The 144,179-nt window shown below is 49.0% G+C and overlaps 2 protein-coding genes and 1 long non-coding RNA gene across 10 annotated transcripts; 2 read left to right on the top strand and 1 right to left on the bottom strand.

Moving 5' to 3' along the window:
• The first annotated feature begins 74,989 nt into the window (after nt 1-74,989).
• Nucleotides 74,990-86,966, top strand: ERFL (ETS repressor factor like). The gene is made up of 5 exons (XM_040412971.1): nt 74,990-75,122; nt 80,294-80,528; nt 84,713-84,890; nt 85,537-85,651; nt 86,180-86,966. Exons 1-5 carry the CDS (start codon nt 75,059-75,061, stop codon nt 86,725-86,727), a joined length of 1,140 nt encoding a protein of 379 aa, XP_040268905.1. The 5' UTR covers nt 74,990-75,058; the 3' UTR covers nt 86,728-86,966.
• Nucleotides 86,967-90,727: 3,761 nt separating this feature from the next.
• LOC120982709 lies at nt 90,728-92,651 on the top strand. Its single transcript, XR_005774965.1, has 2 exons — nt 90,728-91,271; nt 91,337-92,651. It is a non-coding gene; the product is annotated as an uncharacterized LOC120982709 (long non-coding RNA).
• On the bottom strand, nt 91,529-141,085 carry ARHGEF1 (Rho guanine nucleotide exchange factor 1). Of its 8 annotated transcripts, none has more exons than XM_040412963.1 (32): nt 140,981-141,085; nt 138,961-139,032; nt 138,578-138,691; nt 135,103-135,201; nt 132,263-132,305; nt 130,828-130,933; nt 130,005-130,145; nt 125,532-125,561; nt 125,063-125,165; nt 124,682-124,760; nt 119,420-119,455; nt 118,558-118,722; nt 118,319-118,424; nt 117,196-117,207; nt 114,834-115,010; nt 113,812-113,990; nt 112,947-113,090; nt 112,785-112,867; nt 110,582-110,707; nt 110,014-110,128; nt 109,616-109,716; nt 107,773-107,850; nt 106,651-106,726; nt 105,643-105,810; nt 104,863-104,950; nt 104,116-104,223; nt 103,519-103,580; nt 102,495-102,632; nt 99,780-99,977; nt 99,450-99,574; nt 99,176-99,255; nt 91,529-93,017 (listed from the first exon to the last, which is right to left on the bottom strand). In XM_040412963.1, exons 1-31 carry the CDS (start codon nt 140,996-140,998, stop codon nt 99,181-99,183), a joined length of 3,165 nt encoding a protein of 1,054 aa, XP_040268897.1. In that variant the 5' UTR covers nt 140,999-141,085; the 3' UTR covers nt 91,529-93,017; nt 99,176-99,180. The 8 variants fall into 8 exon arrangements, with proteins under 8 accessions (XP_040268897.1, XP_040268899.1, XP_040268900.1 ...); XM_040412965.1 differs by lacking the exon at nt 140,981-141,085 and adding an exon at nt 139,799-139,944; XM_040412966.1 differs by lacking the exon at nt 140,981-141,085 and adding an exon at nt 139,631-139,652.
• Between the last annotated feature and the right edge of the window lie 3,094 nt (nt 141,086-144,179).

Raw genomic sequence — 144,179 nt, 5'->3', positions numbered from 1 at the left:
GAGTGCAGACAGACACAAAAACAGAGGCCCCTCACCCTGCGCCATTACAGGGGCGCCCCCCTCACCCTGCGCCATTACAGGGGAGCCCCCCTCACCCTGCGCCATTACTGGGGCGCCCCCTCCCCCTCCTCACCCTGCGCAATTACAGGGGCGCCCCCCTCCCCCTCCTCACCCTGCGCCATTACAGGGGCGCCCCCCTCCCCCTCCTCACCCTGCGCCATTACAGGGGCGCCCCCCTCCCCCTCCTCACCCTGCGCCCCCTCCTCACCCTGCGCCCCCTCCTCACCCTGCGCCATTACAGGGGTGCACCCCTCTCTTCTATACCCCCAACTCATTGTACCCCCTCAGCCTTCATCATCATCTCAGGGGGTGCACTGTCCCCCATCATTACCAGTGCATCCTGGGGGCCCTGACCGCCTCCCTATTCTTATCCAACACAATCTTATGTAATTCTGAGGTACATCCCTGCACCCCAAAATATAAAAACAAACATCATATGGGCCCAATTCATGTTCCAGTCCATACTTATCACTACTATTAGAATAAGTGTTATTATTGGTGCTGTTATAGGAGGAATAATAATAATAATAATAATAATAATACTTTTATTTCTGTTACATGTATATCTCTTCTTCTTTGTTATTATTATTACTATCCCCCCCTCCTTTCCTTCCTGCTGGGACCTTCCTCTCTCCTTCCTACTGGGACCTTCCTCTCTCCTTCCTGCTGGGGCCCTACTCTCTTTTTCCTGCTGGGGCCTTCCTCTCCCCTTCCTGCTGAGTCCCTCCTCTCCCCTTCCTGCTGAGGCCCTCCTCTCCCCTTCCTGCTGGGGCCCTCCTCTCCCGTTCCTGCTGGGGCCCTCCTCTCCCCTTCCTGCTGAGGCCCTCCTCTCCCCTTCCTGCTGGGGACCTCCTCTCCCGTTCCTGCTGGGGCCCTTGTCTCTTCTTCCGGCTGGGACCCTCCTCTCTCCTTCCTACTGGGGACCTCCTCTCTCCTTCCTGCTGGGTCGCTCCTCTCTCTTTCCTGCTTGGGCCTCCTCCCACATTCCTGCTGGGGCCCTCCTCTCTCGTTACTGCTGGGGCCCTCCTCTCTCCTTTTCTGCTGGGGCCGTCCTCTCTCCTTCCTACTGGGGACCTCCTCTCTGCTTCCTGCTGGGGCCCTCCTCTCTTCCTCCTGCTGGGGCCGTCCTCTCTTCTTCCTGTTGGGGGCCTTCTCTCTCCTTCCTGATGGGGCCCTCCTCTCTACTTCCTGCTGGGGGACTTCTCTCTACTTCCTGTTGGGGCCCTCCTCTCTCCTTCCTGCTGGGGGCCCCTCTCTATCCTTCCGGCTGCGGTTCACCTCTCTCCTGCTGGGGCCCTTCTCTCTCCTTCCTGCTGGGGCCTTCCTCTCTTCTTCCTGTTGGGGCCCTTCTCTCTCCTTCCTGCTGGGGCCCTCCTCTCTGCTGGGGCCCAGCTCTCTCCTCTCTCCTTCCTGTTGGGCCCTCCTCTCTCCTTCCTCCTGGGGCCTTCCTCTCTTCTTCCTCCTAGGGTCCAACTATATCCTTCTTGCTGGGGTCCTCCTCTCTGCTGGGGACCAGCTCTCTCCTTCCTGTTGGGGCCCTCCTCTCTCCTTCCTGCTGGGCCCTCTCCTCTCCTTCCTGCTGGGGCCCTCCTGTCTTATTCCTTCTGGGGCCCTCCTCTCTGCTGAGAGCCTCCTCTCTCCTTCTTGCTGGCGCCCGCCTCTCTCCTTTCTGCTGGGGCCTTCCTCTCTCCTTCCTGCTGGGGCCCTCGTCTCTTTCTTCTGCCGGGGACCCTTCTCTCTCCTTCCTGCTGGGGCCCTCCTCTCTCCTTCCTGATGAGGCCATTCTCTTTCCTGCTGGGGCCCTCCTCTCGTATTTCTGCTGGGGCCCTTCTCTCTCCTTACTGCTGGGGCCTTCCTCTCTGCTAGGGCCCAGCTCTCTCCTCTCTGCTAGGGGCATCCTCTCTCCTTTCTGTTGGAGCCCTCCTCTCTACTTCCTCCTAGGGTCCTCCTCTCTCCTTCATGCTGGGGCCCCTTTCTTCTTCCTGCTGGGGCCTTCCTCTCTTCTTCCTGTTGGGGCCCTTCTCTCTCCTTCCTGCTGGGGCCCTCCTCTCTGCTGGGGCCCAGCTCTCTCCTCTCTCCTTCCTGTTGGGCCCTCCTCTCTCCTTCCTCCTGGGGCCTTCCTCTCTTCTTCCTCCTAGGGTCCAACTATATCCTTCTTGCTGGGGTCCTCCTCTCTGCTGGGGACCAGCTCTCTCCTTCCTGTTGGGGCCCTCCTCTCTCCTTCCTGCTGGGCCCTCTCCTCTCCTTCCTGCTGGGGCCCTCCTGTCTTATTCCTTCTGGGGCCCTCCTCTCTGCTGAGAGCCTCCTCTCTCCTTCTTGCTGGCGCCCGCCTCTCTCCTTTCTGCTGGGGCCTTCCTCTCTCCTTCCTGCTGGGGCCCTCGTCTCTTTCTTCTGCCGGGGACCCTTCTCTCTCCTTCCTGCTGGGGCCCTCCTCTCTCCTTCCTGATGAGGCCATTCTCTTTCCTGCTGGGGCCCTCCTCTCGTATTTCTGCTGGGGCCCTTCTCTCTCCTTACTGCTGGGGCCTTCCTCTCTGCTAGGGCCCAGCTCTCTCCTCTCTGCTAGGGGCATCCTCTCTCCTTTCTGTTGGAGCCCTCCTCTCTACTTCCTCCTAGGGTCCTCCTCTCTCCTTCATGCTGGGGCCCCTTTCTTCTTCCTGCTGGGGCCCTCCTCTCTTCTGGGGCCCAGCTCGCTCCTCTCTCCTTCCTGTTGAGGCCCTCCTCTTTCCTTACTGCTGGGGCCCTCCTCTCTCCTTCATGTTGGGGATTTCCTCTCTCCTTCCTGTTGGGGCTCTGCTCTCTCCTTCCTGCTGGGGCCCTACTCTCTTATTCCTGCTCGGGCCCTCCTGTCTCCTCTCTGCTGGGGCCATCGTCTCTCCTCTCTGCTGTGGCCCTTATCTCTCTTTCTGCTGGGGTCCTCTCTCCTTCCTGCTGGGGCCTTCCTCTTTCCTTCCTGCTGGGGCCCTCCTCTTTCCTTCCTGCTGGGGCCCTCCTCTCTCCTTCCTGCTAGGGCCCTCCTATCTTCTTTCTTCTGGAGACCTTCTCTCTTTACTGCTGGGATCCACTCTCCTTCTTTCTGGGGCCCTCCTTGCTCCTTCCTGCTGGGGCCCTTCTCTCTCCTTTCTGCTGGTGCCCTTCTCTCTTCTTCCTCCTTGGGCCCTCCTCTCTCCTTCCTGCTGGGGCCCTCCTCTCTCCTTCCTGCTGGGGCACTCATCTCTCCATCCTACTGGGGCACTCTTCTCTCCTTCCTACTGGGGCCCTCTTCTCTTCTTCCTGATGGGTCGCTCCTCTCTCAATCCTGCTGAGGCCCGTCTCTCTCCTTCCTGCTGGGGCCCTACTCTCTTATTCCTGCTCGGGCCCTCCTCTCTCCTCTCTGCTGGGGCCATCGTCTCTCCTCTCTGCTGTGGCCCTTATCTCTCTTTCTGCTGGGGTCCTCTCTCCTTCCTGCTGGGGCCTTCCTCTCTCCTTCCTGCTGGGGCCCTCCTCTTTCCTTCCTGCTGGGGCCCTCCTCTCTTCTTCCTACTGGGGCCCTCTTCTCTTCTTCCTGCTGGGTCGCTCCTCTCTCAATCCTGCTGGGGCCCTCCTCTCTCCTTCCTGTTAGGGCCTTCCTCTCTCCTTCTTGCTGGGGAATTCCTCTCTCCTTCCTACTGGGGACCTCCTCTCTACTTCCTGCTGGGGCCCTCCTCTCCCCTTCCTGCTGGGGCCCTCCTCTCCCCTTCCTGCTGGGGCCCTTCTCTCTTCTTCCTGCTAGGGCCCTCCTCTTTCCTTCCTACTGGGGCCCTTCCTTTTTTCTTCCTGCTGGGGCCCTCCTCTCTTGTTCCTGCTGGGGCCCTCCTCTCTCCTTGCTGGGGCCGTCCTCTCTCCTTCTCGCTGGGGCCTTTCTCTCTCCTTCCTACTGGGGACCTCCTCTCTGCTTCCTGCTGGGGCCCTCCTCTCTTCCTCCTGCTGGGGCCGTCCTCTCTTCTTCCTGTTGGGGGCCTTCTCTCTCCTTCCTGATGGGGCCCTCCTCTCTACTTCCTGCTGGGGGACTTCTCTCTACTTCCTGTTGGGGCCCTCCTCTCTCCTTCCTGCTGGGGGCCCCTCTCTATCCTTCCGGCTGCGGTTCACCTCTCTCCTGCTGGGGCCCTTCTCTCTCCTTCCTGCTGGGGCCTTCCTCTCTTCTTCCTGTTGGGGCCCTTCTCTCTCCTTCCTGCTGGGGCCCTCCTCTCTGCTGGGGCCCAGCTCTCTCCTCTCTCCTTCCTGTTGGGCCCTCCTCTCTCCTTCCTCCTGGGGCCTTCCTCTCTTCTTCCTCCTAGGGTCCAACTATATCCTTCTTGCTGGGGTCCTCCTCTCTGCTGGGGACCAGCTCTCTCCTTCCTGTTGGGGCCCTCCTCTCTCCTTCCTGCTGGGCCCTCTCCTCTCCTTCCTGCTGGGGCCCTCCTGTCTTATTCCTTCTGGGGCCCTCCTCTCTGCTGAGAGCCTCCTCTCTCCTTCTTGCTGGCGCCCGCCTCTCTCCTTTCTGCTGGGGCCTTCCTCTCTCCTTCCTGCTGGGGCCCTCGTCTCTTTCTTCTGCCGGGGACCCTTCTCTCTCCTTCCTGCTGGGGCCCTCCTCTCTCCTTCCTGATGAGGCCATTCTCTTTCCTGCTGGGGCCCTCCTCTCGTATTTCTGCTGGGGCCCTTCTCTCTCCTTACTGCTGGGGCCTTCCTCTCTGCTAGGGCCCAGCTCTCTCCTCTCTGCTAGGGGCATCCTCTCTCCTTTCTGTTGGAGCCCTCCTCTCTACTTCCTCCTAGGGTCCTCCTCTCTCCTTCATGCTGGGGCCCCTTTCTTCTTCCTGCTGGGGCCTTCCTCTCTTCTTCCTGTTGGGGCCCTTCTCTCTCCTTCCTGCTGGGGCCCTCCTCTCTGCTGGGGCCCAGCTCTCTCCTCTCTCCTTCCTGTTGGGCCCTCCTCTCTCCTTCCTCCTGGGGCCTTCCTCTCTTCTTCCTCCTAGGGTCCAACTATATCCTTCTTGCTGGGGTCCTCCTCTCTGCTGGGGACCAGCTCTCTCCTTCCTGTTGGGGCCCTCCTCTCTCCTTCCTGCTGGGCCCTCTCCTCTCCTTCCTGCTGGGGCCCTCCTGTCTTATTCCTTCTGGGGCCCTCCTCTCTGCTGAGAGCCTCCTCTCTCCTTCTTGCTGGCGCCCGCCTCTCTCCTTTCTGCTGGGGCCTTCCTCTCTCCTTCCTGCTGGGGCCCTCGTCTCTTTCTTCTGCCGGGGACCCTTCTCTCTCCTTCCTGCTGGGGCCCTCCTCTCTCCTTCCTGATGAGGCCATTCTCTTTCCTGCTGGGGCCCTCCTCTCGTATTTCTGCTGGGGCCCTTCTCTCTCCTTACTGCTGGGGCCTTCCTCTCTGCTAGGGCCCAGCTCTCTCCTCTCTGCTAGGGGCATCCTCTCTCCTTTCTGTTGGAGCCCTCCTCTCTACTTCCTCCTAGGGTCCTCCTCTCTCCTTCATGCTGGGGCCCCTTTCTTCTTCCTGCTGGGGCCCTCCTCTCTTCTGGGGCCCAGCTCGCTCCTCTCTCCTTCCTGTTGAGGCCCTCCTCTTTCCTTACTGCTGGGGCCCTCCTCTCTCCTTCATGTTGGGGATTTCCTCTCTCCTTCCTGTTGGGGCTCTGCTCTCTCCTTCCTGCTGGGGCCCTACTCTCTTATTCCTGCTCGGGCCCTCCTGTCTCCTCTCTGCTGGGGCCATCGTCTCTCCTCTCTGCTGTGGCCCTTATCTCTCTTTCTGCTGGGGTCCTCTCTCCTTCCTGCTGGGGCCTTCCTCTTTCCTTCCTGCTGGGGCCCTCCTCTTTCCTTCCTGCTGGGGCCCTCCTCTCTCCTTCCTGCTAGGGCCCTCCTATCTTCTTTCTTCTGGAGACCTTCTCTCTTTACTGCTGGGATCCACTCTCCTTCTTTCTGGGGCCCTCCTTGCTCCTTCCTGCTGGGGCCCTTCTCTCTCCTTTCTGCTGGTGCCCTTCTCTCTTCTTCCTCCTTGGGCCCTCCTCTCTCCTTCCTGCTGGGGCCCTCCTCTCTCCTTCCTGCTGGGGCACTCATCTCTCCATCCTACTGGGGCACTCTTCTCTCCTTCCTACTGGGGCCCTCTTCTCTTCTTCCTGATGGGTCGCTCCTCTCTCAATCCTGCTGAGGCCCGTCTCTCTCCTTCCTGCTGGGGCCCTACTCTCTTATTCCTGCTCGGGCCCTCCTCTCTCCTCTCTGCTGGGGCCATCGTCTCTCCTCTCTGCTGTGGCCCTTATCTCTCTTTCTGCTGGGGTCCTCTCTCCTTCCTGCTGGGGCCTTCCTCTCTCCTTCCTGCTGGGGCCCTCCTCTTTCCTTCCTGCTGGGGCCCTCCTCTCTTCTTCCTACTGGGGCCCTCTTCTCTTCTTCCTGCTGGGTCGCTCCTCTCTCAATCCTGCTGGGGCCCTCCTCTCTCCTTCCTGTTAGGGCCTTCCTCTCTCCTTCTTGCTGGGGAATTCCTCTCTCCTTCCTACTGGGGACCTCCTCTCTACTTCCTGCTGGGGCCCTCCTCTCCCCTTCCTGCTGGGGCCCTCCTCTCCCCTTCCTGCTGGGGCCCTTCTCTCTTCTTCCTGCTAGGGCCCTCCTCTTTCCTTCCTACTGGGGCCCTTCCTTTTTTCTTCCTGCTGGGGCCCTCCTCTCTTGTTCCTGCTGGGGCCCTCCTCTCTCCTTGCTGGGGCCGTCCTCTCTCCTTCTCGCTGGGGCCTTTCTCTCTCCTTCCTGCTGGGACCTTCCTCTCCACTTCCTGCTGGTGCCCTTCTCTCTACTTCCTCCTGGGGCCCTCCTCTCTCCTTCCTGCTGGGGCCCTCCTCTCTCCTTCATTTTGGGGATTTCCTCTCTCCTTCCTGTTGGGGCTCTCCTCTCGCCTTCCTGCTAGGGCCCTCCTCTCTCCTTCCTGGTGGGGCCCTCCTCTCTCCTTCCGGCTGGGGTCCTCCCCTATTTTTTCTGCTGGGGCCCTCCTCTCTCCTTCCTGTTGGGGCTCTCCTCTCTCCTTCCTACTGAGGCCCTCATCTCTCCTTCCTGCTGGGGCCCTCCTCTCTCCTTGATGTTGGGAATTTCCTCTCTCCTTCCAGTTGGGGCTCTCCTCTCTCCTTCCTGCTGAGGCCCTACTCTCTTATTCCTGCTGGGGCCCTCCTCTCTCCTCTCTGCTGGGGCCTTCGTCTCTCCTCTCTGTTGGGGCTCTTCTCTCTCTTTCTGCTGGGGTCCTCTCTCCTTCCTGCTGGGGCCTTCCTCTTTCCTTCCTGCTGGGGCCCTCATCTCTCCTTACTGCTGGGGCCCTCCTTTCTCCTTACTGCTGGGGCCCTCCTCTCTCCTTTCTGCTGGATTCCTTCTCTCATTACTGCTGGGGTCCTCTTTCCTTCTTGCTGATGCACTCCTCTCTCCTTCCTGCTGCGGCCCTCCTTGCTCCTACCTGCTGGGACCCTTCTCTTTCCTTTCTGCTGGCGCCCTTCTCTCTCCTTCCTGCTGGGGCCCTCCTCTCTCCTTTCTGCTGGGGCCCTCCTCTTTCCTTCCAGCTGGGGCACTCCTTCCTACTGGGGCACTCTTCTCTCCTTCCTACTGGGGCCCTCTTCTCTTCTTCCTACTGGGTCGGTCCTCTCTCAGTCCTGCTGTGGCCCTCCTCTCTCCTTCCTGCTAGGGCCATCCTCTCCCCTTCCTGCTGAGGCAATTCTCTCTTCTTCCTGCTGGGGCCCTCCTCTCTCCTTCCTACTGGGGCCCTCCTCTCGTTTTCCTGCTGGGTCGCTCCTTTCTCCTTCCTGCTGGGGACCTCCTCTCCCCTTCCTGCTGGGGCCCTCCTCTCCCCTTCCTGCTGGGGCCCTCCTCGCCTCTTCCTGCTAGGGCCCACCTCTCCCATTCCTGCTGGGGCCCTTCTCTCTTCATCCTGCTGGGGCCCTCCTCTCTCCTTCCTACTGGGGCCCTCCTCTCTTCTTCCTACTGGGACCCTTCTCTCTTCTTCCTGCTGGGTCGCTCCTCTCTCTTTCCTGCTGGGGCCCTCCTCTCTCATTCCTGCTGGTGCCCTCCTCTCTCGTTCCTGCTGGGGTCTTCCTCTCTCCTTCTTGCTGGGGCCGTCCTCTCTCCTTCCTGCTGGGGGCCTTCTCTCTCCTTCCTGCTCGGACCCTCCTCTCCACTTTATGCTGGGGCCCTTCTCTCCCCTTCCTGCTGGGGCTCTCCTCTCCCCTTCCTGCTGGGGCCCTTCTCTCTTCTTCCTCCTGGGGCCCTTCTCTCTCCTTCCTGCTGGGGCCCTCCTCTCTCCTTCATGTTGGGGATTTCCTATCTCCTTCCTGTTGCGGCTCTCCTCTCTCATTCTTGCTGGGGCATTCCTCTCTCCTTCCTACTGGGTCGCTCCTCTCTCCTTCCTGCTGGGGCCCTCCTCTCTCCTTCCTGCTGGGATCCACCTCTCTTCTTCCTGCTGGGGTTCTCCTCTCCCCTTGCTGCTGGGGCCCTCCTCTCCCCTTCCGGCTGGGGCCCTACTCTCCTCTTCCTGCTGGGGCCCTTCTCTCTTCTTCCTACTACGGCCCTCCTCTCTCCTTCCTACTGGGGTCCTCCTCTCCCCTTCCTCCTGGGGCCCTTCTCTCTTCTTCCTATTGGGGCCCTCCTCTCTACTTCCTACTGGGGCCCTCCTCTCTTCTTCCTGCTAAGTCACTCCTCTCTCCTTCCTGCTGGGGCCCTCCTCTCTCATTACTGCTGGGGCCCTCCTCTTTCCTTCCTTCTGGGGCCCTCCTCTCTCCTTTCTGCTGGGGCCCTCCTCTTTCCTTCATGCTGGGGAACTCCTTCCTACTGGGGCACTCTTCTCTCCTTCCTACTGAAGCCCTTTTCTCTTCTTCCTGCTGGGTCGGTCCTCTCTCATTCCTGCTGTGGCCCTCCTCTCTCCTTTCTGCTAGGGCCCTCCTCTCCCCTTCCTGCTGAGGCCATCCTCTCTTCTTCCTGCTGGGGCCCTCCTCTCTCCTTCCAACTGGGGCCCTCCTCTCGTTTTCCTGCTGGGTCGCTCCTCTCTCCTTCCTGCTGGGGACCTCCTCTCCCCTTCCTGCTGGGGCCCTCCTCTCCCCTTCCTGCTGGGTCCCTCCTCTCCCCTTCCTGCTGGGGCCAACCTCTCCCATTCCTGCTGGGGCCCTACTCTCTTCTTCCTGCTGGGGCCCTCCTCTCTCCTTTCTACTGGAGCCCTCCTCTCTTCTTCCTACTGGGGCCCTTCTCTCTTCTTCCTGCTGGGTCGCTCCTCTCTCTTTCCTGCTGGGGCCCTCCTCTCTCTTTCCTGCTGGTGCCCTCCTCTCTCTTTCCTGCTGGGGTCTTCCTCTATCCTTCTTGCTGGGGCCGTCCTCTCTCCTTCCTGCTGGGGCCCTTCTCTCTCCTTCCTGCTCGGACCCTCCTCTACACTTTATGCTGGGGCCCTTCTCTCTACTTCCTCCTGGGGCCCTTCTCTCTCCTTCCTGCTGGGGCCCTCCTCTCTCCTTCATGTTGGGGATTTCCTATCTCCTTCCTGTTGGGGCTCCCCTCTCTCATTCTTGCTAGGGCATTCCTCTCTCCTTCCTACTGGGTCGCTCCTCTCTCCTTCCTGCTGGGGCCCTCCTCTCTCCTTCCTGCTGGGGCCCACCTCTCTTCTTCCTGCTGGGGCTCTCCTCTCCCCTTGCTGGTGGGGCCCTCCTCTCCCCTTCCTGCTGGGGCCCTCCTCTCCCCTTCCTGCCGGGGCCCTTCTCTCTTCTTCCTACCAGGGCCCTCCTCTCTCCTTTCTACTGGGGCCCTCCTCTCCCCTTCCTCCTGGGGCCCTTCTCTCTTCTTCCTACTGGGGCCCTTCTCTCTTCTTCCTACTGGGGCCCTCCTCTCTTCTTCCTGCTAAGTCACTCCTCTCTCCTTCCTGCTGGGGCCCTCCTCTCTCATTACTGCTGGGGCCCTCCTCTCTCGTTCCTGCTGGGGTCTTCCTCTCTCCTTCTTGCTGGGGCCGTCCTCTCTCCTTCCTGCTGGGGGCCTTCTCTCTCCTTCCTGCTCGGACCCTCCTCTCCACTTTATGCTGGGGCCCTTCTCTCTACTTCCTCCTGGGGCCCTCCTCTCTCCTTCCTGCTGGGGCCCTCCTCTCTCCTTCATGTTGGGGATTTCCTATCTCCTTCCTGTTGCGGCTCTCCTCTCTCATTCTTGCTGGGGCATTCCTCTCTCCTTCCTACTGGGTCGCTCCTCTCTCCTTCCTGCTGGGGCCCTCCTCTCTCCTTCCTGCTGGGATCCACCTCTCTTCTTCCTGCTGGGGTTCTCCTCTCCCCTTGCTGCTGGGGCCCTCCTCTCCCCTTCCGGCTGGGGCCCTACTCTCCTCTTCCTGCTGGGGCCCTTCTCTCTTCTTCCTACTACGGCCCTCCTCTCTCCTTCCTACTGGGGTCCTCCTCTCCCCTTCCTCCTGGGGCCCTTCTCTCTTCTTCCTATTGGGGCCCTCCTCTCTACTTCCTACTGGGGCCCTCCTCTCTTCTTCCTGCTAAGTCACTCCTCTCTCCTTCCTGCTGGGGCCCTCCTCTCTCATTACTGCTGGGGCCCTCCTCTTTCCTTCCTTCTGGGGCCCTCCTCTCTCCTTTCTGCTGGGGCCCTCCTCTTTCCTTCATGCTGGGGAACTCCTTCCTACTGGGGCACTCTTCTCTCCTTCCTACTGAAGCCCTTTTCTCTTCTTCCTGCTGGGTCGGTCCTCTCTCATTCCTGCTGTGGCCCTCCTCTCTCCTTTCTGCTAGGGCCCTCCTCTCCCCTTCCTGCTGAGGCCATCCTCTCTTCTTCCTGCTGGGGCCCTCCTCTCTCCTTCCAACTGGGGCCCTCCTCTCGTTTTCCTGCTGGGTCGCTCCTCTCTCCTTCCTGCTGGGGACCTCCTCTCCCCTTCCTGCTGGGGCCCTCCTCTCCCCTTCCTGCTGGGTCCCTCCTCTCCCCTTCCTGCTGGGGCCAACCTCTCCCATTCCTGCTGGGGCCCTACTCTCTTCTTCCTGCTGGGGCCCTCCTCTCTCCTTTCTACTGGAGCCCTCCTCTCTTCTTCCTACTGGGGCCCTTCTCTCTTCTTCCTGCTGGGTCGCTCCTCTCTCTTTCCTGCTGGGGCCCTCCTCTCTCTTTCCTGCTGGTGCCCTCCTCTCTCTTTCCTGCTGGGGTCTTCCTCTATCCTTCTTGCTGGGGCCGTCCTCTCTCCTTCCTGCTGGGGCCCTTCTCTCTCCTTCCTGCTCGGACCCTCCTCTACACTTTATGCTGGGGCCCTTCTCTCTACTTCCTCCTGGGGCCCTTCTCTCTCCTTCCTGCTGGGGCCCTCCTCTCTCCTTCATGTTGGGGATTTCCTATCTCCTTCCTGTTGGGGCTCTCCTCTCTCATTCTTGCTAGGGCATTCCTCTCTCCTTCCTACTGGGTCGCTCCTCTCTCCTTCCTGCTGGGGCCCTCCTCTCTCCTTCCTGCTGGGGCCCACCTCTCTTCTTCCTGCTGGGGCTCTCCTCTCCCCTTGCTGGTGGGGCCCTCCTCTCCCCTTCCTGCTGGGGCCCTCCTCTCCCCTTCCTGCCGGGGCCCTTCTCTCTTCTTCCTACCAGGGCCCTCCTCTCTCCTTTCTACTGGGGCCCTCCTCTCCCCTTCCTCCTGGGGCCCTTCTCTCTTCTTCCTACTGGGGCCCTTCTCTCTTCTTCCTACTGGGGCCCTCCTCTCTTCTTCCTGCTAAGTCACTCCTCTCTCCTTCCTGCTGGGGCCCTCCTCTCTCATTACTGCTGGGGCCCTCCTCTCTCGTTCCTGCTGGGGCCCTCCTCTTTCCTTCCTGCTGGGGCCCTCCTCATTCCTTTCTGCTGGAGTCCTTTTCTCATTACTGCTGGGGTCCTCTTTACTTCTTGCTCGGGCACCCCTCTCTCCTTCCTGCTGTGGCCCTCCTTGCTCATTCCTGCTGGGGCCCTTCTCTTTCCTTTCTGATGGGACCCTCCTCTCTTCTTTCTGCTGGGGCACTCCTCTCACCTTCCTACTGGGGCACTCTTCTCTCCTTCCAACTGGGCCCTCTTCTCTTCTTTCTACTGCGTCGCTCCTCTCTCATTCCTGCTGGGGCCCTCCTCTCTGTTTCCTGCTGGTGCCCTCCTCTCTCGTTTCTGCTGGGGCCGTCCTCTCTCCTTCCTGCTGGGGCCCTTCTCTCTCCTTCCTGCTGGGACCCTCCTCTCCTCTTCTTGCTGGGCCCCTTCTCTCTACTTCCTCCTGGGGCCCTCCTTTCTCCTTCCTGCTGGGGCCCTCCTCTCTCCTCCATGTTGGGGATTTTCTTTCTCCTTCCTGTTGGGGCTCTCCTCTTTCCTTCCTGCTGGGGCCCCTCTCTATCCTTCTGACTGGGGTTCCCCTCTCTCCTCTCCTCTCTCTTACTGAGGCACTCTTCTCCTTCCTACTGGTGCCCTCTTCTCTTCTTTCTGCTGGGTCGCTCCTCTCTCATTCCTGCTGGGGAACTCCTCTCTCCTTCCTGCTAGGGCCCTCCTCTCTCCTTCTTCCTGGGGCATTCCTCTCTCCTTCCCACTGGGGCATTCGTCTCTCCTTCCTGTTGGGTCCCTCCTCTCTATTTCCTGCTGGGGCCCTCCTCTTTTCTTCCTGCTGGGTCGCTCCTCTCTCCTTCCTTTTGGGGCCCTCCTCTCTCCTTCCTGCTGGGGCCAACCTCTCTTCTTCCTGCCGGGGCTCTCCTCCCCCCTTGCTGCTGGGGCCCTCCTCTCCCCTTCCTGCTGGGGCCCTACTCTCCCCTTCCTGCTTGGGGCCCTTCTCTCTTCTTCCTACTGGGGCCCTCCTCTCTCCTTCCTACTGGGGCCCTCCTCTCCCCCTCCTCCTGGGGCCCTTCTCTCTTCTTCCTACTGGGGCCCTCCTCTCTTCTTTCTACTGGGGCCCGCCTCTCTTCTTCCTACTGGGGCCCTCCTCTCTTCTTCCTGCTCGGGCTCTCCTCTCTCATTACTGCTGGGGCCCTCCTCTCTCATTCCTGCTGGGGCCCTCCTCTTTCCTTCTTTCTGGGGCCGTCCTCTCTCCTTCCTGCTGGGGCCCTTCTATCTCCATCCTGCTGGGACCCTCCTCTCCACTTCCTGCTGGGGTTCTTCTCTCTACTTCCTCCTGGGGCCCTTCTCTCTTTACTGCTGGGATCCTCTCTACTTCTTCCTGGGGCACTCCTCTCTCCTTCCTGCTGGGGCCGTCTTTTCTCCTTCCTGCTGAGGCCCTCCTCTCTTCTTCATGTTGGGGACGTCCTCTCTCCTTTCTTTTGGGGCTTTCCTCTCTCCTTCCTGCTGGGGCCCCTCTCTATCTTTCCGGCTGGGGTTCACCTCTCTCCTCTCCTCTCTCCTGCTGGGGCCCTCCCCTCTCCTTCCTGCTGGGGCCATCCTCTCTTCCTCCTGTTTGGGCCCTCCTCTCTCCTTCCTGCTGGGTCCTAGCTCTTTCCTTTCTCCATCCTGTTGGGGCCCTCCTCTCTCATTCCTCCTGGGGCCCTCCTCTCTTCTTCCTCCTGGGGTCCTCGTCTCTCCTTCCTGCTGGGGTCCTCCTCTCTGCTCGGGACTAGCTTTCCTATCTCTTCCTGTTGGGGCCCTCCTCTCTCCTTCCTACTGGGGCCCTCTCCTCTCCTTTCTGCTGGGGCCCTCCTCTCCCCTTCCTGTTGGGGCTGTCTTCTATCCTTCCTGCTGGGGACCTCCTCTCTACTTCCTGCTGGGGCCCCTCTCTATCCATCCAGCTAGGGTTCACCTCTCCTCTCTCCTCTCTCCTTCTGGGGCCCTCCTCTCTCCTTCCTGATGGGGCCCTTCTCTCTTCTTCCTGTTGTAGCCCTCCTCTCTCCTTCCTGCTGGGGCCCTCCTCTCTGCTTAGTCCCAGCTATCTCCTCTCGCCTTCCTATTGGGGCCCTCCTCTCTCCTTCCTCCTGGGACCCTCCTCTCTTCTTCCTCCTGGGGTCCTCCTCTCTCCTTCTTGCTGGGGTCCTCCTCTCTGCTGCGGCCTAGCTATCTCCTCTCTCCTTCATGTTGGGGCCCTCCTCTCTCCTTACTGCTGGGGCCCTCTCCTCTCTTCTTCCTCCTGGGGTCCTCCTCTCTCCTTCTTGCTGGGGTCCTCCTCTCTGCTGCGGCCTAGCTATCTCGTCTCTCCTTCATGTTGGGGCCCTCCTCTCTCCTTACTGCTGGGGCCCTCTCCTCTCCTTTCTGCTGGCGCCTTCCTCTCTCCTTTCTTTTGGGGCCCTCCTCTATCCTTCCTGCTGGGGCCCTCCTGTCTAATTCCTTCTGGGGCCCTCCTCTCTCCTTTCTGCTGAGGCCTTCCTCTCTCCTTTCTGCTGGGGCCCCCTCTCTCTTCTCTGCTGGGGCCCTCCTCTCTTCTTCTTGCCCTCCTCTCTCCTTCTTGCTGGGGTCCTCCTCTCTCCTTCCTGTTGGGGCCCTCCTCTCTCCTTCTTGCCCTCCTCTCTCCTTCTTGCTGGGGCCCTCCTCTCTCACTTCTCTGCTGGGGCGCTCCTCTCTCCTTGCCCTCCTCTCTCCTTCTTGCTGGGGCCCTCCTCTCTCCTTCTTTCCCTCCACTCTCCTTCTTGCTGGGGTCCTCCTCTCTCACTTCTCTGCTGGGGCCCTCCTCTCTCCTTGCCTTACTCTCTCCTTCCTGCTGGGGCCCTCCTCTCTCCTTCCTGCTGGGGCCCAGTTCTCTCCTCTCTGCTAGGGGCCTCCACTCACCTTCCTGCAGGGGCCCTCCTCTCTCCTTCCTGCTGGGACCCCCCTCTCTCTTCTCTGCTGAAGCCCTCCTCTCTTCTTCTTGCCCTCCTCTCTCCTTCTTGCTGGGGTCCTCCTCTCTCCTTCCTGCTGGGGCCCTCCTCTCTCCTTTCTCCTAGGGCCCTCCTCTCTCCTTCTTCCTGGGTCCGACTCTCTCCTTCCTGATGGTGCCCTCCTGCTTCTGGGGCCTAGGTCTCTCCTCTCTCCTTCATATTGGGGATTTCCTCTCTCCTTTCTTTTGGGGCCCTCCTCTATCCTTCCTGCTGGGGCCCTCCTGTCTAATTCCTTCTGGGGCCCTCCTTTCTCCTTTCTGCTGAGGCCTTCCTCTCTCCTTCCTGCTGGGGCCCCCTCTCTCTTCTCTGCTGGGGCCCTCCTCTCTTCTTCTTGCCCTCCTCTCTCCTTCTTGCTGGGGTCCTCCTCTCTTCTTCCTGCTGGGGCCCTCCTCTCTCCTTCTTGCCCTCCTCTCTCCTTCTTGCTGGGGTCCTCCTCTCTCACTTCTCTGCTGGGGCCCTCCTCTCTCCTTGCCCTCATCTCTCCTTCTTGCTGGGGTCCTCCTCTCTCCTTCCTGCTGGGGCCCTCCTCTCTCCTTCTTGCCCTCCTCTCTCCTTCTTGCTGGTGTCCTCCTCTCTCACTTCTCTGCTGGGGCCCTCCTCTCTCCTTGCCCTACTCTCTCCTTCCTGCTGGGGCCCTCCTCTCTCCTTCCTGCTGGGGCCCTCCTCTCTGCTGGGGCCCAGCTCTCTCCTCTCTGCTAGGGGCCTCCACTCACCTTCCTGCAGGGGCCCTCCTCTCTCCTTCCTGCTGGGACCCCCCTCTCTCTTCTCTGCTGGGGCCCTCCTCTCTTCTTCTTACCCTCCTCTCTTCTTGCTGGGGTCCTCCTCTCTCCTTCCTGCTGTGGCCCTCCTCTTTCCTTTCTCCTAGGGACCTCCTCTCTCCTTCTTCCTGGGTCCGACTCTCTCCTTCCTGATGGTGCCCTCCTGCTTCTGGGGCCTAGGTCTCTCCTCTCTCCTTCATATTGGGGATTTCCTCTCTCCTTCCTGTTGGGGCTCTCCGCTCTCCTTCCTGCTAGGGCCCTACTCTCTTATTCCTGCTGGGGCCTCCTCTCTCCATCCAGCTGGGGCCCCCCTCTCTCTTCTCTGCTGGGGCCCTCCTCTCTCCTTCTTGCCCTCTTCTCTCCTTCTTGCTGGAGCCCTCCTCTCTCCTTCCTGCTGGGGCCCTCCTCTCTGCTGGGGCCCAGCTCTCTCCTCTCTGCTAGGGGCCTCCTCTCACCTTCCTGTTGGGGCCCTCCTCTCTCCTTCCTCCTAGGGCCCTCCTCTCTTCTTCCTGCTGGGGCCCTCCTCTCTTCTGGGGTCCAGCTCTCTCCTCTCTCGTTCATGTTGGGGATTTCCTCTCTCCTTCCTGTTGGGGCTCTCCTCTCTCCTTCTCGCTGGATTCCTCCTCTCTTATTCCTGCTGGGGCCCTCCTCTCTCCTCTATGCTGGGGCCCTTCTCTCTCTTTCTGCTGGGGTCCTCTCTCCTTCCTGCTGGGACCTTCCTCTCTCCTTTCTGGGGCCCTCCTCTCTCCATCTTGCTGGGGCCCTCCTCTCTCCTTTCTGCTGGGGCCCTTCTCTCTTTACTGCTGGGGTCCTCTCTCCTTGCTGGGGCACTCCTCTCTCCTTCCTGCTGGGGCCCTCCTTGCTCCTTCCTGCTGGGGCCCTTCTTTTTCCTTTCTGCTGGGGCCCTTCTCTTTCCTTCCTGCTGGGGCCCTTCTCTCTCCTTCCCACTGGGGCCCTCTTCTCTTCTTCCTCCTGGGTCGCTCCTCTCTCATTCCTGCTGGGGCCCTCCTCTCTTCTTCCTGCTGGGGCCCTCCTCCTCTCTCTTTCTTGCTGGGGCATTCCTCTCACCTTCCTACTGGGTCCCTCCTTTCTCCTTCCTGCTGGGGCCCTCCTCTCTTTTTCCTGCTTAGTCGCTCCTCATTCCTTCCTGCTGGGGCCCACCTCTCTTCTTCCTGCTGGTGCCCTCCTCTCTTCTTCCTGCTGGGTCACTCCTCTCTCCTTCCTGCTTGGGCCCTCCTCTCTCATTCCTGCTGGGGCCCTCCTCTCTCCTTCTTGCTGGGGCCCTCCTCCTCTCTCTTTCTTGCTGGGGCATTCCTCTCTCCTTCCTACTGGGTCCCTCCTTTCTCCTTCCTGCTGGGGCCCTCCTCTCTTTTTCCTGCTTGATCGCTCCTCATTCCTTCCTGCTGGGGCCCTCCTCTCCCCTTCCTGCTGAGGCCCTCCTCTCCCCTTCCTGCTGGGGCACTTCTCTCGTCTTCCTGCTGGTGCCCTCCTCTCTTCTTCCTGCTGGGTCACTCCTCTCTCCTTCCTGCTTGGGCCCTCCTCTCTCATTCCTGCTGGGGCCCTCCTCTCTCCTTCTTGCTGGGGCCCTCCTCTCTCCTTTCTGCTGGGGCCCTTCTCTCTTTACTGCTGGGGTCCTCTCTCCTTATTGCTGGGGCACTCCTCTCTCCTTCCTGCTGGGGTCCTCCTTGCTCCTTCCTGCTGGGGCCCTTCTCTTTCCTTTCTGCTGGGCCCCTTCTCTCTTCTTCCTGCTAGTGCCCTCCTCTCTCCTTCTTGCTGGGGCATTCCTCTCTCCTTCCTACTGGGTGGCTCCTCTCTCCTTTCTGCTGGGGCCCTCCTCTCTTTTTCCTGCTGCGGCCCTCCTCTCTCTTCCTGCTGGGTCGCTCCTCTCTCCTTCCTGATTGGGCCCACCTCTCTTCTTACTGCTGGAGCCCTCCTCTCCCCTTCCTGCTGAGGCCCTCCTCTCTTCTTCCTGCTGGGGCCCTCCTCTCTCCTTCCTACTGGGGCCCTCCTGTCTTTTTCCTGATGGTTTTCTCCTCTCTCCTTCCTGCTGGGGCCCTCCTCTCCCCTTCCTGCTGGGGCCCTCATCTCCCCTTCCTGCTGGGGCTCTCCCCTCCCCTTCCTGCTGGGGCCCTTCTCTCTTCTTCCTGCTGGGGCCCTCCTCTCTCCTTCCTGCCGGGGCCCTCCTCTCTTCTTCCTACTGGTGCCCTGCTCTCTTCTTCCTCCTGGGTCGCTCCTCTCTCCTTCCTGCTGGGGCCCTCCTCTCTCGTTGCTGCTGGGGCCCTCCTCTCTCCTTCCTATTAGGGCCCTCCTCTCTCCTTCTTGCTGGAGCCATCTTCTCCCCTTCCTGCTGGGGCACTTCTCTCGTCTTCCTGCTGGTGCCCTCCTCTCTTCTTCCTGCTGGGTCACTCCTCTCTCCTTACTGCTTGAGCCCTCCTCTCTCATTCCTGCTGGGGCCCTCCTCTCTCCTTCTTGCTGGGGCCCTCCTCTCTCCTTTCTGCTGGGGCCCTTCTCTCTTTACTGCTGGGGTCCTCTCTCCTTCTTGCTGGAGCCATCTTCTCCCCTTCCTGCTGGGGTACTTCTCTCGTCTTCCTGCTGGTGCCCTCCTCTCTTCTTCCTGCTGGGTCACTCCTCTCTCCTTCCTGCTTGAGCCCTCCTCTCTCATTCCTGCTGGGGCCCTCCTCTCTCCTTCTTGCTGGGGTCCTCCTCTCTCCTTTCTGCTGGGGCCCTTCTCTCTTTACTGCTGGGGTCCTCTCTCCTTCCTGCTGGGGTCCTCCTTGCTCCTTCCTGCTGGGGCCCTTCTCTTTCCTTTCTGCTGGGCCCCTTCTCTCTCCTTCCTGATGGGGCCCTTCTCTCTCCTTCCCACTGGGGCCCTCTTCTCTTCTTCCTGCTAGTGCCCTCCTCTCTCCTTCTTGCTGGGGCATTCCTCTCTCCTTATTACTGGGTCGCTCCTCTCTCCTTCCTGCTGGGGCCCTCCTCTCTTTTTCCTGCTGGGGCCCTCCTCTCTCTTCCTGCTAGGTTGCTCCTCTCTCCTTCCTGATTGGGCCCACCTCTCTTCTTCCTGCTGGGGCCCTCCTCTCTTCTTCCTGCTGGGGCCCTCCTCTCTTCTTCCTGCTGGGGCCCTCCTCTCTCTTCCTGCTAGGTTGCTCCTCTCTCCTTCCTGATTGGGCCCACCTCTCTTCTTCCTGCTGGGGCCCTCCTCTCTTCTTCCTGCTGAGGCCCTCCTCTCTTCTTCCTGCTGGGGCCCTCCTCTCTCCTTCCTACTGGGGCCCTCCTGTCTTTTTCCTGCTGGTTCGCTCCTCTCTCCTTCCTGCTGGGGCCCTCCTCTCCCCTTCCTGCTGGGGCCCTCCTCTCCCCTTCCTGCTGGGGCTCTCCTCTCCCCTTCCTGCTGGGGCCCTTCTCTCTTCTTCCTGCTGGGGCCCTCCTCTCTCCTTCCTGCTGGGGCCCTCCTCTCTTCTTCCTACTGGTGCCCTGCTCTCTTCTTCCTCCTGGGTCGCTCCTCTCTCCTTCCTGCTGGGGCCCTCCTCTCTTGTTGCTACTGGGGCCCTCCTCTCTCCTTCCTATTAGGGCCCTCCTCTCTCCTTCTTGCTGGAGCCGTCTTCTCCCCTTCCTGCTGGGGCCCTTCTCTCTCCTTCCTGCTGGGACCCTCCTCTCTCCTTCCTGCTGGGGCCCTTCTCTCTACTTCCTCCTGGGGCCCTCCTCTCTCCTTCCTGTTGGGGCCCTCCTCTCTCCTTCCTGATGGGGCCCTCCTCTCTCCTTCCTGCTGGGGCCCCTCTATATGCTTCCAGCTGGGGTCCACCTCTCTCCTCTCCTCTCTCCTGCAGGTGCCCTTCTCTCTCCTTCATGCTGGGGCCCTCCTCTCTGCTGGGGCCCTCCTCTCTTCCTGTTGGGGCCCTCCTCTCTTCTTGCTGCTGGGGCTCTCCTCTCTGCTGGGGCCCAGCTCTCTCCTCTCTCCTTCCTGTTGGGGCCCTCCTCTCTCCTTCCTCCTGGGGACCTCCTCTCTTCTTCTTTTTGGTGTCCTCCTCTATCCTTCTTGCTGGGGCTCTCCTCACTTCTTCCTGCTGGGGTCCTCCTCTCTGCTGGGGCCCTTCTCTCTCCTTCTTGCTGGGGCCCTCCTCACTTCTTCCTGCTGAGGTCCTTCTCTCATCTGGGGCCCAGCTCTCTCCTCTCTCCTTCCTGCTGGGGCCCTCCTCTCTCCTCTCTGCTTGGGCCCTTATCTCTCTTTCTGCTGGGGTCCTATCTCCTTCCTGCTTTGGCCCTCCTCTCTCCTTCCTGCTGGGGTCCTATCTCCTTCCTGCTATGGCCCTCCTCTCTCCTTCCTGCTATGACCCTCCTCTCTCCTTCCTGCTGGGGCCCTTCTCTTTCCTTCTTGTTGGGACCCTTCTCTTTCCTTCCTGTTGGGGCCCTCCTCTCTCCTTCCTGCTGGGGTCCTCTCTCCTTCCTGCTGGGGTCCTCTCTCCTCTCTGCTGGGGCCCTCCTCTCTCCGGCTCATTCAGTGGCTCTGTGCAGATTTCTCCACGTGCAGCTGATAATTCTCCGTCAGGACCTGAAATCTGGAAGGTGGAGGAGCAATTAGAGAGGAAATTAGTAGTGCGATAATCAGTCAATAGCGCAGCGGTCTCTGAGTGTGGACAGGGCTGAAGTCACCTGGGCGGCTGCACCGGAGGTAGATCGATTTATTTACTTTATTTGATTTATTAAGGCTTCGTTCACATCACCTTTCAGCATCTCCGTTCTCCTGCTCCGTTTAGGAGAACTGAGCCGAACGGAACCTAAGAACCCCATAGACTATAATGGGGTCTGTTAGGTTTCCACTCAGAGGAAGATTTTTGAAGCGGAGACAAAAGTCCTGCGAGCACAACTTTTGTCTCTGCTCCAAAATCATCTTCTGAGCGGAAGCATAACGGACTCCATTATAGTCTATGGGGTCCTTAGGTTCCGTTCGGCTCAGTTATGTGTTCTCCTAAATGGAGCAGAAGAACGGAGAGGCTGAAAGGTGATGTGAACGAAGCCTTAGTCTGCAATTTTATTTTATTTATTTTTAAAATAATATAAACAATACATTAAATAAATAAATGGTGCATCGGCCTCTGTGAGGAGTTCTCCGCGGTGCTGAAATCAACCAGGCAGCTGCATATGGAACACAAAGATCAGCGGGAGATCTATAGGATGTGCAATATTACATAGGGGACACAGGGATCAGGAGGAGATCTACAGGACATGTGTAATATTACATAGAGGACACATAAATCAGGAGGAGATCTACAGGACATGTGTAATATTACCTAGGGGACACAGGGATCAGGAGGAGATCTACAGGACATGTGTAATATTACATAGGGGACACAGGGATCAGGAGGAGATCTACAGGATATGTGTAATATTACATAGAGGACACATAAATCAGGAGGAGATCTACAGGACATGTGTAATATTACATGGGGGACACATAAATCCGGAGGAGATCTACAGGACATGTGTAATATTACACAGGGGACACAGGGATCAGGAGGAGATCTGCAGGACATGTGTAATATTACACAGGGGACACAGGGATCAGGAGGAGATCTACAGGACATGTGTAATATTACATGGGGGACACAGGGATCAGGAGGAGATCTACAGGACATGTGTAATATTACATGGGGGACACAGGGATCAGGAGGAGATCTACAGGACATGTGTAATATTACATAGAGGACACATAAATCAGGAGGAGATCTACAGGACATGTGTAATATTACCTAGGGGACACAGGGATCAGGAGGAGATCTACAGGACATGTGTAATATTACATGGGGGACACAGGGATCAGGAGGAGATCTACAGGACATGTGTAATATTACATGGGGGACACAGGGATCAGGAGGAGATCTACAGGACATGTGTAATATTACATAGAGGACACATAAATCAGGAGGAGATCTACAGGACATGTGTAATATTACATAGAGGACACAGGGATCAGGAGGAGATCTACAGGACATGTGTAATATTACATAGAGGACACATAAATCAGGAGGAGATCTACAGGACATGTGTAATATTACCTAGGGGACACAGGGATCAGGAGGAGATCTACAGGACATGTGTAATATTACATGGGGGACACAGGGATCAGGAGGAGATCTACAGGACATGTGTAATATTACATGGGGGACACAGGGATCAGGAGGAGATCTAATGGACATGTGTAATATTACATAGAGGACACATAAATCAGGAGGAGATCTACAGGACATGTGTAATATTACACAGGGGACACAGGGATCAGGGGGAGATCTACAGGACATGTGTAATATTACACAGGGGACACAGGGATCAGGAGGAGATCTACAGGACATGTGTAATATTACATAGGGGACACATAAATCAGGAGGAGATCTACAGGACATGTGTAATATTACACAGGGGACACAGGGATCAGGAGGAGATCTACAGGACATGTGTAATATTTCATGGGGGACACAGGGATCAGGAGGAGATCTACAGGACATGTGTAGTATTACATAGGGGACACATAAATCAGGAGGAGATCTACAGGACATGTGTAATATTACACAGGGGACACAGGGATCAGGGGGAGATCTACAGGACATGTGTAATATTACACAGGGGACACAGGGATCAGGAGGAGATCTACAGGACATGTGTAATATTACACAGGGGACACAGGGATCAGGAGGAGATCTACAGGACATGTGTAATATTACACAGGGGACACAGGGATCAGGAGGAGATCTACAGGACATGTGTAATATTACATAGGGGACACAGGGATCAGGAGGAGATCTACAGGACATGTGTAATATTACATGGGGGACACAGGGATCAGGAGGAGATCTACAGGACATGTGTAATATTACATAGAGGACACAGGGATCAGGAGGAGATCTACAGGACATGTGTAATATTACACAGGGGACACAGGGATCAGAAGGAGATCTACAGGACATGTGTAATATTACATGGGGGACACAGGGATCAGGAGGAGATCTACAGGACATGTGTAATATTACATAGAGGACACATAAATCAGGAGGAGATCTACAGGACATGTGTAATATTACATAGAGGACACAGGGATCAGGAGGAGATCTACAGGACATGTGTAATATTACACAGGGGACACAGGGATCAGGAGGAGATCTACAGGACATGTGTAATATTACATGGGGGACACAGGGATCAGGAGGAGATCTACAGGACATGTGTAATATTACATAGGGGACACATAAATCAGGAGGAGATCTACAGGTCATGTGTAATATTTCATGGGGGACACAGGAATCAGGAGGAGATCTACAGGACATGTGTAATATTACATGTGGGACACAGGGATCAGGAGGAGATCTACAGGACATGTGTAGTATTACATAGGGGACACATAAATCATGAGGAGATCTACAGGACATGTGTAATATTACACAGGGGACACAGGGATCAGGAGGAGATCTACAGGACATGTGTAGTATTACATAGGGGACACATAAATCAGGAGGAGATCTACAGGACATGTGTAATATTACACAGGGGACACAGGGATCAGAAGGAGATCCACAGGACATGTGTAATATTACACGGGGGACACATAAATCCGGAGGAGATCTACAGGACATGTGTAATATTACATAGGGGGACACATAAATCAGGAGGAGATCTACAGGACATGTGTAATATTACACAGGGGACACAGGGATCAGGAGGAGATCTACAGGACATGTGTAATATTACATGTGGGACACAGGGATCAGGAGGAGATCTACAGGACATGTGTAGTATTACATAGGGGACACATAAATCAGGAGGAGATCTACAGGACATGTGTAATATTACACAGGGGACACAGGGATCAGGAGGAGATCTACAGGTCATGTGTAATATTACATGTGGGACACATAAATCAGGAGGAGATCTACAGGACATGTGTAGTATTACATAGGGGACACATAAATCAGGAGGAGATCTACAGGACATGTGTAATATTACACAGTGGACACAGGGATCAGGAGGGGATCTACAGGACATGTGTAATATTACATGTGGGACACAGGGATCAGGAGGAGATCTACAGGACATGTGTAATATTACATGTGGGACACAGGGATCAGGAGGAGATCTACAGGACATGTGTAATATTACATAGGGGACACAGGGATCAGGAGGAGATCTACAGGACATGTGTAATATTACATAGGGGACACAGGGATCAGGAGGAGATCTACAGGACATGTGTAATATTACATAGGGGACACAGGGATCAGGAGGAGATCTACAGGACATGTGTAATATTACATAGGGGACACAGGGATCAGGAGGAGATCTACAGGACATGTGTAATATTACATAGGGGACACAGGGATCAGGAGGAGATCTACAGGACATGTGTAATATTACATAGGGGACACAGGGATCAGGAGGAGATCTACAGGACATGTGTAATATTACATAGAGGACACATAAATCAGGAGGAGATCTACAGGTCATGTGTAATATTACATAGAGGACACAGGGATCAGGGGGAGATCTACAGGACATGTGTAATATTACATAGGGGACACATAAATCAGGAGGAGATCTACAGGACATGTGTAAAATTACATAGAGGACACAGGGATCAGGAGGAGATCTACAGGACATGTGTAATATTACATAGAGGACACAGGGATCAGGGGGAGATCTACAGGACATGTGTAAAATTACATAGAGGACACAGGGATCAGGAGGAGATCTACAGGACATGTGTAATATTACACAGGGGACACAGGGATCAGGAGGAGATCTACAGGACATGTGTAATATTACATAGGGGACACAGGGATCAGGAGGAGATCTACAGGACATGTGTAATATTACATGGGGGACACAGGGATCAGGAGGAGATCTACAGGACATGTGTAATATTACATGGGGGACACAGGGATCAGGAGGAGATCTACAGGACATGTGTAATATTACATAGAGGACACATAAATCAGGAGGAGATCTACAGGACATGTGTAATATTACATAGAGGACACAGGGATCAGGAGGAGATCTACAGGACATGTGTAGTATTACATAGGGGACACATAAATCAGGAGGAGATCTACAGGACATGTGTAATATTACATAGAGGACACATAAATCAGGAGGAGATCTACAGGACATGTGTAATATTACATAGGGAACACAGGGATCAGGGGGAGATTTATATGACAAGTGTAATATTACATGGAGACAAAGCGATCAGGAGTGATCTATAGGACATATGTAATATTACATAGGGGACACAGGGATCAGGGAGATCTATAGGGCATGTGAAAATATTACATAGGGGACACGGATAAGGGGAAGATCTATAGGACATGTGTAATATTCACATGAAGGATGTAGGGATCAAGGGGAGATCCATAAGACATGTGTAATATTACATAGGAGACACATGGATCAGTGGTAAATATAAAGGACATGTGTAATATTACATAGGGAACACAGGGATCAGGGAGATCTTTAGGACATGTGTAATATTACATAGGGAACACAGGGATCAGTGGTAAATATAAAGGACATGTGTAATATTACATAGGGAACACAGGGATCAGGGGGAGATCTATAGGACATGTGTAATATTACATAGGGGACACGGATAAGGAGGAGATCTACAGGACATGTGTAATATTACATAGGGGACACAGGGATCAGGGGGATCTATAGGACATGTGTAATATTACATAGGGGACACAGATAAGGAGGAGATCTTTAGGACATGTGTAATATTACATAGGGGACACAGGGATCAGGGGGAGATCTATAGGACATGTGTAATATTACATGGGGGACACAGGGATCAGGAGGAGATCTACAGGACATGTGTAATATTACATAGGGGACACAGATAAGGAGGAGATCTATAGGACATGTGTAATATTACACAGGGGACACAGGGATCAGGAGGAGATCTACAGGACATGTGTAATATTACATGGGGGACACAGGGATCAGGGGGATCTATAGGACACATACTAAAGAAATAAAGACCCTTAAAACACAATACTTTATTTCTATTTGGATAAAGGAGTATCCCAAACCTAAATGTGAGGCTGACTCCAGTAAACATAAGATACAAAACCACTATCGCAGGGAACAATAGGGGAATGTGGACAGTGACCAAAATAGGGGGAGTAACCGGTAAAGCAGGGAGGGGGAGACTGTCCCTATAGAAAACCCTGGTCTACCCTCAGCCCGGGGACATCTCCTGATGGTGGGTTTCCCCGTCCTCGTACCTGTCCTGATGTGCTCCCTAAAGGCCCTGCGTGGTGCGATCTATTACCGGTTCATCCCGACGCGTTTCCCCCGAGATGGGTTCATCGGGGGTATGTAAGGGTAAAATACGGTCCAGAAGCAACAGATACCAAGAGATATACAAAGATACCAAAAATTCCACTAGGCGTAGTAAAACAAGGGAGAACGATACATCCTGCTATATGTAGTTCACCATAATCAACAGGCAGAGGATAGTACATGGAGGGTTCCCTCCTCAGTCCTGACGCCCAGGGGGTGATGCAGCAACAAGTGACAGAAAACAGGAGGGTATAATTAGGGTAGTGTAGTGTAGTGTGCCCACCTGTTTTCTGTCACTTGTTGCTGCAGCACCCCCTGGGCGTCAGGACTGAGGAGGGAACCCTCCATGTACTATCCTCTGCCTGTTGATTATGGTGAACTACATATAGCAGGATGTATCGTTCTCCCTTGTTTTACTACGCCTAGTGGAATTTTTGGTATCTTTGTATATCTCTTGGTATCTGTTGCTTCTGGACCGTATTTTACCCTTACATACCCCCGATGAACCCATCTCGGGGGAAACGCGTCGGGATGAACCGGTAATAGGTCCCACCACGCAGGGCCTTTAAAGGGAACCTGTCATGTGGATATTTGATTATAATATAACTAATTATATACAATCATTAACTACTAAAAAGTACCTTAGATGTATTCACTTACTGGTGTGACAGACGGTTACCTCATAATATACACACAAAGATGCCGCATGCTAATGAGCTGATTGGAGTTCAGCGTGATGTCATTGAGTCCGGCGTATATTTAATTCAGAGCTATAGCCACTCCCCCGCCCACCTGCTGCTGATTCATATGGAAAATAACTGTCAATCAGCAGCAGGTGGGCGGGGAGAGTCAGGAGCTCATGAATATCCAGGACTCATCATTATCAGCTGGAGCTTTTCAATACAAGATGTTGGCAGATTGACCGGGTCAATTAAAGAAAGTGACCCATCATTGTGCTAAGAGAATCAGTCACTTATTTATGTTGTCCTTAGTTAGGACACCATAAAACTGGTGACAGGTTCCCTTTCAGGAGCACATCAGGACAGGTACGAGGACAGGAAACCCCACCATCAGGAGATGTCCCCGGGCTGAGGGTAGACCAGGGTTTTCTATAGGGACAGTCTCCCCCTCCCTGCTTTACCGGTTACTCCCCCTATTTTGGTCACTGTCCACATTCCCCTATTGTTCCCTGCGATAGTGGTTTTGTTTGTTTTTGATTTTTTATCTTTATCTGTTTGTATTTTGTGTTTTCTGGAGTCAGCCTCACATTTAGGTTTGGGATACTCTTTTATCCAAATAGAAACACAAAGTATTGTGCTTTAAGGGTCTTTATTTCTTTAGTATGTGATTTATATTCATATTGGGACACCACGTTATTATTTTTTCTGTATCATGATATATTCCTTTTCTGTGTCAGTGCAGGAGATGTCAGTGCAGGAGGTGTCAGTGCAGGAGATGTCAGTGCAGGAGATGTCAGTGCAGGAGGTGTCAGTGCAGGAGATGTCAGTGCAGGAGATGGCAGTGCAGGAGGTGTCAGTGCAGGAGATGTCAGTGCAGGAGGTGTCAGTGCAGGAGATGTCAGTGCAGGAGGTGTCAGTGCAGGAGGTGTCAGTGCAGGAGGTGTCAGTGCAGGAGGTGTCAGTGCAGGAGGTGTCAGTGCAGGAGGTGTCAGTGCAGGAGGTGTCAGTGCATGAGGTGTCAGTGCAGGAGATGTCAGTGCAGGAGATGTCAGTGCAGGAGATGGCAGTGCAGGAGGTGTCAGTGCAGGAGATGTCAGTGCAGGAGGTGTCAGTGCAGGAGATGTCAGTGCAGGAGGTGTCAGTGCAGGAGGTGTCAGTGCAGGAGGTGTCAGTGCAGGAGATGTCAGTGCAGGAGATGTCAGTGCAGGAGGTGTCAGTGCAGGAGGTGTCAGTGCATGAGGTGTCAGTGCAGGAGATGTCAGTGCAGGAGATGTCAGTGCAGGAGATGTCAGTGCAGGAGGTGTCAGTGCAGGAGGTGTCAGTGCAGGAGGTGTCAGTGCAGGAGATGTCAGTGCAGGAGATGTCAGTGCAGGAGATGTCAGTGCAGGAGATGTCAGTGCAGGAGGTGTCAGTGCAGGAGGTGTCAGTGCAGGAGGTGTCAGTGCAGGAGATGTCAGTGCAGGAGGTGTCAGTGCAGGAGATGTCAGTGCAGGAGGTGTCAGTGCAGGAGATGTCAGTGCAGGAGATGTCAGTGCAGGAGGTGTCAGTGCAGGAGGTGTCAGTGCAGGAGGTGTCAGTGCAGGAGATGTCAGTGCAGGAGATGTCAGTGCAGGAGATGTCAGTGCAGGAGATGTCAGTGCAGGAGATGTCAGTGCAGGAGGTGTCAGTGCAGGAGGTGTCAGTGCAGGAGATGTCAGTGCAGGAGATGTCAGTGCAGGAGATGTCAGTGCAGGAGGTGTCAGTGCAGGAGGTGTCAGTGCAGGAGATGTCAGTGCAGGAGATGTCAGTGCAGGAGATGTCAGTGCAGGAGATGTCAGTGCAGGAGATGTCAGTGCAGGAGGTGTCAGTGCAGGAGATGTCAGTGCAGGAGATGTCAGTGCAGGAGGTGTCATTGCAGGAGATGTCAGTGCAGGAGGTGTCATTGCAGGAGATGTCAGTGCAGGAGGTGTCAGTGCAGGAGGTGTCAGTGCAGGAGGTGTCAGTGCAGGAGGTGTCAGTGCAGGAGGTGTCAGTGCAGGAGGTGTCAGTGCAGGAGGTGTCAGTGCAGGAGATGTCAGTGCAGGAGGTGTCAGTGCAGGAGGTGTCAGTGCAGGAGATGTCAGTGCAGGAGGTGTCAGTGCAGGAGGTGTCAGTGCAGGAGATGTCAGTGCAGGAGATGTCAGTGCAGGAGATGTCAGTGCAGGAGGTGTCAGTGCAGGAGGTGTCAGTGCAGGAGATGTCAGTGCAGGAGATGTCAGTGCAGGAGATGTCAGTGCAGGAGGTGTCAGTGCAGGAGGTGTCAGTGCAGGAGGTGTCAGTGCAGGAGGTGTCAGTGCAGGAGGTGTCAGTGCAGGAGATGTCAGTGCAGGAGGTGTCAGTGCAGGAGGTGTCAGTGCAGGAGGTGTCAGTGCAGGAGGTGTCAGTGCAGGAGGTGTCAGTGCAGGAGGTGTCAGTGCAGGAGATGTCAGCGCAGGAGGTGTCAGCGCAGGAGGTGTCATTGCAGGAGGTGTCAGTGCAGGAGGTGTCAGTGCAGGAGGTGTCAGTGCAGGAGGTGTCAGTGCAGGAGGTGTCAGTGCAGGAGATGTCAGTGCAGGAGATGTCAGTGCAGGAGATGTCAGTGCAGGAGGTGTCAGTGCAGGAGATGTCAGTGCAGGAGGTGTCAGTGCAGGAGATGTCAGTGCAGGAGATGTCAGTGCAGGAGGTGTCAGTGCAGGAGATGTCAGTGCAGGAGGTGTCAGTGCAGGAGGTGTCAGTGCAGGAGATGTCAGTGCAGGAGATGTCAGTGCAGGAGATGTCAGTGCAGGAGGTGTCAGTGCAGGAGGTGTCAGTGCAGGAGGTGTCAGTGCAGGAGGTGTCAGTCCAGGAGGTGTCAGTGCAGGGGGTGTCAGTGCAGGAGGTGTCAGTGCAGGAGGTGTCAGTGCAGGAGATGTCAGTGCAGGAGGTGTCAGTGCAGGAAATGTCAGTGCAGGAGGTGTCAGTCCAGGAGGTGTCAGTGCAGTAAGTGTCAGTCCAGGAGGTGTCAGTGCAGGAGGTGTCAGTGCAGGAGATGTCAGTGCAGGAGGTGTCAGTGCAGGAGATGTCAGTGCAGGAGGTGTCAGTGCAGGAGATGTCAGTGCAGGAGGTGTCAGTGCAGGAGGTGTCAGTGCAGGAGGTGTCAGTGCAGGAGGTGTCAGTGCAGGAGGTGTCAGTGCAGGAGATGTCAGTGCAGGAGATGTCAGTGCAGGAGATGTCAGTGCAGGAGGTGTCAGTGCAGGAGGTGTCAGTGCAGGAGATGTCAGTGCAGGAGGTGTCAGTGCAGGAGATGTCAGTGCAGGAGGTGTCAGTGCAGGAGATGTCAGTGCAGGAGGTGTCAGTGCAGGAGATGTCAGTGCAGGAGGTGTCAGTGCAGGAGGTGTCAGTGCAGGAGGTGTCAGTCCAGGAGATGTCAGTGCAGGAGGTGTCAGTGCAGAAGATGTCAGTGCAGGAGGTGTCAGTGCAGGATCAGTCACTCATCACTTGGTGAAGTTTGCAGTAACTTTCCTCGCCCTCAGAGCTGCACGCACACACGTAGCTCCAGAGAATTTACTTCTCGCACTTGAAAGCACTTTGTGATGATGAATCTGAGTCCCGGAGCCTCCCCTCCGGTGCCTCCTCAGCCTCCTCTTCCTCCTCCTCATCCCATGCAGGTAATAAATAAAGAAGGCGCCGGCGGCTGCGGGAGGAGAACCTCGGGTGCTTTTTGGCCGCTCCCGTCCCCACCTCCGGAGGGAGAAGCGGTCGATAAGTAATTGTGATTGCGGAGAGGGTCCTGCTCCGAGAGGCTCATTGATGTGGTGGCTTTTTTATTGGTGGCATCTGCCCCCCCCCCCCCCCCCCCCCCCCTCTCCCCTCCACTGAGCCCAGGGGGTGACATTCATCCATCTCACTTTAGGGGTCTCTCTGAAAACAGACACAAACCACAGCAAATCCAGGGAGGAGGGGGAGGAGGGCTGGGGGAGGGGAGGCACGAGGTGCTGGGGGGGCACTCGGGGTGGAGGGGAAAAAAAGCCATTTTCAGCAAAACAATTTTTTTCCTTTTTTTTCTCTCCACTCCCTAACAACCTGTGTAAATGAAATCACTCATTCTCATCAAGTGGCGGCCAAATATTATCTACAGAGCAGCGAGGATCGAAGCCCATTTAGAATCGCGATTCGACATCTGTTTTCAAATTTGATCATCTATGAACTTTATTTTCCGAGTTTGGGGAAAATTATATCGTATCGATCCCGGACTCGGCGCCTGTACAAATATATTCTGCGGCCGGGAGCCTGACACTGCAGAGCTTCCTCTCTCCTCCTCTTCTTCCTTCTGTCCATTCAGACTCCCTCCTCTCCTCCATCATTATCAGCTGCGATCTCTGCTTCCTCTCCTGCATCGCCCAACTTCTTCTTCTGCATTCCTCCCTGCCTCGGATTTCCTTCTTCCTCTCTTCTTGCCTTTCATCTCCTGCTCTTTTCTTCTTCCCTTGAATCCTGTTTCTTGCACTCACATTTTTGCACCTTTCTCCTCTTCCTCTTCTACTTCTTTTGGACTTCCACTTTCACACCTTTCTCCTCTTCTTATTTTCTTCCTCTTCTCTTGAATCTTTCCTCCTCTTCTTCCTCTTTTCTTGCGCCATACCTCTTACACTCCTTCTGCTCTTGCATACATCTTCCTCCTCTTCTTTTGTGTACCCTTCTACTTCTTCATTTTCTCCTTCACCCCTCTTCTTCTTCTTACACCCCTCTTCTTCTTCTTACACCCCTCTTCTTCCTCCTCCTTTTCTTCTTGCACCCTTCTTCCTCATCTTATTCCTTTCCTTCACCCACCTTCTTCATTCTCTCCTTCACTCTCTCTTCTTCTTCTTCTTGCACCCATCTTCTTCCTCTTCTTTTTGCACCCCTCTTCTTCCTCCTCTTCTTCATCTTGCACCCTTCTTCTTCCTCCTCTTTTTCTTGCACCCCTCTTCTTCCTCCTCTTCTTCTTCTTCTTCTTGCACCCCTCTTCTTCTTCTTCTTCTTCTTCTTCATCTTGCACCCCTCTTCTTCCTCCTCTTCTTCTACTTCTTGCACCCTTCTTCTTCCTCCTCTTCTTCATCTTGCACCCTTCTTCTTCCTCCTCTTCTTCATCTTGCACCCATCTTCTTCCTCCTCTTCTTCTTCTTCATCTTGCACCCTTCTTCTTCCTCCTCTTCTTCATCTTGCACCCTTCTTCTTCCTCCTCTTCTTCATCTTGCACCCATATTCTTCCTCCTCCTCTTCTTCATCTTGCACCCCTCTTCTTCCTCCTCTTCTTCATCTTGCACCCCTCTTCTTCCTCCTCTTCCTCCTCCTCACTTCCTCTCCCCACTCTCTAAGCCACTAGTCCCAATCCTTTCTGGGGATACCACCGGCCCCCATCTCCCCCTCTTGAGGTTTCTGGCTTGGAGGAAGACCTACCTGAAGGACCCTCAGACGATGACCTCTCACCTTTTTTGAACCATTGTAAACGGGTCTCATCATTTCCCTGAAGTCTTCAGGAAGCAGCTGAGCTCGAGTGTGAAGGATCTTGGATGCCAAGGCAAACGTGAGTACTGAGAGTGACGGGGGGCTTCACCTGTGTCTTCTTGTGGGGGTCATGTGTAATTTTGGGGGGTTCTGGAGTTATTGAGGGACTGCTCGCAGCCTGGCCGAGTGTAGTGACCGCGGTAATAGTGCAAGAACAGGTGGGAAGTGCAGTCACACTCAGGGGTGAAGCCAGCTCTGCTACATCGCAGCAGGTGCATGGGATCAGAAGACAACTCTAAGTGTCCTGGTGGTAACCCGACTGGTGTAGTGCTGGGTTGGACCTGCTTCTGTGCCTAATATAAGATGTAGCAGAGCTGAATGTGTTTAAGGCTTCCATCCTATGTAAAACTACTGATAACGCAACACAATATCACCACAAATTGTGTGTATGGACAAACTCAACTCTGCTACATCTGCATGCACATGACCCGCTCTACGTATCTGTAATAGTCGCTGCCTTTGTGACCGGTGAGAAGTTGCTCCTCGTGGCCGGCAGTCTACTCTCTGCTCCCTGGAGTTTTATTCCGTGCTTCCTCTTCGATTCCACTTTCCAGCCCCACGGCCTCCGTTCGCCCTAGAGCTGAATTTGTTATGTAGTTGTGTCTTGTGATAACTCTCAGCAGGTGAACCCGCAGTCCTATGCAAAAACCACAAACTCAGCTCCGCCACTCAGTCAAATGTCACTTTGAGACGACTGACAAACTCACTTTGCTGCAATGACAAACACAGCTCTGCTGCACCCGTACTTGACTTTTGCTGTCTCCCCGACAACTTTTTGTGTTTTTTCCTAGTCCCCCGGAGAGGATGAGCCCTTTCTTGCTCCCCCCCCACTAGTCGTGGAATCTGCCCCTATATTTCAGGTTTTTATCACTTGACGCGATTTATGTCTCAGCTCGTCTTACGCCGTTTTCCATTTTCTCCGTCCGTACCTCCATCTCTCTTTATCCTCTCCCCCTCTCCGCAGTAACTGGGGCCGGCTTCCGTTTAGATTAAGCCAGGGAACCTAATTCCAGGGCAAGGATCGAATTTTCTGGCAACAAAGGGAAATAGCGTATTGATCAGGAGCTCCGGAGATTAAGAGACAAGTGTGTGTATCCATCAGAGCTAAACTGCCTCCTCTGCCCTCCGTGGGGCTGCCTGGCGACGCTCCTTGCATGCCAAGCGCCTTCTGCACTTAACCCTCCGCGTACTCCAGCAGGACCCTCCAAGGCCTAAAGCGAAGACCTTTGCGGGGCTCCAGAGGCAGGCATGTAGCAGAGCTGAACTTGTCCTTCAACTCTACGGAGCTGCCCATAACATATCACCATGGTTGGTGCCAAATGTCAAACTCTTCTTCACTACAGGTGACAAACTCCTTTTGTGCGCCGGGTCGCGCTATCCTGTCGCCGCGTGGCGGGGTTTAGGGGTAGCTGTCGGTGGAGGCGTCTTATATTAGAAGCCATGATTTACTCTTCTCACTAAGGTCATGTTCACACCGCGCAGGTTTGTTGCAGAAATTTCTGTGATTGCAAATCACTTCCGTTTCGGGTGAACGGCGCTGAAATTTCGGCTACAAATCTGCCGGGTGTGAATTCGCCCTAAGCCCGTTTATTGGGAAGGGAGCGTGTCCTGCACGGATATTATCACACCAGGATGCCTGGATGCCCATGAATATTTAGGATGTAGTGGAGAGGAGTTTGTAATGTGTACTTGTCATGAGAAGCGCCTTTCCCGTGACTTTACATAGGACTGCTTGTAGAGCTGTCATGGTGCACAGAAGGCACTACTAAATGGCATATTCAGCTCTGCTATATCTGCACAGCAGCTGTGCTCTGTATAGCGCTATGGTAAATAAATAAAGCGTCATGTTGTGTGCAGCCTCATGGTACTGATGTAGCAGAGCTGAGCTTGTGAGATGCAGTCTCTAGATTATCCCAGCTCACAAAAACTAAATGTTAAGTGACAAATTCATCCCTGCTACCTGTGTACTTACATGTTTGGTGTGTCTGCCCTCATGCATTCCAGCTATAGGTACTAATGTAGCAGAGCCGATTTTGTGAATTTGTCGTTTAAAGCAAGTCACCATGGGAGATCTGTAGCCTGCTTTATCACAAACAAATCGGTGAATGACATAATCAGCTCTGCTACATCTGCAGTCTACTTGATGTGCATGTTGCTTTCGATGTGTGCAGATACCGCTGACCGCGACCGCATTCGTTGACGGCTCGTAGTCACTTAGAGCAGTGATGTCCAACCTGTGGCTCTGCAGCGGTTGTGAAACTACAACTCCCAGCATGTTCTCCTTGTGATTGGATGTACAGTATCGCCGCCCGTCACTGCTATATTGAAATGTAGATTTACGTATCAGATGTAGCAGAGCCGGTGAAGTTTGTCATTGGCCTCATTGCAGTAGTATATGCCACTTGTGCCTTTACATAGGACTGCTGATAACCCTGCTTCATTATCTTACTCAGTGACTTATTACAATGCTCAACGGACAGAATGACAATCACAGCTCTGCTACATCAGTGTAGGTATTCTAATATCTATCACTGATTATACAGTATGAGTATATATAACGAGGAGGGGGGGGGCTGGGGTGTCGTCGGTGTGAAAATACCCGGTAATTTGACTTCTCTGCCGCCATCTTTTATTTCCACCGGAATTCGCTGACACTTTGACCCTCCATTAAATGTAATTGAATAGAACAGCAGAGCAGTCCGGCGACGTCCGTAACTGGATTCCGTCTGTTCTCCTCTCATCTACAGAGAGCGCCATTCATGTAAGGCTGAAACGCGTTTGTGTGGACTGCAGGGTCCCAAGAGCTTACAATCTACGGCTGCCGCAAGCTGCGGTCCTGTAGACGTAGGAATGAGTGTAACATTGTGAAAGTGCAGAATCTTCTCTGTGCAGCCGCGACAGGAAGAAAACGTTCTTAGACAAAACGGTGTAATTCGCCCGCATGCTTTCTATGTAGCAGAGCCGAGTTTGTCATTTACTGTGGCAGCTTATAAGCCATCTTACATAGGACTGCATTGTCTTAATTCTGGGAGGTATCATGACAGGCTGTACGGGCCGATAACAAACCCAGTGCTGCTACATATGGATAATGAATAGAGCTGTGCATATTCAGAATGCTGCCATCCTAATTGCCTCCGCTCTCCCGCACGCCGGCCCTTTAAAGCATCGATTAATCAGAATTCATTCGGGGTTTTTTTTCAACATGAAGACGACGCATTTGTGTGTTATCCGGGGATCAGATCCATCAGCGTCGGGAATATTCACTGATAAATCTGCCCCGGGATCTGAGGAGCGTGGAAGTACTAGAAGTACTCCGCCGGGGTAATTTATTAGTGTGGGCGGGCATGTGTAGGGCTTTCATTAATACTCATACGGCAGCTTAGGGGTTAATTTAGTATCAATGTCATCAGCAGATGAAGATTACATAACAAGATAATTGATGATAGATAATAGATAGATAATAGATAATAGATAATAGATAATAGATAGATAATAGATAGATAATAGATAGATAGATAGATAATAGATAGATAGATAATAGATAGATAGATAATAGATAGATAGATAATAGATAGATAGATAATAGATAGATAAATAGATAGATAGATAGATAATAGATAGATAGATAATAGATAGATAATAGATAGATAATAGATAGATAGATAGATAGATAGATAATAGATAGATAGATAATAGATAGATAGAGAGATAGATAATAGATAATAGATAGATAGATAGATAGATAATAGATAGATAGAGAGATAGATAATAGAGAGATAATAGATAGATAGAGAGATAGATAATAGATAATAGATAGATAGATAGATAATAGATAATAGATAATAGATAGATAATAGATAGATAGATAGATAGATAGATAATAGATAGATAGAGAGATAGATAATAGATAATAGATAGATAGATAGATAATAGATAGATAGAGAGATAGATAATAGAGAGATAATAGATAGATAGAGAGATAGATAGATAATAGATAGATAATAGATAATAGATAGATAGATAGATAATAGATAATAGATAGATAGATAGATAGATAATAGATAGATAGAGAGATAGATAATAGATAGATAGATAGATAGATAATAGATAGATAGATAATAGATAATAGATAGATAGATAATAGATAGATAATAGATAGATAATAGATAGATAATAGATAGATAGATAGATAATAGATAATAGATAGATAATAGATAGATAGATAATAGATAATAGATAGATAAGAGATAGATAGATAGATAGATAATAGATAGATAATAGATAATAGATAATAGATAGATAATAGATAGATAGATAATAGATAGATAGATAGATAGATAGATAGATAATAGATAATAGATAGATAAGAGATAGATAGATAGATAGATAGATAGATAATAGATAGATAGATAGATAATAGATAGATAATAGATAATAGATAGATAATAGATAGATAGATAATAGATAGATAATAGATAATAGATAGATAATAGATAATAGATAGATCGATAGATATAATAGATAGATAATAGATAGATAATAGATAGATAGATAATAGATATATAGATAGATAGATAGATAATAGATAGATAGATAATAGATAATAGATAGATAATAGATAATAGATAGATCGATAGATATAATAGATAGATAATAGATAGATAATAGATAGATAGATAGATAATAGATATATAGATAGATAATAGATAATAGATAGATAATAGATAGATAGAGAGATAGATAATAGATAGATAGATAATAGATAATAGATAGATAATAGATAGATAATAGATAGATAATAGATAGATAGATAATAGATAATAGATAGATAATAGATAGATAATAGATAGATAATAGATAGATAGATAGATAATAGATAGATAGATAATAGATAGATAATAGATAATAGATAGATAATAGATAGATAATAGATAGATAGATAATAGATAGATAGATAATAGATAGATAGATAATAGATAATAGATAGATAATAGATAGATAATAGATAGATAGATAATAGATAATAGATAGATAATAGATAGATAATAGATAGATAATAGATAGATAGATAATAGATAGATAGATAATAGATAATAGATAATAGATAGATAGATAGATAGATAATAGATAGATAGATAGATAGATAATAGATAATAGATAGATATGAGATAGAACAGCAGTAAGGTTGATGTAAATTTTCGGATAAAGTCGCCAACACTTCACAGATAAAGTAGAAGAATCGGCTTCGCTGTGAATCTATAAACAATGAGGACTTTTTGGACCATATGTGACAGTTCTGCCCGTCCACAGATAGAACCGTGGCTCCGTGGCTCGTGGACTAAATAAAGCATCACTTTGTGACATTTCAGGTGCTGCCTAATTTTTTTTCATAGATACCTTGGTGTCAGCAGCACAGGCTGTGCCTTATGATAACCCTGACAAGCTCAGCTCTGCTACACGAGTACATGGCGCCCTTGTGTAAAGCCTGTACTCGGCCCGATGCCTTGAGAGATTTAAATACGGTATGTTAAAATATATAATTTTTTCTATTAAATTTTTTTGTGTATTTTAGAAAATTAGGAAGAATGACAAAATATTCTTATACTTTCCCCTCCCCTTCCTGGTTGTCGGCATTTTGTGCGTTGGTTTCCCGGCTCCTGGTCTGAGCCGAGTAAGAATCCGGCAAGAATTTCATTATCATTCCGCCTGCGTTACGACGATAAAGGTGTTTGAGACGAGACCCCTGCCCACACACCTGCCCCGACCCATCTCCTGACCCGGTCCATCTTCTGCCCCAACCCCTCTCCTGACCCAACCCATCTCCTGCTCCAACCCGTCTCCTGCCCCAATCTATCTTCTGCCCCGACCCATCTCCTGTCCTGATCCATCTTCTGCCCTGACCCCTCTCCTGCTCCAATCCCTCTCCTGACCCAACCCATCTCCTGTCCTGACCGATCTCCTTCCCCGATCCATCTCCTGCCCCGACCCATCTCCTGACCCGACCCCTCTTCTGCCCCGACTATCTCCTGCACCGATCCATCTCCTTCCCCGATTCATCTTCTGCCCCGACCCATCTCCTGCACCAACCCATCTTCTGCCCTGACCCCTCTTCTGCCCCGATCCATCACCTTCCCCGATCCATCTTCTGCCCTGACCCCTCTCCTGCTCCAATCCCTCTCCTGCCCCGACCCATCTCCTGACCCGACCCATCTCCTGACCCGACCCATCTACTGCCCCGACCCATCTCCTGCCCTGACCATCTCCTGCACCAACCCATCTCCTGTCCCGACCCCTCTTCTGCCCCGACCATCTCCTGCACTGATCCATCTCCTTCCCCGATTCATCTTCTGCCCCGACCCATCTCCTGCACCAACCCATCTCCTGCCCCGACCCCTCTTCTGCCCCGATCCATCACCTTCCCCGATCCATCTTCTGCCCTGACCCCTCTCCTGCTCCAATCCCTCTCCTGCCCCGACCCATCTCCTGACCCGACCCATCTCCTGACCCGACCCATCTACTGCCCCGACCCATCTCCTGCCCTGACCATCTCCTGCACCAACCCATCTCCTGTCCCGACCCCTCTTCTGCCCCGACCATCTCCTGCACTGATCCATCTCCTTCCCTGGTCCATCTTCTGCCCCAACCCATCTCCTGCACTGACCCATCTCCTGCCCCAGCCCCTCTTCTTTCCCGATCCATCTCCTGCACTGATCCATCTTCTTCCCCGATCCATCTTCTGCCCCGACCTATCTCCTGCACCGACCCATCTCCTGCCCCAACCCATCTCCTGCATGATTCCATCTCCTGCACCGACCCATCTCCTGCCCCGACCCATCTCCTGCACCGACCACTCTTCTTCCCCGACACATCTCCTACACCGAGCCATCTGCTGCACGACCCATCTCCTGCACCGACCCATCTCCTGCCCCGACGCATCTCCTGCATCGGCTCATCTCCTGCACCGAGCCATCTGCTGAACGACCCATCTCCTGCACCGACCCCTCTTCTTCCCCGATCCATCTCCTGCACGACCCATCTCCTGCCCCGACCCCTCTTTTTCCCCGACCCATCTCCTGCACCGATCCATCTCCTTCCCCGATCCATCTTTTGCCCCGACCCATCTCCTGCCCCGACCCCTCTTCTTCCCTGACCCATCTCCTCCACCAGCCAGAGGCAGTTATTAAGGTTCCTCCGATCTTCCTGTCTGGACGAGGAGAAGATGACAGGTTTTTGGTTTTCAGATCTCTCGAGAGGATGAAAGCTGGATTGGCTCCCGGGCCTTGTAATCTAAACAGGCGACAACAACACAGTCAGCTCTGCTGTGCCGTTACCGGCCACAATGGAAATTTTTTTACTTTTCAAAAATTCTAAATCAATTTCTATTTTCCAGTGGAACAAATCTTGGAGCCCGATGTAGACAATTTAATTGGACATCCTGGTAATCGTTCTTTAAAGTTGCTAAATTTTTTTACATTTTCATGGGAAAAAAATCCCGCCCGATTCCTTCATTCCAATTAAATTAGTCAAAAAAGTAAAAAATTTTAAATAAGTCAAGTGAGAGTCCGATGATCTTTCCACTTAGAGAAGATGAATTTATATTTGCTGCGATTTTCTGGCGTTTCGTCCGGTTCCTCAGTAGTCGCCCTCGTCTCCTAATAAATGGCGCTCAACCAAGGCGCTTCCCCAAATAGGCCGAGCCGGTTACGTGACCCCCAAATCATTTTTATTTTGTAGCGGAGATTTTTTTTTTGAAATGACAGAAACGCAATTCCAACTAAATCTAAAAATGTAATCACGGAGAGGGGTGAATTTTTTGAGGTCGTCAATAATCGCCCTTTATCCGATAAAACCAGACGATTGGTGAAAGTAAGGAGTTTTTCGTATACGATTATATGATCGACCGGCAGGATTGCTTCATTAATTGTCAGCGTAGATGTAAGTTTTTTTTTTATGTTTTTTTTTTTCAAATGTTTTTAATGACATTTTAAAAAAAAACATTTTGTAATTTTTTTTAAATAATAAAATTCTGTTCAAGCAGTGGGAGGATTTTATAAAATGAATGTTTTTGTAAATTTTTCAAATGACTAAAACAAGCCCGCAGATGATCTGCACGTCATTCCTTTCTCCTTGTGTCTGCCGCCCCAGAATCCCCACTCTCTCCGGAGGTTTCTATTTATTAATAATCATCTCATCCTATTGTATAAACATTTGGTTGAATTTCTGTTTATTTCTAATTCCTCTTATCCTTTTTATTTTTTATTAATAATTTGTCTTGAGTCAAGTAATGTAAGTAAATTCCTGTATATTTGCCAAATATTAAAAAAATACTAAAATTAGCGCAGTCCTAAATATACGGCAATCACTAATTTTCTATTTTTATTTTTTTATGTCTTTTCTTAATTTTTTTAGTCCAGTATTTTTTTCTGTAGTATTTTCACACCAGCCAATATAGATCCATTGTGTTTTTATTGTAGCCTCTCTGGGGCCTTGTTGGTGCCAATCAATATCTGAGTAGTTATCGTCTTGGTTTTAATTAGATATTAATAGATATAGACGGAGGCGCGACGATCAGGTGACCACCAGGTTTTTATAATCGGTACAATGTGACGGCTATCTGTCTATTCGGAGCTTCACCAGAAAGGACTTTTGCTGCACAGAGATGTGGCAGAGCTGAGATTTTCATTTGGCATGATGTAATTTTGGTGGTTTTTACATGGGACTGCAGCTACTCCTACTGCATTAACTCGGTTTTTGTGATGTGCAAAGGATTAAACCCTTTTGGGTTAAAGAACCCATTTTGCTCTGCTACATCTGTACATTGCATGGTCCCATAGATTGCTGTGCAGTTCACAATCTGCTTTGGAATAGGAAACAGAACCCATCGTTATTACAACTTTTTATTTATAAACAATTGTAAATAGAATTTTATAATCCTCAATGGGCCGGTGAGGGGCGATGTTTTTAGTCGTTGTGGGGCAAACTGTATTGGACCTGGTCAGTGGGTGACGGCCACCTCAATGTCTGCTGGGATGATGGAAGTAAATTCATTATAATGTGTGAGAGAAATATTATTCATATAGTTTTTATAATTCTTTTATGTGGTGTAATCATGGGAAAGAGATGGGCATCACCCTCACCCATCATCCCAAACCATCACCTTATTCATCATCCATCACCCCAAACCATCACCCCATTTATCACCCCACCACTACCACACATGCCCCTACCATCATGATCACTCATTACTAAGCACCCTCTATCCTCCTACCCCCTCATATTTTCCACGCCCCACCACCCTACGGTCATCACCACCTATTATCTTGTAACCACCACAAACCTCTTCACATCCACCTATTAAATCACTGACACGACCAATCCCTCCCAAAGCCAAAGGTCAACACCCCCACCCCACAACCACCAGCCATCACCATATAGTCATCAACCATCACCATGTAACCATCACCAGTCACCATGTAACATCACCAGTCACCGTGTAACATCACCCGTCACCATGTAACATCACCCGTCACCATGTAACATCACCCGTCACAATGTAACAACACCCATCACAATGTAACATCACCAGTCACCATGTAACCATCACCCGTCACCATGTAACATCACCCGTCACCATGTAGCATCACCTATCACCATGTAACATCACCCGTCACCATGTAACCATCACCCGTCACCGTGTAACATCACCCGTCACCGTGTAACATCACCCGTCACCGTGTAACATCACCCGTCACCAAGTAACCATCACCAATCACCATGTAACCATCACCAGTCACCAAGTAACCATCACCAATCACCATGTAACCATCACCAGTCACCATGTAACCATCACCCGTCACAATATAATCATCACCAGTCACCATGTAACATCCCCCGTCACCATGTAACATCACCCGTCACCATGTAACATCACCCGTCACAATGTAACATCACCCGTCACCAAGTAACCATCACCAATCACCATGTAACCATCACCAGTCACCATGTAACCATCACCAGTCACCATGTAACATCACCAGTCACCATGTAACATCACCCGTCACCATGTAACATCACCCGTCACAATGTAACATCACCCGTCACCAAGTAACCATCACCAATCACCATGTAACCATCACCAGTCACCATGTAACCATCACCAGTCACCATGTAACATCACCAGTCACCATGTAACATCTCCCGTCACCATGTAACATCACCCGTCACCAAGTAACAATCACCCGTCACCAAGTAACCATCACTAGTCACCGTGTAACATCACCAGTCACCGTGTAACATCACCCGTCACCATGTAACAACACCCGTCACCATGTAACATCACCCGTCACCAAGTAACCATCACCAGTCACTATTTAACATCACCCATCACCATGTAACAACACCCGTCACCGTGTAACATCACCCGTCACCGTGTAACATCACCAGTCACCTTGTAACCATCACCCGTCACCATGTAACATCACCCGTCACCATGTAACATCACCCGTCACCATGTAACCATCACCCGTCACCATGTAACATCACCCGTCACCATGTAACCATCACCCGTCACCATGTAACATCACCCGTCACCATGTAACATCACCCGTCACCATGTAACATCACCCGTCACCATGTAACATCACCCGTCACCATGTAACCATCACCCGTCACCATGTAACATCACCCGTCACCATGTAACCATCACCAGTCACCATGTAACATCACCAGTCACAATGTAACATCACCCGTCACCATGTAACATCACCCGTCACCATGTAACATCACCCGTCACCATGTAACATCACCAGTCACCATGTAACATCACCCGTCACCATGTAACATCCCCCGTCACCATGTAACATCACCCGTCACCATGTAACCATCACCCGTCACCATGTAACCATCACCCGTCACCATGTAACCATCACCCGTCACCATGTAACATCCCCCGTCACCATGTAACATCACCTGTCACCGTGTAACATCACCAGTCACCATGTAACATCACCCGTCACCATGTAACATCACCAGTCACCATGTAACATCCCCCGTCACCATGTAACCATCACCTGTCACCATGTAACATCACCCGTCACCATGTAACCATCACCAGTCACCATGTAACATCACCAGTCACCATGTAACATCACTAGTCACCATGTAACATCACCCGTCACCATGTAACCATCACCCGTCACCATGTAACATCACCCGTCACCATGTAACCATCACCCGTCACCATGTAACATCACCCGTCACCATGTAACATCACCCGTCACCATGTAACATCACCCGTCACCATGTAACATCACCCGTCACCATGTAACCATCACCCGTCACCATGTAACATCACCCGTCACCATGTAACCATCACCAGTCACCATGTAACATCACCAGTCACCATGTAACATCACCCGTCACCATGTAACATCACCCGTCACCATGTAACATCACCCGTCACCATGTAACATCACCAGTCACCATGTAACATCACCCGTCACCATGTAACATCACCCGTCACCATGTAACATCACTAGTCACCATGTAACCATCACCCGTCACCATGTAACCATCACCCGTCACCATGTAACATCCCCCGTCACCATGTAACATCACCCGTCACCATGTAACCATCACCCGTCACCATGTAACCATCACCCGTCACCATGTAACCATCACCCGTCACCATGTAACATCCCCCGTCACCATGTAACATCACCTGTCACCGTGTAACATCACCAGTCACCATGTAACATCACCCGTCACCATGTAACATCACCAGTCACCATGTAACATCCCCCGTCACCATGTAACCATCACCTGTCACCGTGTAACATCACCAGTCACCATGTAACATCACCCGTCACCATGTAACATCACCAGTCACCATGTAACATCACCCGTCACCATGTAACATCACCCGTCACCGTGTAACATCACCAGTCACCGTGTAACATCACCCGTCACCATGTAACATCACCCGTCACCATGTAACATCACCCGTCACCATGTAACATCACCGTCACCATGTAACATCCCTCGTCACCATGTAACATCACCCGTCACCATGTAACATCACCCGTCACCATGTAACATCACCCGTCACCATGTAACATCACCCGTCACCAAGTAACATCACCCGTCACCAAGTAACATCACCCGTCACCATGTAACATCACCCGTCACCATGTAACATCACCAGTCACCATGTAACATCACCCGTCACCATGTAACATCACCCGTCACCATGTAACATCACCCGTCACCATGTAACCATCACCAGTCACCATGTAACATCACCAGTCACCATGTAACATCACCCGTCACCATGTAACATCACCCGTCACCATGTAACATCACCCGTCACCATGTAACATCACCAGTCACCATGTAACATCACCCGTCACCATGTAACATCACCCGTCACCATGTAACATCACCAGTCACCATGTAACATCACCCGTCACCATGTAACATCACCCGTCACCGTGTAACATCACCAGTCACCGTGTAACATCACCCGTCACCATGTAACATCACCCGTCACCATGTAACATCACCCGTCACCATGTAACATCACCCGTCACCATGTAACATCACCCGTCACCATGTAACATCACCCGTCACCGTGTAACATCACCAGTCACCGTGTAACATCACCCGTCACCATGTAACATCACCCGTCACCATGTAACATCACCCGTCACCATGTAACATCACCAGTCACCATGTAACCATCACCAGTCACCATGTAACATCACCCGTCACCATGTAACATCACCCGTCACCATGTAACATCCCCCGTCACCATGTAACATCACCCGTCACCATGTAACATCACCCGTCACCATGTAACATCACCCGTCACCATGTAACATCACCCGTCACCATGTAACATCACCAGTCACCATGTAACATCACCCGTCACCATGTAACCATCACCAGTCACCATGTAACATCACCCGTCACCATGTAACATCACCAGTCACCATGTAACATCACCCGTCACCAAGTAACATCACCCGTCACCATGTAACATCACCAGTCACCATGTAACATCACCAGTCACCATGTAACATCACCCGTCACCATGTAACATCCCCGTCACCATGTAACCATCACCAGTCACCATATAACCATCACCAGTCACCATGTAACATCACCAGTCACCATGTAACATCACCCGTCACCATGTAACATCCCCGTCACCATGTAACCATCACCAGTCACCATGTAACCATCACCAGTCACCATGTAACATCACCCGTCACCATGTAACATCCCCGTCACCATGTAACATCACCCGTCACCATGTAACATCACCCGTCACCATGTAACATCACCCGTCACCATGTAACATCACCCGTCACCATGTAACATCACCCGTCACCATGTAACATCACCCGTCACCATGTAACATCACCCGTCACCATGTAACATCACCCGTCACCATGTAACATCACCCGTCACCGTGTAACATCACCCGTCACCAAGTAACATCACCCGTCACCATGTAACATCACCAGTCACCATGTAACATCACCCGTCACCGTGTAACATCACCCGTCACCATGTAACATCACCCGTCACCATGTAACCATCACCCGTCACCATGTAACATCACTAGTCACCATGTAACATCACCCGTCACCATGTAACATCCCCGTCACCATGTAACATCACCCGTCACCATGTAACATCACCCGTCACCATGTAACATCACCAGTCACCATGTAACATCACCCGTCACCATGTAACATCACCCGTCACCATGTAACATCACCAGTCACCATGTAACATCACCCGTCACCGTGTAACATCACCCGTCACCGTGTAACATCACCCGTCACCATGTAACATCACCCGTCACCGTGTAACATCACCCGTCACCGTGTAACATCACCCGTCACCTTGTAACATCACCCGTCACCATGTAACATCACCCGTCACCATGTAACATCACCAGTCACCATGTAACATCACCCGTCACCATGTAACATCACCCGTCACCATGTAACCATCACCCGTCACCATGTAACATCACCCGTCACCGTGTAACATCACCCGTCACCATGTAACATCACCCGTCACCATGTAACATCACCCGTCACCATGTACCATCACCACCTATAATTCCACCATTGCCTCCACCCACCCAGTAATCTGACAGCGGACATACTTATAGGTGATGACACTTGACCAGCGAAGCACCAAATTAGGGGCTTAAATTGAAGATGGCGGCTGCGTATTGACAAAGTCTCATAATTCGAATGTTATCACCCATCATCCGCTAACTACAAGGCCCATCATCCCTGAGGCCCCCCATGTCGCCTTGTTATCCCTTATTGTAAATCCTCCATGCCGATCCCCGGCCTCCGACTTAATGAGCCTCAATGGCCGACCTGGTCCGGAGAGCGACCCCCGATTATGGAGAGAGTCGGGGCCGGACCACCGCCGACAGACGGACGAGCGAGCGGCGGGGGGGGGGCGACCACCATGTGCATATCGGCAAGTGAATAAAATGCGAGAGAAAAACAGAGACATCAGCGAGCGGTGACGGAAAAACGTCTGCGGAGAGCGAGGCCATAAAAAGATGGGGATTAATATGGAGGACGTTGGGCTGGAGGGGGAGACGGGGAGACGGAGGAGGCAGGTGAGGGGCAGGTGATTGGGCGCAGACAGGGTTAGGTGCCTCCAGCTTAAACTGCAGCGAGCGGAGAGAAAATCAATACGCGGACGGGAGCAGCTGAGGAGGAATGTATCTTGTCAAAATAATGTATTACCCTCATCCCGGCTGATCGATGGCGGAATTAGCAGAGCTGCAGCTTTAATATTTACCTCCGCGCGGCCCGGCCAATCTAAATTTTAATTGATTTCGACACCGGTAGGGTGGGAGCGAGCGCGCCGGGAGGAGGGTCTAACGCACAGAGGCCAGCCGGGGCGACACCTGGGAGCATGCTGGGAGTTGTAGTCGCACAACAGCCGGAGTGACCGCAGGCTTAGGGCGGACTCAGTAGGTCGTCGGTCGCACCGTTAGCGCTTTTGTGGCTTTTCTTCTTTTTTTTTTTTTTTTTTTTTTAGAAATATTGTGTTTTTGTTGTGATTTTTCCGTTGGTTTCTTTATAGGACAACAAAAAAGTTACAAATATAACAAAATGGGGAAAAAAAAAAAAATCCTGGGAATTTTTTGAATAACATTTTTCGCTAATACCTCGTCAATAAGAGACATTCCGATCGTACGAGATCACCGCCGGTTGGGGGCGTTATCTGGGAGGGGGCGTCACAAGAGGGGGCGATGTCTCCGTACACACTTATCGCGTGTAATATCGGATGAAATCGCAATCACGTAATATTCCGCACCATATGGCGGCCGCTTGAAATGACCGCTACATACAGGTGAGGATTTCAGGATATCGCTGCGCGCCCCTAGCCGGGTCTTCTTCCGCCCCCAGTGATAGTCTGCGGAGCTGGTGAGATGCTCTGCAGTGCGTTACATCTGCTGAGACGAGCAGCATGAAATCGCACGGGGTGAGATGAGATGCGGCGTTGGGCGCTAGTACTGGAGGCTCGCCCCGGGGCACAGGACCTGGCATGGAGAGGTGTGGGAGGTCGCCCGCTGCGCGCAGACAGCATGTGAACGTGCGTACCTGTGACATGTACATGGCGTGTGTGCGCCCCTACCCCGCACTGCGCGCACCGCTAATTATCAGCTTCACCGCGACGTATGGAAATATCCATCAGGTGCCCGAGGGGCCGCCGTCACCCCCCACACCCTGCAGGGCTCCGCAGCGTGCGTTCTACAGTCCCTCCAAATTACTGCTTTGACTTTAAATGTGTCAGTTTCCACCGTAGTTCTCGCATTCTGTTCATGAACCAGGAAGAACAGGATGAACGATTTTAGATATATTGTACATTTAATAGCCTGATGATGAATAGATCTTGGATAGGTAAGGGGGGGGGTGACCCTAATACTGCGCCCTCACCCCCACATCGCATAGTATGGCGGTGTATATACTGTATACTGCGCCGCTCTGATTACAGGAAATCACCAGCGCAGTGAGGGCCCCATGAGGCAGCCCTGAGGGCCCCAGGGAGCTTCGTCCATCCCACCGCCCACCGCCGCTCCAGCACGTTTGGTGATCTGGCGGAGCGCTGACACACTGTGACGAGCCGCCCTGCGATGGTTTATTTGTGTTCAGTCCTAGACACGATTTCCTGACAGCAAGCAGAGATCTTGAAAAGCTTATTTATACAGAATAACATAGAAATGCCGTCAATGTGGGGTGTGCCGGGCTGATCACCTCGCGACCGGGAAATCCGCCATATTGGAAGTCACCCAGCTTTCCCAGATACGGATAAATCTGTACATTCTTCTCTTTAACTGGGGGCAGGGGCTCTGCGGAGATATTACAACTCCCATTATCCTCTGCGGTGGAATGCTGCTGGTGGCTGAATATATTAAGAGGCAATTAAAGCTGATTTGAATATTTAACGGCGTCACGTGATCGGCGAATATGCAAATGCTCATTAGCGTAATATCTCCTTCTTCTTGTCGCCACATTGATTGGTGCTGCCGCTTATCGCCTGTCGATAGTTGAGGCCTGGTGTGTAATACCTGGAGCGGGGCCCGAGGGGGTGGGGCAGGTGCCCCCCGGGCACGGCCCTGAGAATGGCGCAGTTTTATTATTAGGCCCTGTAGTGACCCACCCGGACCGGCATATTAAGGAAACAGCGCCACTGTTGTCGATAGGCTGTGCCGGGTATTGCAGCTCATATTTGGGACAGAAAAGCATTAAAATCTGTGGTGAAGAACACGGTGCGAACGCTCCCATCCCGCACCCTCACAGGGAGTTTCTCCGGATCAGTAAGCGCCCGCCGCCTCGGATATTCCGCTACATTCGGCAGCAGTGAGGTGCTCCAGTCATCCTCTGCCGGCACTGAAGGGGTTAAGGCCGGGGATATACATATGGTATAAAAGCTCTCAGAATTGGGGTGGGGGGGGGGGGGGGGGGAGCGGCTGCCATTTCGCCGTCTGGAATTATCCAGGTGGATGATTGGGATCGAGCCGCTGTTTATATCTCTAATGACAAATTCTTTTTAGAAGTGTCGCCACGACGTGCTCCAAAGCATTATCTAAACGCGGATCTATACGCTGCGAAATTACCTCCCAGGAAAACACTCTCCAGTCAGCACTCAGCCCGCCGCATTGTGCAAGGAGGTCAGGGGGGCACCCACCTAATGTCTACAGACAGCAGGGAGGACCACCTACCTCCAAAGTATACATACTACTTGTCACGGTGCAGCAGAGCTGAGTCTGTCACTTGGTTCACCTCTAGGTAATGTCCCTGGTTTTGCGCAGCTCAACAGGTAAATCGAGCGCTATCTTTTCTTAAAGAACTAGGAACCCAAATGTATATAATCGGTGAGTTAATGTTTGGGGGTCTTCTGACCAGGACCCTCATCTCCGTCATAAATGGTGGCTCTCACTCTGGAGGGCCCATCCTGTATATACTGACCACCCACTGATGGGGGTGGACAGTGTAATGCTTAATTGCCCCTGCGGGGGCACTGCAGGGAGATGAGACCGTCTCTGGCCTTTAGATTACAAATGACTGGGGTCCAGCAGGGGGCACTGTTTGATCTGCCTAGTGTTAAAGGGGTTTTACAAGATCTTTTCATATATGGCAGAGAGCAGGGGCCATGTAAATAAATGTAGAAACCCTTTCTTGCCCTGGGTACCAGAGAGGCGGGGATCAGAGAGGTGGGGATCAAAGAGGCGGGGATCATAGTGCAGGGATCAGAGAGGCGGAGATCAGAGTGGCAGGGATTGGAGAGGCTGGGGGATCATACCGGGGTAGATCGGAGAGGCGGGGATCATGGATGAGAGAGGTGGGGATCATTGCAGGGTGGAACGGAAAGGTGGGCATGAGAGGGGGGAGATCGGAGAGGTGGGGATCAGAGAGGAGGGTATTGGAGAGGTGGGGGGTATTGCAGAGGTTAGAATCATTGGAGAGGTGGGTGGGATCGGAGAGACGGGGATCACAGCGGGAGGATCAGAAAGGCAGGGATCATAGTGGAGGGATTTAAGAGGCGATGATTGGAGCGGAGGGGATCAGAGTTGCGGAGATTGGAGCAGAGGGGATCAGAGTGGCAGGGATCATAGCTCAGGGATCAGAGAGGTGGGGATCACAACAGGGAGGAATGGAAAGGCCTGCATCAGAGCGGTGGGGATCATAGAAGGGGGGATTGGAGAGGTGGGGTTCACAGCGGGGGGATCGGAAAGGCAGGCATCAGAGTGGCGGGGATCATAGTGGGGGTGACAAGAGAGGCGAGGATCAGAGAGACAGGCATCGGAGAAGGGGGGTGGGGATTGGAGAGGCAAGGATCATAGTGGAGGGATCGGAGATCAGAGAGACGGGAGGATTGGAGATCGCAGAGGCGGGGGGATCAGATAGGTGAAGATCATAGCTGGGGCATCAGAGAGGCAGGGATCAGAGAGGCGGGGATCATAGCGGATGGATCGGAGAGGCGGGGATCATAGTGTAGAGGGATCGAATAGGCGGGAATTGGAATGGAGGGGATCAGAGTGGCGGAGACTGAAGCAGAAGGGATCAGAGTGTCGGGGATCATAGCTGGGGGGATCACAGACGTGGGGATCATAGCAGGGGGGAACGGAAAGACGTGCACCAGAGTGGCGGGGATCATAGCAGGGGGGATTGGAGAGATGGGGGATATTGGAGAGGTGGTGATCACAGCGGGGGTATTGTAAAGATGGGCATCAGAGTGGTGGGGATCATAGTGGGGGAGATCGGAGAGGAGAGGATCAAAGTAGAGGGTTTGGAGAGGTGGAGATTCGAGAAGAGGGGATCAGAGTAGCGGGGATCTTAGCTGGGGGATGAGAGAGGTGGGGATCATTGCAGGGTGGAACGGAAAGGTGGGCATGAGAGGGGGGAGATCAGAGAGGTGGGGATCAGAGAGGAGGGAATTGGAGAGGTGGGGGTATTGGATAGGTTAGAATCATTGGAGAGGTGGGGAGGATCGGAAAGACAGGGGATCACAGTGGGGAGGATCAGAAAGGCGGGGATCATAGCAGGAGGATAACAGAGGAGGGGATCAGAGAAGTTGGGAGAGGAGAGGCAGGGATCATAGTGGAGGGATCGGCGAGGCAGAGATCGGAGATGTGGGGGGATCGAAGAGGTGAAGATCATAACTGGGGGATCGGAGAGGCTGGGATCATAGTGGAGGGATTGAAGAGGCGATGATTGGAGCGGAGGGGATCAGAGTGGCGGAGATTGGAGCAGAGGGGATCAGAGTCGCGCGGATCATAGCTGGGGGATCAGAGAGGTGGGGATCATAGCAGGGGGGAATGGAAAGGCCTGCATCAGAGCGGCAGGGATCATAGAAGGGGGGATTGGAGAGGTGGGGTTCACAGTGGGGGGATCGGAAAGGCGGGCATTAGAGTTGCGGGAATCATAGTGGAGGGATCAGAGAGACAGGCATCGGAGAAGGGGGGTGGGGATTGAAGAGGCAAGGATCATAGTGGAGGGATCGGAGAGGCAGAGATCATAGAGACGGGAGGATTGGAGATTGCAGAGGCGGGGGGATCAGATAGGTGAAGATCATAGCTGGGGCATCAGAGAGGCAGGGATCAGAGAGGCGGGGATCATAGCGGAGGGATCGGAGAGGCGGGGATCATAGTGGAGGGATCAAAGATGCGGGAATTGGAGTGGAGGGGATCAGAGTGGCGGAGACTGGAGCACAGGGGATCAGAGTGTCAGGGATCATAGCTGGGGGGATCAGAGACGTGGGGATCATAGGAGGAGGGAACGGAAAGGCGTGCAACAGAGTGGCGGGGATCATAGTGGGGGGGATTGGAGAGGTGGGGGATATTGGAGAGGTGTTGATCACAGCGGGGGTATTGGAAAGACGGGCATCAGAGTGGTGGGGATCATAGTGAGGGGGATCAGAGAGACAGGCATCGGAGAAGCGGGGGGGGGGATCTGAGAGGCGGGGATCACAGAGGCGGGAGGATCTGAGAGGCGGAGATCCGAGAGGCGGGGGGATCAGAAAGGTAAAGATCATAGCTAGGGGATCGGAGAAGCGAGGATCAGAGAGGCGGGGATCACCAGGGGGAGCCATACTATGTAAATAACTGAACACCAGGTGGAGCCATACTATGTAAGTAACTGAACACCAGGTGGAGCCATACTATGTAAGTAACTGAACACCAGGTGGAGCCATACTATGTAAGTAACTGACTACCAGGTGGAGCCATACTATGTAAGTAACTGAACACCAGGTGGAGCCATACTATGTAAGTAACTGAAAACCAGGTGGAGCCATACTATGTAAGTAACTGAACACCAGGTGGCGCTGTACTATAGTAAATGTCAGAACTCTCCACTGGATGCATAGAATGGGCACATTTCATATGATCCATTCAATGAATATGATCTGTAATGGTGGAGCAGCCTCTTTAAAAATGTGGTGCCTGTAACAATTTCTCACAGCTACTCCCCTTCAGAACTGTTGTAGGTACAAAATAATAATCATTTTGGCAGTTGTCATGAGACAGTGTTGTGGTGGCTTTTTCGTCACTTGCAGTATGGCAGGTTTCGGTAGGACTCCCTGTGCCTTCCTGGCGCGGCCTCGTACATTACGCCTTATCCTAGATATCTTGCTGCAGGAGAATCAAGGTGTTCAGTGATTGGAGTCAGGCTGGGGAAGGGGCCCGGCCCTGACAGGAGGAATAAATGATGCTGAGTCTGAGAAGTCGGGAGTTCAATTAGTGAACACATTGAGTGAGTCGTCGGTGTAAGTGACCTTACACGTTTAATTAACATCCTATCATTATGAAAGATGGGAATCAAAGTTCCGTCACTTTGATAAATTAACAAATTATGTGCGAGTCCTGATCTCAGAAGCCTCTGTCCAGCTCCTCTCCACTATCAGCTCCCCTCCCCCTCTAATATTTAAGACCAGGAATTAGTGACGAGGGACTTCTACTCTGTGGCTCAGTAATATGACTTCACCTGCTTCCTCTGGACTTCCTTTTTTCTTCTGAGTTACTTTTCTGTTCTCTTATTTTAGATCAGGTATTCAGTCTCATTGACACTTCTGGCTTTTTCCTCTGCTTTCCCCACATTTCTTTTTCTCCGTTTCATTGTTCCCTGTCCTTTTACTCGCCTTCCTTTCCACTTATTTCTTTCTGTTTTTTTCCACGCTTCTTCTATTTCCATTCTTGCTCTTTCATTTTCTGTCATCACCATTCCTTGAGTTTCTTTCTTACTTTACATTTCCTCTCCACTCTTTTCTTATACTTCGCTTTCCTTCTTGTCTCCTTTCCTCATCCACTTTTCTCACCGTCCATTATCTATTTCCTTCTGTTCTTTTCCCTTTGCCGGCTTTCTCTCCCCTTCCATTTACCCAGCTTTCCATTCACTTTCTCTTTTCCTCTCGGCTCTTCTCCTTTACTTTCCCTTCTTGAGACTTTCTTCCATTTCCTCTAGTTTTTTTTTAATCTCCTCTATTTTCTTATCGGTTTCCTTTCTCTCATTCCTCTTCCTCTTTTATTTTCCCACCATCCATTATATTTCCTTCTATTCTTTTCCATTTGCTATCATTCTCTCCCCTTTCATTTACTCACCTTTTTTCTTTTCCTCTCCACTCTTCTTCTTCACTCTGCTTTCCCTTCCATTTCCTCTCGTTTCTCTTTTACTCTTCACTCTTTTTCTATACTTTTCTTTTCCTTTCAACTCCACTCTTTTCTTATACTTCGCTTTCCTTCTTGTCTCCTTTCCTCATCCACTTTTCTCACCGTCCATTATCTGTTTCCTTCTGTTCTTTTCCCTTTGCCGGCTTTCTCTCCCCTTCCATTTACCCAGCTTTCCATTCACTTTCTCTTTTCCTCTCGGCTCTTCTCCTTTACTTTCCCTTCTTGAGATTTTCTTCCATTTCCTCTCGTTTTTTTTAATCTCCTCTCTTTTCTTATACTTCTGTTTCCTTTCTCTCATTCCTCTTCCTTTTTTTATTTTTCCACCATCCATTATATTTCCTTCCATTCTTTTCCATTTGCTGTCATTCTCTCCCCTTTCATTTACTCACCTTTTTTTATTTTCCTCTCCACTCTTCTTCTTCACTCTGCTTTCCCTTCCATTTCCTCTCCTTTCACTTTTATTCTTCACTCTTTTTCTTTACTTTTCATTTCCTTTCAACTCCTTTTTTTCCCTTTCCTCTCTCCTCCATTCCTTCCTTTTGTTATTCTGTTTCCTTCTATTACTTCTTTCTCTTTTACATTTTCTTTCCTATGCTTTGCGTTCCATCTACTCTCTTTTCCTTTCTTTTTCTCTCCTCTATTGATTTCCCTTTGCTATTGTTCTCTTCCCCTCCACTTCCTTTCCTCTTTTGTTTTATCTGTTCCTCTCCTCTCTTTTATTTTCTCTATTTAGTTTTTCTCTTTTTTGCCTTTCCTTCCCTCTCTTCTCCATTACTTCGATTCCTGACATTCCCTTTCATTCCTTCACCTTCCCTTGCTTTTCCTCTCCTCTTTTCTCCATTACTTTTCTGTTCTTCTCTCACTTTCATTTCCTTTTGTTTCCACACGTGTTTTATCTTTTCCTTTGCTCTCTTCTATTTTCCACTACTTTTTTTTATCTATGTTGCCTTCCCTTACTTTTCTTTTTTACTGTCTTTTTGCCTTTGATGGTGTCTGCTCCTCCTGTTTCAATCGCTCTTTATTCCTCTCACAGTGGCATCCGCCATGGGGAATCATCTACTTCCTGTTAGTGTGATGGACAGGCTGATCTGTATCTCCTCCATGCTTTACACTGCAGCTCTGCCTGATGACTCCCAAGGAGGCCAGTTAATGCAGAGCTGTTCCATTACAGCATTTACATAATAATCATAATTAAAAACTAATTAATCCAGCAGTGAGAAAAAGATTGGGAAACAAACCAATACTGAGAGAAGGAGCCCTAACAAGGGCGGCTCTGTGAATTAAAGGAGCACTTAGGGTGAAATGGATGCAGGGTGTTGTGTCTAGTGCAGGACCTGAGGGGGAGGAGCATGACCCACCTCTCTGTTGTTCTTGGATCCCTGTGTCATGCTCCGCCCCTTGGGTAATGCACAAGCATAGCACACACATCAGCTTTGCCTGGAGGGTTCCTTTAAGTAGATGTTCTGTTCATTAGGCCTAGCAGGGTTTTTATTGACTCATTTTTATGGCAAGATCATACAAAGCTGCGGTCTCCATACCATCATTCCACAGCCAATGAAACACTGCAACTCCCAGCATGCCCCGGCACGGTTTCTTACCAGCCCCCCACTCCATGATCGGAGATCTGTCCTCCCATATACTCTCTGCTTGATGCTCAGCAGCGGTTTCGTTATTCTCCGGTCTTCTGTCCATCTTTCTCCGAGTTCCTCTTGATCTTATATTTTGGTCTGCCGTTCCCACGTTCCGATGCTGAGAACATATGAGCACTTTCCACAGTTAAAGACTATGAACTCCTTTAGGGAATTTTTTAGGATTGCATTTTAGTCATTTTTGGCTAAATGTAATTTTTTTCAGTTGGTCTTTATTAAACATTTTCTGCAGTTTTTGTGATACAGGGGTTCAATTTCAGTCTATTGCAAACTGTGACTTGCTGAAGGCTCGTGTAGAGCTCTTATCTCTGCACCTCCCACCTCATAACCAATTATTTAAGCCACATTCTTATCAGTTTATTAGCAATTTAGCTATAATGAGTGTTTATGAGGTCAGGAGATCAGAGACAGGTGCTGTAAGATGAGTCATCGGCTGACGGGACTCAGAGTAACAGAAAGTGACAGAATGCAAATAGACTGAGATTTAACCCCTGTATCACAAAAACTGCTAAAAAATTTTTAATAAAGACCAATTGCAAAAATGATTTATCCATTGCCTTTTATATTACGTTCTGCCCATGTAAATGAAGCCACCATCCATGATCCCATCCACCCGGCCGCATCTTACTGGTGAGCGAATGGGACAGATAATGAGTCCTGCACAATGAAGCCGGGCTGCCACCAGAATACAGGGGGACCCCCCATAGGACAATAGCACCTTAATAGTCCCCACACATCCAGCAGAAGACAGCCCCATTTAGCGGTGACTTTATTAGCTATTATTACTCAGGTGAGTAGGGTGTTTGTAGACCCCCCTGCAAAGGTTCTGCTCCAGCGTCAGAGTTAGATGAGGTTACCTTCTGCCGGACCTCAGATTGTCGGGTGGAGCGGTCCTATGCCGAGCCATCCTTCTGATAGGTAGACATAGAACTGCATCCATCAACTATTCATCTGTCAGTCATCTACCCATCCCCATATCCATCCTTCCATTCATCCACCCGTTCTTTCAACCTTCCATTCATCTCTCCATCCATCCATTCTTCCATTTATTGCTTCATTCATTAATCTATTATTAGTCCTTTCATTTATCCATTGCTCCAAAACTCTATCCATCCCTTCTTCTAGTCTTTCTTTCTTTCTTTCTTTCTTTCTCACATTCATCATTTATTCCTTGTTCGTTCATTCCACTATCCAAATATGTTAATATAATGTTTATTGTCCATTCATCTGTCTATACATTCTATCCACCCATTCTTCTATACATCTATTCATTCCTTTACTTATTGTTCATTCATTTATTTATTCATTCATTCCCCATTTATCCCTTATCCATTCACTCGTTCCACTATCCAACTCTCCATCTCTTCTGTCCATGTAATTCATTCATCTATCTATACCTTGCATCTTCTCATTCCTCTGTTCATTCGTTCTTTCGTTCGTTTGTTCTACTCTCCAGCTATCTATTCATCTCTTCTGTCCATCTAATTCATTCCCCATCATTCGTCTATACACCGCCTCTTCTCATTCCTCTGTTCATTCCGTTACCTATTGTTCGTTCGTTCCACTATCCGCCTTTCCGTTGACCTCTCCATCTAATTCTCTATCTACGTGCTCATTCATTCTTGCAGCATGTATGCAGTCACAGGATGACTATCGGCCCTTTTGCCCGGCGCAGGACCGGCAGAAAGTTCTGCAGCTTCTCCGCGGCGGGATCCTCATGACAACACTGCGGGGATTTCTCGCACAGCAGATCTAATATTGTTGTTACTTTAAGTCTGAGACGAGTTAGTTACACAAACAGAAAACCGCAGCATTTTATCAGCTCCTGGGATATTGATAAAAGACCCCGGATTGTGTAGGAGTGATTTGTGGGGAGGGGGCGCCTGCCCCCCTCCTTCTGCTCAGAGACCCCTTTGATTTGCTGCCTGTCTGTGATTCTTTGCCTGCAGCTCTGTCCCCCTGGCCAGCCATTTTCTTTGAAGTGCTGGAGCCCCTCGCACTGTCCTCACTATAATCTGCTGCATATTACAGGAGCCTAATTAGAAATCGATGCCACAAGCCTTGCGGGTGTTTGCAAAGTGTTTGTGGATGTTAATAAAATTCCCAGCTCGATAGAACTCATCCTAAAGCTTTGGGAGAAGAGAAACTACTGACTATTGGAAAAGATGGAGGGAGACGGGGATGAGGGGGAACAAACAGAACTTTCCATCTAGAATTCCACACATTGTTATCCCTGCGAAAGTGTCACAAACCGACGAACTGAGAACTGGAGAGATGTAGCAGAGCTGAATACATACGCGCACTGTGTAAAGTTGGATCTAAGAGAGAATTAAGGCAACAAACTTAGCACTGCTGCATCCTACAAAACTCCTCTGTATCCATATGGAGCAGTGATGGCGAACCGTTTACAGACCGAGCGCCCAAACTGCAACCCAAAACCCACTTATTTATCGCAAAGTGCCAACACAGCAATTTACCCTGAATACTACAGTCCAGTGTGGTATATCTTCCATGTACTTTATCATTTATAAATGCTATAATGTGCCGTACATAGTGCGCCCTGCGCTGCCTGTGCCGTACATAGTGCGCCCTGCACTGCCTGTGCTGTACATAGTGCGCCCTGCGCTGCCTGTGCTGTTTATAGTGCGCCCTGCGCTGCCTGTGCTGTACATAGTGCGTCCTGCGCTGCCTGTGCTGTTTATAGTGCACCCTGCACTGCCTGTGACGTACATAGTGCGCCCTGCACTGCCTGTGCTGTACATAGTGCGTCCTGCGCTGCCTGTGCTGTTTATAGTGCACCCTGCACTGCCTGTGACGTACATAGTGTGCCCTGCACTGCCTGTGCTGTACATAGTGCGCCCTGCGCTGCCTGTGCTGTACATAGTGCGCCCTGCGCTGCCTGTGCTGTTTATAGTGCGCCCTGCACTGCCTGTGCTGTACATAGTGCGCCATGCGCTGCCTGTGCTGTACATAGTGCGCCCTGCGCTGCCTGTGCTGTACATAGTGCGCCCTGCGCTGTACATAGTGCGCCCTGCGCTGCCTGTGCCGTTCATAGTGCGCCCTGCTCTGCCTGTGCTGTACATAGTGTGTCCTGCGCTGCCTGTGCCGTTCATAGTGCGCCCTGCTCTGCCTGTGCTGTACATAGTGCGCCCTGCTCTGCCTGTGCTGTACATAGTGCGCCCTGCGCTGCCTGTGCTGTACATAGTGCGCCCTGCGCTGCCTGTGCCGTACATAGTGCGCCCTGCGATGCCCGTGTCGTACATAGTGCGCCCTGCGCTGCCCGTGCTGTACATAGTGCGCCCTGCGCTGCCCGTGCTGTACATAGTGCGCCCTGCGTTGCCTGTGCCGTACATAGTGCGCCCTGCGCTGCCCGTGTCGTACATAGTGCGTTCTGCGCTGCCCGCGCCGTACATAGTGTGCCCTGCACTGCCCGTGCTGTACATAGTGCGCCCTGCGCTGGCTGTGCCGTACATAGTGCACCCTGCGCTGGTGAATGGCAGGAAAAGTCTAAGGCATATTGGTACACTATAGACTTTTTTCCAGGGTGCGGGTGCCCACAGAGAGGGCTCGGAGTGCCACCTCCGGCACCTGTGCCATAGGTTCGCCACCACTGATATATAGCATACACTGCAGCACTTCGGCAGCAGGAAGATCTCAGAATTTGGTACCCCTTACCCTTTACAGTGTACTCCTGTCCAAAGGCACCTCCAAATAATAATTGCCCTCCAGGTGACCATCCTTAGGGTCGGGGGATTTGCCGCTGGGCTCTTGTCTTTATAACACTACCACTTATGTGAGGTTTACATAGGACTGCAGGTTGACGTGTAATCTGATGTTTTGCGTTGTGAGGTTAAAAATGGCTGGACAAGGGGTATATCATATGGCTCCTGGTGGAGAAAGGGTTAACACAGACATGACTTATGGGAAACCAATCCCCTCATTAAATAGAGATGTGACTTTGGGATGGCGGCTTTATAAAGCGGCTCCAGCGTCATTATTCACCTGTCAGCAGGAGGTGGGGGCACTTATTAATGACCATCCAATGAGCCCCTACTTGGGTCCAGGTTAGGGGGTTGTTTGGGTGCTGGGGGGGTACGAGGAAACCTAATCATGGGCCACTCACTTTACAATTCATAATCTCCAGTCTTTGGACAGCTGTTAAATGAAAAAAATAAAATCAATATTAATTCCAGTTTTGAAGATGGTTTAAATGAAAAAGAAAGAAGAGGAATTGAAAATACAAGAAGTCGTCTCAAGTTCTTCTTCCTGCCCCGCTCCAGTAATTACCCTCACATCTCCCCTTATTGTACAAACCATCACAAGTCAAGGACTGAAATCTGTGGAGACCTGAGACTGGTGCAGCTCTTTATACAGGTCCACACCAGAAGCCTGGTTGGTGGCTCCTAGGCATGCAGAGCACATCTGTGCAATTGTATAGAAAGTTCTTGCATCCCATCTGCTCTCATGGTCTTCTTTGTGGTAATTAGAATTTCTCTATTGTGGAGTAAAGTCTACCCGTGCAGTAAGTCAAATTGCTCTTTTAGTAACTCATGTGGTGACACAAGGTCTACTCATGGGGAAGATGAAGTCTAGTCTTGGAGTAACTCTTCCCTTGCAACAAGTCAAGGTTTACTTTTGTGGTAATTCGAGGTTCTCTATTGATTTACCGTAACTAAAAAGTCAGGATCTACTCTTGAAGGAGTACAAGGTCTAGTCTTTTGGCATCGTTTCACTGTATTTGTGTGGAAACTAAACTCTACTCTTTCAGTAAGGTTGTATCTTGCAGCAAGTCAATGTCCACTCTTGGGGTAATGTAAGGTCTACTGTTTTGGCAACCAAAGGTTTTCCCATTGCGGCAGCTCAAGGTCTCTTCTTGGGGACCTCAAGATCTACTCAGGATAACTCATGGGCTATCTTGCACAATCTACTCATGAGGAAACTTATCTGCTTTTAGTGAAATGCAGGGTCTTCCCTTGCAGCAAGACAAGGTCTAATATTGTTGTAATTCAAAGTCTTCTGTTACCATAACTCCAGGTCTACCCTTACCATAACTCCAGGTCTATCCTTACCATAAACCAAGGTTTGCTCTTACAATAACTCCAGTTCCACTCTTACATTTTAAATCCAGGTCTACTTTTACCATAACTCCAGGTCTACTCTTACCATATAACCTTAGGTCTACTCTTACCATAACTCCAGGTCTACTCCTACCATATAATACCAGCTCTACTCTTAGCATAACTCCAGATCTACTCTTACCATATAACCCCTGGTCTACTCTTAGCATAACACCAGATCTACTCTTATCATAACTTCAGGTCTACTCTTTCCATATAACTCCAGGTCTACTCTTCCCGTATAACCCCAGGTCTACTTTTACCATAACTCCAGGTCTACTCTTACCATATAACCCCAGGTCTACTCTTACCATACCTCCAGGTCTATTCTTACCGTATAACCCCTGGTCTACTCTTACCATATAACCCCTGGTCTACTCTTACCGTAACTCCAGGTTTACTCTTCCCTTATAACCCCAGGTCTACTCTTACATAATAACCACAGGTCTACTCTTACCATAACTCCAGGTCTGCTCTTCCCTTATAAGTCCAGGTCTACTCTTACCAAAACTCCAGGTCTACTCTTACCATAACCACTGGTCTACTCTTAACATATAACTTCAGGTCTACTCTTATACTCTTACCATATAACTCCAGATCTACTCTTTCCTTATAATGCCAGGTCTACTCTTACCATATTACCACAAGTCAACTCTTACCATAACTCCAGGTCTACTCTTATCATAACTGCAGGTCTACTCTTACCATATAACACCAGATCTACTCTTACCGTATAACCCCAGGTCTACTCTTACCATAACTCCAGGTCTACTCTTACCATAACCACTGGTCTACTCTTACCATATAACTCCAGATCTATTCTTTCCTTAAAATGCAAGGTCTACTCTTACCATATTACCACAAGTCAACTCTTACCATAACTCCAGGTCTACTCTTATCATAACTGCAGGTCTACTCTTACCATATAACGCCAGATCTACTCTTACCATATAACCCCAGGTCTACTATAACCATAACTCCAGGTCTACTCTTACCATAACCACTGGTCTACTCTTACCATATAACTCCAGATCTATTCTTTCCTTAAAATGCAAGGTCTACTCTTACCATATTACCACAAGACTACTCTTATCATAACTCCAGGTCTACTCTTATCATAACTCCAGGTCTACTCTTTCCATAACTCCAGGTCTACTCTTACCATATAACTTCAGGTCTACTCTTACCGTATACCCCAGGTCTACTCTTACCATAACTCCAGGTCTACACTTACCATATAACTCCAGGTCTACTCTTACATAACTCCAGGTCTTCTCTTCCCTTATAACTCCAGGTCTACTCTTACCATAACCACTGGTCTACTCTTACCATATAACTCCAGGTCTACTCTTTCCTTATAACACCAGATCTACTCTTACCATATAACCACAGGTCTACTCTTACCATAACTCCAGGTTTACTCTGCGGCACCTCAAAGGTCCACTCTTCAGGTGAAGTTACAAAGGAACACAATTTAGTTCATTTCTTTAAAAAAAAAAAAAAAAAATTCTGCATGTTCCAAACATTTTTTTCATCGCCTCAGAAAGTCAACAGATCTTCAAACTACCGAACGAAGGGATGTATTGATCCTTATTAGATCGGTGTGAGGTGGAACCGTTTTATGTCGGTCTTCAAAGACTTTGGGCAAAATATTGAGTTTTCAGACACTTTTCTCTCCGCTGCATTTTAATCAACACCAAAATAAATCGCTTCGTGGGAAGGATTTTCAGTTAACCCCTCCAGTGCCAGATCCATCCCACCTTCCGCCCCTCCATAAGTTCATATCCTAGATGATGATGAGAGGGATCGGCACCTTACACGTTCATCTGAAGCCACAAATGAAATCTGCTTCATGGTGGCGATTATGTGAGATGCTGATATAGAAAACAAATGACAAGACGCAAGAGAGGGCAAATACAGATCTAGAGACCCCTGTCTATCTATCATTATCTTTCTTTTCCTAATGTCTTCCTTCATCTTCCTTTCTTCTCCACATTCCATAGCGTAGTACACCGTTTCGGTGCAATGAGCAGTTGCCCTCCTAATTAGCGGGGTCCCCTCTCATCTCTCTCCCCCATTTAGCAGGTAGTGTGTGTGACATTTGATCTGGGATTTCACATGAAAGCCTCTCTGTAGTTGTTAGTTAAGATCTGTCATTGATCCCCATTGATTGAGTCGGGTTTACGGTAACATGCTGGGTCTCATTGGGTGGGGGTCTGCCGGAGAGTCGGGGGATCTGTGGATTTGTAGCTTTGCCGGGGGTTATAAAACAATGAGGTTATGACTAGAAAAAAAAAACACTTCCCTCCTTTCAACTCTCCCAAACGTTGCCGTCGGATATAGAAATCGATAATTAATGACAATGAATAATTTAAAGGATCGATTTTACTTGCCACATATCCTTTCCCACTGAAGCTATGTCTCTATATGGAGGCTAAAGGGGCGCTCTGGAGAGACCTCCCTGGGTTTTGTGTGTTTGTTCTTGGTGTGTATTCTGTTTAAATAAATGCAAAGAAGAGAAGAGGAGGATGAAGAGGGGGTCGGGCCGGGGGGGGGGGGGGGGAGGAGGGGGTCGGGTCGGGGGGAGGAGGGGTGCGTTGCTGCAGCACAGGGTGTGGAGGGTATTCCCTCAGCTGCTTGTTATAACATTTCTCCAGGAGATTTAACCAAGTTGAAAGCTCTTGTAACTAAAATCAAAACTAACAAGGAAATGATTGGTGTCTCTCATCTGGGCCGAGCGTCCTGGGGCCCGAGAGGGGATCGCAAGAATCGGCTTTGATTTCTAAAAAATGCATTACCTCCGAAATCAAACGAGACATTACTAAGAAAAGAGTCTGCGGGAGGGGGAGAGCTTGTGGAGGCAGCAGAGCTGGGTCCGTGTCCTCTGCATCCAAATCCCCAATTCTCGGCTCCCCTGGCATCGCCCTCATGTTGATACTGGAACCGCAGACGGCGCTGGTACCGCTGGCGGCCGCGCTGCGTCTGGGCACACAATTCATGGCGTGTGTTTGTTTTGTAGATTTCTGTTCTGTAACCTGTGGCTTCTCGGATGTAGTCAGCTCGTCAGCTCTCCTGCTGGGAGTTGTAGTCTCAGATGCAGTCGTTTGAACCTTCTGGGCCACTGGGCAAAACCTGCAATGTACTCCCCCCCCCCACACCTCCAGGTATCATGTGATAGGCACAATCAGACTAGCGGGCCCCTGCAGCCCGGGCCCTGGATCCCCAAAATAGATTATTACACTGCAGGTATATCGGCCTTGTGCATAATCTGTCTGGTACCAACTCCTATCATCCTGTAGTATTAGAACTCCTATCATCCTGTAGTATTAGAACTCCTATCATCCTGTAGTATTAGAACTCCTATCATCCTGTAGTATTAGAACTCCTATCATCCCCTAGTAATAGAACTCCTATCATCCTGTAGTATTAGAACTCCTATCATCCTGTAGTATTAGAACTCCTATCATCCCCTAGTAATAGAACTCCTATCATCCTGTAGTATTAGAACTCCTATCATCCTGTAGTATTAGAACTCCTATCATCCTGTAGTATTAGAACTCCTATCATCCTGTAGTATTAGAACTCCTATCATCCTGTAGTATTAGAACTCCTATCATCCTGTAGTATTAGAACTCCTATCATCCTGTAGTATTAGAACTCTTATCATCCCCTAGTAATAGAACTCCTATCATCCCCTAGTAATAGAACTCCTATCATCCTGTAGTATTAGAACTCCTATCATCCTGTAGTATTAGAACTCCTATCATCCTGTAGTATTAGAACTCCTATCATCCTGTAGTATTAGAACTCCTATCATCCTGTAGTATTAGAACTCCTATCATCCCCTAGTAATAGAACTCCTATCATCCTGTAGTATTAGAACTCCTATCATCCTGTAGTATTAGAACTCCTATCATCCTGTAGTATTAGAACTCCTATCATCCTGTAGTATTAGAACTCCTATCATCCTGTAGTATTAGAACTCCTATCATCCCCTAGTAATAGAACTCCTATCATCCTGTAGTATTAGAACTCCTATCATCCCCTAGTAATAGAACTCCTATCATCCTGTAGTAGTAGAACTCCTATCATCCTGTAGTATTAGAACTCCTATCATCCTGTAGTATTAGAACTCCTATCATCCCCTAGTAATAGAACTCCTATCATCCTGTAGTATTAGAACTCCTATCATCCTGTAGTATTAGAACTCCTATCATCCTGTAGTATTAGAACTCCTATCATCCTGTAGTATTAGAACTCCTATCATCCCCTAGTAATAGAACTCCTATCATCCTGTAGTAGTAGAACTCCTATCATCCTGTAGTATTAGAACTCCTATCATCCTGTAGTATTAGAACTCCTATCATCCTGTAGTAATAGAACTCCTATCATCCTGTAGTAGTAGAACTCCTATCATCCTGTAGTATTAGAACTCCTATCATCCTGTAGTATTAGAACTCCTATCATCCTGTAGTATTAGAACTCCTATCATCCTGTAGTATTAGAACTCCTATCATCCCCTAGTAATAGAACTCCTATCATCCTGTAGTATTAGAACTCCTATCATCCTGTAGTATTAGAACTCCTATCATCCTGTAGTATTAGAACTCCTATCATCCCCTAGTAATAGAACTCCTATCAGGAGGCAGGTGATGTCAGGTCCTCTCCTCGCTCGCGGGGCAGGCTCTGCTGTCTCTCCAGGAGATGTCTCGCTTATGTAGCGCTCTGTCTCAGCCGTCTCTCTCCGGTGGGAAGCCTCGGTCTCCGCAGTTTTCCTTCTTCTGGTTTCTACTCGGAAAATTGAAGCCGAAGAAAGAAACAAACAGGAAACTAATGAAGACAAAGCGACTGCTCCAGAAGAGTAATATACTGAGGAAGGGAGATACACCACTGAAAGAGAGAGAGAGAGAGAGAGAGAGATAGATAGATAGATAGATAGATAGATAATAGATGGATAGATAGATAATAGATAGATAGATAGATAGATAATAGATAGATAATAGATAGATAGATAGATAGATAGATAGATAGATAATAGATGGATAGATAGATAATAGATAGATAGATAGATAATAGATGGATAGATAGATAATAGATAGATAGATAGATAATAGATAGATAATAGATAATAGATAGATAATAGATAGATAGATAGAGAGATAGAGAGATGGATGGATAGATAGATAGATAAATAGATAATAGATAGATAGATAATAGATGGATAGATAGATAATAGATGGATAGATGGATAGATAGATAGATAATAGATAGATAATAGATAGATAATAGATAGATAATAGATAATAGATAATAGATAGATAATAGATAGATGATAGATAGATAGATAGATAGATAGATAGATAATAGATAGATAGATAATAGATAGATAATAGATGGATAGATAGATAATAGATAGATAGATAGATAGATAGATAGATAGATGATAGATAGATAGATAATAGATAGATAATAGATAATAGATAATAGATAGATAATAGATAGATAGATAATAGATAGATAAATAGATAGTTAGATAATAGATAGATAGATAATAGATAGATAGATAATAGATAGATAATAGATAGATAGATAGATAATAGATAGATAGATAATAGATAATAGATAGATAGATAGATAATAGATAGATAGATAAATAGATAGTTAGATAATAGATAGATAGATAATAGATAGATAGATAATAGATAGATAATAGATAGATAGATAATAGATAGATAGATAATAGATAATAGATAGATAGATAGATAATAGATAGATAGATAATAGATAGATGATAGATAGATAATAGATAGATAGATAATAGATAGATAGATAATAGATAGATAGATAGATAATAGATAGATAGATAGATATGAGATAGATAGATAGATAGATGATAGATAATAGATAGATAGATAATAGATAGATAGATAGATAGAGAGATAATAGATAATAGATAGATAATAGATAGATAGATAATAGAAAATAGATAAATAGATAGATAGAAAGATAGAGAGATAGATAGATAGATAATAGATAGATAATAGATAGATAGATAGATAATAGATAGATAGATAGATAGATAGATAGATAATAGATGGATAGATAGATAATAGATAGATAGATAGATAGATAATAGATAGATAATAGATAGATAGATAGATAATAGATAGATAGATAATAGATAGATAATAGATAATAGATAATAGATAGATAGATAGATAATAGATAATAGATAGATAATAGATAGATAGATAGATAGATAATAGATAGATAGATAGATAATAGATAGATAGATAATAGATAGATAGATAATAGATAGATAATAGATAGATAGATAGATAATAGATAGATAGATAATAGATAATAGATAGATAGATAGATAATAGATAGATAGATGATAGATAATAGATAGATAGATAATAGATAGATAGATAATAGATAGATAGATAGATAATAGATAGATAGATAGATAGATATGAGATAGATAGATATGAGATAGATAGATAGATGATAGATAATAGATAGATAGATAATAGATAGATAGATAGATAGAGAGATAATAGATAATAGATAGATAATAGATAGATAGATAATAGAAAATAGATAAATAGATAGATAGAAAGATAGAGAGATAGATAGATAGATAATAGATAGATAATAGATAGATAGATAGATAATAGATAGATAGATAATAGATAGATAGATAGATAATAGATAGATAATAGATGGATAGATAGATAATAGATAGATAGATAGATAGATAGATAATAGATAGATAATAGATAGATAGATAGATAGATAATAGATAGATAGATAGATAATAGATAGATAATAGATAATAGATAGATAGATAATAGATAGATAGATAGATAATAGATAGATAATAGATGGATAGATAGATAATAGATAGATAGATAGATAGATAATAGATAGATAATAGATAGATAGATAGATAGATAATAGATAGATAGATAGATAATAGATAGATAATAGATAATAGATAGATAGATAGATAGATAATAGATAATAGATAGATAATAGATAGATAGATAGATAATAGATAGATAGATAATAGATAGATAATAGATAGATAGATAATAGATAGATAATAGATAGATAATAGATAGATAGATAGATAATAGATAGATAGATAATAGATAATAGATAGATAGATAGATAATAGATAGATAGATAATAGATAGATGATAGATAGATAATAGATAGATAGATAATAGATAGATAGATAGATAATAGATAGATAGATAGATATGAGATAGATAGATAGATATGAGATAGATAGATAGAGAGATAATAGATAATAGATAATAGATAGATAGATAATAGAAAATAGATAAATAGATAGATAGAAAGATAGAGAGATAGATAGATAGATAATAGATAGATAATAGATAGATAATAGATAATAGATAGATAGATAATAGATAGATAATAGATAGATAGATAGATGGATAGATAATAGATAGATAGATAGATTAATAGATAATAGATAGATAATAGATAGATAATAGATAGATAGATAATAGATAATAGATAGATAATAGATAGATAATAGATAGATAGATAGATAATAGATAGATAGATAATAGATAGATAGATAGATAGATAGATGGATAGATAATAGATAGATAATAGATAGATAGATAGATGGATAGATAATAGATAGATAGATAGATAGATGGATAGATAATAGATAGATAATAGATAGATAGATAATAGATAGATAATAGATAGATAGATAGATAGATAGATAATAGATAGATAATAGATAATAGAGAGATAATAGATAGATAATAGATAGATAATAGATAATAGATAGATAGATAATAGATAGATAATAGATAGATAATAGATAATAGATAGATAGATAATAGATAGATAATAGATAGATAATAGATAATAGATAGATAGAAGATAGATAATAGATAGATAATAGATAATAGATAGATAGATAGATAGAGAGATAATAGATAATAGATAGATAATAGATAGATAGATAATAGAAAATAGATAAATAGATAGATAGAAAGATAGAGAGATAGATAGATAGATAATAGATAGATAATAGATAATAGATAGATAATAGATAGATAGATAATAGATAGATAGATAATAGATAGATAGATAGATGGATAGATAATAGATAGATAGATAGAGAGATAATAGATAATAGATAGATAGATAATAGATAGATAATAGATAATAGATAATAGATAATAGATAGATAATAGAGAGATAATAGATAATAGATAGATAGATAATAGATAGATAATAGATAATAGATAATAGATAGATAATAGATAATAGATAGATAGATAATAGATAGATAATAGATAGATAATAGATAATAGATAGATAGATAATAGATAGATAATAGATAGATAATAGATAGATAATAGATAATAGATAGATAGAAGATAGATAATAGATAGATAATAGATAATAGATAGATAATAGATAATAGATAGATAGAAGATAGATAATAGATAGATAATAGATAATAGATAGATAGATAGAGAGATAATAGATAATAGATAGATAATAGATAGATAGATAATAGAAAATAGATAAATAGATAGATAGAAAGATAGAGAGATAATAGATAGATAATAGATAGATAGATAATAGATAATAGATAGATAATAGATAGATAGATAATAGATAGATAGATAGATAATAGATAGATAATAGATAGATAATAGATAGATAGATAGATGGATAGATAATAGATAGATAGATAGATAATAGATAATAGATAGATAATAGATAGATAATAGATAGATAGATAATAGATAATAGATAGATAATAGATAGATAATAGATAATAGATAGATAATAGATAGATAATAGATAGATAGATAATAGATAATAGATAGATAATAGATAGATAATAGATAGATAGATAGATAATAGATAGATAGATAGATAATAGATAGATAGATAGATGGATAGATAATAGATAGATAATAGATAGATAGATAGATAATAGATAATAGATAGATAGATAGATGGATAGATAATAGATAGATAGATAATAGATAATAGATAGATAATAGATAGATAATAGATAGATAATAGATAGATAATAGATAGATAGATAATAGATAGATAATAGATAGATAGATAGATAGATAGATGGATAGATAATAGATAGATAGATAGAGAGATAATAGATAATAGATAGATAGATAATAGATAGATAGATAATAGATAATAGATAGATAATAGATAGATAATAGATAGATAATAGATAATAGAGAGATAATAGATAGATAATAGATAGATAATAGATAATAGATAGATAGATAGATAATAGATAGATAATAGATAGATAATAGATAATAGATAGATAGATAGATAATAGATAGATAATAGATAGATAATAGATAATAGATAGATAGAAGATAGATAATAGATAATAGATAATAGATAGATAGCTAGATAGAAGATAGATAATAGATAGATAATAGATAATAGATAATAGATAGATAGATAGATAATAGATAGATAAATAACAGATAGATATGAGGTAGATAATAGATAGATAGATAGATAGATAGATAGATAATAGATAGATAAATAACAGATAGATATGAGGTAGATAATAGATAATAGATAGATAGATAATAGATAGATAATAGATAGAGAGATAGATAATAGATAGAGAGATAGATAATATATAGATAGATAATAGATAGATAGATAGATAATAGATAGATAATAGATAGATAGATAATAGATAGATAGATAATAGATAGATAATAGATAGATAGATAGATAATAGATAGATAATAGATAGATAGATAGATAATAGATGGATACATAGATAATAGATGGATACATAGATAATAGATAGATTCATATATAATAGATACATAGATAATAGATGGATACATAGATAATAGATGGATATTAGATAGATACATAGATAATAGATGGATACATAGATAATAGATGGATACATAGATAATAGATGGATACATAGATAATAGATGGATATGCTGATGTTTGCTTTCTCTTCACTGTTTACCTTCTCGCCGTCGACAGTGCAGTTAGATAGATTATAGATAGATAATAGATGATAGATAGATAGATAATAGATAGATAATAGATAGATAATAGAGAGATAATAGATAGATAGATAGATAATAGATGGATACATAGATAATAGATAGATTCATATATAATAGATACATAGATAATAGATGGATACATAGATAATAGATGGATATTAGATAGATACATAGATAATAGATGGATACATAGATAATAGATGGATACATAGATAATAGATGGATACATAGATAATAGATGGATATGCTGATGTTTGCTTTCTCTTCACTGTTTACCTTCTCGCCGTCGACAGTGCAGTTATCGTACAGTATAATTATGACTACGCCGTTCTATTCACTTCAATGTGACGGCTCCCTCCTATTCACTTCATCCTGAGGATAGGTCATCCGTATAAAAAAGCGGTCAACCCCTTTAACACTTCCATTCACTGGAACGACCCCTGACCCCCCCCCCCCCCCCCCCATAGCATTACCCCTCATCCACCAGACTTTACAGCTGGCACAATGCAGTCTGTAACTTTACGTGGTCTCCACTTCGTGGCAGAGTTGTGGTTCCGTCCACTTTACAATAATACCGCTAACAGGTGATGGTGAAATATCTAGGAGAGAAGACATTTCAGGAAGTGAATTGTGGCAGCAATGGCATCCTATTACAGGGCCACATAGGAATTCAGTGAGCTCTTTACAATGATTTTTACAATTGTCTGTAAAAGCAATTACATGGCCAGGGCTGGATGTTATACACCTGTGGTAATGGTAGACTGCATGGCTAGAGGCTGGATGTTATACACCTGTGGTAATGGTAGACTGCATGGCTAGAGGCTGGATGTTATACACCTGTGGTAATGGTAGACTGCATGGCTAGAGGCTGGATGTTATACACTGTGGTAATGGCAGACTGCACGGCTAGAGGCTGGATGTTATACACTGTGGTAATGGTAGACTGCATGGCTAGAGGCTGGATGTTATACACTGTGGTAATGGTAGACTGCATAGCTAGAGGCTGGATGTTATACACCTGTGGTAATGGTAGACTACATGGCTAGAGGCTGGATGTTATACACCTGTGGTAATGGTAGACTGCATAGCTAGAGGCTAGATGTTATACACCTGTGGTAATGGTAGACTGCATGGCTAGAGGCTGGATGTTATACACTGTGGTAATGGTAGACTGCATGGCTAGAGGCTGGATGTTATACACTGTGGTAATGGCAGACTGCATAGCTAGAGGCTGGATGTTATACACCTGTGGTAATGGTAGACTACATGGCTAGAGGCTGGATGTTATACACCTCTGGTAATGGTAGACTGCATAGCTAGACGCTAGATGTTATACACCTGTGGTAATGGTAGACTGCATGGCTAGAGGCTGGATGTTATACACCTGTGGTAATGGTAGACTGCATGGATAGAGGCTGGATGTTATACACCTGTGGTAATGGTAGACTGCATGGATAGAGGCTGGATGTTATACACCTGTGGTAATGGTAGACTGCATAGCTAGAGGCTGGATGTTATATATTGTGGTAATGGTAGACTGCATGGCTAGAGGCTGGATGTTATACACTGTGGTAATGGCAGACTGCATAGCTAGAGGCTGGATGTTATACACCTGTGGTAATGGTAGACTACATGGCTAGAGGCTGGATGTTATACACCTCTGGTAATGGTAGACTGCATAGCTAGACGTTAGATGTTATACACCTCTGGTAATGGTAGACTGCATGGCTAGAGGCTGGATGTTATACACCTGTGGTAATGGTAGACTGCATTGATAGAGGCTGGATGTTATACACCTGTGGTAATGGTAGACTGCATGGATAGAGGCTGGATGTTATACACCTGTGGTAATGGTAGACTGCATAGCTAGAGGCTGGATGTTATATATTGTGGTAATGATAGACTGCATGGCTAGAGGCTGGATGTTATACACCTGTGGTAATGGTAGACTGCATAGCTAGAGGCTGGATGTTATATATTGTGGTAATGGTAGACTGCATGGCTAGAGGCTGGATGTTATACACCTGTGGTAATGGTAGACTGCATGGATAGAGGCTGGATGTTATACACCTGTGGTAATGGTAGACTGCATGGCTAGAGGCTGGATGTTATACACCTGTGGTGAAGGTAGACTGCATGGCTAGAGGCTGGATGTTATACACCTGTGGTAATGGTAGACTGCAGGGCTAGGGGCTGGATGTTATATACTGTGGTAATGGTAGACTGCAGGGCTAGAGGCTGGATGTTATACACCTGTGGTGATGGTAGACTTCACGGTCAGAGGCTGGATGTTATACAACTGTGGTAATGGTAGACTGCATGGCTAGAGACTGGATGTTATACACTGTGGTAATGGTAGACTTCACGGTCAGAGGCTGGATGTTATACACTGTGGTAATGGTAGACTTCACGGTCAGAGGCTGGATGTTATACACTGTGGTAATGGTAGACTGCACGGCTAGAGACTGGATGTTATACACTGTGGTAATGGTAGACTTCACGGTCAGAGGCTGGATGTTATACACTGTGGTAATGGTAGACTGCATGGCTAGAGGCTGGATGTTATACACTGTGGTAATGGTAGACTGCATGGCTAGAGACTGGATGTTATACACTGTGGTAATGGTAGACTGCATGGCTAGAGACTGGAGATGGATAGATATGAGATAGATAGATAGATAGATAGATATAGGTTTGATTTGATATAGATAGATAGATAATATTGATGCTGTTTTCTGTAGTTCCCTCTCGGATGGAGAAGGGTCTTACACGTTTCGCCCCCCCTCCTCCCTCCGCACCCGCAGCTTCCATGTCACACAAGAGGCGTGAAAACAACACAAACTCTGCCCGGGGCCCCACTTTTCTGCTGCACCCCATCTGCTGTTCAGTTGATCATTATCTGGCTTTGGCTTGTCTTGCAGATGCCGGGGGGCAGCAGGGGCGGGGGGAGCAGTGCAGAAGACTTGGTGAAAAGATCAAGCGCAGGAGGGGGGGGATTGTGCTCCTGGCTTTGAAGGAGCAGGATACTTCGCTTCCCCATTATATTATCAAGTTGTTTGCACATGGAGCCGGAGTTGTCAGCAGTACTGCGCAGTGTGGAGGACCCTCACATATAGAGCAGGAGTTGTCAGCAGTACTGCGCAGTGCGGAGGACCCTCACATATAGAGCAGGAGTTGTCAGTCTCACATATAGGGCAGGAGTTGTCAGTCTCACATATAGAGCAGGGGTTGTCAGTCTCACATATAGAGCAGGGGTTGTCAGTCTCACATATAGAGCAGGGGTTGTCAGTCTCACATATAGAGCAGGGGTTGTCAGTCTCACATATAGAGCAGGGGTTGTCAGTCTCACATATAGAGCAGGGGTTGTCAGTCTCACATATAGAGCAGGGGTTGTCAGCAGCACTGCGCTGTGAGGATTTATGAGGACCCTGTGGTTTCTTTTTGTCTTGACTCTTATGGGGCCCGGGGGTAGTTGTTTTCTGGATCCTATAACCTTGTCTCCAACCTGTGGCTCAACAGCTGTTACAAAACTACAACTCCCATTATGCCTTGATAGCAGCAGGGAGTTAGAACATGTTGGGAGTTTTTCTCATCAGCTGGAGAACCTGAGGTTAAACACTCAATGTATAAGCACTTTCTATATTCTGCAAGGAGGTGGGAGCTTTGCTGATCTCTTCCTCTTCTTTCTACTTTCTTTTCCCTTTCCCTGAACCCTTTTCATTCCTTGTCTTGGTCTTTTTGTTCCTTTTCTTGGACTTTTTGTTCCTTTTCTTGGTCTTTTCATTCATTTTCTTGGACTTTTCTTTCCTTGTCTTGGTCTTTTTATTCCTTTTCTTGACCCTCTAATTCTTCTTGTCTTCTTCATAAATCTTCTTCACTGTCCACATTCTTTAACTCATTTTTCCTGGTTTCAATAACTCTGCACGTCTTGGTATCTCCTCCACTTCCGTATTACCTCACCGGGTGGCCTGCTGTCTTTGTCACCTCATCTTTACCTATTAACTGAACTTCCTCCCCCATTCCTTCCTATGTCATCTCCTCTTCTTCACCTGCTTATTATCTTTCACTTTCTTGGATGTTCTCCCCTTGTTCCTCCTCATCATTATCACTACATCTTCTCCACCTGTTCTTATCCCATCATCCCTGGTCCATCTGCTTATGATGTTCTCATTCCTTGCTCCTCACCTGTTTGCTGGATCTTCTCCTTTATCTCCTGCTGGTCTCTGGATCTCCTGCCCGACAACTTTCATCTTCTCTTCCTCGTGCAATATATGTTTTCTCTCTTATGTCTCTTCTTCCTCTTCTTCTTCTTTTTTGATCTTCTGACTGTTTCCTGCATCATCCTCCAACCTGGTCCAGCTCTTCATCCATCTTCTCTTGTGTTTTCCTCACTTTCTCCTCCATTCTCCTTTTCCCCTTGCCCCGTCTACAGACTCAAGCATGGATTGCAGCTGCGTGTCTGATATTCTACTGACTCCTTCTATGCCGGCTCTCTGGACTCCAGGTAACAAGACGTTTGTGTCTGCACTGCTCAGTATCTATCCATCCATCCATTGTATGTTCTGCATTTCTGACCTAAAACTCCAGCAGATTTTCCCACAAGTCCTAAAAGAAGATAAAGAACCAAATCAAAGAAATGAGAGAAAAATATTAGACCTGGAGGAAAACGCTCCGTTATCACATGTCTGCGGTAAAAGTGTTTCTTTTTTGTTACCCGCCTTTTAATAGCCATCATTTTTTTAATTTTTGTTCACGTAGCCGCATAAAGGCTTATTTTTTACAGGACAGGTTGTATTTTTAAGTGGCACTTTTTATTTTGCCATAGCTCATATCGAAAATGGGGAGAAAAAAATTCTCCAGGTCGGTATGATTACGGCGATTCCAAACTTGTATAGTTTTTATTATGTCTTACCGCTTTAAAAAAAAAAAAAAAAAAACCTTTGAAAAAACATTTTTTTTTTTCTGCATCACATATTTTGGCAGCCATAACTTTTTATATCACTGTCATACAGAACTGTATGAGGGCAGTTTTTTTTGCAAGTTTGTGGTACATACAGCGTTTTAATCACTTTGTATTACATTTTTTTGGGGGGACAAGGTGACCAAAAAATGGCAAATAATGGATTTTTTTCCCCCAGTACGGTGTTTATTGAGCAGGAAAAATATTTTTATGTTTAAAATATTTTATTTATTTTAATAGTTTGGATATTTTCAGATGCGGCAATACTTGTTATTTTTATTTTTTTGTTTATTTTTTTAATAGGTAAAATTGGGAAAGGAGGTGATTTGAATTTTTTTTACATTTTTTATTTCTTACACAATAATCTTTAATCCCCTTAGGGGACTTGAAAATGCGATTTTCTGATCACTTGTCTCATAGACCACATTAGAATACTATTGTGGTCTATAGGATTCTGACAGCCGGGGCTCTGATTGGAGGACACAGGGAGTCCCATCCCTCTGTCTAACCCCCACAGATGCCATGATCCCAATTGACTGTGGCATCTGAGGGGTTAAATGACCGGGATCGGTGTCATTGCCGATCTCAGTTGTTGTGGCAGCCGTCCCACCGCACATGGAGCAGGCTACGCTGTGGTGCAGGTTAACGTTTAAGAACAGGGATCTATCAAAGTCTGATCTTCACAACAGTATTTGTGAAAGTGTCTCACGGAACAAAGAAAAGAGATTTCTGAGAACCTCAGAAGAAGAGCTGTTGATGCTCATCAGGCTGGAAAAGGTCATATAACCACCTCTAAAGAGTCTGGACTCCACCACTCCACAGCCAGACTTGTTTACAAATGGAGAAAATTCGAGACCATTATTACCCTCCCCAGGAGTTATTGACCATCAAACATCACACCAAGACATGTAATAGTCTGTGAGGTCACAGAGGAACCCAAGGTAACCTCTAAGCAACTACAGACCTTTCTTTCATTAGTTGGTGTTAATGTTCATGAGTTCACCATCAGGAGGACATTGAACAACAATGGTGTGCATGGTGGGATTGCAAGGAGAAAGCTGCTGCTCTCTAAAAAAAACATTGCTGCTCATCTGCAGTTTATAAAGATCACCTGGAGAAGCCAGAAGACTATTAGGACAATGTTCTGTGGATGGATGAGAGCAAAATAGAACTTTCTGGTGTAAATGAAAAGTGTTCTGTTTGGAGAAAGGGGAACCCTGCATTCAATATGAAGACCTCCTCCCATCTGTGACACACGGTGCTGGTAGGATCATGGTTTAGGCCTGTTCTGCTACATCTGGGCCCGGACAGCTTGTCATCATTGATGAGACAATTCTGAATTATACCAGCAAATTCTATGTCAGGACATCTGTCCGTGAGCGGAATCTCAGGAGAACGCGGGTCATGCAGGAAGACACCAACCAAGGGAAAGTTCTGGAATGTCCGAGTCACAGTCCTGATCTTAATCCAATGGAAATGATATGAAAGGACCTGAAGTGAGCAGGTCATGGAGGAAACACCAACATAGCAGAGCTGAAGCGGTTATGTAAGAAAGAATGGACTAAAATCCCTCCAAGGCGAAGTGTAGGACTAATTAGTGTAGGAATAATGCCCCCACAGTAGTACTCGCTGGGTTAATAATGCCCCCAATAGCAGTAGATGTACTCTGGCACTCACAGGTCTCCAGGGTGCTCAGCGGTACAATAGCAGATAAATAGAGAAATGTACTGCGGCCCGCACCGCTCCATGACATATATATTCCCGCTATTTCATCCGTAAAAGAACAGCAGCGCTGAGAGATGGAAGAAACAGCGCTCCGGACAACAGACTGTTCAACCCCAGTATACTACTGGTAAGGGAGTTAATGCCCCCCCGTAGTATATAATGTTCCCTCCCCTCTCACCCGCCATAGTGCCCCCCTGTAGTAGTTTATATATATATATATATTGTCCCCCCCCCCCCCACTCAACCCCCTTAGTGCCTCCTGTAGTATAATGTAACCCTGTGGTGGAAATACATATAATGTCCCTCACCCATTGTGCCCTCAATCTATCTATCTATTATCTATCCATCTATCTATCAATCATTATCACGTGATGCTGATTATAATGACGATTATTCTATTTTTGGTTGTCTGGGTTTTTCTGTGGATTTTCTCGGTTGTCGGGGTTTTTCTGTGGATTTTCTCGGTTGTCGGTCTATAATACACAGGGAGCTTTAATCTCTCACTTTTCTCAGAGTTTCGTTTTGTTTGTTGACAATAATACCACCTGCAACAAAATATTCCGGGATGATGGGAGTGACGGTGCCGGGTGCGGGTTGTAGTTAATTGAGGGAGAATTGGATGCGGCGAAAAAAAGAAGCGAGAAATAGAGAAGAACAGAACCGAGAACAACCCGGGACTGGTGGAGACACCGGGAGGGGGGAGTGGACCGGGAGACACCGGGAGGGGAGAGGGGACCGGGAGACACTGGGAGGGGGGAGGGGACCGGGAGACACCGGGAGGGGGGAGGGGACCGGGAGACACCGGGAAGGGGGAGGGGACCGGGAGACACCGGGAGGGGGGAGGAGACACCGGGAGGGGAGAGGGGACCGGGAGACACCGGGAGGGGAGAGGGGACCGGGAGACACCGGGAGGGGGGAGGAGACCGGGAGACAACGGGAGGGGGGAGGGGACCGGGAGACAACGGGAGGGGGGAGGGGACCGGGAGGGGGGAGGAGACCGGGAGACACCGGGAGGGGAGAGGGGACCGGGAGACACCGGGAGGGGGGAGGGGACCGGGAGACACCGGGAGGGGGGAGGGGACCGGGAGACACCGGGAGGGGAGAGGGGACCGGGAGACACCGGGAGGGGGGAGGAGACCGGGAGACACCGGGAAGGGGGAGGGGACCGGGAGACACCGGGAGGGGGGAGGAGACACCGGGAGGGGAGAGGGGACCGGGAGACACCGGGAGGGGGGAGGAGACCGGGAGACACCGGGAAGGGGGAGGGGACAGGGAGACACCGGGAGGGGGGAGGGGACCGGGAGACACCGGGAGGGGGGAGGGGACCGGGAGACACCGGGAGGGGAGAGGGGACCGGAAGACACCGGGAGGGGGGAGGAGACCGGGAGACACCGGGAGGGGGGAGGGGACCGGGAGACACTGGGAGGGGGGAGGGGACCGGGAGACATCGGGAGGGGAGAGGGGACCGGGAGACACCGGGAGGGGGGAGGAGACCGGGAGACAGCGGGAGGGGGGAGGAGACCGGGAGACACCGGGAGACACCGGGAGGGGGGAGGGGACCGGGAGACACCGGGAGGGGACCGGGAGACACCGGGAGGGGGGGAGGGGACCGGGAGACACTGGGAGGGGGGAGGGGACCGGGAGACATCGGGAGGGGAGAGGGGACCGGGAGACACCAGGAGGGGGGAGGGGACCGGGAGATACCAGGAGGGGAGAGGAGATCGGGAGACACCGGGAGGGGGGAGGGGACCGGGAGGGGAGAGGGGACCGGGAGACACCGGGAGGGGAGAGGGGACAGGAGACACCGGGAGGGGAGAAGGGACCGGGAGACACAGGGAGGGGGGAGGAGACAGGGAGACAGTGGGAGGGGAGAGGGGACAGGAGACACCGGGAGGGGAGAGGGGACCGGGAGACACAGGGAGGGGGGAGGAGACCGGGAGACAGTGGGAGGGTGAAAATGCAGCCCAGGGGCCGAAGCGTAAAGCAAACAATAACACACAGAAAAAAAAAACCTGCTGAATTTATCTAATAATAGTTACTGTGTGCAAAAGTAAATATTAGTAATAATAATAATAGAATAATAAAAATAATAAAAGTAATAATAGTAATAATGATAGTAGTAATAATATTAAATAATGGTTATATCAGGTATAATAATTATTATTTCCTAATAATTATGATTATTAATAAGAATAAGAGTTTGGAGGTAAATTATTACGACGGGTCTTTTTCAGGTGCAGGAAACTTTCAAAATAAAAATAAAATTATTATATCATAAATGTTTGTAAGAATAAAATCATTAATTTTCCCTCAGAAATTTTACAGGAAATAACAATTCTGATCGTTTCCTGAAGATGAGAATCAGTCACAATATTTCCTCAGTGACCTTCAGCTAATTATTATTATTATATTTTATTGTTATTATTGTTATATTTTTATTATTATTACATTTTATTATTTTCTCTATTATTGTAATACATTTTTGTGATTTTTGCTGATTTTCTGTGATTTTATTCCTTTCTTTCTCTCGTGTTTTTTCTGTCCGTTTTTCGCTGCAGCCCTTTATATGGCGCTGACTGTTATTTCTGTTCAGGCTCCGTTCACACCTTGGCGCCAGTTCTCTCTATCCGCAGACTCCTCTCATCCGGACGGCGGAGCGTCCTCTCGCACCGTTGATTCAATAGATGCAGCGGTCGAGGGTCAGGACTGTGCGCGTCTGCGGTTTGTCTCTCGTTCGAGCCTGTAAGACAGATGCAGAGCCGAAGGACTGTGTGAACGGAGCCTTAGACTGATCTTCAGCCTCAGCGGGCTCATGAGTTGCGTCACTGACTGCGAGCCGCTGTTCCCTGTTATCTGCCAGTCTGTAGCGCTCCTCAGTGGGATGACTGGAAGAGCGCCCCCTGCCGCCACGATCACTATGCATACACTGCTGTTATCTCCTTATACCGCTGCCGGTTGGTTTCTGAGCCGCCATTGTGCTCTCCTTCCAGGGTTCGCCTTTCCGGACTGGGCCTACAAGCCGGAGTCCAGCCCGGGCTCCAGACAGATCCAGCTCTGGCACTTTATTCTGGAGCTTCTTCAGAAAGAGGAATATCACGACGTCATCGCCTGGCAAGGAGACTACGGGGAGTTTGTCATCAAGGACCCGGACGAGGTGGCGCGGTTATGGGGGATACGCAAGTGCAAACCTCACATGAACTACGACAAGCTGAGCCGAGCCCTCAGGTAAGAGCCCCCCAAACTGAGCGCACAGATACAGTGTTACAGGGGTTAATCCCTAGTAACCAAAGCCTTTCCTGACCTGGAGGACCCAACACATCCAAATGAGAGCGGTGTAATGCCCAATTTCTCCTGTGGTGGCGCCACTGGGAAAGTGACCACTTGCTGCCAGATCCCCCAATGGATTGCAGCTGATCTCAGAGGGTCCAGGATTGTTAGTAAATGGCAGAGAACCCCTTTAATATTATGGGGCAGTCCATCTCTGGTGTGTGGGCACAAGCTGGAGGTCATCCAAGAAACTTCTGCTCCATCAAGCTGTAAATATGGCGCCTCTATAGAGGAAGCAGCAGAGCTGAGTTTGTCATTTGGCACATTTTACTACAGGTATATTTCCCACAGCCACATGGGGAGGAGATCCAAACAAGTCTCCACACACTGTCGTCTCCTCTGCCTCCATATCACTTCTTACACTGGGAGAGGAACCAAAAATCCTTCCCATGAACACTCTTCTAACAATAGCTCGATACATGCACATTACTCATTGAGCTCTGCTACATCAACACTGTAGCTGTAGAACGTCAGCCGTGTGCAGAGGAGCCGCATTGCTCGCTGTGATATGGTTCAGGCCCAGACGGTCCCTGTGGGGCCTGCGGGTGAAGCGAGGAGGAGGATCCTCATCCCTTTGCCGAAAAATCACTTTTGACATTTAATTTCAAAACTCTTCCCCGGCCTAACACGTGGGTGATATGTTTGCCCTGCGAATGCAGCGGAGTCTCTGGAGAGGAGGGGGGGGGCGCGCGGCTTCTATATAATCCATATATCACACAATAGACAACGGAATACGCTCTATTGTAATGAAATCTGCCTGATATGTACATGTATATATGTGAGACGCCTATTACAGGAGTGAAGTCCCCCACAGGGGGTCCAGCGGAGTCTCTGGAGAGGAGGGGGGGCGCGCCCCTTTTATATAATCCATACATCACACAATAGATAGAATACACTCTAATATATAGAAATCTGCTGGATATATACAGTCAGGTCCAGAAATATTGGGACACGGACACAATTCTAACATGTTTGGCTCTATACACCACCACAATGGATGTGAGATGAAACAGACAAGATGTGCTTTACCTGCAGACTGTCAGCTGTAATCTGAGGGGATTTACATCCAAATCAGGTGACCGGTGCAGGAATTACAGCAGTTTGCATATGTGCCTCCCACTTGTTAGGGACCAAAAGTAATGGGACAATTGGCTTCTCCGCTGTTCCATGGCCAGGTGTGTGTTATTCCCTCATTATCCCAATTACAAAAAGGTCCAGAGGTCATTTCCAGTCGCTATCTGCATTTGGAATCTGTTGCTGTCAACTCTCAAGATGAGATCCAAAGAGCTGTCACTATCAGTGAAGCCATCATTAGGCTGAAAAAACACAACAAACCCATCAGAGAGATAGCAAAAACATTAGGCGCGGCCAAAACAACTGTTTGGAACATTCTTATAAAGAAGGAACGCACCGATGAGCTCAGCAACACCAAAAGACCCGGAAGACCACGGAAAACAGCTGTGGTGGATGAGCGAAGAATTCTTTCCCTGGTGAAGAAAACACCCTTCACAACAGTTGGCCAGATCAAGAACACTCTCCAGGAGGTAGGTGTATGTGTGTCAAAGTCAACAATCAGGAGAAGACTTCACCAGAGTGAATACAGAGGGTTCACCACAAGATGTAAACCATTGGTGAGCCTCAAAAACAGGAAGGCCAGATTAGAGTTTGCCAAACGACATCTAAAAAAGCCTTCACAGTTCTGGAACAACATCCTATGGACAGATGAGACCAAGATCAACTTGTACCAGAGTGATGGGAAGAGAAGAGTATGGAGAAGGAAAGGAGCTGCTCATGATCCTAAGCATACCACCTCATCAGTGAAGCATGGTGGTGGTAGTGTCATGGCGTGGGCATGTATGGCTGCCAATGGAACTGCTTCTCTTGTATTTATTGATGATGTGACTGCTGACAAAAGCAGCAGGATGAATTCTGAAGTGTTTCGGGCAATATTATCTGCTCCTATTCAGCCAAATGCTTCAGAACTCATTGGACGGCGCTTCACAGTGCAGATGGACAATGACCCAAAGCATACTGCAAAAGCAACCAAAGAGTTTTTTAAGGGAAAGAAGTGGAATGTTCTGCAATGGCCGAGTCAATCACCGGAGCTGAATCCGATTGAGCATTTCACTTGCTGAAGACAAAATTGAAGGGAAAATGCCCCAAGAACAAGCAGGAGCTGAAGACAGTTGCAGTAGAGGCCTGGCAGAGCATCACCAGCGATGAAACCCAGCGTCTGGTGATGTCTATGCGTTCCAGACTTCAGGCTGTAATTGACTGCAAAGGATTTGCAACCAAGTATTAAAAAGTGAAAGTTTGATTTATGATTATTGTTCTGTCCCATTACTTCTGGTCCCTTAACAAGTGGGAGGCACAGATGGAAACTGCTGTAATTCCTGCACCGTTCACCTGATCTGGATGTAAATACCTCAAATTACAGCTGACAGTCTGCAGGTAAAGCACATCTTGTTTGTTTCATCTCACATCCATTGTGGTGGTGTATAGAGCCAAAAATGTTAGAATTGTGTCCATGTCCCAATATTTATGGACCCGACTGTATATATGTGAGATGCCTATTACAGGAGTGAAGTCCCCCACAGGGGGGTTGAGCAGAGTTGTCAGCAGCTCCATGTAATACAACAATATTCAAATGAGTTCATCTGTTTTATAGAATATGCTAATTATTATCTGAGTTAATGTTGCGGGCGGTTACACAGAGGGTCTCTTGCTCTGGAGGACCTGCCCTGTCCTGTATTACACAGACATTATTTACTAATGTCAATGGGCACCCTGTAATACTTTATCTCCCCTGTGGTGGCGCTGCAGGGAAACTGCCCCACAGATCACAGCAATTCACTGAGGGTCCCAGCAGGAGGACACTTTATGATCAGTTCTGACAAGTGGAGGACCCCGTTAATTCTTTTTTTAATTATAGGACTAATTAGAACCTGGACGCCGACGTGAATCTTTTGTTCCCTAATTTCTTTTTTTTTTAAGGGGTCCCAGCTCTGGTTGGGTTCATACTCTTTGCTGTTGCATAGTGTAGAACTCATTTATTACCAAACAAGGGGGTAAGGGCATGGAGTGTACCTTCCGCGTAGACCAGGAGAACCACAGTCAGGGGTAAGGTCTGCCATCACAGGGGTCCTTCTGTGTAGACCAGGAGAACCACAGTCAGGGGTAAGGTCTGCCATCACAGGGGTCCTTCTGTGTAGACCAGGAGAACCGCAGTCAGGGTTAAGGTCTACCATCACAGGGGTCCTTCTGTGTACACCAGGAGAACCGCAGTCAGGGTTAAGGTCTACCATCACTGGGGTCCTTCTGTGTAGACCATGAGAACCACAGTCAGGGGTAAGGTCTACCATCACAGGGGTCCTTCTGTGTACACCAGGAGAACCGCAGTCAGGGTTAAGGTCTACCATCACAGGGGTCCTTCTATGTAGACCAGGAGAAACACAGTCAGTGCTAAGGTCATCATAGTGTACCTTCCGCGTAGACCAGGAGAACTTCAATCACGGGTAAGGTCTACCATCATGGGGGTCCTTCTGTGTAGACCAGGAGAACTGCAGTCAGGGTTAAGGTCTAACATCACAGAGGTCCTTCTATGTAGACCAGGAGAAACGCAGTCAGTGGTAAGGTCTACCATCATAGTGTACCTTTCGCGTAGACCAGGAGAACTTCAGTCAGGGGTAAGGTCTAACATCATGAGGGTCCTTCTGTGTAGACCAGGAGAACCGCAGTCAGTGGTAAGGTCTACCATCATAGTGTACCTTCCGCGTAGACCAGGAGAACTTCAGTCAGGGGTAAGGTCTAACATCATGAGGGTCCTTCTGTGTAGACCAGGAGAACCGCAGTCAGGGTTAAGGTCTAACATCACAGAGGTCCTTCTGTGTAGACCAATAGAAACACAGTAAGTGGTAAGGCCTACCATTCTGGTTGGGTCTCCTGACATGATTCATGGGTTTGCCTTGAAGAAAGGGTCCACAGAAGCAAAGAATAACATCCATGGGTATAGAGTGAGGGTCCGGGGTCTTTTCCATCATTGGTAGAGGCGAGGATGATGATGCCATCTGTTTCTCTTCCAGATATTATTATAATAAGAGGATTCTACACAAGACGAAGGGCAAACGCTTCACCTACAAGTTCAACTTCAGTAAAGTCGTGCTGGTCAACTACCCTCTGCTGGAAATGGCCAACTCCTCGCTGCTCCTTGGACAGAACCCCTTCCCTGGGGCACATTCACATGACCCCTTCACTCCAGAGGTAGGACCAGACCTATAGGTGTGATATCATATTACAACTCATCTGAAAGGTGGGGGGTCCAGGCAAGTCACTATTAGGTAGTACTTTCTGGAGGATGGGGGTTAAAGGGAGCTTACTGGAGGTACACCTTGTTGACACAGCCAATCAAGGGTACATATCAGTGGTGAGGCCTTTGGGGACCTCATCTTCCAAAAATGACACCCTTGTATAGGAGACAAGTGTCAGGTAGGTTCATAGATGTCCTTGGATGATACTGAATTAGCTGGAGCCCTTCCCCCACCACTATTCAGATGTAGCAAAGTGAAGATTGATACTTAATAAATATAAAAGTAACAACAAACTGTAAACTGATACAATGAAACCAGTGAAAGTCTCCTTATAGTTTGCTGCAGTCCGTACAGTCAGATCTGGTGCTCAATTCTGTGCAGGCTGCAGATATTTTATCTTTAATATTGCATTGTACTCATTTGGAATGAAAAAACATTTTTTCAATTGGTCTTTATTAAAAACTTTTGAGCCCTTTTCTCTCTACATCCTTGAGATTCTCTAGTAGCAGGAGCTGTGTTTTCACTCTGTTCAGTCCTTACCTCTGACCTCCTAAACACTCATTATTATTTGATACTGATGATTGTCTCTTCCTTTCCAGGCTCTGCAGTCTCTCTTCTCTCCCACTGGTCGGCCTCCATTACTAGATCGTCCTCTTTCCACTCCAGAGACGGAGAAGCTTCGTCTCGAAGCCGCTTTTCCTTTCCTGACCTCAGGTAAGTGACGGTGGCGCTCACGCAGATGCCATTGCCAAATTATTATATGAGTGATGAAGAGAGCGTCGGTCGCCCTCTAGCGAGACTAAGAGCTGTAAAAACATGCTTAAAATATTAAAAGAAAAAACCCACAAAAAACGGTTTCCCATAAAAACCTGGATCATGGTGTAAAAAAAAGTACAGAATTAGTATTTCTGCATCCGTAATGACCCGAACGTGCCATGAAATGACTGGTTTTTATCCTGCAAGGTGAATGGCAGGTCTGATCTGCCGGGGCCAATTGCTGGGGCCCCTGCCGGTCATGTGAATAGAAAGCACACTGCTCCATTCAGGGAGATCAGTGAGCAGTTGGACTCTGCTTCACTCCAGAAGCCTTCGTTCTTGAATCCCCCCCCCCCCTCCCGATCAGACACAGGGGGTATGTGTTTGTCATGGCACACCCCTTTAAGGATCTTTAGGGGTCACTGGGATCTGTACGGAGAATTATTGGTTACCGTCTATATGACTTCTTTCTCTACTTTCTTACAGGTTCTGCGTACAACAAGCCTCCAGCCATGTTGCCCCCCTACAACCGAAACACCCCATTTCCTGACTACACCTGGGGCTTTAACCCATACCTTTCTGGCACTTTCCCTTTAACTGGCTCCAAGTTGCCCCCCTCCCTGTATCCGCCCCAGTTTTACCCCAGCTCCCTCTCCCAGCTCCCTCCTCCCGTCTCCCTGCTTCCGGGGGACTCCATGGACAGGTCTAGCAACCTCATACCCAGTATACCACATAGGCTGTGTGCCAGCCTGAATTCTCACCCGCTGCTGCCCCTGAGAGGAAGCGGAGAACTGGGCGGCACCGGGGCGGTGAGGAGAGACAGAGCCGAGCAGCCCGAAGGGAAACCAGAACCAGAATCTGACTCGGACCTGGAAATTACAGACGTGAGCGACTGCAGTTCAGAGGCGGAGGGGTGCGGGTACAGCCCGCCGTGCCCGGGAACCTCGGTTAGAAGGGGCAAAACAGAGGATGAGCGACCCAAAGGAGCAACCACCAAGATTTCCCAAGAAAAGCCGGCGGCTCCGCTCAGCTAGACCCGCCGGTTATTATACAGAAACTATATCTAAATGTACACTATATATATATATATATAAATATATATAACTATACGGATATATGGGGGTAAACCGCGTGCCGTGCCAAGCCCTTCATCCCGAAACAGCAGAAAATGTAAGCGTTATACAGTGGTAGCAAGACCTTAGTTAATTCATTTGGCTGTCAGGGCATGCTGGGAGTTGTAGTTTTGTAACACCGGTTGGAGGCCACTGTCCTCTGACCTCACAGATCCTTTCCATCCCACCATCGACCTAGAAAACGGCGGGTGTGCACATGCATCCATATCCTGGCCCAAGGTCACCGATGCAGATCGTCACACTACCACGGAAGGTCATCACAAGGTCAAGTGTGGCTGGGACGTCTCCGGGATGAAGGGGTCCTTCTTTCGTGCCAGGGTGCTGCAGAACAGCTTCCCCCTGTTGAAAAAAAAAAGGGGGTTTAGGAGAAGGGTCCAAGTGTCTATTTTTCTATGAAGTTCTTTGGGTTCTGCAGATCTGGGGCGCAGGTGAACCCCGGGCTCTGATAACACGTTTCCTCTTCTCAGCAATGACCTGAAAATAAATCTCACCCCGAAGCGGGTTACACAAGTTCAAGGCACCAGATTGTACACAGGAGAGCAGCGCCACCCAGTGGCCATGCTTGTAACTGACGGCTGAAATTAAATCTCTGTTAAAGGGGATCTCCGGAATATCATCAAATTATGAGAACAGCTTGCAATATAATATTTGGCAGAATGATGCCGACGGGCGAGGGATGGAAACACAGGAGCCTCGGGGCGCCTGGGGTCATCCCCGGACGACCGCGTATAAGCAATAGTGAGGAGATCATGGACGGGAAGGGAGCAGTTTTCCTGAAGTCGGTGTGGCGGCATTAAGGGTATCAATTAGTTCCTGGGGACGCAGCAGAGTTATTACGGGATGGGCGCCTTTAAATCCATTTGTCCCAATTCTCTCAGATTAGCTTTCGTCTTTTTAGACTGGAATATGAAACCCCATAAATGCGCCCCTCTAGTTCCCACAGGACTCTGTTGTGATATTCGTGGATTCTATTCAGAGACGGCAAGCAGAGATCTGGAAAATGGAAATAAATAAAAAAAAACAAAATGGAAGTGCAGAATATTTGTATCAGTCCAGTTCGGGGGGGAGGGGTCGGTGAAATGTCCGGGCAGGCAGCAGTGCGTTAGAGTTTTAATAAAAAAAAATAACTCCCCTTTTAAAACGCCCTCTGAGCGGTGGTAGAGGTCCCTGCCAGACAGGAACCATCCTTGGTCACGTCTCAGCGATGGCTTCCGGAGACCCCCTTTAATATGCCTTTAGCAACGATACAAATACTTAGACTTTTTTCTTGCATGTATATTGAATGACATGATATCTTCAGTCTCCAGTCACTTCCAGAGCTGCAATCCCAATTCTTCTGGTTACCGGAGAGCAGTGCATTGTGGTAGCTCTTAGTGGGTGGAGCTAAGCTGCTGTTTCCAAGGGCAACAGTTGGACGTTTTGTTGACACTGAGAAGAAGCTCTGCCTCTCACCAGCCAATCAGATTCCACAGTTTAGGTTACAATATAAGACATCGGATTGGTTGCTATGGGCAACGTGTCCAGCTTTTTGGCGAGGGCACGTGGCGACATATGTTGCTACGCCACTTATTGGCGGTCACCAACGAGCTGCAGACAAGTCTAAGAAATGGTTTTGTTGTGTAACACGTGTCGTGAATATGTAAGGTATCGGGATCCATAGCAACAGGTTCATGTATGACTGGTTGCTATGCAACAGACAGCTACTCGACCCATAGCAACCAATGAATTCCCCACATTTTGCATCCAGTTTAGAATATGGGCGGCAGTAAAGCGATTGGTTGCTAGGGGCAACCACACCATTATTAAGTCACACTGCAACGGTTGCTATGAGCCGCTGGTTTTTCAATACGTTTCTGCCATTTACTAAAGGGGGAATCCAGAAAATGAAATTCCCTGTTAGATCATCTAGATATCCCTCCAAAAAAATCTGCAGGGGCGCCGGAGAACGGGGCCCACACTCCGAACACTACTGATTTCAGTGGAGTCCTGGGGAGAACGGCGAGGGGAATGCAGTTGCCCAAAGCAACCAATCAGATCCCAGCTCTCATTTTGAAGAGGTCATTTTGAAGATGACAGCTGGAATCTGATTGGTTGCTATGGGGAACCTCTATACAACTAGTGCTGGAGAGGTTGGGGTCCCTACAGGGCACTTTTGGCCCCAATCTCATGGACCAGAACGTAGGTTATTTTCTGTCGGGTGCACCACCACCACCACCAGTATCCCCAGTCTCACATGTGTACCATGTCCAGTTTATGATGTGTGTATTCCCACCCCCATCCAGTGTTCTGTCCTGATGTATGTGGTAACATTATGGAGGGGGAGACGAGGGACGTAAAAAAAAATTATAATAATTCTCAAAAATCGCTGACTTTTTTTTTTTTTTTTGTATCTGTGAGTAAAATGAATGAGCCGGAGAAATCCCAAAGAGAAGCAATAAAGAAAATCAGAAACAAACCCGTTGTCCGTCAGCTGCTGAATGGAACAATCGCCGCACGCCAAACTGACACAAAAAAAATACACTTTATTTTTTTGGTGACATTTTTGTAAATTACAACTTTTTGCAAAAACATTTTCTTTGGCATAGAGATGGAGCAAGCATTTTATGGGTAGGGAAAAAAGACTGTCCCTCTCGAAATTCACAAACCTACCAAAATATAAACCCAAAATCCCCAAAGCTTCACAAATATATAAATATATCGAGGAATGAGGCTTAAATACCCAAACGGAAGATCGGCCACAGCGGGCTGAACCCCAGAACATATATATATATATATATATATATATAACACTCGCCCGTAACACCTGTGTGCAGTTCCTCTAGAGCAGAGGTCGACATTCCGCAGCTCGCCAGCTATGGTGGGGGACTCCGGGTATAACCCGGCACAGCTGGAGGGCGGCCAGAAGGTTCAAGGCCTAAATATATGGTTCCTAATGTCGCTGAGGCTTAATGCCCCATCTCCCCTGCATCGATTTCCAGTATGTTCTTGTGCTCGTAGCACGTGACCTCCCCCCATACAGAAACATTGCGGTGGTGTGACAGACCCTTATGTGAACATCTCAAAGGTCACCATGAAGTAGAAAGGTCTGGTGTGAACACGTGCAGGCCTCCTTCCATCTTCTGAATCCACCTGAGATGCTAGGGATGTGCCTGACAATACAATTACACGAACTGTGGTTGCTAGGCTATTTATCCATAGCAACCAGCCTGGTCTAAATGACTCCGATGTTCAGCTCAAAGCTGGACTGTGCCAGTGGTGACAGCAGAGCAGGAGCCATCTGGCAGCAGTCACACCACGATGGTCTCCATATCGATGGGCCTTAGTAATCAGTATAGGAGGAGCCATCGGGCAGCAGTCGCTCATCAATATGGAGACCATCGTGGTGTGACTGCTGCCAGATGGCTCCTCCTATACTGATTACGAAGGCCCACCGATATGGAGACCATCGTGGTGTGACTGCTGCCAGATGGCTCCTCCTATACCGATTACTAAGGCCCATCGATATGGAGACCATCGTGGTGCGACTGCTGCCAGACTCCGGTGCGACTGCTGCCAGACTCCTCCGCCTTTACTGATTACTAAGACACCACGATGGTCTCCATATCGATGGGCGACTGCTGCCAGATGGCTCCTCCTATACCGATTACTAAGGCCCATCGATATGGAGACCGTCATGGTGTGACTGCTGTCAGATGGCTCCTCCTATACTGATTACTAAGGCCCACCGATATGAAGACCATCGTGGTGTGACTGCTGCCAGATGGCTCCTCCTATACCGATTACTAAGGCCCATCAATATGGAGACCGTCATGGTGTGACTGCTGCCAGATAGCTCCTCCTATACTGATTACTAAGGCCCATCGATATGGAGACCATCGTGGTGTCTTAGTAATCAGTATAGGAGGAGCCATCTGGCAGAAGTCACACCACGATGGTCTCCATATCGATGGGCCTTAGTAATCAGTATAGGAGGAGCCGCCTGGCAGCAGTCACACCACGATGGTCTCCATATCGATGGGTCTTAGTAATCAGTATAGGCGGATGAGCCTGGCAGCAGTCACACCACGATGGTCTCCATATCGATGGGCCTTAGTAATCAGTATAGGAGGAGCCATCTGACAGCAGTCACACCATGACGGTCTCCATATCGATGGGCCTTAGTAATCAGTATAGGAGGAGCCGCCTGGCAGCAGTCACACCACGACAGTCTCCATATCGATGGGCCTTAGTAATCAGTATAGGAGGAGCCGCCTGGCAGCAGTCACACCACGACAGTCTCCATATCGATGGGCCTTAGTAATCGGTATAGGAGGAGCCATCTGGCAGCAGTCACACCACGATGGTCTCCATATCGATGGGCCTTAGTAATCAGTATAGGCGGATGAGCCTGGCAGCAGTCACACCACGATGGTCTCCATATCGATGGGCCTTAGTAATCAGTATAGGTGGAGCCTGGCAGCAGTCACACCACGACAGTCTCCATATCGATGGGCCTTAGTAATCAGTATAGGAGGAGCCATCTGGCAGCAGTCACACCACGATGGTCTCCATATCGATGGGCCTTAGTAATCAGTATAGGAGGAGCCATCTGACAGCAGTCACACCATGACGGTCTCCATATCGATGGGCCTTAGTAATCAGTATAGGAGGAGCCGCCTGGCAGCAGTCACACCACGATGGTCTCCATATCGATGGGCCTTAGTAATCAGTATAGGAGGAGCCGCCTGGCAGCAGTCACACCACGATGGTCTCCATATCGATGGGCCTTAGTAATCAGTATAGGAGGAGCCGCCTGGCAGCAGTCACACCACGACAGTCTCCATATCGATGGGCCTTAGTAATCAGTATAGGCGGAGGAGCCTGGCAGCAGTCACACCACGACAGTCTCCATATCGATGGGCCTTAGTAATCAGATTTCTATGAATTAGATTTAGCTGGAGAACTTCCTTAAGTCACCTCCTCCATGGTGAGCAGTGATATGTCTATAGCAGAAGTTGCAAGTCATCAGTAACTGGGTGCCTGGATTACAATGGGAACTTTTCTATATTTTAATACTACAACCATCAAAAGAACACGTATGTAGACCGTCTGTTTAGAACACGTACATTTCACACCTTTAACGCCATCAGCATCATGACAAAAAAAAGGGATCTGCATTGTATTCCAGAAAGGGCGCCTCCCTTGTCCTATAGGCTATGTCTGGTACTCCCATTCACTTAAAGGCCGCAATACCCAATACAGCCCATGGACACGAGAGGCGCTGTTCCCGCAATAAAATACAGATCCTTTTTCAGTCTAAATAACGCCTTTAAATACTTCATCCTTTCCCCAGTTCATAGACCCTTATTCCTCTGACCCGTACAGCGGAGAAAAATCTGTACAGGAAGCACAAAGGGCCGAAACACAGCAGTACGCCGACTACGACTACAGAGACTTCTGAACAACCGCAAGCCATGGGAATGCTGCGTAGACCGGGTCTAATGGAGGCGATTATCCAGTGAGACCTCCTGATCCTGCCCATCAATGACCCATCTCCACCCTGTGGCTCTTCAGCTATTGCAGAACTACAACTCCCAGCTGGAGACCCACATGTCGGAGCCCACCGCTGTATCTAACTGTATCTAACCTGCCCGTATCTCAATAGTACCACAGTGTCATATATCGTCGCCCTTGAACCCTAAACCCCTCCACACTTTGTTCTCCATTCCTATCCAGGCATCCACGTTACAGGGGAACCCCAACCTCCATATGGAGCTGAAGGGTTCACTTTTTTTGTGCTTTTTATTATTATTTTATATAAACTTTATTAATGTGGAAAAAAAAAAGAGCAAAAAAAATCCAGTCTCTCTAGTAAGCAGACGGGATGACGTTACTGTACAGCTATGATAAGAATTTCTATCTGAAATATATATTAAAAAAAGCAGACTGAATACGCACTTCACCCCCCCCCCCCCCATCCCTGAAAAAACTGAAAAGTATAAAAGCTATAAGGCACTTGTGTCGTCCAAGAGGGATAAAACCAGGTCCCCTCAATTACAGCAGGGCTCCCACCCACCCACATCCTATGACTGGCAGTCCATTTAGTTCCATAACTCCCACCCTGGCAATCGTCCTGTTCCTGGCACCTCAGAGGTTGTGTCACCGTCATTCTTGGCAGGGCATGCAGCTCAGTTAACCATGGAAAACAGGACCTGAGGAAAAAAATAACAAAATACGTGAGAACCGACCCCCGGGGAGCGGCGCAGAGAGCCAACCCCCGGGGAGCGGCGCAGAGAGCCAACCCCCGGGGAGCGGCGCAGAGAGCCAACCCCCGGGGAGCGGCGCAGAGAGCCAACCCCCGGGGAGCGGCGCAGAGAGCCAACCCCCGGGGAGCGGCGCAGAGAGCCAACCCCCGGGGAGCGCCGCAGAGAGCCAACCCCCGGGGAGCGCCGCAGAGAGCCAACCCCCGGGGAGCGGCGCAGAGAGCCAACCCCCGGGGAGCGCCGCAGAGAGCCAACCCCCGGGGAGCGGCGCAGAGAGCCAACCCCCGGGGAGCGGCGCAGAGAGCCAACCCCATATATTGCACAAATGCATCTTAAAGGGATTGTCTCAACACAAAACCACTTTCAGCTCAGAACCCTTTTTCCCTGCAGCGGTTGCTGGAGTCAGAGCTCATATAACGCAGGCCCCTTCTATGACATGTGTCCTAACAACATCTAGAAAGGGGCGGGAAAACCTTGAGGACACCAACATCGAATTAGGAATAAAATTACTTCTTATATTTCAGATTAAAACTCGAATACAGTGTTATGTATGCAGCTCCCATGCAGGGCTAAGTGTCTCCATGGTTACAGACTACATACAAAGAGTGTCAAATACCATAAAAGAACACGTGCGGGCGCATAATCAAGAATAAAACAACAGAACCACACAATGCGGCACAAGAGGGGCATCTAGTGGTGAGAAAATGGAAGGACGGCCACCAGTGAAGAGGATCACCCGAGGTGCAAAAACAAAGGACGAGTTTTGTCAAGACTCAAGAGCTTCATCCAGGAGTCAAGAGGGGTGGAGGCCAGGAGGGGGTGCAGCTCAGGAGCGGGTGGAGGCCAGGAGGTGGTGCAGCTCAGGAGCGGGTGGAGGCCAGGAGGTGGTGCAGCTCAGGAGTGGGTGGAGGCCAGGAGGTGGTGCAGCTCAGGAGCGGGTGGACGCCAAGAGGGGTTGGAGGCCAAGAAGGGTGGAGACCAGGAGGGCATGGAGCCCAGGAGGGGGTACAGGTCAGGAGGGGGTGGAGGCCAGGGGAGGTGCAGGTCAGGAGATGGTGGAGGTAAGGAGTGGGTGGAGTCCAGGAGGAGATGGAGGCTAAGGGAGGGGCAAGTCAGGAGGAGGTGGAGGGCAGGGGAGGTGCAGGTCAGGAGGAGGTGGAGGGCAGGGGAGGTGCAGGTCAGGAGGAGGTGGAGGGCAGGTATTTTTACCCAGCATGCACCCATACAATGCTGATGATACTTTTTGATATGTTTGGAGACCTCTTGCTTGCACCTCGGGTGATCTTCTTTACTGTTGCCCGGCTTTCCATTTTCTCACCACTAGTTGTCCCTCTAGGGCCACGTTGTGCGGTTCCGTCATTTTCTTCTAGAATATGCGCCCGCACCGGTTTCTGTGTACCTAAGACTGAGAGGTTTGGCCTTTGCTGGTTAGTGTTCACCACACGTGTCTGCAACACAAACCTGTCTAAAAAGTGGCCCCTGTGTAGTATGACCCTGCACTCACACTCCATCCTGGGCCCCTGTGTAGTATGACCCTGCACTCACACTCCATCCTGGGCCCCTGTGTAGTATGACCTTGTACTCACACTCCCTTCATAGCCCTGGTGTAGTCTGCACTCCCTTCTGGGCCCCTGTGCAGTATGACCCTGCACTCACACTCCCTTCTGGGCCCCTGTGTAGTATGACCCTGCACTCACACTCCCTCCTGGGCCCCTGTGTAGTATGACCCTGCACTCACACTCCCTCCTGGGCCCCTGTGTAGTATGACCCTGCACTCACACTCCATCCTGGGCCCCTGTGTAGTATGACCCTGCACTCACACTCCATCCTGGGCCCCTGTGTAGTATGACCCTGCACTCACACTCCCTTCTGGGCCCCTGTGTAGTATGACCCTGCACTCACACTCCATCCTGGGCCCCTGTGTAGTATGACCTTGTACTCACACTCCCTTCATAGCCCTGGTGTAGTCTGCACTCCCTTCTGGGCCCCTGTGCAGTATGACCCTGCACTCACACTCCCTTCTGGGCCCCTGTGTAGTATGACCCTGCACTCACACTCCCTCCTGGCCCCGGTGTAGTCTGCACTACCTTATAGGCCGCTGTGTAGTATGACCCTGCACTCACACTCCCTTCTGGGCCCCTGTGTAGTATGACCCTGCACTCACACTCCCTTCTGGGCCCCTGTGTAGTATGACCCTGCACTCACACTCCCTTCTGGGCCCCTGTGTAGTATGACCCTGCACTCACACTCCCTCCTGGGCCCCTGTGTAGTATGACCCTGCACTCACACTCCCTTCTGGGCCCCTGTGTAGTATGACCTTGTACTCACACTCCCTTCTGGGCCCCTGTGTAGTATGACCCTGCACTCACACTCCATCCTGGGCCCCTGTGTAGTATGACCCTGCACTCACACTCCCTTCTGGGCCCCTGTGTAGTATGACCCTGCACTCACACTCCATCCTGGGCCCCTGTGTAGTATGACCCTGCACTCACACTCCATCCTGGGCCCCTGTGTAGTATGACCTTGTACTCACACTCCATCCTGGGCCCCTGTGTAGTATGACCTTGTACTCACACTCCCTTCTGGGCCCCTGTGTAGTATGACCCTGCACTCACACTCCATCCTTGGCCCCTGTGTAGTATGACCCTGCACTCACACTCCATCCTGGGCCCCTGTGTAGTATGACCTTGTACTCACACTCCATCCTGGGCCCCTGTGTAGTATGACCTTGTACTCACACTCCCTTCTGGGCCCCTGTGTAGTATGACCCTGCACTCACACTCCATCCTGGGCCCCTGTGTAGTATGACCCTGCACTCACACTCCCTTCTGTGCCCCTGTGTAGTATGACCTTGTACTCACACTCCCTTCTGGGCCCCTGTGTAGTATGACCCTGCACTCACACTCCATCCTGGGCCCCTGTGTAGTATGACCTTGTACTCACACTCCATCCTGGGCCCCTGTGTAGTATGACCCTGCACTCACACTCCATCCTGGGCCCCTGTGTAGTATGACCCTGCACTCACACTCCCTTCTGGGCCCCTGTGTAGTATGACCTTGTACTCACACTCCATCCTGGGCCCCTGTGTAGTATGACCCTGCACTCACACTCCCTTCTGGGCCCCTGTGTAGTATGACCCTGCACTCACACTCCATCCTTGGCCCCTGTGTAGTATGACCTTGTACTCACACTCCATCCTGGGCCCCTGTGTAGTATGACCTTGTACTCACACTCCCTTCTGGGCCCCTGTGTAGTATGACCCTGCACTCACACTCCCTTCTGGGCCCCTGTGTAGTATGACCTTGTACTCACACTCCATCCTGGGCCCCTGTGTAGTATGACCCTGCACTCACACTCCCTCCTGGGCCCCTGTGTAGTATGACCCTGCACTCACACTCCCTTCTGGGCCCTGTGTAGTATGACCCTGCACTCACACTCCATCCTGGGCCCCTGTGTAGTATGACCCTGCACTCACACTCCCTTCTGGGCCCTGTGTAGTATGACCCTGCACTCACACTCCATCCTGGGCCCCTGTGTAGTATGACCTTGTACTCACACTCCCTTCATAGCCCTGGTGTAGTCTGCACTCCCTTCTGGGCCCCTGTGTAGTATGACCCTGTACTCACACTCCCTTCTGGGTCCGGGGAGCGGCGCAGAGAGCCAACCCCATATATTGCACAAATGCATCTTAAAGGGATTGTCTCAACACAAAACCCCTTTCAGCTCAGAACCCTTTTTCCCTGCAGCGGTTGCTGGAGTCAGAGCTCATATAACGCAGGCCCCTTCTATGACATGTGTCCTAACAACATCTAGAAAGGGGCGGGAAAACCTTGAGGACACCAACATCGAATTAGGAATAAAATTACTTCTTATATTTCAGATTAAAACTCGAATACAGTGTTATGTATGCAGCTCCCATGCAGGGCTAAGTGTCTCCATGGTTACAGACTACATACAAAGAGTGTCAAATACCATAAAAGAACACGTGCAGGCGCATAATCAAGAATAAAACAACAGAACCACACAATGCGGCACAAGAGGGGCATCTAGTGGTGAGAAAATGGAAGGACGGCCACCAGTGAAGAGGATCACCCGAGGTGCAAAAACAAAGGACGAGTTTTGTCAAGACTCAAGAGCTTCATCCAGGAGTCAAGAGGGGTGGAGGCCAGGAGGGGGTGCAGCTCAGGAGCGGGTGGAGGCCAGGAGGTGGTGCAGCTCAGGAGCGGGTGGAGGCCAGGAGGTGGTGCAGCTCAGGAGCTGGTGGAGGCCAGGAGGTGGTGCAGCTCAGGAGCGGGTGGAGGCCAGGAGGTGGTGCAGCTCAGGAGCGGGTGGAGGCCAGGAGGTGGTGCAGCTCAGGAGCGGGTGGAGGCCAGGAGGTGGTGCAGCTCAGGAGCGGGTGGAGGCCAGGAGGTGGTGCAGCTCAGGAGCGGGTGGACGCCAAGAGGGGTTAGAGGCCAAGAAGGGTGGAGACCAGGAGGGCATGGAGCCCAGGAGGGGGTACAGGTCAGGAGGGGGTGGAGGGCAGGGGAGGTGCAGGTCAGGAGGAGGTGGAGGGCAGGTATTTTTACCCAGCATGCACCCATACAATGCTGATGATACTTTTTGATATGTTTGGAGACCTCTTGCTTGCACCTCGGGTGATCTTCTTTACTGTTGCCCGGCTTTCCATGTTCTCACCACTAGTTGTCCCTCTTGGGCCACGTTGTGCGGTTCCGTCATTTTCTTCTAGAATATGCGCCCGCACCGGTTTCTGTGTACGGGAGCATTCACACGACCGTGTTGGTTTTGCGGTCCGTAAATCACGGATCCGTGTGTTCCTTATGTCTTCAGTTATCTTTCCTTTTCCTTTCCGCAAGTCCGTATAATACGGACGTGGTGCTTCCGTGTGTCATCCGTTTTTCACGGTCTGCAAAAAACTGAAATGGGACTGAAATGGGGTTTCCTAGAATGTTTTCAGTCCAGGGGTCCGTTAAAAACGGATGACACACGGATGCATTTCCGTGTGCTATCCGTTTTTCACGGACCCAATGACTTTCTATGGGGCCACGGACTGTGATTTGCGGCCAAGTATAGGACATGTTCTAAAAAAAAAAAGGAACGACACACGGAACGGACACGGAACGGACAGCACACGGATGAGAATAAAAGGCATACCGCAATTTTCACGGACCCATAGAAATGAATGGGTCTGTGCATTGTCCGTCAAAATTGCGGAACGGACACGGAAGAAAAACACGGTCGTGTGAATGCTCCCTACATGGGACTGAGAGGTTTGGCCATTGCTGGTTAGTGTTCACCACACGTGTCTGCAACACAAACCTGTCTAAAAAGTGGCCCCTGTGTAGTATGACCCTGCACTCACACTCCATCCTGGGCCCCTGTGTAGTATTACCCTGCACTCACACTCCCTGTGCCCCTGTGTAGTATGACCCTGCACTCACACTCCATCCTGGGCCCCTGTGTAGTATTACCCTGCACTCACACTCCCTGTGCCCCTGTGTAGTATGACCCTGCACTCACACTCCATCCTGGGCCCCTGTGTAGTATGACCATGCACTCACACTCCCTTCTGGGCCCCTGTGTAGTCTGCACTCCCTTATAGGCCCCTGTGTAGTATGACCCTGCACTCACACTCCATCCTGGGCCCCTGAGTAGTATGACTCTGCACTCACACTCCATCCTGGGCCCCTGTGTAGTCTGCACTCCCTTCCGGGCCCCTGTGCAGTCTGACCCTGCATCCCCTGCCCCAACACCTGATACTATAGGAGGAGATTTCATTTAGGAATTGCGTTTGCAGCAATTTAAATGTTCTTCGAGGGGTCTTCCATGAATCATTCATTTGCAGGGTCTTCAATAATCAGCTAGTGGGACCCCCAGCGATCCGATTAAATCTGGTAGGAAAACTGGTGGCCAGCGCTCAATGTCCCTGCAGCGCCCCCACAGACGATGTGAGGCATTACACAGCGTCCATTCATATCAATGACTTGTCTGTGAAATGAATGGCGGGAGAGGCGCCCCTCGTGTCTGCTCTCTGCTCTTACTTATAAATGGGGGTCCTGAGCGGAGGACCCCCCCAAACAACCAGAACTCCTTAATGGGGCGTTTACCTGTCTCATGTGAAGCTTCCTTGGGATACAGTAAATTTGGCAACGGTCCTCTGCAGGTGGATATAATCCTCCTCTATAACCTAAGGAGCAAAGGGAAAAGAGGTGAGGAGCTCAGGCACCAGGCCTAGTTAAAGGGCCAGCGCAGCGCGGTCACACCACCGGGGACAGAACCTGTATGCCAGGTAAAACCTATAGTCATTACATACGATAAAACAGAGTGTTGAAGGGATCTGTCAGGAGGCGGAATATCGGATCTGTAGAAGCGGCCACTTACCTTCAGCTGCTGCACTCTCTGCTCCAGTAGAAGGATGCGCCTCCGAACCTCCTCTGACTGCTCCTGGGACAAGACGATGGGGGCACACAGAGACTCTCCAATGTCTCGTGGCCCGAAATCACACCCTGTAAGAAGCCGGCAGTAGACAGAATCAGACTGGGGCCACACACATGACTAATACAGTTCAACACAAAGGGTTAAACCGGTTACAAAGCACTTTGACCCCAGAAGCCAGATGTGAACTGAGGGCGAAGGGACTGCAATGTAGACGGGCGACACCTCGGCCGCGTCGCCCTCCCTGGACTCGACATACAGACTCCCCATTTTTACCCTGCTCTTTGGCCTCCCTGTCAGACTCTGCTGCTGCAGCATCTTCTTCCTGACCATTTGTGTTCTTCTCTTCTGGGGCAGGTTGGGGTCCTCCAGACTCATCCTGGGAGTTTTCAGACCAGCTGTCAAGGTTTGCAAGAGACTCCACGTCCAGACTTAGCCGGATATTACGTACAAGTAACCTCTTCAAGACCGAGACTGACGAAAGAGAAGAGGAAGTATATCACAATCCAAACCACTCTGCGTTATACTCCAGAGCTGCACTCACTATTCTGCTGGTGCAGTCACTGTGTACATACATTACTTATCCTGTACTGATCCTGAGTTACATCCTGTATTATACTCCAGAGCTGCACTCACTATTCTGCTGGTGCAGTCACTGTGTACATACATTACTTATCCTGTACTGATCCTGAGTTACATCCTGTATTATACTCCAGAGCTGCACTCACTATTCTGCTGGTGCAGTCACTGTGTACATACATTACTTATCCTGTACTGATCCTGAGTTACATCCTGTATTATACTCCAGAGCTGCACTCACTATTCAGCTGGTGCAGTCACTGTGTACATACATTACTTATCCTGTACTGATCCTGAGTTATATCCTGTATTATACTCCAGAGCTGCACTCACTATTCTGCTGGTGCAGTCACTGTGTACATACATTACTTATCCTGTACTGATCCTGAGTTACATCCTGTATTATACTCCAGAGCTGCACTCACTATTCTGCTGGTGCAGTCACTGTGTACATACATTACTTATCCTGTACTGATCCTGAGTTACATCCTGTATTATACTCCAGAGCTGCACTCACTATTCTGCTGGTGCAGTCACTGTGTACATACATTACTTATCCTGTACTGATCCTGAGTTACATCCTGTATTATACTCCAGAGCTGAACTCACTATTCTGCTGGTGCAGTCACTGTGTACATACATTACTTATCCTGTACTGATCCTGAGTTACATCCTGTATTATACTCCAGAGCTGCACTTACTATTCTGCTGGTGCAGTCACTGTGTACATACATTACTTATCCTGTACTGATCCTGAGTTACATCCTGTATTATACTCCAGAGCTGCACTCACTATTCTGCTGGTGCAGTCACTGTGTACATACATTACTTATCCTGTACTGATCCTGAGTTACATCCTGTATTACACTCCAGAGCTGCACTCACTATTCTGCTGGTGCAGTCACTGTGTACATACATTACTTATCCTGTACTGATCCTGAGTTACATCCTGTATTATACTCCAGAGCTGCACTCACTATTCTGCTGGTGCAGTCACTGTGTACATACATTACTTATCCTGTACTGATCCTGAGTTACATCCTGTATTATACTCCAGAGCTGCACTCACTATTCTGCTGGTGTAGTCACTGTGTACATACATTACTTATCCTGTACTGATCCTGAGTTACATCCTGTATTATACTCCAGAGCTGCACTCACTGTTCTGCTGGTGCAGTCACTGTGTACATACATTACTTATCCTGTACTGATCCTGAGTTACATCCTGTATTACACTCCAGAGCTGCACTCACTATTCTGCTGGTGCAGTCACTGTGTACATACATTACTTATCCTGTACTGATCCTGAGTTACATCCTGTATTATACCCCAGAGCTGCACTCACAATTCTGCTGGTGCAGTCACTGTGTACATACATTACTTATTCTGTACTGATCCTGAGTTACATCCTGTATTATACTCCAGAGCTGCACTCACTATTCTGCTGGTGCAGTCACTGTGTACATACATTACTTATCCTGTACTGATCCTGAGTTACATCCTGTATTATACTCCAGAGCTGCACTCACTATTCTGCTGGTGCAGTCACTGTGTACACACATTACTTATCCTGTACTGATCCTGAGTGACATCCTGTATTATACTCCAGAGCTGCACTCACTATTCTGCTGATGCAGTCACTGTGTACATACATTACTTATCCTGTACTGATCCTGAGTTACATCCTGTATTATACTCCAGAGCTGCACTCACTATTCTGCTGGTGCAGTCGCTGTGTACATACATCACTTATCCTGTACTGATCCTGAGTTACATCCTGTATTATACTCCAGAGCTGCACTCACTATTCTGCTGGTGCAGTCGCTGTGTACATACATTACTTATCCTGTACTGATCCTGAGTTACATCCTGTATTATACTCCAGAGCTGCACTCACTATTCTGCTGGTGCAGTCACTGTGTACATACATTACTTATCCTGTACTGATCCTGAGTTACATCCTGTATTATACTCCAGAGCTGCACTCACTATTCTGCTGGCGCAGTCACTGTGTACATACATTACTTATCCTGTACTGATCCTGAGTTACATCCTGTATTATACTCCAGAGCTGCACTCACTATTCTGCTGGTGCAGTCACTGTGTACATACATTACTTATCCTGTACTGATCCTGAGTTACATCCTGTATTATACTCCAGAGCTGCACTCACTATTCTGCTGGTGCAGTCACTGTGTACATACATTACTTATCCTGTACTGATCCTGAGTTACATCCTGTATTATACTCCAGAGCTGCACTCACTATTCTGCTGGTGCAGTCACTGTGTACATACATTACTTATCCTGTACTTATCCTGAGTTACATCCTGTATTATACCCCAGAGCTGCACTCACTATTCTGCTGGTGCAGTCACTGTGTACATGCATCACCGTTACTTGCTCTCCTCACCTTCTTCTAGCGCTTCACTGGCGACATTTCCGCCTCCGCTCGTGTACGGGTTCAGCTTGTAGGCGAGATGTTCTGCTGATTGGTCCCCAGGATTATCCTCGCTCCCGAGCCCCACGTCGTCGAGAGATTCCTCCTTTTCTGTTGACAGAAGCGGAGACTGAGGAGCGGAGGCTGGAGAAGTTGTCACGAAACATTTACAGCATGAAGAAAGGCAGCTGCAGGGGGGCCCCTGGGTTAAGGGGCCCAGGTCAAGAGCAGGGACACTGGGGAGATGAGTTTGAGTGCCTGCCCACCATTATTCTATTTTTTAACTTTACACAATTGACAAGGGGGAGTCATATTGAAGAGCACCTATTTCCAGAAGACCAGTGGAGAGCCGCCTTTTTGTTATATATTTTTATGTGATCTGCGGAGATTTCCTAATCCCGCCTAATATCTAGGCCGCGCTCACAGCGCCTCTCCCTGGAGGACATCTTCAGCCATGTTTCTATAACTTGTCACAATTCTGGCGCATTAACGCAATTTAAAGTTTTTTTTCGGAATTTTTCTACTGATGATGTATCCTTAGGATAGGTCATCAGTATCTGATCAGTGGGGGGTCCGACACCCGGGAGCCCGAGAATGCACTGGCGCTCCTGTGAGTGTCGCAGTCTTCTCCGTGCCTCCCATGCACAGCGCCGTACATTGTGTAGTGGCCGTGCTTGGTATCGCGCTCGGCCCTATTCACTTCTATGGGGCTCAGCACGATAGAGGAGCGCAGGTGCCTTCTCAAGCAGCCGATCGACGGTGTTCCTGGGTGTCAGACCCCCAGCGTGATGACCTATCCTCAGGATACGCCATCAGTATCAAAATCCCCGAAAAACCCCTTTAAGCCAGCCCCTTCTCATAAACCCCGCCTCTTTTCCTCCAAGACACGCCCCTTGTCTATTGGGTCTGATAATAAGTGGGGCCATATAGTGCATCTCCCTCTTGTCCCAGAGGTCGGGCTGTAGGTGCTCGTCTTGTCTGGGTCAGGAGCACTTACCGTCCTTCGTTGCAGACTCTTTCATGGAGCCTCCGTTTTCTGAACCTCCCAGCAAATGATCACTATAGCAAAAAAAATATATAAAAAAAGTGGGAATAGTAAAAAGGAGTCCAAAACTGAAAGAAGTGACCCCAATTAATGGTCGCGTACCCCAGACACCAGGACACTAACGGGTAAGAGAAGATGTGGGAGGCCATGTCTATTAAGAGGGTGGGACCTAGGGGTGTGGGTGCTCACCACCCAATGACCCCCTGCACATCCTAATCGTGCAGCAGCGATCACTCCATGTATGGAGAGGTGGCAAGGCCGGTGTATGCTGGAACCATATCAGCACCATATGGCGGTATTATGTGGCAGCACTACTTCCCAGTGCGGTACATTGTTATCTAGAAGACTCCACATGGTTCTGGCCGCCGTCCTGCACGACCTGTGCAATTAGGCCCCATATGGTCTAGTTATTTACGCACTATATGACGCCATTTGTGGGACGCCAACAGACGGTACTGCATAGGGCTCTATCCAATATACAGCACGCTACATAAAAGACAGCGCTCTGCAGCTCCGCGGACAGTACTAGTACCGGCGCCATCTACTCACTAGGTCGGGCTCTGGGAAAGCATGGCCGGGTTGTTGTATGACGGTCTTGGTTTGGAGGAAGCTGACGATTCCAGGCGACCGGTATTTTGACTGATTATGGAAAACCATCTGTAAGACGACAAAAGAAAGGAGCGAGATCAGAAAGAGAGGAAACGGTCATTTACACTGGAAACTGGAATGATTAACTAGTTCAAGACTGCACCATTCCCCCTTCATGAGCAGACACCTTTACATTTCTTTAGTACACGCGGTTTGAGGCGAGCCTCACTACATAGCTGATCTGGGTCGACTAAGATCCACCAGCTCCTGCAGATACCCATGGGTTACCTGGAGATCACATGATCGGGGGCAGGAAGTGTCATGGCCGCTTCCTGAACTACATACAAGGTGCTCGTTGGGCACCATGTATACAACATTAAAGGGATTCTCTAGGTTTTAGTTTTTGATGACCTATCCTCAGGAGAGATTGGCGGGGGTCTGACTCCTGACAACCCCACGATCAGTTGTTTGAAGAGGCGGTGGCTCTCCCATGAACACTGCAGCCTCCTGGCGGCACAGCCTCATTTATCGTACAGCGACTGTGCTTGGTATTGAGGCCCAGGTCCATTCAGGTAAATGGGGCTCCTGTCACATGTCAAAAGGAAGATGCCCAAGCACTCAGGGAGCGTCGCAAACTCGTTCTACAGCTGATCAGTGATCAGAGTGCTGCCCGTTCATGTATGTGCCAGCTGTTCCCTTTGCACTTACGCTTTCTTCTCAGACGTGGTCGGCGCCACCAGCTCGTAGATCTGCGCTCTGTCCTCCCACTTGAATAGGACAAAGAAGGCTTTGTTATCTGCAAGAGAAGATCTGTTACATCAGGACAAATCCAGGACAGCGATTTCAGTGGCCACCGTGTAATGCTTAGCTTCCCCTGTGGGGGTGCTAAACACTTCCTGCCCTGCTGCTCATCACTTTTGTCACCCTATGATCAGCTTATTTTCATGATATCATCTAACCCCTTGAAGACCAGGCCTAGTTTGGCACTAAGGATCTCAGCATTGTGGTGGTCTTAACTTATATTTTATAATTATTATTATTTTTTTTTTGCAGGACCATCAACAGAAATGCAAAAAAAAAAAAAAAAAATTGACTTTCAGCACAGGTTGTTAGGACATGTTCAGATGGCGGATTTTCCACTGTGTGTTTTCCTCCGCCGACTCTTCCTGCTTCATATGTGGAGGACACAAATCAGCCCCATTGAATAGGGTTAATCCGCGATCGGATCTGCAAATTCAAACTATAAATCTGCAGCAGAATTCCGAGGTTGACCTTCCCACTCCAGCACCTGGCCGAGATTGGGAGGCACTGCTGCAGACGGGGTCAGATGACTGGATTATAGCAATATTGGTAAAGACACTAGAATATATGAGAGACGGCAGCAGTAGAGCAATGAGAGTTGATGATTTCCCAGCCTTTACTTTACAGTTTCTAGAAAGTGCCTCATGGGGCAGATACTCCCCTGGGAGGTAACGTCGGGGTACTGACCAGTAGCCACCTCACGGGCCATCGCTGTGTTCAGCTTGATGATTGGACTCAGCATGAGTTTTCCATCCGGGGTTGGAGTGATCGTCCGACTTTGGCACTTCAACACTAAGCGCTCATCTTGTTTTTGAAGCAGCATCAAGATGTCATCCAAGAGAAGGACATGAACGTCTGAGGAGAAGAGAAAGAAAAGGGAGAAATAAGAGCCCAATAGATGTCACTAAAGAGAAGGACAACAACGTCCGAGGAGAAGAGAAAGAAAAGGGAGAAATAAGAGCCCGATAGATGTCACCAAAGAGAAGGACATGAACATCTGAGGAGAAGAGAAAGAAAAAGGGAGAAATAAGAGCCCAATAGATGTCACTAAAGAGAAGGACATGAACATTTGAGGAGAAGAGAAAGAAAAGGGAGAAATAAGAGCCCAATAGATGTCACTAAAGAGAAGGACATGAACATTTGAGGAGAAGAGAAAGAAAAAAGGGGAGAAATAAGAGCCCAATAGATGTCACTAAAGAGAAGGACAAGAACGTCCGAGGAGAAGAGAAAGAAAAGGGAGAAATAAGAGCCCAATAGATGTCACTAAAGAGAAGGACAAGAACGTCCGAGGAGAAGAGAAAGAAAAGGGAGAAATAAGAGCCCGATAGATGTCACCAAAGAGAAGGACATGAACATCTGAGGAGAAGAGAAAGAAAAAGGGAGAAATAAGAGCCCGATAGATGTCACTAAAGAGAAGGACAAGAACGTCTGAGGAGAAGAGAAAGAAAAAAAGGGAGAAATAAGAGCCCAATAGATGTCACTAAAGAGAAGGACATGAACATTTGAGGAGAAGAGAAAGAAAAAAAGGGAGAAATAAGAGCCCAATAGATGTCACTAAAGAGAAGGACAAGAACGTCCGAGGAGAAGAGAAAGAAAAGGGAGAAATAAGAGCCCGATAGATGTCTTCCAAGAGAACGACAAGAACGTCTGAGGAGAAGAGGAAATCAGAGCCCAAAGGAAATGCACGACGCTCACCGACAGATTTGTCTTTACTGACTCTCCACGTCAGCGCTCCTTCATAGATCAGGTTCTTCTTTGTGATGTCGATGTTCTGGAAAACATAAAATCGAAATTCCTCACAGATAAACGGGAAGATGACAGATACAAGAAAGAAAAAACTTAGAGAGAGGGACCTTCCATCCACCCCTCAGATGCAGCAAAACCTCCCCAGAAGACCGCCATCTTAAGCAGGGCAGATTTCCTGTGACAGATTTTCATCCCCACCTTACATTATGCACTACGACCACCTTGTTTAAGATGACCACCCACCAATGCAATTTTGGGCGGTTAGCAATATTCCATTGTATTGAACTCCACCAAGACCCATATGGAGGACGAGGGCTATTTTTCTGCACGAAGACTGGGGGGGGGGGGGGGGGTTTAAAAAACATGGCGTTCATGGTATAAGTGAGGACGGGGTCAATAGAAGGTCTATGAGCTGGTCTCATCGGAGTCTCAGCGCCTGGAACTCCGCCGATCAAAATCTCTGTCACCGTGACATATCAAATGTATTTTAAAGGTCCAGGGACACCGAGTTACGGGCCTCAGAATATGGCAACACAGAAAAATAATTTTTATTTTCAGCTGTAAAGAGGAATTTTTACAGGAAAAGGAGTTTTGTTTAGTTTTTTACATTTAAAAAAAAAAAAACTTTAATGAATGAGGAGTTGGCCATACAATCAGATGGTATTACTACAGTTTATTATGCCTCTGGCAGGGCCTAACAGGAGCTCAAATATGGCAGCTCTCTTGGGCTTTGTTAGGCTGCTGGTTGCTGAAACTTGCTGCTACTTTGAGATCAGATGGGGCGCAGATGAGGTGACAGGGGGAGCCCCCCGTCTAACTGCTAAGACTGCTATTCACTGCAGCCTCTGAGGGGTTAAATGGTCAGGAACAGAGCCAGCTCGAATCCCGGCCCGGCAGGCTGTATATTACTGCTGAACCTGCAGCATCCCTGAATGTATGGCCCAGCCGCCAGCACCATACAATACAGCGCAGGGCGGGAAGGGGAGAGGAGAAGACCTGCACATGTTCAGTCCAGATGGAGATGGGTCCTCAGACTCCCCTGGGAACCCCAGGAATTCAATGAGACGTTACCTTGAACTCGCTGAACAGCGGGTCGTTGCTCTGCTTCAGGTTTGACATATCGAGGCGTCTTTGGTAATCAATCAGTTTCTGCAAAGATGGAAAACAGTGAATTAAAACTCCTCCGCAGGCATGTGACCAAATATGGCCGATATACCGTCATCTACGACTGTGGCCGATCTATACCGTCATCTACGACTGTGGCCGATCTATACCGTCATCTACCACTGTGGCCGATATATACCGTCATCTACCACTGTGGCCGATATATACCGTCATCTACCACTGTGGCCGATCTATACCGTCATCTACGACTGTGGCCGATCTATACCGTCATCTACGACTGTGGCCGATCTATACCGTCATCTACGACTGTGGCCGATCTATACCGTCATCTACGACTGTGGCCGATATATACCGTCATCTACGACTGTGGCCGATATATACCGTCATCTACGACTGTGGCCGATATATACCGTCATCTACGACTGTGGCCGGTATACCGTCATCTACGACTGTGGCCGATATACCGTCATCTACGACTGTGGCCGATCTATACCGTCATCTACGACTGTGGCCGATCTATACCGTCATCTACGACTGTGGCCGATCTATACCGTCATCTACGACTGTGGCCGATCTATACCGTCATCTACGACTGTGGCCGATCTATACCGTCATCTACGACTGTGGCCGATCTATACCGTCATCTACGACTGTGGCCGATCTATACCGTCATCTACGACTGTGGCCGATCTATACCGTCATCTACGACTGTGGCCGATCTATACCGTCATCTACGACTGTGGCCGATCTATACCGTCATCTACGACTGTGGCCGATCTATACCGTCATCTACGACTGTGGCCAATATATACCGTCATCTATGACTATGGCCGGTATACAGTCATCTATGACTGTGGCCGATCTATACCGTCATCTACGACTGTGGCCGATATAACGTCATCTACGACTGTGGCCGATATAACGTCATCTACGACTGTGGCCGATATAACGTCATCTACGACTGTGGCCGATATAACGTCATCTACGACTGTGGCCGATATAACGTCATCTACGACTGTGGCCGATATATACCGTCATCTACCACTGTGGCCGATATATACCGTCATCTACCACTGTGGCCGATCTATACCGTCATCTACCACTGTGGCCGATCTATACCGTCATCTACCACTGTGGCCGATATATACCGTCATCTACGACTGTGGCCGATATATACCGTCATCTACGACTGTGGCCGATCTATACCGTCATCTACGACTGTGGCCGATCTATACCGTCATCTACGACTGTGGCCGATCTATACCGTCATCTACGACTGTGGCCGATCTATACCGTCATCTACGACTGTGGCCGATCTATACCGTCATCTACGACTGTGGCCGATATATACCGTCATCTACGACTGTGGCCGATATATACTGTTATCTACGACTATGGCCGGTATACCGTCATCTACGACTGTGGCCCATATACCGTCATCTACGACTGTGGCCCATATACCGTCATCTACGACTGTGGCCCATATATACCGTCATCTACGACTGTGGCCGATATATACCGTCATCTACGACTGTGGCCGATATATACCGTCATCTACGACTGTGGCCGATATATACCGTCATCTACGACTGTGGCCGATCTATACCGTCATCTACGACTGTGGCCGATCTATACCGTCATCTACGACTGTGGCCGATCTATACCGTCATCTATGACTGTGGCCGGCATACAGTCATCTATGACTATGGCTGATATATACCGTCATCCACAGGACCTGGTGAGACTGAAGGCTTGTAAAGTAGACGACCGCCACCTCTGGTCCTCTTACCATTTTGTTCTCCATCTCTCTCACTTCGGTGTTGACGTGGTTCAGGATTTGCCGGCAACATTCAGCCGCTTTCTGTACCTTCTGCTTCTCCTCTTCTTCCTCTGTTATTAGACGACATGAGGTCAGTGGAGGAGAAATGCAAGAAATCGCCATCAGCAGAAGCTCCGCAGATCTTACTACACGACGCTAAGTAACGGCGGCGATACGGACGCAGTCAATCAGCGGCTACACATCGGTACATTTATTTTAAAAAGGTTTCGCACAGTATAAAACAATGCAGTGCCGATCCTCCGCTGCCAGGACGCAGGGGCCGGGGATCAGTATTATTTTACACCATAAACGTCAGACTATTATAATCGTCAGACAGTGATGCACCATGGCGCCCCAGGCATCCTCACCGGTCAGGTTAGCGATGTTCTGCAGCAGGAGCGGGTATTTGGTCAGTCTCTGCATCTCAAATGGAATAATGTCCTTCAGCTGTAGACGCCGACATTGTGGGTTGCTCTCGGCTTCCTGGGGGGTAAAGATGGCAAGGTTTAGTCAGAGGAAACAAAAACTTCTAAAATGTCGGAAAAACCATTCGTCCACAAAAAACAGCGCCACTCTTTCTGTGGGCGGTGTCTGGTATTGCAGGTCAGCCGAAAGTCACAGCAATGAAAGTGAGCTGCAATAGCAGACACAAGCCACAGAGCGGCGCTGCTTCTGGTCCAGTCTAGTCCTAAGATCAGGACAGAAGACGGGGGGGATCAGAATACAACTCTCCACCAGGGAGGTCCCCTGGAAGCTCCGCTGGTGCCGGTGGACACATGGCGGGCCGTCAATTATAATGAGCTAACCATGCGAGCACAGCACATCGGAGACAACGCGATCACTGCCTTCTGCAGGGTCTCAATGGTTGGACCCCCACTGACAGGGCGTTGGTGGGATATCGCTATCCCAAGGGGCTGATGGAGAACCACTAGTTACCTGAATGAACTGTGTGAATCGAGGATCTTTCTTCTGCTTCTGCTTTAGTTGTTCCAGAGCAAACGGTTGACGACTGCAAAACCTTGAGGAGATCTTCTGAAACCAGAGTCCTTCAGTACCATCAAACTAGAGGAGACAGTGAGAGGCATCAGTGCCCGAGGCCCAGCACCCACCGCCTGCTTCCCTTCATATACTGCCGAGCAGGGGGCCGGAAGAACAGGGTTGCCTGGAAATCCTCCCCAGACAATAATGAGCGCGTCAACGAACGCCCGGAGAGGACGCTCCCCAGAGGGAAAGCAGAGAAGTCACCAACACAAGGTGGAAGCAACAAGAATCCAGAAGCAAAACCTCCTCATTATTACTACAGTCAATACCAAAGTGTACGACACCATATCACTATGAATATCATCTACATAGTAATAAGTAACTGGATACTCCAGAGCTGCACTCACTATTCTGCTGGTGCAGTCACTGTGTACATATATTACTTATCCTGTACTGATCCTGAGTTACATCCTGTATTATACTCCAGAGCTGCACTCACTATTCTGCTGGTGCAATCACTGTGTACATACATTACTTATTCTGTACTGATCCTGAGTTACATCCTGTATTATACTCCAGAGCTGCACTCACTATTCTGCTGGTGCAGTCACTGTGTACATACATTACTTATCCTGTACTGATCCTGAGTTACATTCTGTATTATACTCCAGAGCTGCACTCACTATTCTGCTGGTGCAGTCACTGTGTACATACATTACTTATCCTGTACTGATCCTGAGTTACATCCTGTATTATACTCCAGAGCTGCACTCACTATTCTGCTGGTGCAGTCACTGTGTACATACATTACATTACTTATCCTGTACTGATCCTGAGTTACATCCTGTATTATACTCCAGAGCTGCACTCACTATTCTGCTGGTGCAGTCACTGTGTACATACATTACATTACTTATCCTGTACTGATCCTGAATTACATCCTGTATTATACTCCAGAGCTGCACTCACTATTCTGCTGGTGCAGTCACTGTGTACATACATTAGTTATCCTGTACTGATCCTGAGTTACATCCTGTATTATACTCCAGAGCTGCACTCACTATTCTGCTGGTGCAGTCACTGTGTACATACATTACTTATCCTGTACTGATCCTGAGTTACATCCTGTATTATACTCCAGAGCTGCACTCACTATTCTGCTGGTGCAGTCACTGTGCACATACATTACTTATCCTGTACTGATCCTGAGTTACATCCTGTATTATACTCCAGAGCTGCACTCACTATTCTGCTGGTGCAGTCACTGTGTGCATACATTACTTATCCTGTACTGATCCTGAGTTACATCCTGTATTATACTCCAGAGCTGCACTCACTATTCTGCTGGTGCAGTCACTGTGTACATACATTACTTATCCTGTACTGATCCTGAGTTACATCCTGTATTATACTCCAGAGCTGCACTCACTGTTCTGCTGGTGCAGTCACTGTGTACATACATTACATTACTTATCCTGTACTGATCCTGAGTTACATCCTGTATTATACGCCAGAGCTGCACTCACTATTCTGCTGGTGCAGTCACTGTGTACATACATTACTTATCCTGTACTGATCCTGAGTTACATCCTGTATTATACTCCAGAGCTGCATTCACTATTCTGCTGGTGCAGTCACTGTGTACATACATTAGTTATCCTGTACTGATCCTGAGTTACATCCTGTATTATACTCCAGAGCTGCACTCACTATTCTGCTGGTGCAGTCACTGTGTACATACATTACTTATCCTGTACTGATCCTGAGTTACATCCTGTATTATACTCCAGAGCTGCACTCACTATTCTGCTGGTGCAGTCACTGTGTACATACATTACTTATCCTGTACTGATCCTGAGTTACATCCTGTATTATACTCCAGAGCTGCACTCACTATTCTGCTGGTGCAGTCACTGTGCACATACATTACTTATCCTGTACTGATCCTGAGTTACATCCTGTATTATACTCCAGAGCTGCACTCACATTTTCCCATTGGTGGTCTCTGGTATTGCAGCTCAGCTGGATTCTCTAGAATGGATAATAGCTGCAGTAACAGACAAGGCCCACATAGTAGAGTGGCGCTGTCTCTAGACTGGACAGATATGAGGTATTTCCAGATCCTCGCCCTGATCTGCTTCTGGAAGACCCCACTCACCCGATGCAGCAGCGTGCTCCCGATCTCCTGGATGATGGAGTTATTTTCCTGGCGCAGCTTCTTCAAATTGTCCAACAGCAAAGCTGCAAAGTGAGAGGAGAAGTCATAAGACGGGAGAGGAGAGGAGCCCGATGAGACATCTCCTGACCAGAACTAACTCACCATGCGCCTCAATCAGGTCATCAAGACTTGGAAATATGTTCTCCACCTCCACGGTGGGGACCCAGATGTTCTTCATGGGAATGTAGAAGATGTCATGTAACACGCGGAGCATCCGCACGTGAGCGTGCTCAGTGAACAGCAGTTCTAGGGCAGAGGATTGGTTACAATGAGTTGCCAGCATACTTTGTCCCTTCAACACTCAACAGTTCTCCATGAGAATTCCTACAAGGACAACCCAAAGGAATCCACCCTGACCTCCTGAAGAAATGGGATCCACCTAGTTATATGCAGACTGAAGACAAGTTATTAAGGGGGTTGTCTCATCCGAGCTGGGGGAGCTACGCTGCAGGGGAAACCTGGTGGTCAATGGTGTCCATCCATGTCAAACAGGGAGGAACCCCCATCCCTCTATGAAATCAATAATATGTCCTTGGTGGTCATGGCCCAGGGTTGTCTTTATTAAAGGGGTTTTCTGGATTTCACATTGTGGACCATCAATGTGTGATCAGAGGAATGGCAGAATGATCGGGTTTTATTGGGGAGTTATGACCCCTTTATTTAAGTACCTTGAGATCAGTACACTAGTGGCCGTGTCTGGTACTGCAGCTCGATAATGGACACGGGAATCTGTACTACAGCTGGAGCCCCTTCATTATGCTGATCAGTAAGGGTCCCTGAGTTGGGACTCCCAGCCTACTCACACTGATCTTAGAAGACCCTTTAATGCCATGTGATGCCCAGAGAAACCCCAAACTGTGTTCAAGTATTTATTACAAATATGAAGGGCCTTGGACACAGACCTAGCTGGGCCCGGGGTGACCCCATGGGTTTCTGTATGGGTCACTGGACCCATAGCCATTCATACCATTGATGACCTCTTGCCGCTTGATTTCACTTTTCTTCAGCCTGAGGAGTGTTTCAGGGGGGACGAGATCTCTCCAATTTGGGGGGTCGTTCTCGGCCTCCAAAACGCGCGGCTCAGTCTCCTCAGACTGGGGAAGCAGAAAGGACTGCTGACCTTCTACGCTCCCTCCAGGCTCCGGGCTACAAGGAAAGAGGCCACAAACCATAGGCTTAGTCAGAGCTGACATAACTTGAGGAACTACGACCCCACGTGGACGTAGACATTCAAAGAACAGGTCCAGTGTGGAGGTGCTCCACACAAACTGTGAGGCACAGCCTGACCTCTGTCTGTAGACTGACTATATAGTTTTTATGTACCTCCACATTCTTCCAAAAATTGGACAGAAATCTCACTCAGCCCTGAAGCCGTCCTCTTCCATTCCACTTATTTCTTAGTATCTCTGTTTTTGGGAAGCTGGGTGACAACCAATATGGCCTCCATTTCAAGTACCGCAAGTACCTCAGTGGCAGCCAACTATACCATAGCGGTTGATCATGTAGTATTACAGAACGCCCTTCACCCTCGAATGTCTGCATAGCTAGAAAGACTTACTAAGCCTGACAACAGCTACCATATTGGGTGCCACCAAGCGACAGATATAACTAGGAAACCTGAGACTCCATGCAAGAGAACACGTCATCCACCAAAGCCAAAAGAACTAAGACGTCATCATGGTGATGACCAGAGCACTGGAGGCTCTTCAGCCGAGGAACATCTGGAGGAGGGCGACAGGGAATGGAAGAGGCGCGGTGCATTTAGTTTGCATGACAACACTCTAAACAGATTGGGTCTCGACTGTATGGTGGCACCCGATGCCAAAGGACAGAGGAACGGGCAGAACCCCTGAGCTGCCATCCATCATCACGTAAAGTCTTGTCATGCAACTTTTTGAAAGAGAGAAAATTACATTGCAGTAAATACAAAATGTCAAAACACAATTTAAAAAAAAGATTCTCCGGAACGAGATAATACTCCCAACGTACGTGAGGCTGCCAGATTTTGACTTGCTTGACGAGGCCTGCATGTCGTTGGCTCGGGCGGCAGCCTCCAGATCCACATCGCTGCGAGAGCGCGTCTGCTTGCCTTTGGCTGAACCTCGCAGTGAACGCTTGCGCTCGTACACTCGTAAGCTCTCTGAACGCCCCAGCTTACTAGAATGCCTGTCCGATGGAAGCCAAAGAATCGGTGGGATCCCGCACATCACCGAGCAATGAGGAGCAGATGGGGTGTGGTGGCAGCAGACATGCAATGGAGGAGCAGACAGATTTGGTCAGGAGATGAACGAAGGACATGAGGGGAGCAAAGAAATGGAAGAAGAAGAAGAAGAAGAAGAAGAAGAACGGGAACAAGGAGGAGGTTAAGCAGTCTGAGGCTGGGGAAGGGAGTTAGGTTGTGAAGGGGTGACGCCACATAACAAGTGTGCAGGGTATGAGGGGGGGGGGGGGGGGGGGGGAAGAGCTGACCAGGGCAAGGGGTGAAGAAACAGAAGCGAGGGTTTGGCAGCATCCATAGACCATCAGTCTAAATGTTCACAGTGCACTGGAGAAAGCGCCTTAGATACGGTCAACTCATGCATAACCTAAAAACCATGGAAAAGTTAATAGACTGGTATTGCCCCCAATAGGATATCCCCTGATTTTAGGCTGAACCTGTCTTTTACGTTGTACATCATCCCACCACAAAACGACCAATCACATTCAGATGCAGCACAAGTTGACTAGAATAGCTTCTGCCCATCAAAGACATGGATTGAGCTCTAAATCCGACCAGACCCCCGACAGCCAGTGACTGAAGACCCATTTGGCTGACAGCTCTTCATCCCATTACATACGGTCGCCTGCTGAAATCCAATATGCCCGACCCTTCTTTCCTCCGACACCCCAGGCTGAGGTTCATCTATCGTGTATGGCTAGCCTAAGGCACTCCGCTGCTTCAGAAGGGAGTGTCCAATGGTACCATCTGCGGACATTGTGGTATCAGAACCTGGGACCTTCAGAGGATTTTCTGGTCCTCTGCCAGGTTGCTCTGACCTCTGATTGCTCTCCATTTATGTTCCTGCGGTTGAGGGCTCCTGCACACGACCATATCCATTTTTGCGGTCTGCAAATCGTGGATCTGCAAAACACGGATACCAGCCAAGAGCAAGCCTCCATATTTTTACTTCTCCTGCAGAAATGTCCAATGCTTGTTCTCAAAATCAACAAGAACAGGACATGTTCTATTTTTTTGTGGGCCTGCGGAACGGACTTATGGATGTGGGGGGCACACAGGTGCCCCATGTGGCCCCACTGAGGTGAACGGTCACATCTGATCTGCAAAAATGTGGAATAGATTAGCACCGAAAAAACTGGAGCATCTGCCCGAGCCCTTAGTCTGATGAACGCCTGCGGGGCGATAGGGCGTTAACTTTTGGTGCCTGCAGATCCATAAGGATGTAAGGACGCCTGTATTCTGCAAATCCCAGCAGTCCTGAGCGGACGAAACTCACTTCTTCACACAACTACATGGCCGGCATCTCACTGGAAAGGTAGGTGGGCGCAACTGTGCCCACTAGTGGGGCAATGGTCGGGCATCTCTAAAATGCCTTAAAGGGGTCCATAAACAGCACCACTCTTGTCCATGGCCTATGCCCGGTTTTGCACCTTGCACTTTCAGGTGAGCAGAGAAGAGCTGCAATACCAGTCACATCCCAAGGGAGGCGACGCAGATAGCATTTAACTAATTGTGGACAACCCCTTTAACCTCCCCGGGAACCTGCTATGATCATGGGTTTCCTTCAAGACTCACCATCCCTCACTGACCTAGCAGTCTGAACAGACTAGAGCTCTTAAAGGGGTGTTCCATAAGCGATCTAGAAAAGAGGCAATAATTGTCAGTCACTGGGGCCCCCATGAACATGAGAACAGTGGTCCCAAGCCCCGCGTTCTTCCTAACTAAACCACAGCGCTCAACTATCTCTGCCAGTCCCATAGCGTGCACGGTCGACCACCACTGCATTCAAACTCCTCCTCATTGTGGTCGTACAGTGATGAGGGGGGCCGGACCCTCGCTCTAGTGATCGGTGGGGGTCCCAGAGATCAGACATTTATAGGTGATTGTGGAAACCCTTTTAATGAATCCTGAAGAAGTTCCTTGTGACAAGACAGGTTGGTAAATAACGTGGGACCTATTTGGTCCTCACAGGCCTGGGGGCAGCTGTTCGGGGGCAGCAGTAAAGGCAGCGGGGTCTGCAGATCAACAAAGGGAGGAGAGGGGGAAAGTGGGCGCAGGGTGTAATACTTAGCCAGGCTCTATAACAAGCCGCTAGCAAATCTCCTGGGTACCAGCTCACAAACATGCACTGACCTTTTCTTCCGTCTGTGAACAGAGCAGGTAAGGGTTAAATCATTCCATGCAAACGCCCTACGATATGCACTGGAAGCTCAGCAGACGAGGGCGCCACATCCATGAACAGGACCACGGCCTTCACGTGACCTGAGCCGCGACAACACAGGACCTGAAGCATGACGGACACAGCAGACTGCACAGATCTACGCCCAATACAGATGACAAGTCTGGACCGAGACCAAGCAAAGGGGGAAGACGTGGACTGTAGACGCGTCACGTGGACTGCAGAGCAAACAGGACGGACGCGTCACGTGGACTGCAGAGCAAACAGGACGGACGCGTCACGTGGACTGCAGAGCAAACAGGACGGACGCGTCACGTGGACTGCAGAGCAAACAGGACGGACGCGTCACGTGAACTGCAGAGCAAACAGGACGGACGCGTCACGTGAACTGCAGAGCAAACAGGACGGACGCGTCACGTGAACTGCAGAGCAAACAGGACGGACGCGTCACGTGAACTGCAGAGCAAACAGGACGGACGCGTCACGTGGACTGCAGAACAAACAGGACGGACGCGTCACGTGGACTGCAGAACAAACAGGACGGACGAGTCACGTGAACTGCAGAACAAAAAGGACGGACGCGTCACGTGAACGGCAGAACAAACAGGACGGACGCGTCACGTGACCTGCAGAACAAACAGGACGGACGCATTAACTGAACAGCCTCCAGCGGCTGGAGGACTCGGACCACAGGTGGCTGAGTTGCAGCGCGGTGGCAGCAGGATTTTCGGCTTTCTTCATGTAACGTATTGCCGGAGCCGAAGCTCCCAGCACAGACTCCTTTCATGGACAAGTGGAAGATCTGGAGCTGCCTGAGCCGTCCACGATGTTCGGTGGAGTAAACTTCATGGAGCGCACGTACACAAAGCCCGTGAGAGGTGACATTTCTTCCAAAGCAGACAGACAAGGTAAAAGCAGAATCATCCATCCATTGACTTGGATAGTAATTGCAAAGTTGAGGAAACCATCAGGAGGCAGGGAATGCGTACATAACAAGGCAGCAGGAACTGGGAGACATGGGGTTGCGGCTACGCTGGAATAATCTCTTTAGGCATTGGACTACCTGCGGCATCTTACCTGTCGTTTTCGGCAAAGTCTTCCTGCTGTTCTGTCGGGTAGAACTCTGTGGTCGGAGAACCTTTGGACACGTCAGTGAAATCGAGAGAAGATGTCCCATCAGACACTGGAAGGGGAAGAAACACGCAAGATATGTGCAAAATTGTAAGTAGAGGGACAACCCCAACCGTACACTGCGAGATCCACCCAGGAGAGCGTCAGCAGGTAGGGCAAGAGTCCTGCAGCCCGATGTGACTGACCTGTGTCACTGTCGCTGGGCTCGCTGGGTGGTGGGTGTATAGTCACAGAGACTCCCGGGTCAGGACTGTCGATGGGGGTCTTGGGCTTCAACGTGTTGCTGTCGCTTCGGTCAAAGTTCCTCTGCCCATGACTGAGCTTCCTCTCGGGAATGGCCGGCTTATCAGCTGAGGGAGCAGAACAAGGGGCGTCAGACAAAATATACTCGTACACTAAAAAAAATCCAAACATTATCCCCCGTCCTCGTGACTAAAGAGAAATCAAATATGGTTAGTAGGTAAGGTAATAAAGGGGGTCTCTGCCCACTCCGGGGGTGGGGGGCTCTGGAAAGCCACAGTCCCATCAAACAGTATTCATGATCTAGTTGGACAGAAATCATGCATCCCACATTGCTCTCACCAAAGAAGGGCGCTAAATTTTCTTTAAGAGCGGGGTAAAGGTTTCCAGACTGTTGGGGGCGTGCTCTGCTGGACTCATGAGGGGCGTGCTCTGCAAGACGTGAAGTCAGCACACTGCGCAATCGAACACCGGTCTATTTGCCCCCCCGGAATAAAACCACGGTACTTGGTTTGACCGGGACAATCTGCTGGTTTCTAGGACTGAGGCTTTACACATAGAGCGCTAATCAAAACTCGTCCAGTCATCAACAGGTTAAGTGCATTAGTCAGAAGTGGCCCCCATGCTGCAAAACAACTCCCCCCACCCCTTCCCCCTGTGGTGAAGTTTGGTACATTCCATCATGCGTCTGGTTGAGTGGAGCTAGAAACATGGTGAGAGGAGGAAGAGGAGGATGAAGATGAGGAGCAGGAGGTGGAGGAGGAGGAGGATGAAGATGAGGAAAAGAAGGAGCAGGAGGAATGGTACCTTCAGCCTCAACCTTTGTCGGTCTGGTCTCAACATCTGTGAAAAACACAGGAGGAGCAGAAAGGAGAAAAACAAAAAACAAGCCATGAAGATGAGCCGGGATGAGAGAGCGCCACCCACCACCCCGCGCGCCCACAGCAATGCGGTGGAGCCGTCGGTGTGCACAGCCAAGGAGCACCCTGCCTCCTTCACTGTGCACCACAGACAGAGAAGCCGTCACCTCTCCTGACATGTCTGCTGCAGTCAACACCGGAACTCCGCAGTCTGTCATTCCTCTGTTGTTCCTCCTAGAAAAAGATGTGTAACGTGGCAAGTGGGTGCGCTTCCACTTTCGGCAATCAGCGCTGACTGTGTAGGGACACACCCAGTGGTCAATTTATTAACACATTTCCAGGGTAAGAGTAACAGAGGAATTGGAAAATGCAGAATTGTAAGCGATGAGGCTCCTGTTATTTTATGGGGAATACGAGTATCTTGTAAATCAGACATGTCCGGAGGGAGGACGCGTCCACCATGAAAACCAAAAAAATCACCAGTGAACCCCAACCCTGAGCGTCATCTCCTGTGTTCAGTCTCACTGGGTGACAACCACTGCAGCTGCCCCAGCAGGGGTTGTCAGAGGTATACATCACCTCAATATTACTCATGTCACCAGGTGACTGCACCAGCGGCCATGTTGGGTGTCACCCAGCTTTACCAGAACCAGATAGCAACTGAAAACATAATGTTACTGGTGATTTTCTGGTCATGAACGCCACCATGCACGAGCGCCACAGAACCCTAGAGAGGAGAGCGGGGGGGATGGAGGCAGCACAGAGGAGCCGCAGGGAAGCGGGGGAGGGGATAGCCGTTAAAACAGGCCGTGCTTAGTATTGCAGTTACATTCGCTGAAATGGGGTTGAGCTGCTATATCAGACAGAAGCCGCACTTTACCCCTGCAGCGCCCCTCCTGGGGACCTATTAAAACATGATTTTTCCCAAATACGTAGAATTAAATAATAACATTATAGTCTCAAAAGGTGCCCAAGAGTCACTGAGCTACTTCTCCTGTACTAATCCTGATATTATACTCCAGAGCTGCACTCACTATTCTGCTGGTGCAGTCACTGTGTACATACATTACTTATCCTGTACTGATCCTGGGTTACATCCTGTATTATACTCCGGAGCTGCACTCACTATTCTGCTGGTGCAGTCACTGTGTACATACATTACTTATCCTGTACTGATCCTGGGTTACATCCTGTATTATACTCCAGAGCTGCACTCACTATTCTGCTGGTAGAGTCACTGTGTACATACATTACTTATCCTGTACTGATCCTGAGTTACATCCTGTATTATACTCCAGAGCTGCACTCACTATTCTGCTGGTGCAGTCACTGTGTACATACATTACTTATCCTGTACTGATCCTGAGTTACATCCTGTATTATACCCCAGAGCTGCACTCACTATTCTGCTGGTGCAGTCACTGTGTAAATACATTACTTATCCTGTAGTGATCCTGAGTTACATCCTGTATTATACTCCAGAGCTGCACTCACTATTCTGCTGGTGCAGTCACTGTGTACATACATTACTTATCCTGTACTGATCCTGAGTTACATCCTGTATTATACTCCAGAGCTGCACTCACTATTCTGCTGGTGCAGTCACTGTGTACATACATTACTTATCCTGTACTGATCCTCAGTTACATCCTGTATTATACTCCAGAGCTGCACTCACTATTCTGCTGGTGCAGTCACTGTGTACATACATTACTTATCCTGTACTGATCCTGGGTTACATCCTGTATTATACTCCAGAGCTGCACTCACTATTCTGCTGGTGCAGTCACTGTGTACATACATTACTTATCCTGTACTGATCCTGAGTTACATCCTGTATTATACTCCAGAGCTGCACTCACTATTCTGCTGGTGCCGTCACTGTGTACATACATTACTTATCCTGTACTGATCCTGAGTTACATCCTGTATTATACTCCAGAGCTGCACTCACTATTCTGCTGGTGCAGTCACTGTGTACATACATTACTTATCCTGTACTGATCCTGAGTTACATCCTGTATTATTCTCCAGAGCTGCACTCACTATTCTGCTGGTGCAGTCACTGTGTACATACATTACTTATCCTGTACTGATCCTGAGTTACATCCTGTATTATACTCCAGAGCTGCACTCACTATTCTGCTGGTGCAGTCACTGTGTACATACATCACTTATCCTGTACTGATCCTGAGTTACATCCTGTATTATACTCCAGAGCTGCACTCACTATTCTGCTGGTGCAGTCACTGTGTACATACATTACTTATCCTGTACTGATCCTGGGTTACATCCTGTATTATACTCCGGAGCTGCACTCACTATTCTGCTGGTGCAGTCACTGTGTACATACATTACTTATCCTGTACTGATCCTGGGTTACATCCTGTATTATACTCCAGAGCTGCACTCACTATTCTGCTGGTAGAGTCACTGTGTACATACATTACTTATCCTGTACTGATCCTGAGTTACATCCTGTATTATACTCCAGAGCTGCACTCACTATTCTGCTGGTGCAGTCACTGTGTACATACATTACTTATCCTGTACTGATCCTGAGTTACATCCTGTATTATACCCCAGAGCTGCACTCACTATTCTGCTGGTGCAGTCACTGTGTAAATACATTACTTATCCTGTAGTGATCCTGAGTTACATCCTGTATTATACTCCAGAGCTGCACTCACTATTCTGCTGGTGCAGTCACTGTGTACATACATTACTTATCCTGTACTGATCCTGAGTTACATCCTGTATTATACTCCAGAGCTGCACTCACTATTCTGCTGGTGCAGTCACTGTGTACATACATTACTTATCCTGTACTGATCCTCAGTTACATCCTGTATTATACTCCAGAGCTGCACTCACTATTCTGCTGGTGCAGTCACTGTGTACATACATTACTTATCCTGTACTGATCCTGGGTTACATCCTGTATTATACTCCAGAGCTGCACTCACTATTCTGCTGGTGCAGTCACTGTGTACATACATTACTTATCCTGTACTGATCCTGAGTTACATCCTGTATTATACTCCAGAGCTGCACTCACTATTCTGCTGGTGCCGTCACTGTGTACATACATTACTTATCCTGTACTGATCCTGAGTTACATCCTGTATTATACTCCAGAGCTGCACTCACTATTCTGCTGGTGCAGTCACTGTGTACATACATTACTTATCCTGTACTGATCCTGAGTTACATCCTGTATTATTCTCCAGAGCTGCACTCACTATTCTGCTGGTGCAGTCACTGTGTACATACATTACTTATCCTGTACTGATCCTGAGTTACATCCTGTATTATACTCCAGAGCTGCACTCACTATTCTGCTGGTGCAGTCACTGTGTACATACATCACTTATCCTGTACTGATCCTGAGTTACATCCTGTATTATACTCCAGAGCTGCACTCACTATTCTGCTGGTGCAGTCACTGTGTACATACATTACTTATCCTGTACTGATCCTGAGTTACATCCTGTATTATACTCCAGAGCTGCACTCACTATTCTGCTGGTGGAGTCACTGTGTACATACATTACTTATCCTGTACTGATCCTGAGTTACATCCTGTATTATACTCCAGAGCTGCACTCACTATTCTGCTGGTGCAGTCACTGTGTACATACATTACTTATCCTGTACTGACAGGATGTAACTCAGGATCAGTACAGGATAAGTAATGTATGTACACAGTGACTGCACCAGCAGAATAGTGAGTGCAGCTCTGGAGTATAATACAGGATGTAACTCAGGATCACTACAGGATAAGTAATGTATTTACACAGTGACTGCACCAGCAGAATAGTGAGTGCAGCTCTGGAGTATAATACAGGATGTAACTCAGGATCAGCACAGGATAAGTAATGTATGTACACAGTGACTGCACCAGCAGAATAGTGAGTGCAGCTCTGGAGTATAATACAGGATGTAACTCAGGATCAGTACAGGATAAGTAATGTATGTACACAGTGACTGCACCAGCAGAATAGTGAGTGCAGCTCTGGAGTATAATACAGGATGTAACTCAGGATCAGTACAGGATAAGTAATGTATGTACACAGTGACTGCACCAGCAGAATAGTGAGTGCAGCTCTGGAGTATAATACAGGATGTAACTCAGGATCAGTACAGGATAAGTAATGTATGTACACAGTGACTGCACCAGCAGAATAGTGAGTGCAGCTCTGGAGTATAATACAGGATGTAACTCAGGATCAGTACAGGATAAGTAATGTATGTACACAGTGACTGCACCAGCAGAATAGTGAGTGCAGCTCTGGAGTATAATACAGGATGTAACTCAGGATCAGTACAGGATAAGTAATGTATGTACACAGTGACTGCACCAGCAGAATAGTGAGTACAGCTCTGGAGTATAATACAGGATGTAACTCAGGATCAGTACAGGATAAGTAATGTATATACACAGTGACTGCACCAGCAGAATAGTGAGTGCAGCTCTGGAGTATAATACAGGATGTAACTCAGGATCAGTACAGGATAAGTAATGTATGTACACAGTGACGGCACCAGCAGAATAGTGAGAGGGGGGTGGAGGCAGCACAGAGGAGCGGCAGGGAAGCGGGGGAGGGGATAACCCAGGATCGGCATGCAGGCCCAGCACAGAACAGAACACCTCATTTAAAGGGCATCTTGGACAATCCCAATGTGGTTTCCCTTTAAGGCTTGAGGCTCTCCCCTCGCCAGGGCAGACAGGTGATTTGCATTTTGGGAAGTCTCCTCCTTACACGATGCAACGTCCAATCATCTCATGTAAGGAAAGCTGCAGGAGGAGGAGCCGGTCCACAAGCTTGCTGACTGTTTCCAGTGACTGCAGGAGTATAATAAGGGGTGTCTTATGTAGTTATACATATTTGGGATGTACCCCGGGTCTCTCAGCATTGGAGCATGGATATAGGGGGAGGGGGTCTTGTCATGCGAGACGGGATTGTCCAAACCAGCCTTTTAAGGGGGCGGTAAGAAATTAGAAAAACGCAATTTCCAGGAACAGCTCCACTCTGTGGCCATGACTGGTACTGCAGCTGATTAAGGCGAGAAACCGGGCTGCGCAATATAAAAGTCCTGAGAACGTAGACCCCCCTGTTCTATATCTGTGCACGTGCGTCATGAAACATGTGACACGCCCGCTTCATATGTAAGCCGCCAGAGACGTCACGCGTCGCCCTGTACTCACAGTGCGGGGTCTCATTGCGGTTCCAGATGCTGAAGGGCTTCTTAGGTTTCAAGGCCTCGTCTGGCTTCTTCGCAGACACCTAGAAAGAGGACGAGACAGCGGGAAAGACGGTGACGAACCAAAGGACTGGAAGACAAAGTCAGCTCTGCTACATCCGTACAGATGTCAGGGAATGAGACGGACTCGTTACACGAGAGAGCGGCTGACACACTAACGAATCCTGCACCTGGTTTAGTTCAACATGGTCTGGAGGTAAAAAAATATAATAAAAAATTGCTCCCATTCACTGACAGCAAGCAGAGATCTTAAACATAGTAATAAATTCCGTCGAAAAATGATAAAACGGCGGTAATACGTGGCCGGCTATAATGGGTCACTCACCATGTTCCTGAAGAAGCCGCGTTTGGATTTTTTGCTATCCGCCACCTTGGTCTTCACCCCGATGTGCTTCATGTAGGCGGCGATGGCGAGGACGATGGCAGAACTGCAGCGACAAGAATCACAAGGCCCGATGACCTCAAAGAAAAACCACAGGCGGCATGCCCGAACCTAACCCCGTCACCGCGCTTCATCTTCTCCCTCCTGCGGAACTGGAGCGGCATGCAATACCGCGCTTCTCCAGGAGGGGCGCTGCAGGGGTAAAGGGAGGCTCCTGTCTGGTAGAGCAGCTCAACCCCATTTCAGTGAATGTGACTGCAATACCGAGCACGGCCTGTGGTCAACAGTGGCGCTGTTTCTAATCAGAGACAAGTATTCTAACGAATGGGCCGAGCTGAGGTTTCTCCCAGGATTCCCCCGGGGGCTGCACGGAGTTCGTAGTACCCACAGACGGGCAGGAGCACAACATTACCTTTTCTCCTCGTCCGGCGAGATGTTTGGGCTGTAAAAAGAAGAAGAACCCGTCAGCGACCACCATGAGTCAGTGCCGCCCTCTAGTGGCAGGCTGTACACAGCGCTACATAAAACGCGCCGGACGCACACACTGGATTATTGGACGGCAACGCAAAATACAAAAATTGAACGTAAACTTTTATCATTCAGTGCTTTAATGGTTAATGGATTTCGTGTTACACAGGCGCCGCGGCTCAGAGCCACAGACGACTGAGGGCGGCGGATGCCTCTGGGGGCAACGTCATTGATTATTATCGCTTTTTACACATTTTGGGCTAAAAATCTATTTAATAAAGTTTTCGACAACTTTTCCTCTGCAGCTTTACGGCTGATGGAGCCGCTCGAGCTTCAGCTCCTAAACACTCACAGCTACAAGGGTTAATGAGTGGCCAGGAGTTCAGAGACAAGGGCTGCAGACACTGGGGAGCAGGGAGCGACGGTCTGCAGCTACACGGAAAGTGAACCACGCAGAGGGAATACTTTAAAACTTTTTAATAAAGACCAATTAAAACAGGATTTTATAGCAAATATGTAGAATAAAATAATAACATCATAGTCTCCAAAGCTGCTCAAGAGTCACTGAGCTACTTCTCCTGTACTAATCCTGTATTATACTCCAGAGCTGCACTCACTATTCTGCTGGTGCAGTCACTGTGTACATACATTACTTATCCTGTACTAATCCTGAGTTACATCCTGTATTAAACTCCAGAGCTGCACTCACTATTCTGCTGGTGCAGTCACTGTGTACATACATTACTTATCCTGTACTGATCCTGAGTTACATCCTGTATTATACTCCAGAGCTGCACTCACTATTCTGCTGGTGCAGTCACTGTGTACATACATTACTTATCCTGTACTGATCCTCAGTTACATCCTGTATTATACTCCAGAGCTGCACTCACTATTCTGCCGGTGCAGTCACTGTGTACATACATTACTTATCCTGTACTGATCCTGAGTTACATCCTGTATTATACTCCAGAGCTGCACTCACTATTCTGCTGGTGCAGTCACTGTGTACATACATTACTTATCCTGTACTGATCCTGAGTTACATCCTGTATTATACTCCAGAGCTGCACTCACTATTCTGCTGGTGCAGTCACTGTGTACATACATTACTCATCCTGTACTGATCCTGAGTTACATCCTGTATTATACTCCAGAGATGCACTCCCTATTCTGCTGGTGCAGTCACTGTGTACATACATTACTTATCCTGTACTGATCCTGAGTTACATCCTGTATTATACTCCAGAGCTGCACTCACTATTCTGCTGGGGGAGTCACTGTGTACATACATTACTTATCCTGTACTGATCCCGAGTTACATCCTGTATTATACTCCAGAGCTGCACTCACTATTCTGCTGGTGCAGTCACTGTGTACATACATTACTTATCCTGTACTGATCCTGAGTTACATCCTGTATTATCCTCCAGAGCTGCACTCGCTATTCTGCTGGTGCAGTCACTGTGTACATACATTACTTATCCTGTACTGATCCTGAGTTACATCCTGTATTATACTCCAGAGCTGCACTCACTATTCTGCTGGTGCAGTCACTGTGTACATACATTACTTATCCTGTACTGATCCTGAGTTACATCCTGTATTATACTCCAGAGCTGTACTCACTATTCTGCTGGTGCAGTCACTGTGTACATACATTACTTATCCTGTACTGATCCTGAGTTACATCCTGTATTATACTCCAGAGCTGCACTCACTATTCTGCTGGTGCAGTCACTGTGTACATACATTACTTATCCTGTACTGATCCTGAGTTACATACTGTATTATACTCCAGAGCTGCACTCACTATTCTGCTGGTGCAGTCACTGTGTACATACATCACTTACCCTGTACTGATCCTGAGTTACATCCTGTATTATACTCCAGAGCTGCACTCACTATTCTGCTGGTGCAGTCACTGTGTACATACATTACTTATCCTGTACTGATCCTGAGTTACATCCTGTATTATACTCCAGAGCTGCACTCACTATTCTGCTGGTGCAGTCACTGTGTACATACATTACTTATCCTGTACTGATCCTGAGTTACATCCTGTATTATACTCTAGAGCTGCACTCACTATTCTGCTGGTGCAGTCACTGTGTGCATACATTACTTATCCTGTACTGATCCTGAGTTACATCCTGTATTATACTCCAGAGCTGCACCCACTATTCTGCTGGTGCAGTCACTGTGTACATACATTACTTATCCTGTACTGATCCTGAGTTACATCCTGTATTATACTCCAGAGCTGCACTCACTATTCTGCTGGTGCTGTCACTGTACATACATTACTTATCCTGTACTGATCCTGAGTTACATCTACATACAGAGTGCAGCTCTGGAGTATAATACAGGATAATTGCATTTAGAAAACAAATGATATGGAATTGGAATACCGCTCCCAGGGGCTGCCACATGTACAGAATACTCTGGGGCCCGGGGGGGGATTTAACATCGCTTAGTATCCCCATAACTATAATTACTGATGTACTGTGATCCTCCAGACGAGCTGTGAACACTAGAGAGGGAATTACTGGAGAGCGGCCATATGATTCCTGCGCGGGGGTCTCTGCTGTCTACACCTGACCCCCGGGGGGCTCTATAGTGAGCGGCCATATGATTCCTGCGCAGGGTCCTCTGCTGTCTACACCTGACCCCCGGGGGGCTCTATAGTGAGTGGCCCATATACCGTTCGTGCGCGGGGGTCTCTGGCCAGGTCAATACTTGCAGCTGCTACATCTGAATGCAGACTGGTGTCCGGGGTCCTACACGTTTTCAACATTGATGATTTCTGTCAGTGAATGGACACCGCCTTGTTTATATGCAGAGGTGGAAAACAACATATACCCGATATACCTCACAGCGGAGGATCTGTTACAACTGCATCCAGTGTAAACAATCATCAGTGCAGATCTCTCCTGCCCTGAAAGTTTGTTACAATGTATCAGTGCAGGTAAAATGTATCAGCCTGGAGTTACGGCTCACAGAAGATGGTCTAGACTCTGCCTGGATGTAAACAACTGACTGACAGCAAACACAGGTCTTGAAAATGATGATGAACTAAAATGCAAATTAAATGAGAAAGTTGCAGAATGTTTGGTTCTAGTAAGGATCCTGTGCAGGATTACCAGGTGAAAGCCCCCACAAGTATACGACCCCTGCGGGGGGTCTGGTGGGCAGCGACTGCTCCTCTATAGAAAAGCTCTTTGTGCCCATCCCCTGCCCAAGGAACTCACCCACAGAATATCATATTTAGGGAGTGTGCGGTGGGCACAGGCGGTGCTGCTGATCATGGTATGAGCCGCTTCTACAAGGGTCTCCAGTCCAGAGTCAGTGAATGGAGACAATAGGGAGAGTGCTGCCTTATATACCCGCCACGCAGCAGATGATGCAACCCACGGAAAGACGGGGGCACAGATGTTCTGTGTTAGAGAAGGCAGACTGCAGATACTTCCCAAGACCACTTCCTGCCCATTAACCCTCTGCTTGTCCGAAGCTCTGGGGTTTGTGCCTCCTGTAAGGTCGGGGTGATGCCGCAGGCAGTGAAGGGGTTAAGGAGAGTGTGATGCAGAGACGGTTCCCAGAGGGGCCCGGGTTAATGAAGGGTCCTGGCTTTCCCAGCCTGGAGCAGAGTTATATATAGAAGCCCATCTGGGGGCTGAGAGCGGGATAGCAGAGGGGACTGTGCGCAGGTAGAACTACAACTCTCAGCATGCTCTGACTGTATGCGGCACAGGAAAAGGCATGGCCACCATAGCGTGGACTGCAGCTAATGAGGCACAAACCATAGTGCAGATAGTCACAGAGCAGGGAAAACAGGAGGGGTACAGGGGCACGCCCTGGCATGAGGGCACAATGGACACTGGAGCAAGGGGCACAACGGCCAGTGTGGCATCATGGATGTATGGTAGGCAGCGTCACAAGCAACAGAAGGACCCATCCTGCAGGGCAGCCAGGAACATGACAAACATGGCATCAAGCAGTAGGGGGGCATTGCAGCAAGCGGCGTGAGAGACTGCAAACACTGCAAAAAGGGTCACGGGGAAGTGGCAAACATTGCAGCAAGCGGCGTGCTAGAGTGACAGGCGCCGCGGCGTGGTGGCACTACAGCAAGGAACACTGGGAGTGGCAAGCATTCAGGAAGAGGCGTGGAGCGCGGTGCGCACTGCAGTGACTGAATGGTTGAGCAGCAGGCAGCACAGTGAGAGCAGTGGACGTGGTAGAAGGTGGCATGAGGGCGCGCTGACAAGAGGCACATTTGGCGGTGGCGCGTTATTCCATGTAGCTCAACACTGAGTAATAATACTGAGCGCTCACTGGTGCGTCCGTCAGGTGGTCTTTTACGTAGGGTCTGTCAGAGCCATGTTTTTGGCTGCGCCCCATGTATTTTGGGGGTACTCACTGCATGTCATCCAGCTTCCCCAGCAGACGCTCCGCCAGCTGCTTCTCTTTGGACTGTAAGATGTATCGGTCATTGGTCCTATACGACTCCAGCTCCCTCAGCTCCAGCTCTCCGGGGGTCATGCCGAGTACCCGTTTGGTCCTACATAAAGAATGCAGAGGAAGTGTCAGCAACTACAGCACAGTGTGTACAGGGACGGAAGGTCCGCCGCCGAAAATAACACTGACCCGAAGCAGACCCACTGCCAGAACATTGGGGGAGGGGTCGGCAGAGAGGGGGAGGCAGAGAGGGTCGGCAGAGAGGGGGAGGCAGAGAGGGGGAGGCAGAGAGGGGGAGGCAGAGAGGGGGAGGCGCAGAGGGGGAGGCGCAGAGGGGGAGGCGCAGAGGGGGAGGCGCAGAGGGTCGGCGCAGAGGGGGAGGCAGAGAGGGGGAGGCGCAGAGGGGGAGGCGCAGAGGGGGAGGCGCAGAGGGGGAGGCGCAGAGGGGGAGGCGCAGAGGGGGAGGCGCAGAGGGGGAGGCACAGAGGGAGGCAGACGGGTCGGCACAGAGGGAGGCAGACGGGTCGGCACAGAGGGAGGCAGACGGGTCGGCACAGAGGGAGGCAGACGGGTCGGCACAGAGGGAGGCAGACGGGTCGGCACAGAGGGAGGCAGACGGGTCGGCACAGAGGGAGGCAGACGGGTCGGCACAGAGGGAGGCAGACGGGTCGGCACAGAGGGAGGCAGACGGGTCGGCACAGAGGGAGGCAGACGGGCCAGGGGTCCCCCGACTCCCCTGATGAACCATGCGGGTGGGATCACCGACACTCAGTAGTGACACTTACCTGAAATCTTCCAGCTGCCGGCAGATCTCTGGGATCTGGTAACTCTGGATCTCGGTTATGTATTTCTTCAGCGCGTCGTCCTGGATGAGGTCTAACCTCGTGCGATCTGTGATGGGGAACAATCACATCTTACTTATCACTAAGGGAAATCATTAGGCTCTGGGAAAACCGTCTGCAGACCCCTGTAATGGCAACCATGTCTGTCCCTCATGGCTAGGAAAGGAAAAATATAGGCGAGGACTGAAAGGGTTAAGTTTTCTGGAAGTAGCAGGAAATAAACTTCTGCTGTTCCCATTAGAATAGGGGTAAATTGCTGAATGTTCTGCATTACCACATGTGACCAGGAGATGGCGCAATCTGTGCACAGGATATTTTGCCAGCTCTATGGAGGGAGGAGACAGGAAAAGCGTGCGCGGCGTTGGTCAGCGATTGTGCCTCAGACTAGAGCGTCCTCACCGCAGAGAGGCGGCATCAGACAGCATCGCCCCAAACCCACCGACCGGAACGGAACGTCCTAATCCAAAAGAGGACATCAGCCTTAAAGGGCAACTCCACCCAAAACTGACACTGGGGTCTTATTTAATTAGGACAAGCTAAGTTAATAGTGGAGGGGTCCTAGGTTCAGGATCCTGGTCGCTCGGGAGGACCCGCGTTAGAGGATAGTATGGGAACTGTGTAATACTTCATTTTCCCTGTAGGGGCGCTGCAGGTGAAATGAGCACTTGCTTCAGGATTCTTCAGTGGCCTCTCAGCCTCCATTAATGACCGGGGCTAGTGGTGTTCTTTGAAGGGAGAGGTGAGAGGTCAGTGCCCTTGTCACATAACACTGTGACCTCTGCCCTACAGTCTGGCACCCATACATTGGGGTGTATAGCCACATAATGACCTTTTTCTGATCTGTGTGTCAGTATATTCTGCATCTCATTCTATTCCAGACTTCTACAAGTGGGTATAGTTTATCGGAAGGGCTCATCATGTTCTCCACCTTCTGTATACATGCATCCAGGTCAGCAGGATCAACCCCATTAAACCATAATAGCTGATAAGAACGATACCCTTATTATGACTCTTTGTGGCCCAATTACTGAGAAAAAAAATATATGCAAATGATGTAACTTGAGCACCGAGAGGCTGGCCGGAGTCCTCGGAGCATCCGTTTGTTACACCTTCTTCTGGATAGACAGGGCTAGTCTTAGAGTGCCTGCTGCCCTCCTAGTGCCAAGACCTGTATTCTCCTGCAGGATACCACCCTGGGTGACAAACAATATGGCTGACGGGTCCAGAGACCTGACTCATCAGACATCCAGAGGGCGCCGCTGAGCAGGGGTCATTTCAGGATCATGATATTAACATTATTTAAGGGGGCAAGAACTTTATGCCTTTAAAATCCAATGCAATTTCTGGAGGGTCCACCCCCCCCCAAATTAGTACTCACCCAGTTCAAAGGACACGCTACTCGGAATTGGGACCCGCAAAATCTGTAGGGAAGAAAGAGAAGCGATGAGAGCGGCGGCGGCGGAGTCGACACCAGGAGCTGCAGACGCTCAGGAATGCCTGAGTCACGGGTGAACAACGCAGAGATCTGCCCCGGGGCTGATGTTTGTACAAGAGCTGCAATCATTATCAGCAGCCGACGGAGAGGTGCTCCAAGAATCACACGATTAATGGGCCCGTCACCCCTACACAGCGGAGGCCGAGCTGCCAGGAGGAGAAGCCGCATCACTATCTAATAAAGTAAATCTCCGCATCCCAACACCAGGCGGTTTAATGTCACCTAAAGAGGCTCTGCGCTAATTTAGAAATAAGACTTTGTATGATATCAGAGCGCAAGTTCTATATATCTGTATGTAATAAGTTCCTGAGCTCCCTCTAGTGGTGGCTGTATATATCTGTATGTAGTAATCTCCTGAGCTCCCTCTAGTAGTGTGTGTATATATCTGTATATAGTAATCTCCTGAGCTCCCTCTAGTGGTGGCTGTATATATCTGTATGTAGTAATCTCCTGAGCTCCCCTAGTGGTGACTGTATATATCTGTATGTAGTAATCTCCTGAGCTCCCTCTAGTGGTGGCTGTATATATCTGTATGTAGTAATCTCCTGAAGTCTCTCTAGTGGTGACTGTATATATCTGTATGTAGTAATCTCCTGAGCTCCCTCTAGTGGTGACTGTATATATCTGTATGTAGTAATCTCCTGAGCTCCCTCTAGTGGTGGCTGTATATATCTGTATGTAGTAATCTCCTGAGCTCCCTCTAGTGGTGGCTGTATATATCTGTATGCAGTAATCTCCTGAGCTCCCTCTAGTGGTGTCTGTATATATCTGTATGTAGTAATCTCCTGAGCTCCCTCTAGTGGTGGCTGTATATATCTGTATGTAGTAATCTCCTGAGTTCCCTCTAGTGGTGGCTGTATATATCTGTATGTAGTAATCTCCTGAGCTCCCTCTAGTGGTGGCTGTATATATCTGTATGTAGTAATCTCCTGAGCTCCCTCTAGTGGTGGCTGTATATATCTGAATGCAGTAATCTCCTGAGCTCCCTCTAGTGGTGACTGTATACCGTATATCTGTATGTAGTAATCTCCTGAGCTCCCTCTAGTGGTGGCTGTATATATCTGTATGTAGTAATCTCCTGAGCTCCCTCTAGTGGTGGCTGTATATATCTGTATGTAGTAATCTCCTGAGCTCCCTCTAGTGGTGACTGTATACCGTATATCTGTATGTAGTAATCTCCTGAGCTCCCTCTAGTGGTGGCTGTATATATCTGTATGTAGTAATCTCCTGAGCTCCCTCTAGTGGTGGCTGTATATATCTGTATGCAGTAATCTCCTGAGCTCCCTCTAGTGGTGTCTGTATATATCTGTATGTAGTAATCTCCTGAGCTCCCTCTAGTGGTGGCTGTATATATCTGTATGTAGTAATCTCCTGAGTTCCCTCTAGTGGTGGCTGTATATATCTGTATGTAGTAATCTCCTGAGCTCCCTCTAGTGGTGGCTGTATATATCTGTATGTAGTAATCTCCTGAGCTCCCTCTAGTGGTGACTGTATACCGTATATCTGTATGTAGTAATCTCCTGAGCTCCCTCTAGTGGTGGCTGTATATATCTGAATGCAGTAATCTCCTGAGCTCCCTCTAGTGGTGACTGTATACCGTATATCTGTATGTAGTAATCTCCTGAGCTCCCTCTAGTGGTGGCTGTATATATCTGTATGTAGTAATCTCCTGAGCTCCCTCTAGTGGTGGCTGTATATATCTGTATGTAGTAATCTCCTGAGCTCCCTCTAGTGGTGACTGTATACCGTATATCTGTATGTAGTAATCTCCTGAGCTCCCTCTAGTGGTGGCTGTATATATCTGTATGTAGTAATCTCCTGAGCTCCCTCTAGTGGTGGCTGTATATATCTGTATGTAGTAATCTCCTGAGCTCCCTCTAGTGGTGGCTGTATATATCTGTATGTAGTAATCTCCTGAGCTCCCTCTAGTGGTGGCTGTATATATTTGTATGTAGTAATCTCCTGAGCTCCTCTAGTGATGGCTGTATATATCTGTATGTAGTAATCTCCTGAGCTCCCTCTAGTGGTGGCTGTATATATCTGTATGTAGTAATCTCCTGAGCTCCCTCTAGTGGTGGCTGTATATATCTGTATGTAGTAATCTCCTGAGCTCCCTCTAGTGGTGGCTGTATATATCTGTATGTAGTAATCTCCTGAGCTCCCTCTAGTGGTGGCTGTATATATCTGTATGTAGTAATCTCCTGAGCTCCCTCTAGTGGTGGCTGTATATATCTGTATGTAGTAATCTCCTGAGCTCCCTCTAGTGGTGACTGTATATATCTGTATGTAGTAATCTCCTGAGCTCCCTCTAGTGGTGGCTGTATATATCTGTAGTAATCTCCTGAGCTCCGTCTAGTGGTGGCTGTATATATCTGTATGTAGTAATCTCCTGAGCTCCCTCTAGTGGTGGCTGTATATATCTGTATGTAGTAATCTCTGAGCTCCCTCTAGTGGTGGCTGTATATATCTGTATGTAGTAATCTCCTGAGCTCCCTCTAGTGGTGGCTGTATATATCTGTATGTAGTAATCTCCTGAACTCCCTCTAGTGGTGGCTGTATATATCTGTATGTAGTAATCTCCTGAGCTCCCTCTAGTGGTGGCTGTATATATCTGTATGTAGTGTTGCGACCCTTTCCTAGAGGTTTGACACCATGGATCATAAGCTGACGGCCGCTCCCCACCATACAGATGTCAGAGGGCTCCTCTGCTGGCAAATACTCACCGCTCCCTTCATCAGGAACGTGTTGTAGAAATCTGTAAAGGATTTCTTTCCCTCTTTGGCTGAAAGGCTTCTTAAAATTTCCACGTGTAAGAAGCAGAGCTGCAGAGAGAGGAGAGGAACAGCGGTCAGGGGGCAGTGCACCAGAGAGACCGCCATCCAGCCACCAAGCAGGAATCTACTGCCACCTGCTGGCCGGCTGCCAGTGAGCGCTTCCACCACGTGTGCACGCACAGGGTTCATATGACATTAGAAAACATCTCTTAAAAAAGAGCGCCACTTTTCTTCATGGCTCACTCTGGTATTGCAACTGAAAGTCATTCATGCGACATAAATCACTGAGACTACAGGCAGTGCGGTAGACTGTGTGCCATAAATCACAGAGACTACGGGTAGTGCAGTTAGGGTGGCCAGATTTGTTTTGGCCGAACAGTCCGGTTTTCTGCCTTTATGTCCTCCGCCGGCGCAGGCCCTGGATGGACGCAGGGATGTCCTCCTTTCTCAGTAGCTCATGCTCAGGCAGCAGCACAATGCTCTATAAGGGTGAGCTGCCGCTACAACTGACCGAGACTAGAGCCCGCGGACATGACTGCGGCTGACGGAGAGTTAGAGAAGCGCCCGGGCTGCCCCCAGCCCACCTTCCCGTATTCATGCCCCCCTCCTTTTGTCGACAATGGGGGCGTGGTTTAACAGTTTGGGGGGGCGTGGTCGGTGGGGTCCGGCTTTAAGGGGGGGAAGCCAGTCGCCACCCTAAGTGCGGTGGACTGAGCGTTCGTAAATTACTGAGACTATGGGCAGTGCGGTGGACTGTGCGCCAATAGAGCCGTAAATTACTGAGACTATGGGAAGTGCGGTAGACTGTGCGCCCAATAGAGCCGTAAATTGCTGAGACTATGGGCAGTGCGGTGGACTGTGCGCCAATAGAGCCGTAAATTACTGAGACTATGGGAAGTGCGGTAGACTGTGCGCCAATAGAGCCGTAAATTGCTGAGACTATGGGCAGTGCGGTAGACTGTGCGCCAATAGAGCCGTAAATTGCTGAGACTATGGGCAGTGCGATAGACTGTGCGCCAATAGAGCCGTAAATTGCTGAGACTATGGGCAGTGCGGTGGACTGTGCGCCAATAGAGCCGTAAATTGCTGAGACTATGGGCAGTGCGGTGGACTGTGCGCCAATAGCGCCGTAAATTACTGAGACTATGGGCAGTGCGGTAGACTGTGCGCCAATAGAGCCGTAAATTACTGAGACTATGGGCAGTGCGGTAGACTGTGCGCCAATAGCGCCGTAAATTACTGAGACTATGGGCTGTGCGGTAGACTGTGCGCCAATAGAGCCGTAAATTACTGAGACTATGGGCTGTGCGGTAGACTGTGCGCCAATAGAGCTGTAAATTACTGAGACTATGGGCAGTGCGGTGGACTGTGCGCCAATAGCGCCGTAAATTACTGAGACTATGGGCTGTGCGGTAGACTGTGCGCCAATAGAGCTGTAAATTACTGAGACTATGGGCAGTGCGGTAGACTGTGCGCCAATAGAGCTGTAAATTGCTGAGACTATGGGCAGTGCGGTGGACTGTGCGCCAATAGAGCCGTAAATTACTGAGACTATGGGCAGTGCGGTAGACTGTGCGCCAATAGAGCCATAAATTACTGAGACTATGGGCAGTGCGGTGGGCTGTGCGCCAATAGCGCCGTAGACTGTGCACCAATAGCGCCGTAAATTACTGAGACTATGGGCAGTGTGGTAGACTGTGCGCCAATAGAGCCGTAAATTACTGAGACTATGGGCAGTGCGGTAGACTGTGCGCCAATAGAGCCGTAAATTACTGAGACTATGGGCAGTGCGGTAGACTGTGCGCCAATAGCGCCGTAGACTGTGCGCCAATAGAGCTGTAAATTGCTGAGACTATGGGCAGTGCGGTAGACTGTGCGCCAATAGAGCTGTAAATTGCTGAGACTATGGGCAGTGCGGTGGACTGTGCGCCAATAGCTCCAGGTCTATGGTGGTCAATACACACACAATGGGGACGATTTCTGAAAATCTGACTTTTCCCATAGCAACCAATCACAGAAGAGCTTTCATTTTTCATACACACAGGAGGAGATTAAAGCAGTGCTCTAATTGGTTGCTATGGGCAACAGGTTCTCATATCAACAGTTCTATAAATCTCCCCTCATAGGCCAATAAGTGAGGTCCATAGCAACCAATCAGAGCTCAGCTTTCACTTCTCCATAGCAAGTCTAAAAATGAAGCAAGTGATGTGATTGGTTGGCTCCGTCCTGGTCCACCATAGAGTTTCTAAAATGATCCAAAGCGAGCGACATTCCCGCTGCCGGATCCATGTAATTAATGGCCGCGCAGAGAAACGTATCAACGGTAAATTCAGTAACAGGAGCCCCATAAACGACACTGAGGAGGAGACATTTATAGACCGGGGGGGGGGGGGGATGCGAAGCACGTGAAGGAGGCATCACACACCTGTAATAACCGGGGCGAGCATCTGAGCAGCATGGAGGAGAGAAAGAGAAGAAGCACATTACCCACAACATCACACCAGGGGCCCCATGGCTGTACAAGTATGGCTGAGCGATTTCAGGGAGGAGGTCAGCACATGGGATATGCCCAGAGGTCCTGAAAAATGGCCACCTACAATATCATACCTACCAACATTCTCAATGGTAAATTCATCCACTGCTTACATAAGCCCCGCCCCTGGGACACCTAAAACCCAATCATGAAAGCAGCTTACATAAGCCCCGCCCCTGGGACACCTAAAACCCAATTGTGAAAGACGCGCTTACATAAGCCCCGCCCCTGGGACACCTAAAACCCAATTGTGAAAGCCTCTTACATAAGCCCCGCCCCCGGGACACCTAAAACCCAATTGTGAAAGCCTCTTACATAAGCCCTAACCCCAGGACACCTAAAACGCAATTGTGAAAGCCGCTTACATAAGCCCCACCCCTGGGACACTAAAACCCCAAATTGTGAAAGCCGCTAACATTAGCCCCACCCTTGGGACACCTAAAATTGGGCAGACTAGATGGGCCATTATTGGGCAGACTAGATGGGCCAAATGGTTCTTATCTGCCGACACATTCTATGTTTCTATGTAAAACCCAATTGTAAAAGCCGCTAACATTAGCCCCACCCTTGGGACACCTAAAACCCAATTGTAAAAGCCGCTAACATTAGCCCCGCCCCTGGGATGTAAGAAACCTGACCAGTCCGAATTTACCAGGACTGTCTCTGAAATCGAAGCACTGTTGGTAACTCTGCAGGACGGCCCCGTGAATCTGCAGACTGAGCAGCTCCCGCCCCGCGGTCAGGTAGGTCTCTCCGATATGTGGTCATTAGATTTATATATCAGGGACCGAATCCTGGAAACCTCTTACGCCTCAGCGGGAATAAAACTACGGAAGTACAATCCGGACAGCGCGAGGGCGGATCCGGGTCAGAGGTCGGACGGCCACTTACCAGGGGGCTCGGGTCAAACTGGAGGACGACATGGTGCAGGAAGACCATGATGTAAGCCGGGTGGTCCTTCACCAGCTCAATACTCTGGAAATAACTCTGCTGGTCGTCCACATTCTGAGGAGACAAACCGGGGAAGAGTCAACGGGGCGGAGCAGAGGAAAAGAGGGAGCGGTAAAGAATGGAGACAGTCAGGAGGATGAGAGGGTGAGGGGAAGAATGGAGACAGTCAGGAGGATGAGAGGGTGAGGGGAAGAATGGAGACAGTCAGCAGGACTATGGTAAAGTGTAGTCAGTGAACCCACAACCAGCGCCCATAGTGTCACAGGATTTAGATAAAGAAGGGAGCACAAAGGGTTAAGGACATAGAGTTCCCGGCCACTTACCGGCTCAATGTCATTCTCGAAGTCCTCGTCCTCGGCTCCGATGATTGACACGGCGCCCATGGAGTGTAATCCCTGAGGAGAAAAAGGAGACCGCGGACTAAGGAGAAGCACAAACCATGGCGCCCGCCACATCGGTGCCCTCTTCAGCAGAGTGAACCCCATCGGTGCCCTCTTCAGCAGAGTGAACCCCATCGGTGCCCTCTTCAGCAGAGTGAACCCCATCGGTGCCCTCTTCAGCAGAGTGAACCCCATCGGTGCCCTCTTCAGCAGAGTGAACCCCATCGGTGCCCTCTTCAGCAGAGTGAACCCCATCGGTGCCCTCTTCAGCAGAGTGAACCCCATCGGTGCCCTCTTCAGCAGAGTGAACCCCATCGGTGCCCTCTTCAGCAGAGTGAACCCCATCGGTGCCCTCTTCAGCAGAGTGAACCCCATCGGTGCCCTCTTCAGCAGAGTGAACCCCATCGGTGCCCTCTTCAGCAGAGTGAACCCCATCGGTGCCCTCTTCAGCAGAGTGAACCCCATCGGTGCCCTCTTCAGCAGAGTGAACCCTATCGGTGCCCTCTTCAGCAGAGTGAACCCTATCAGTGCCCTCTTCAGCAGAGTGAACCCTATCAGTGACCAGTTCAATAAATACAAAGTTTTCCACCCATCAGACTAATGGTGCCCCCACCCGACCGCTCGCGGCTGCTGTTCGGAGACCTCCTGACCCGCTTTATGCCCCTATTCTGCCCCATCCTTGGCACGTTCTACGTCTGCAGGACGCTGGTGTCACCCGCCTGCAGGAAGCAGATGAAGTGTCAGGAAACTGCCCGTTATACCGCGGGAGAACTTATCTGACCTCAGAGGCGTCCGGTAACCACAGACAACGCGACAAGCAGGACGCCGGCGCTCCGACCCTTCAGGATAACGACCTGCAAACGACGCTCTAGAGGCCCCTGGTGACCTGCAGCCCCCTCCGTGTGGCCCCTGACAACCACCCCTCTATCGGATCCTCTCTGCCGAGCTCGGGGGTGTGGGGGGGCACTGGTTTTCCTGCCGATACTGGAGCGATAATCTGCAGCGACCAGCACAGGAAGTGACGACCACATTCATAGAACTTCCTGTCAGAGTAAACGGCCGCGCAGGAATAATGTCCCTACGAGACGGCGCGTTCATAATCAGGATAAAAGATGCCCGATTATCGGCGGCACATCTCCCTGGGTAGCCCTGTGCGGCGGGCACTCTATTACGGCAATCCTGTGTGGCAGACACTGTATTACGGTAATCCTGTGTGGCGGGCACTGTATTACGGTAATCCTGTGTGGCGGGCACTGTATTACAGTAATCCTGTGTGGCGGGGCACTGTATTACGGTAATCCTGTGTGGCGGGCACTGTATTACGGTAATCCTGTGTGGCGGGCACTGCATTACGGTAATCCTGTGTGGCGGGCACTGTATTACGGTAATCCTGTGTGGCGGGCACTGTATTACGGTAATCCTGTGTGGCGGGCACTGCATTACGGTAATCCTGTGTGGCGGGCACTGCATTACGGTAATCCTGTGTGGCGGGCACTGTATTACGGTAATCCTGTGTGGCGGGCACTGTATTACGGTAATCCTGTGTGGCGGGCACTGTATTACGGTAATCCTGTGTGGCGGGCACTGTATTACGGTAATCCTGTGTGGCGGGCACTGTATTACGGTAATCCTGTGTGGCGGGCACTGTATTACGGTAATCCTGTGTGGCGGGCACTGTATTACGGTAATCCTGTGTGGCGGGCACTGTATTACGGTAACAGTTAATTTGATTGGGCGGTACAGTGAGAAACGGCAGCGAGGCGGCATCTGTGGCACCTGCTTTACCGCCGCCGTTACTATGGGCGCCAATGACAGCCAGTCAGGCCTTATTCGCAATCCTAGAGCAGCTCAGGACTCGCACCGCACTACATCAGTGTTACTGGGGGTAACCTGAAAGCCCCTCCCCTTCTACCGACACGATATGACGTGGCGGGTGCGCAGAGACCACGCTGGCGGCACTCACCCCGTCTTCTTGATCCATCCTGATGGTCTTCTAGACGGGCGAGGACCTGCAGAGACGAAAGGAAGAGTCAGTGAACGTCTGCCACGGACAGCAACTATCCAACCCCCACCTGAAACACACCCAGGACCATGTGATGTAGCAGAGCCGAGCTCGTTATAATGGCCAAATTGTCAACAAACCGTGTAGTCCTAAGGAGGTAAATGGCAAATTCAGCTCTGCTACATCTCAGAGAGCACAGGCGATCAGGACACAACTCTGTGCACACACATACAGATGTAGCAGAGTTAAGGCTGCGATACCACCTACTGCCACGTACAGAAGTGTGTGCACCTTGCGACCTGTACATGCTGGTAACAATTCTGGAACTGTCAGTTGTGCTGTTCCTCTTTTATTCCTCCAGGAAATATAGGATTAATTAACAACCGGGGGTAACAGCTGGGGGCGTGCCCCTGCACAGTCTGATGGTGCCCAACCAGTGCTGCCAGACTGTGTATGGACAGCAGCTAATCATCAATGTCTTCATACATTTCCAAGAGGAATAACAGAGTAATGGCGCAACACATTTATAGGGAGGCAGGAGAGTGGTCTGGTCCAACAGAGCCCGCACAAAGGTCGGAACGCATACACCCATGTACTCCACATGAAAGAACAACTTAGCAAGATATTTTCTTAAAAACTCTTTGAGTTGCGCCATTCCTCTGTTATTCCTCCTGGAAAAGTATAAGTGACGTGACAACTGAGCGTTCCAAGCTGGGGGCGTGTCCCTGCACAGTTTGACACTGTCCAACCAGTGCTGTCAGAACAGCCCATTTAACAAGGGTGGGTGCAAATTTATTCACACATTTCCAAGAGGAGTAGCAGAGGAACACCACAAAGTTCTCAGAAAAGATGCTCTGCCATTGATCGTGAGGAATACAGGCTTTTACTAAAACAGACACAAAATCAACATAAGGCTACGTTCACACGACAGTATGTGTTCTGTGGTCTGCAAAAAAAACGGATGACATCCGTATGGCGTTCGTTTATTTGCGGATCCATTGTAACAATGCAAAGCGGACAAGCATAGGACATGTTCTATCTTTTTTGCGTGGCTTACGGGACGGGGCAACGGATGCGGATAGCACACAGTGTGCTGTCCGCATTTTTTTGCGGACCCATTGAAGTGAATGGGTCCGAATCCTATCCGCAAAAAAAAACGGAACAGACACGGAAACAGAATACGTTTGTGTGAATGCGGCCTAAACCTGCAACAAACGACACGTTTTTGCAGAAGCCGTTACACATGTGCACATGTTAGGATGAGCGCCGCCTTTCTGCTGACGGGTAACGTGATGGCATGGCGGTGTTAATCCAGCGCCGTGCACAGGACGGGCGGATGTGGGGGGTGATAGCTGACGGGTGCAGAATGTGAAGCAGGTGCGGCCTGACAGGAGGAGGAGGAGAGGGAGGAATCCAGGTATGCTGGACCTCTCCACCTCCCACGGCGGCCCAGCAATGGTGGCACAGGACCGCCACCTCCTCCTCAGAATGCCAGCTGCTGCCCAGCGGAGGGGACGGCAGGAATGTGCAGATTAATCCCTGTGACACCTGGCAGCTCAGTGCCCTCTGTCATGCCACATTAACCCTTCGTGTGCCTTGCTCTGACACACAGCAGCTCAGTGCCCTCTGTCATGCCACATTAACCCTTTGTGTGCCTCGTCTGTGACACAGCAGCTCAGTGCCCTCTGTCATGGCCACGTTAACCCTTCATGTGCCTCACCTCTGTGACACACAGCAGCTCAGTGCCCTCTGTCAATCCCCGCTAACACCTTCGTGTGCCTCGCTTCTGACACATGGCAGCTCAGTGCCCTCTGTCAAGCCCCTGCTAACCCTTCGTGTGCCTCTTCTGGCACACAGCAGCTCAGTGCCCTCTGTCATGCCCACGCTCGCTGGCACTGCTCATAGGAAGACTCATAGCCCTGGCTCTAAAACTCCCAACTCCTCCCCGGCGAAGGGAAAACTTAATGAAACCAATTTACACATTGAAGGAAAAACCTCGTAAAACCTGCGCCCAAAATAAACAACGCGGTGGGTGCAGTCACATGACAGATGAGCGAGAATTTTCCGCTGGTGAAACATCCAAGGAGAAACGTTCAATGAAATAACTGCAGGACCGCTTACAAAGATGAGCTACAGTCTGAAGCAAGCGGCGCCTGCAGTGTAAAGAATGGAGGCTTTCAGTCTGGTCGACATGGCTACTTATATAGGTGTGTATCAATAGTCCGCCATGGATCATCAGTCATAACGCTCAGCCTGTTATGTTTGGGAGGCAGGAGGTGTTTCATTTCCCTGCAGCGCCTCCACAGGAGAAATGAGGTATACACGTGTAATGCACAGACCTGAGGCGCCCTCCAGTTATGGTTACAGCGTGTTACCACTTCTGCACCCTGCTACTGTCTTTATTGGTCCTATAATGTTATGTACCTGTTCAGATGTAATTCACCAGCAGGTGGCAGCAAAACTGGCAGAGCTACAGTTAGATAGAATGGAACCTTCCATGGTGTGTTGAGAGGAGGAACCTCCACCCAGCAGAGGGCAGGGAACCAAACAGCCCGCCTCCACAGAGGAAACATTCTTGCAGCAGAAGGAACTAAAGTGTTCAGTACAAGTTCCCAGGAGGACAAAGAAATCGACTGCACCCCTACAGGAAGTGGAAGAGGCGGCCATCTTGAAAAGGAAAATACAGTTCCTGAGAAGCAACGTCTAGAGGTCTGAGTGAGTACTGCTGGGGAAAATAACCTGGCTAAAGACTGTTTGGAGCCAGAGCATCATCCTCCACAAAATTGAGCAGTTGCAGCGACTCTTAAAGTGCCAACGCACCAATTCTGCTGCCGTCGCCCATAGCAACGCGCACTTAAATCGCATTTCAGGTTACACCGACCCTCTAGTCTGGTACAGGGTATCATAAGCCATGTCTGACAGCGAAGATAGCACCCACTTGGACCGCAGTGATCCAGCAGCTGCAGCCACGAGCATCATGCCCCCTTACTATGCCGTACCATTTTGGGGCACCTTGGCCACGTAATTCAGGAGAAGCCCACCAAGAACATCCCCAGTATGTCAATGATCTACTCAAAGAGGAGGATGACACATGGCAGAATGACCTTGCCCGATGGAAGGCCCGCAGGAGGAGTGCATTACAGGACCTGATAAAGAAAGG

Source organism: Bufo bufo, assembly GCF_905171765.1.
Source record: "Bufo bufo chromosome 1 unlocalized genomic scaffold, aBufBuf1.1 SUPER_1_unloc_2, whole genome shotgun sequence".
In the NCBI taxonomy this organism is placed as follows: Eukaryota; Metazoa; Chordata; class Amphibia; order Anura; family Bufonidae; genus Bufo; species Bufo bufo.
The sequence above is the reverse complement of the archived record's forward strand: the minus strand, read 5'-3'. Positions and strand labels throughout refer to the sequence as shown.

Excerpts from the sequence above, each read along its gene's own strand:
- ERFL (XM_040412971.1), top strand. The coding sequence starts at position 75,059 with ATGGATTGCAGCTGCGTGTCTGATATTCTACTGACTCCTTCTATGCCG. Across the intron at positions 75,123-80,293 it reads GCCGGCTCTCTGGACTCCAG|GGTTCGCCTTTCCGGACTGG; the intron begins GTAACAAGACGT and ends CTCTCCTTCCAG. Across the intron at positions 85,652-86,179 it reads TTTTCCTTTCCTGACCTCAG|GTTCTGCGTACAACAAGCCT; the intron begins GTAAGTGACGGT and ends ACTTTCTTACAG.
- ARHGEF1 (XM_040412963.1), bottom strand. Across the intron at positions 104,951-105,642 it reads GGCCCGTGAGGTGGCTACTG|ATAACAAAGCCTTCTTTGTC; the intron begins GTCAGTACCCCG and ends CTTCTCTTGCAG. Across the intron at positions 102,633-103,518 it reads AGAGTCTGCAACGAAGGACG|AAAAGGAGGAATCTCTCGAC; the intron begins GTAAGTGCTCCT and ends TTCTGTCAACAG.